The sequence below is a fragment of the Oncorhynchus gorbuscha genome, linkage group LG10 (genome assembly GCF_021184085.1).
Source record: "Oncorhynchus gorbuscha isolate QuinsamMale2020 ecotype Even-year linkage group LG10, OgorEven_v1.0, whole genome shotgun sequence".
Taxonomy (NCBI): Eukaryota; Metazoa; Chordata; class Actinopteri; order Salmoniformes; family Salmonidae; genus Oncorhynchus; species Oncorhynchus gorbuscha.
The window spans coordinates 37,607,894-37,752,072 of NC_060182.1; the positions used below are offsets into that span (position 1 = coordinate 37,607,894).

A 144,179-nucleotide genomic window follows, 5' to 3' on the forward strand; every position below is an offset into this window, starting at 1 on the left:
TAGGGCTTGTGGATATTGATACTCTTGTACCCGTTTCCTCCAGCATCTTCACAAGGTCCTTTGTTGTTGTTCTGGGATTGATTTTGCACTTTTTGCACCAAAGTACGTTCATCTCTAGGAGACAGAATACGTCTTCTTCCTGAGCGGTATGACGGCTGCGTGGTCCCATGGTGTTTATACTTGCATACTATTGTTTGTACAGATGAACGTGGTACCTTCAGGTGTTTGGAAATTCCTCCCAAGAATAAACCAGACTTGTGGAGTGGACTTTTTGGTCTTGGCTGATTTCTTTTGATTTCCCCATGACGTCAAGCAAAGAGGCACTGGCACTGAGTTTGAAGGTAGGTCTTGAAATACATCCACAGGTACACCTCCAATTGACTCAAATAATGTCAATTAGCCTATCAGACGTTTCTAAAGCCAAGACATAATTTTCTGGAATTTTCCAAGCTGTTTAAAGGCACAGTCAGCTAAGTGTATGTAAACTTCTGACCCACTGGAATTGTGATACAGTGAATTATAAGTGAAATAATCTGTCTGTAAACAATTGTAGGAAAAATTACTTGTGTCATGAACAAAGTAGATGTCCTAACCTACTTGCCAAAACTATAGTTTGTTAACAAGACATTTGTATAGTGGTTGAAAAACGAGTTTTAATGACTCCAACCTAAGTGTATGTAAACGTCCAACTTCAACTGTATATACAGTGCCTTGCGAAAGTATTCGGCCCCCTTGAACTTTGCGACCTTTTGCCACATTTCAGGCTTCAAACATAAAGATATAAAACTGTATTTTTTTGTGAAGAATCAACAACAAGTGGAACACAATCATGAAGTGGAACGACATTTATTGGATATTTCAAACTTTTTTAACAAATCAAAAACGGAAAAGTTGGGCGTTCAAAATTATACAGCCCCTTTAATTTTCAGTGCAGCAAACTCTCTCCAGAAGTTCAGTGAGGATCTCTGAATGATCCAATGTTGACCTAAATGACTAATGATGATAAATACAATCCACCTGTGTGTAATCAAGTCTCCGTATAAATGCACCTGCACTGTGATAGTCTCAGAGGTCCGTTAAAAGAGCAGAGAGCATCATGAAGAACAAGGAACACACCAGGCAGGTCCAAGATACTGTTGTGAAGACGTTTAAAGCCGGATTTGGATACAAAAAGATTTCCCAAGCTTTAAACATCCCAAGGAGCACTGTGCAAGCGATAATATTGAAATGGAAGGAGTATCAGACCACTGCAAATCTACCAAGACCTGGCCGTCCCTCTAAACTTTCAGCTCATACAAGGAGAAGACTGATCAGAGATGCAGCCAAGAGACCCATGATCACTCTGGATGAACTGCAGAGATCTACAGCTGAGGTGGGAGACTCTGTCCATAGGACAACAATCAGTCATATATTGCACAAATCTGGCCTTTATGGAAGAGTGGCAAGAAGAAAGCCATTTCTTAAAGATATCCATAAAAAGTGTTGTTTAAAGTTTGCCACACGCCACCTGGGAGACACACCAAACATGTGGAAGAAGGTGCTCTGGTCAGATGAAACCAAAATTGAACTTTTTGGCAACAATGCAAAACGTTATGTTTGGCGTAAAAGCAACACATCTCATCACTCTGAACACCCCATCCCCACTGTCAAACATGGTGGTGGCGGCATCATGGTTTGGGCCTGCTTTTCTTCAGCAGGGACAGGGAAGATGGTTAAAATTGATGGGAAGATGGATGGAGCTAAATACAGGACCTGACGGAGTCTGCAAAAGACCTGAGACTGGGACGGAGATTTGTCTTCCAACAAGACAATGATCCAAAACATAAAGCAAAATCTACAATGGAATGGTTCAAAAATAAACACATCCAGGTGTTAGAATGACCAAGTCAAAGTCCAGACCTGAATCCAATTGAGAATCTGTGGAAAGAACTGAAAACTGCTGTTCACAAATGCTCTCCATCCAACCTCACTGAGCTTGAGCTGTTTTGCAAGGAGGAATGGGAAAAAAAATTCAGTCTCTCGATGTGCAAAACTGATAGACATACCCCAAGCGACTTACAGCTGTAATCACAGCAAAAGGTGGTGCTACAAAGTAGTAACTTGAGGGGGCTAAATTATTTTGCACGCCCAATTTTTCAGTTTTGATTTGTTAAAAAAGTTTGAAATATCCAATAAATGTCGTTCCACTTCATGATTGTGTCCCACTTGTTGTTGATTCTTCACAAAAAATACAGTTTTATATCGTTATGTTTGAAGCCTGAAATGTGGCAAAAGGTCGCAAAGTTCAAGGGGGCCGAATACTTTCGCAAGGCACTGTATATATATATATATATATATATATATATTCCGAACTCTAACATTACTCATTCTGATATTTCTTAATTGTTTTGGGGGGGGATGTGTGTATTGTTTTGTATTGTTAGGTATGCTGCACTGCTGGAGCTAGAAACATAAGCATTTCGCTGCATCTGCGAGAGCATCTTCAAAATATGTGTAGGCTGTGCTACCAATACAATTTGATTTATCGAAGTTTAAATGTAGAGTCACGAGGATCTAGTGTGCTCCTCCCACTACGACTCCGGAAAGCATGCGGTTTATTAGGCTACAGATGAATTAAGTTATGATGAAATTCCCAGGGTGGTGAAAGTGCACGGTGATGAGATTGTTTCTTTCCAATAAATATCTAGTGTCTTATTCTGATGACATGATGATCGATGCTTGGCTGCCGTTTGACAAATACAAATAATCTCACTCTTTTGCCCATAATAATCTCATAATGTCGACCAGGTTTTCCCAGACTTGGTCCTGGCCAGGGTTACAACTAAATTTGAAACGTCTGGGGGTCCCCAAAGAGAGGTTTGAGAACCATTGGGCTAGATTGCAGGTGCCAAGACCAGAGTGGCACATTCACTATGTAACACTACATTTTTATTGACAAAACCATCAGTAGAGTTGAAAATGTATGGAATCTCATTCCTGCCACCAAAATACCATAACAATTTCAATACTATCTCAACATTTCTAGAAGTGTAATTCAAACTTTCAAGATACAGTACTGTCTACGATTTCAGGATATAATCTCAAAATGTTGAGATACTAAGTCAAAACGTTGAGATACTTCATATAGGATAGGTTTTCTTCATTTGTAGCATTATGTGGAATTTCCATCTATGCTCATTGCAGAGATCAGCACAGCAGGGCCGGCTGGCAAGCTGACATTTGCCCCAGCATTTTTTATTTGATTTAATAGAAAATATTAACACAACAGCGTTGAAAAGAGAAAAAAGTACTGTTGTTTAGACTGATTTGCCTCATAATTTCGTGTACAATTAATCTGTGCTTGAGTCTGATAAACTGTAGTCTACTGATAGCTGCAGGTTGCCTAGAGATGCCTATGCACTCTGATCTCCTCTGGCCAAGGGAAAAGAAGCAGTAAGGTAATTTATTTATTGCCTAAGCTATGTATGTATAGCCTAAAATAAAAAAGCATACATGATGCAACCCAAAACAGGAAAACGCTCATCTAGAGGCGGCCGGGGACTTTAATGCAGGGAAACTTAAATCAGTTTGACCTAATTTCCTTCAGCATATTAAATGTGCAACCAGAGGGAAGAAAACTCTAGACCATCTTTGCTCCATTTGGCGAATCTGACCATAATTCTATCCTCCTGATTCTTGCTTACAAGCAAAAATGAAATCAGGAAGCACCAGTAGTCAGGTGAAGCAGATGCTAAGCAACAGGACTATTTTGCTAGCACAGACTGGAATATGTTCTGGGATTCTTCCAATTGCTTTAAGGAGGACATCACATCAGTCACTGGCTTCATCAATAAGTGCATCAATGATGTTGTCCCCACAGTGACTGTTCGTACATACCCCAACCAGAAGCCATGGATTACAGACAACATTCGCACTGAGCTAAAGGGTATAGCGGCCGCTTTCAAGGAGAGGGACTCTTAACTCGGAAGCTTATAAGAAATCCCGCTATGCCCTCCGATGATCCATCAAACAGGCAAAGCATCAATATAGGACTAAGATTGCATCGTACTACACCTGTTCCGAGGCATGACGGATGTGCCAGGGCTTGCAAACTATTACAGACTACAAAGGTAAGCACAGCCGAGAGCTGCCCAGTGACACGAGCCTAACAGATGAGCTAAATAACTTATATGCTCGCTTCGAGGCAAATAGCACTGAAACATGCATGAGAGCATCAGCTGTTCCGGGCGACTGTGTGATCACGCTTTTCGCAGCCGATGTGAGTCAGACCTTTAAACCTTTAAATGTCAACATTCACAAGGCCGCAGGGCCAGACTAATTACCATGACGCGTACTCCGAGCATGCGCTGACCAACTGGCAAGTGTCTTCACTGACATTTTCAACCTCTCCCTGTCTTAGTCAGTAATACCAACATGTTTCAAGCAGACCACCATAGTCTCTGTGCCCAAGAACACTAAGGTAACCTGCCTAAATGACTACCAACCCGTAGCACTCACGTCTGTAGCCATGAAATGCTTTCAAAGGCTGGTTATGGCTCACATCAACACCATTATCCCAGAAACCCTAGACCGCCCTAACAGATCCACAGATGATGAAATATCTATTGCACTCCACACTGCCCTTTCCCACCTGGACAGAAGGAACACCTATATGAGAATGCTATTCATTGACTACAGCTCAGTGTTCAACACCATAGTGTCCTCAAAGCTCATCACTGAGCTAAGGACCCTGGGACTAAACACCTCCCTCTGCAACTGGATGCTGGACTTCGTGACGGGCTTCCCCCAGGTGGTAAGGGTAGGTAACAACACATCCGCCATGCTGATCCTCAACATGGGGGCCACTCAGGGGTGTGTGCTCAGTCCCCTCTTCTGCTCCCTGTTCACTGATGACTGCACGGCCAGGCACGACTCCAACACCATCATTAAGTTTCCCGATGCAAGGACAACAACCTCTCCCTCAATGTTATAAAGACAAAAATAGATGATTGTGGACTACAGGAAAAGGAGGACCGAAACACGCCCCATTCTCCTCGACGGGGCTGCAGTGGAGCAGATTGAGAAGTTCTGTTACTTGGCGTCCACATCACCAACAAACTAACATGGTCCAAGCACACCAAGACAGTCGTGAAGAGGGCACAACAAAACCTATTCCGCCTCAGGAGACTGAAAAGATTTAGCATGGGTCCTCAGATCCTCAAACGGTTTTACAGCTGCACCATCGAGAGCATTCTGACAGGTTGCATCATTGCCTGGTATGGCAACTGCTCAGCCTCCGACAGCAAGGCATTACAGAGGGTAGTGCATACAGCCCAGTACATCATCGGGGCCAAGCTTCCTACCATCCAGGACCTCTATACCAGGCGGTGTCAGAGGAAGGCCCTCCAAGCTGCTGCTACTCTCTGTTATTATCTGTGCATTGTCACTTTAATAACTCTACCTACATGTACATATTACCTCAATTACCTCGACACTGGTGCCCCCGCACTTTGACTCCGGAACCCCTTGTATATAGCCCCGCTATTGTTATTTACTGCTGCTCTTTAATTCATTATTTGCTATTCTTATTTCTGACTTTTTTTGTATTTTCTTAAAACTGCATTGTTGGTTGAGGGCTTGTAAGTAAGCATTTCACTGTAAGTTCTGCACCTGTTGTATTCGGCGCACGTGACAAATACAATTAGATTTCATTTAGTCGCCCCATTTGAAGGTGTCATAAGTATTTGGACAAATTCCCTGATAGTGTATTACATTTTGTCAAAAGTTTAGTATTTGATCCCATATTCCGATCTCACAATGACTACATCAAGCTTGTGACTCTACAAACTTTGATTTGATTCATTTTTTAAAATACATATGACCTCATTAGAACGAATCTGTTCCCATCATAGCCCATATACAACTGTTTTACAGCTGATTTATTTTATGTCATAGGTTGGTTATTCAATGTCACCAGATCATGAGAAACTCTGGGCACCAGGAAAACAACTCTCTCCCCAACTCTGGGACTTGTGGTGCCACCTCTGGAATCACAGCACAAAGTTACAAATGAAGAAACATTTCCTATAATTACGGTATACTATAAAAAAAATATATGTTTTGTTCGTTTCTGCTAATTTGGACTTACCCGTATCTAAAACATGTCGACTTAGTATCTCGACATTTTCACCTATGTATCTAAAAATCTCGATTTAGTACCTTTGCATTTTGAGACGGTATTATGGGCTTCCATACTATGGCGCCCCTAGCTGCAACATAATGCCAACTTGTAACTGGAAAGAAAAGAAGGTAGACTGAATGAATGGAAAAGGCTTTTAATGGTTGAAAAGTGGAGGGACAGACGACGATACTTGGCGGGGAATAATGTTTCCGACTTTAATGTGCTTTGCCGAAAGCAACGAAGAAGTCAGTGGCCAAAATTGCAACAGAGTAGCCCGCGTGCTTCACCCGTGCAATAACCGGCGATTAAAACAAAGTATACGGTGAGGGAGGGACTAACGCTACGGTGGTGATTGGGCAAATATGATATTTCGGACCTGGACGACGAAGATAATGCTTTTTGTAAAGCAACAGGTTACTGCTGCATAGCGGAGTAAACAAAAACAGAGGCGTCCTATTTGCCATATTGGAGAATTGACATTTTATTATGCGGTGTTTATTACCTTGAATGAGACATATTCTGCACCAGTCAGCCAATCGTGTGACAGGTTAGTTAGTCACGAAAGGTTGGATTATTATTTCAATGGATTGATTTTTAACAGGTTGTTTGCTCTCAAACTGATCTACAAATAACGTCGAGCACGGGGAGCGCTCCAATATAGAACAATATTATGCGGTTTACGGGAGCGATCATAAATATGATGCCACCTAGGCGAAACGGAGAGTGATAAAATGGCACATTCAAGTTAGATTCAAACTTCAAGACAGCACCATCGGAATCTACCACCATTCGTTGAGAATAGGCATGAATATGACCAACCATTGATATTGGGGGATTTTCAGCATAAGAACCAAGAATAGGACCTAAATGGTTCCAAGCAAGTGGACCATGAATTCAGTTCTACAGCACAAGTCACCTCAAAGGAGTTGGCTTGGTCTCCGACTACGACTCAGTAAGTAGATCCTATATTCAGTCACGTTTCTCTTCGCTCTTAAATAAGTCATTCATAATCACATGTATTATCCTTCGACGTTTCATGCATGTACTCATATGATTTGATGTTAAAGGATGGCCTTGCCTGGTATGCCCATTTGAGATGCACTTGGCTTTTTTTTCACAGTCGTCTAGGCTATTCCCTTGTGGAATTCTTTCCGTGCAGTGGTCAGGAGTCCTCCGTTAGCGTGTTTTATGTCAATTATAAGTGATGTAAGATATGTGCATTACAGATTATATCCCTAGTAAGTATGACTAGTGCTTACAGAGGATGGATGCTGTTTAGTTGGTCTGAGAATACATTAATTTGACCAGACTCTGATAGAGCTTTGGCCAAGAAAGTCGAAAGTAGGTTTAGCCTACGTGAACAAGAACACCTTGTGACTTTGAACCTAGGGCACCAAGTTGACACAGTTTAGTTTTGAGTTGACCAGCACCAGTTTACTGAGGCAAGAAGCCAACACCTCCCAAAGTTGATGGCTTTCCTTGGCAAATGACCAGAGGGGGGAATCATCACAGTTGGTGGCTGATGGCTGAAGTATTTTGGTCTCAGATTTGAGCTAAAGATGACTTGACATCACCCACGATTATAGTCTACTGGGAAACAATGCTGTTGAAAGAAGAGGAATTAGATTCACCTGTTTGTAGATATCCCTCTAATATTATTGATTGCATTTTCCAAAAATGTTTGTTTTGGCCTGCCAGCACACAATCTCCCAAGCACATGTCAGAGCGAGCAGGTTACGTTTGCATTGGAAAACGTTCATGACTTCAAAGTCTACTAGATATTCTTTCATTTATACAATTCTGCAAAAAGCTGATTCTTTACAATACTGCAATGCAAGTATTCTGCTTTTTCCTAATGCCCTCTTGTACACCTTTTGTCCTATATGATGTACAGTCAGTATATGATGGTGACTGTGGGTTTGAAGTTGAGTAGCCTAATCGGTTGTCTCAACCATCCGTGTTCCAGGCTCTTAAGCCTCTGCATTTAAACACACTGGTCTAATCTGGTACCAGATGTCTTGTCTGGTTGCTCTGTGGACAAGTGCAACAAGAAATATACATGGTTAAATATGGATAGAATGATGAATGTACACAGTCTAAACAATATTATGGACAAAGGGACATAATTATGATACCTGTGTGTGCGATTGAATGTAGTTTGCTTGACAAGTGAAGTCACCAACAGTGTGTGGTGATATAGAGCCTAGAGGGGACATTGGGATGTTCTGTCAGTGTTCCACGCACAGGAGGTTGGTGGCACCTTAATTGGGGAGGATGGGCCCAGGGGTAATGGCTGGAGTGAAATTGTTGGAAAGGTATCAAATACATTGTTTCCTTGTGTTTGATGCCATTCCATTGGCTCGGTTCTGGCCATTATTATGAGCCGTCCTCCCCTCAGCAGCCTCCACTGGTTACACGCCATGGGACTTAAAGTGATACATAGGGATTTTGGCATTGATTCCATTTATCTACTTCCCCAGAGTCCGATGAATTCATGGATACATTTAGTATGTCTCTGCATTAAGTATGAAGGGAGTTAGAGAGTTTTGCGAGCCAATGCTAACTAGCGTTATCTACTATTATGCTAGCAGCAATGCAACTGTTTATCTCAATTTTTATCTCAAATCATTTTTGGGTGTCAATTAAGTACCAAACCAAATAGAGCAAGTTTGGGATGAGATGGAATGGGCTGTTCGCGACATGAATGTACCATCTGCAGCAACTGTGTGATGCCATCGCGTCAGCATGGACTAATGTAACAGTATAATTTTAAACCGCCCCCTCGCCCATACCCGGGCGCGAACCAGGGACCTTCTGCACACATCAACAACAGTCACCCTCGAAGCATCGTTACCCATCGCTCCACAAAAGCCGCGGCCCTTGCAGAGCAAGGGGAACTACTACTTCAAGGTCTCAGAGCAAGTGACGTAACCGATTGAAACGCTATTTAGCGCACACCGCTAACTAAGCTAGCCGTTTCACATCCGTTACACTAACATCCCTGTAGAATGTTTCCGACACCTTGTAGAATCCATGCCTCAACGATTCAGGCTGTTCTGGAGGCAAAGGGTGGTCCTACCTGATCCTAGATGGGTGTACCTAATAAACTGTCCAGTGCGTGTAAATCAAACACAGGAAAATTATGTTTTGACTGCACTGGGCCTTTAAGCTTGTTTTTAACACACTGTCTGGTGTAATCTGGGAGCAGATGTCTGGTCTCCTTTGTCTGGTGTGTTTAGGGGTCACTGGCTCTTGGCTCGTTCTGGTTTCAACATCCTTCTTTGGATGTGTGTATGTCTATATTGTTCCACTTTTTCTCCAGTGATTTCCTTTTTATTCTCCTCCTTTTATATTCCTGACATTTCCTGCTGCTCTCTCTGGTCTTCAAATCAAATTTTATTTGTCCCATGCTCCGAATACAACAGGTGACCTTATAGTAAATGCTTACTTACAAGCCTTCAACCAACAATGCAGTTAAAAGAAATGGCAACAAAAATGTATAAGAATAAGAAATGAAAGTAACAAATAATTTAAAGAGCAGCGGTTAAATAACAATAGCGAGGCTACATACAAGGTGTACCTGTGCAGAGTCAATGTGCGGGGGCACCGGTTAGTCAAGGTAATATGTACATGTAGGTAGAGTTATTAAAGTGACTATGCGTAGATAATAACAAGGAGTAGCAGCAGCGTAAAGGGGGGAAGGTCAATGTAAATAGTCTGGGAAGCCATTTGGTTAGATGTTCAGGAGTCTTATGGCTTGGGGGTAGAAGCTGTTTAGAAGCCTCTTGGAACTAGATTTGCTCTCCGGTACCGCTTGCCATGTGGTAGCAAAGAGAACAGTCTATGACTAGGGTGGTTGGAGTCTTTGACAATTTTTAGGGCCGGCCTCAGACACCGCCTGGTATAGAAGAGGTCCTGGTTGGCAGGAAGTTTGGCCCCGGTGGCGTACTGGGCCGTATATGCACTACCCTCTGTAGTGCCTTGCGGTCGGTGGCTGAGCAGTTGCCATACCAGGCAATGATGCAACCCGTCATGGATGCTCTCGATGGTGCAGCTGTAAAACCTTTTGAGGATCTGAGGACCCATGCCAAATCCTTTCAATATCCTGAGGGGGAATAGGTTTTGTTGTGCCCTCTTCACGACTGTCTTGGTGTGCCTGGACCTTGTTAGTTTGTTGGTGATGTCGACACCAAGGAACTTGAAGCTCTCAACCTGCTCCATTGCTGCCCAGTCGATGAGAATGGGGGCGTGCTCAGTCCTCCTTTTCCTGTAGTCCACAGTCATCTCCTTTGTCTTGATCACGTTGAGGGAGAGGTTGTTGTCCTGGCACCACACGGCCAGGTCTCTGACCTCCTCCTTAGGTTGTCTCGTCGTTGTCTGTCATCAGGCTTACCACTGTTGTGTCATCTGCAAACTCAATGTTGGTGTTGGAGTCGTGCCTGGCCATGCAGTCATGAGTGAAAAGGGAGTTCAGAAGGGGGTTGAGCACTCACCCCTGAGGGGCCCCCGTGTTGAGGATCAGCGTGGCGGATGTTGTTACCTACCCTTACCACCTGGGGGTGGCCCGTCACGAAGTCCAGGATCCAGTTGCAGAGGGAGGTGTTTAGTCCCAGGGTCCTTAGCTTAGTGATGAGCTTTGAGGGCACTATGGTGTTGAAAGCTGAGCTGTAGTCAATGAATAGCATTCTTACATAGGTGTTTCTTTTGTCCAGGTGTGAAAAGGCAGTGTGGAGTGCAATAGAGATTGCATAATTTGTGGATATGTTGGGGCGGTATGTAAATTGGAGTGGGTCTTGTGTTTCTGGGATAATGGTGTTGCTGTGAGCCATGACCAGCCTTTCAAAGGTCCTCATGGCTTCAGACGTGAGTGCTTGGGTTGGGGTTGGTACTCATTTAGGCAGGTTACTTTAGTGTTCATGGGCACAGGGACTATGGTGGTCTGCTTGAAACATGTTGCTATTGCAGACTCCGACAGGGAGAGGTTGAAAATGTCACTGAAGACACTTGCTAGTTGGTCAGTGCATGCTTGGAGTACACATCATGGTAATCCGTCTGTTCCTGTGGCCTTGTGAATATTAACCTGTTTAAAGGTCTTACTCACGTGTGATCACGCTCTCCGCAGCCGACATCATCTGGAACAGCTGATGCTCTCATGCATGTTTCAGTGCTACTTGCCTGGGGAATTTTGCTTAAATTCATCAAAAAAGTTAGCTTATAACAGTGAACCTTTTTTTGTGGGATACATGACAATTCTTGGGCTTGCGGCATATTCTGGTTAAACTATCCCCAATTGAATGGATTTGTAACCCTCTGCATGTACAGGGTATTCTTCCATCACATATACAGGTGATTCTCAAGATCTTGCACACTAATGAGATGCTATTGAGCCCACACTACTATACTGTCTGAGCCAAGGACTACATGCTTTCTGGTAAATTCTGATTACAGTACTGGGTGGGATGAATATCTTTGATATTACCTGATTTTCTTTTTTGTTAACTAGTAAATAGTAGCCTACAGCAAAGTGTGTTTAAATCATTTCTAACTTGTTAACAATTTATGCTAGTTAGTCTTTGCTACCATGTGGGTTTTAGCTTGTTTGAGCCTGCTAACTGAGGAGTGTTAATTCACCTGTTTCCATACATGTTTTAAATAATTTAGATTAAACAACTCCTTTGTAAGATAACTGCTTAACTATTTATCTGTACATGGAATTGTATTTTTTTTACCATTTATTTTCTGATCGTTACAGGAAAATTCCATGGGCACTATCTGATGTGGGGAGACATTTCACTGCAGCTAATGTAGAAGGAAAAGCTGTGTACATTTGCAAATACTGTGCCAAATCATATGTGAAAAATGCAACAAAGATGCAGAATCATCTGGCCAAGTGCATAAAGTTCCCTCAGTGCTCACAACAAGCAACCTCTGACAAAATCCCTCTACTTCTATTCAAGGTAAAAAATTATGAATCAGACACCTTATCATAGCAACAGCTCATGGTTCTCCTGGAATCAGAAGTTGTTGTTTTTTACTCAATGGAGGAATGGAGTCAGAGAAATGCTGATGAATGTCTTGCTCGAGCTGTGTATGCAACTGGTTCACCTCTGATGCTCACTGGCAATGTGTATTGGAAGTCATTTCTGAATGTTCTTCACCTAGCGTACACCCCTACAACCAGACATGCTTTATCTACTCATTTGTTGGATGCAGAGTTCAACAGAGTTCAAGTGAAGATCAAGCAGACTGTATTGCAATAATCTCTGATGGGTGGTTGAATGTTCGTGGGCAAGGAATAATTAACTGCATCTCCACCCCTCAACCAGTATTCTACAAGAGCACAGACACAAGGGAGAACAGACACACAGGTCTCTACATTGCAGATGAGCTGAAGACAGTCATCAATGACCTTGGACTACAGAAGGTATTTGCACTGGTGACAGACAATACTGCGAACATGGAAGGTTGCTTGGTCTAAAGTGGAGTTCTACCCTCACGTCGCACCCATTGGCTGTGCTGCCCATGCATTGAATCTGTTCCTCAAGGACATCATGGCACTGAAAATAATGGATACACTACAAGAGAGTGAAGGAAATGGTTAGGTATGTGAAGAGTCATCAAGTTATAGCAGCAATCTACGTCACCAAGCAAAGTGAGAAGAATAAGCACATCACATTGAAGCTGCCCAGCAACACCCATGGGGGGTGGTGTTGTCATCATGGTTGACTGTCTTCTGGAGAAGGAGTCTCTTCATGAAATATCCTTATCACAGTCTGCTGATATGATATTTTGGGAGAGACTGGGAAGCAGCCTGAAACTCCTGAAACCTATAACAGTAGCCATTGCACGGATTGAGAGAGACAATGCCATCCTGTCTGATGTTCAGACTGCTTGCAATGTAAGAGAAGAAATCCATACTGCCCTGCCCACTTCACAGTTTCTCCAAGCAGAGGAAACTGCAGTTCTGAAATACATCAACAAGTGTGAAGACTTCTGTCTTAAGCCCATACACGCCGCAATGTACATGTTGGACCCCAGGTATGGCCGGAGCATCCTGTCTGGTGCAGAGATCAACAAGGCCTATGGTGTCATCATTACCATGTCTCGGCACCTTGGCCTGGATGAGGGCAAGGTTCTTGGTAGTCTGGCGAAGTACACTTCCAAGCAAGGGCTTTGGGATGGAGATGCAATATGGCAGTCGTGCCAACCTATCTCATCAGCCACCTGGTGGAAGGTACTTTGTGGATCTGAGGCTCTTTCCCCTGTTGGCTCATCATCCTCCAAATCCCACCAACATCAGCCGCCTCAGAGCCTAACTGGTCCTTGTTTGGGAACACACACACAAAAGCATGCAACAGGCTGACCAATACAAGGCTTGAAAAATTGGTGTCTATCCTAGCAAATTTGAGGCTTTTTGAGCCTGACAATGAGCCATCCTCAACAAGGTTGGAAAGTAAAGTGACAGTGAAGATGAGGCCTCAGAGTTTGATGTTCAAGAGGTGGACATTTAGGAGTTCCAGGGGGAAGACATGGAAGGTTGAGAGGAAGACAACCAAAGCTTTAGTTTCTAGACTATCATTTTACAGAAAATGTTTTTGGAAAATGCGATGGATCATTGGGGATCATTCAATATTCCCTTTTGTTGTTCAGTGAAATCATCCCATGTGAAGAGTCAACTCATTTCAATGAAGTTCAATTCGTAACTACATTTGTATTTATTTATTTATATTGGAATGACTTAATCATTTGCAATTATGTCTACTTATGATAAGGTAAAAGGTTTATGTTTCTGTCTCCATATGACATGCTAAATATATCCAATGCAAAAAACATCTACATTTAAATGGTAATAATATTAATTAGCATACATTTCCATTAATTCCCATATATTCCCACAGAAAGTTTCCACCTCTGAATATTCTCCAAAGTGTGCAACCCTAGTGGTGAGTAATCGCTGTTCTGATGTCCAGAAGTTATTTTTGGTCAAAAGAGACAGTTGCAGCAACATTATGTACAAAAATAAGTGAAAAGATAAGATACAAACAATATCAGCCATCCTCTCCGGCGCCATCTTTTTTTTTCTTCTTGTGGTGCTTTGTTCTGTTTTTTATTTTTGATCTATTTTCTTCCACTGCAGAAAAGGATTGACCATGGGTATGGGTATGTGACTGTGACTGTTTAAACCCATTGCTTTCTCTTTGCATGATACCCATCTCTTCCAGAGCCTCCAAAGTATGTGACGACCAGTGTGTCCATTTCCTACTCAACAGGTCTGTGTAGAGGAACCCTAGAGAATGTTTTGACAGTTGAAATTGATGCGTTCAGTTTAGATTGCCATCTAAGTGCATTGACAGTCACCCACTAATGTGATGAAAAATGACATATTAAGCAATTTATTAACAATTCAATGTTGATGAAATGACTGATGTAGCCTGCCTACCAAGTGTTGTGGCAAAGGTGGTATGGTTTTACACTGCAAACCAGCCCTTTACCTCGCTTCATCTGAACGTGTTATCATTCCCAGATGTGTCATGTCCACCAATGAAGTCATAGACATAAAGCTGCTCTCACAGCTGGAGGTCATTCCCCCCCTCCTCCTCCCTCAGCCCTCGCACATATTTTTTCCCCATCATCCCACTCTCTTTTACAAAGGGCTCTTTAAAACACATGGGAGGCCAGGGCAACCAAAAATGATTACATTGTTCTGTCATTGTTCTGTTGTCAGGTCTCACCCAGATTGTGGGGCTATTTAGTCGTTACGTTTGATTTCAATCACTTTTTAACCGGACCCCTTTTATTTGAACAAAACTTGCCATACATATTTGCCTGTGGTAGAAGTTGTCAGAAAGTTACTTTTTGGAACTGAATGCCAAACGTTTAGAAGATGGAGGTACTCAAAGTTGCCCCATTTTGCATACCACACTCTACCATGAGACATCCATGTAGAGGTCTTCACGGATCCACCGGTACCGGAACACCCGAGACTCGATCTGGTACCTGAGCGGATCCAGAATTCAAAATGATGTCACAGGTCTGGGTCAGATCTGATATGATTGTCTCGGGTATGTGTCATTTTAACTGACTTGTCCGGATGGGCCCGTACAGAACCAAATGCGACAGCTGCAGTTGAGAGAGACATTTTTATAATTTATGGTGCTGCTCTTGATTCTCACGAGAGTGGAGCGTGGCGCATGTGGCTTGTTGTTGTGGCCGTCAAAGTGGCAATAGGCTACAGTCAGAGAGCCTCTGTGTGTGTTAAAATGTAAGCAACTATCTAATCGATGGCAGATGGAATTAAAATGACTGAATTAAAAGTTAATTCAAATGTGAAGGAGAGACTACAACAATAGGCTGCTACTTAATATTCTGAATGGAGTTATTTGTAACTGCAGGATGAGAGCGCATGCACTGCAGCCTCAATTAGCCTAGCTAGCTAACATTAGCTAGTTTAACTAGCTTTTCCCAGGTTGACTCAGTCAAGACTATGAGATCCATATAATGCTAAATGTATTCACAAATGTAAATCACCGATCCACAACTGTAAATCACTTTCCCAAAAATGTAACTCGCCAATCCACAAATGTAAATTACCAATCCACAAATGTAAATCGCTATCCACAAATGCAATTCACTATCCACAAACAAACAGCTTTTTGATTTGTATTTGTAAATCGAGGGCCTTAAGTAAACTTACTGCCGTAAAGATTTGCACATAGGAGAGAGATGCGCATGACCCATATGCCAAGCCTGCAACTTCATATTTGGAAGTGCATAGGTCACCTGACTTTTGGCAGTAATTTGATGACAACAAAAAGTTTTCACACAGAAAATAAGTTATCACGGTGGAAAGCGATTTGTAGTCGTAGAATGAAAAAAGTTCTCACGCGTAGAAAGCGTTTTTTGTATTCATAGAAAAAAGGTTTGGACCCATAGAAAGCGATTTCTCTAAATTGCTGGCAGCCTCTCGTTCGGCCATGTTGATGCCTGCCTTTCAAGGCTGCAGATATCATAGTATGGTAAAGATATGTTAAAGATATGTTAAAGATATGTTAAAGATATGTTAAAGATATGTTAAAGATATGTTAAAGATATGTTAAAGATATGTTAAAGATATGTTAAAGATATGTTAAAGATATGTTAAAGATATGTTTAAAGATATGTTAAGATATGTTAAAGATATAAAGATATGTTAGATATGTTAACCATATGTCTAAGATTACTCTATATTTGCAACACTATTGCGGTGTACACCCGTTCATCACCCAAATAGTTGAATTAGCCGGCCAGTGTGATGGCACCACTAAATGTGAAGGATATGTCATACATTGTAAGTGATTATAATTCATCCGCTGTCTCATGTTGCACAGACGATGAGCATTAAGGAGGCATAAGTATTCCTGAGGCCTCTAACCGTTTCCCCAGGAGAGTCCTATAAAAGGTAAAGGGGAGGTGTAGGATATGGGATCAGTCTTTGTAACAGTATTGCTTCCGTCCCTCTCCTCGCTCCAACCTGGGCTTGAACGGGTTGGGGTTGGATGCGCGCTGTGTTAAGAAGCAGTGTGGCTTGGTTGGGTTGTGTATCGGAGCCCGTACGGGAGTTGTAGCGATGAGACAAGATAGTAGCTACTAAAAACAATTGGATACCACGAAATTGGGGAGCAAAAGGGGTAAATAAAAAATAAATAAACATTTGATAATAAGGATGTGTGTCATTCTGTTACCATTTGAATTGTCCATTCCCATTTTAGTACAGGACAGCTAGCCTGGACAGCTGGCCTGGACAGCTGGCCTGTATTCAAGAGCATCTGATAGTGGGCACGATACAAACACCTCAGATTATGTAAAATAGGGTCTAAACTACAATGTATTCAAAAATAAATAAATACATAATTTTATGTGCTTTTAGATAATTTATATTAAAGAAATGTATAATATACTTTGTCAACCCTGTTTTAAAGATTTTAAATGATATCAATCATTTATATTTTGCATGGATGTGTCATGGTGGGATATGCAAAACTTTGAGCATCTCCTATCTCCTAAAATGTTTTTGCATTCAGGTCCAAAAAATGTTACTTTCTGACCCCTTCGACCTTTGGCAAATATGTATAGAAAGAATAATGGAAATCAAAAGGGGTGCGATCAAAAAGTAATTGAAATCAAATGAAATGACCCTATTAGCCTCGTTTTAGCTGGGATGTTCTTCAGAGACCCAGACCTGTGACTGGGGGATCTCCGGTTGGAGTTACAGGGGACACAGTGTCACAGCCTTTTACCCTCAGGGAGGTAGAGACACTCAACCTCTTTCAGTCAGATGGGACATGCGTTTTTCGATAGCGGAGGCTATTGTGTGTTACGATGCAGTTTGTTATCAGATTCTCTCGTCGGAGTTGTGGTTTTGTGCCAGATCATCCTGGTTTTAAGTCAATTAATTCAGTAATGGAGCAATCCACATTTAATATGTGGATTTGAGTCCTATAGGTCCTGTTCTGTGCTCAATCTGTCCTCAATCTGTCTGAGCATTTCGTATTTTTTTGGTTCAGGCTCATTATGGATGCACATAAAAAGTTGTTTAATTACCACACTTTGGGTAATGCATTTCAAATGAGTCGATGGTCACTATTAATTCTAAACCGTCATTCTCTACGGCTCTTGGAGAGAACCACACCCTGTTAAATTGGACCTGTGGCTTCCCTGCTCTTCAGAAACGAGTGGATAATTACAAGGGGCTAGCCTAAGGCCATACACATGGTGCTTCATTAAGTTAGTAGATATTGGAGGTAATGTTTACCTCTGAGAGTGTCCCTCTATAAACAGACACACACACACACACACACGCCCAAATGACTGTTTATAAACATTAGAGCCCTCCTGACAATAACTGTATTTTCACTCTGAGAATGAGTGTTTTGATTTCTGCGAGGATTTCAGAGGGTAGACCCACTGCAATTTCAGCCATGCCGTTTCAATTAAAGGATTCTTCATATCAACAAGCTGAAGGAAGCAATACCAGTTGTTTGTCCCTCTTAACTGGTGGTTTCAAGATGGACTTTTTAAATTGCATGTCTGATAGCAATTTTCTCTGCAGGAATGAACACACAATCACACCCTTTTATTTTTGTGGCACATGAATAGAGGGGTAGCTGATGTACTGGTGTCTTTGATTGGGATGAATGTATTTTGAATATATTCACGTTTACAAATGAAGTCATTTTTGGCGCGTTTGCGTGTGTATGGGAGGGTTGCTCTCTATAGCGTATCCATTGGAAAGGGCTGCCTCGCTGTGCCAAAGCCCTGTTGCATTGTCTCTGAACGGCACAGCACATGCTCATTGATGTAGAAGCTCAACAAAGACCAGGATGCAAAGTTTTTATCTGCATCACTAGTTCTGCGTGTGGAGTCAGTGGATGCGCTGCTGCTCTTTATGAGCAGAGTCAATAGAAGGCAACGCAGGCCTGTCTCTGCACGCAGCAGTCTGAATGCTTTCTCCTGGACAGACAAGCTTCCTGTTTCTTAGTGTATCTGAGTTCAGCACACTTTTTTTGTTTGTTTGTTGTTGGTCCGAATGTTAATCTTAATACTAGACGTCAAAACACATTTCTGCCCCTGAAGGACGAAGCCATTGGATGTACTATTTACTGTTGTTTGTTCCGTGATGCTCGGATAGGATTAGGCCTCCCTCCGATTCCCTGGCGCTTGCTCTTTGCAGCTGGCCTGGGTGGTGAAGAGTTAACCAGTCCCTTTATGATGGGCCACCTTTCTAAATATAACCCCAAACCTCCTCAACATGGGCACGCACAAGTCCTTCGGCTCGACTGCACTCCCTCTGTCAACACTCTCACTCACACACTCCTCCTCCAGCACGCACACACACACACACACACACACACACACACACACACACACACACACACACACACACACACACACACACACACACACACACACACACACACACACACACACACACACAGTTTTTTACAGTTTTGTACCCTCACTCAATCAAACTCATTCCTCTTCAAACTCCCCATTTTTAATACTTCAAAGTTTACAGAGGAGATGATTCATATAGACTATATACCCGGTAGTTAGTATGAGTGATTTTTATTTTACTCCCCTGGACCAAGCTACTATTCAATAATGTGTGTTTCTCAACCACAAGACTGGATGGGCAATCTGATTGGATGTAATTTGCAGAGTAATGACATGTCCCCTTCAAAAGCCAGTTTTCTTTGTATAGGTTGTTTGGGAGATGATGAAAGGGATGGGAGACTACTTGTCTAAATGCCTCCTCTAGTAGTTCCGTTTGTTTCTGCAGGAGGCGGCTGAAAATAGGCCCTTATGCTGCAGCAGGCACTAGTTGTCATGCTGTAGCCCATGACTGGTCTCATCATTAAATAGCAAGCAGCAGTGCACTCAAAGCTGTTCCAGATGATTACCACATGTCTGCAAAGCCCCGAGCGGGCAGAGCAGATCGGCTCCCATCCTACCCTCTAATTTGTCATCCCAAAATTGGACATTTGGGTCTTTGTGTGACTTTGTCCCTCCCTTCCATGGCTAGCACAGTGCGCTCTCACGGTATTTCATTCCATTTTCCCATTACAGAGGTATAATAACAGCGAATCAACCTTTTTTGAGCGACGTTGAGAAAATGTTTTGTCAATGGATTTGATGACTTACGGGTGTGGTTTTAAACCATCCTCGATTTGCAGAGCGGAAATGTTCCATCTTCTGTCTGTATGTGGCCTTTTTGTTGTTGTTGCAAAAGGGCCTTGGTTTTTACTATGTCTGTCTCCTCTCTCTCTGAGAAACAGTTCCCCAATGTCTCTGTATTGTACTACTGTACCTCCGCAGAAATAGCTGAACATAGCCATCACAGACTTGTTGCATTCATGAAGAAAATAATCAATCTTTCCGGAGACAGACAGAACAAGGTTCTAGCCAGCCTAATTAATGCAGAAATATTTCAGGCTTTTACAGTTTGCCCAAAACATAAAGAAAGATCTGCTCTCTGTGTAGGAGTACATTTAAAAGAGATCTTTGTGTTGTCCAGTGAGAAAGCCATTGGCCCCAGACTGCCAATCCCAGCATGCATAGCAATGCACCTCTGTATGAATACATTGCTTGTCTGACGGGAGTGGAGTGGGTCGAATGCCCCCCCCCCCTCTCCCCTTATCATCCATACATCCTACACAGGCTATGACACTCAACAGCTTGTCGGCTTGTCGCACAGGAGAAGTTTAAGGTCGGGGAGAAAGGGAGGATGATGACAACATAATTATCACTAGGTTGCAGTAACAAAGCACTTTTACCTTGGGAAGATGGAACTGCGTGAGATTTTAGGAGAAGTGATTTGTTTTGACATCGACAGTAAAGTCAGGAGCTCAAGCGAATGGCTTTGAAGGGGATGACGAAAGGGGACTTCTCTTTGTTTGGAGGCTTATAGAACACCTTGACTTCAGGAGGGCTGAAGGAGCAACCGGAAGAGACAAGTTACCAAGACCAAAGAGAGAACATTTTAGTTGGTGTTTTTTGGGGGGATTATGAGGATACGTTAGGTTCTTCAAGGTGTTGAAACCAGAGCACAGTTGGAGTGGAGGGTTTAGACCTGTCTTCTTCTGCTGGATTGTATCTTACAATCCAGATCCTGGAGGGTGTTGATGAGTCAGGTGTCAGAGCTGTCTGTTTTAATGTTAGGGATCTGAAGAACAGACCGTTTCAAACCAAGACGGTGGTTTGGTTTCTTCAGAGAGCTAATGAAAAACCCAGTTAAAATGGAAATCTTGACTCATTTATGCCTAGTTGGACATGAAGCGAGGAGCTCTGGTGCATGGCTTGGAGAGAAGGTTCAAAGCAAGTGTTTAGTGGTTGAGCGGGATGAGGTAATATAGCCTAGTTTTGCAGGTGCAGTTTTTTTGAATGAAGTTGAATGAGCTTTTGGCAGATTTGAAGAGTTGGACTACATTGGAGAGTTGAAGATGGATTCAGAGATGAGTTTGATGTAGCAAGGAAGGGAAGGTGTAGGTAGTTGTGGGTAAAATAATGCATAATGTCGGTGTGGCATTAGTGTCAGTCGAGTACAGTGATCGGGGGACAGGATTTGTAGGTTGTTTAGGTAAGGTTGAAGAGTTAAGGTCCATAGTTCGGGTTGAGAGTGAGGGAGACTCTGGGGTTGGTTACCATGTTCCTGTATTGGAAGAAGAGGGGGGCGTATGAGCTGGAGACCCTCCCCTCCTACCTCACCGAGCAGGTGGCAGAGCACTACTCCTGGTCTTCCTCTCTGGACGTCATCCATGATCTGTGCGGTAAGCATTGGGATCGAGCGAACGGGATAAGTACACGCATCTGATTATATATTCAAGGGCTGGACCATTGACCTAGCTGATTGTGTGGTATGTGAGTAATAACATGTTCATTGCATGCTTACTTCCATTTAGACTGAATGGCACTGGCAGGGGGAATTTGATTCCATTGGAAGATGATCATGGTAACTGACTCCATGAAGCCTAGCATTTGACATTTACTATTAGGCCTATGATGTTGTATAATTGATCTGAATCAGCCACGTTGTCATATGACACTGACCAACTTGAAGAATGAAATGTAGCCGGTTGCTCTGCTAGCAGATGGCGATGCCATGTGGTTATACATCAGAGATCTGACCTCCAGAACTTCAGCACCATCATGGAAAGCTTTTTCTTTTCTTTCCATTGCTCTCTTCTTCCGTTCAGTCCGTGGAAAGCACTCGACACTCAGTGACCTGGCATAGAGAGCACCTCAAATGAGAGTAGCTGAGAAGCGAATGGGGATAGGAACAGCTGCTGCTGTGGAGATGAAATATTTACCACAGAAGAAGGAGTGAGTGAATACTGTCGGTCGACGTTCCAAATGACACCCTATTTTGTTATAAGGTGTACTACTTTTGACTAGGCTCTGGTCGAAAGTAGTGCACTATATAGGGAATAGGGTGCCTTTTGGGACTGACACTAGGACAGCTGAGTTGCATTACTGTCTTTCTCCACTCAGTGCTTCTGCTTTCCCCCATCCACTGCCCTCTATGCCATTAGTGAAAGGGAAAAGGGATGTAATAACTTTGGGCTAGAGCTGGCTACAGGAATGCTCTTATCCAATCCTCACAGACCCAGCCAGGCCAGCAGTTTCTTGGAGGTTTGCCTCTGCTCTGTCTGCTGACTCGCTGGGCAGCTTCAGGTGTCTGCAGAGTAGACCTTTGTGTTCTAGAAGAAGTGGAATGTCTGACTGCCACAGATAGAACTGAACGGCAGGTCTTTGATCCCTACCTGGTCCCACAGTCCTTGTAATTAAGCCTCAACTCTACTGCTACTGAAAACATTTCTCAACTAGGCTGGGGTAAGGGTTACCTAGGGGACTGCGCGCTCTTAAAAAATCTAATAAATATTTATTGCAAGAAAAAAAAGTCTCTACCTGGAACCAAAAAGGGTTCTACTACAGGGTCAGCTGAGGGACACTTAAAGAAGAGAATTTTAGGTAGCCATTTTGTTTTCTAAGACTGCGGGGTTGTGGCTTGGGCAGTCCTTTCCGTCTCCCCTTATCCCCTGAATGTAGTGCACACTACTGTAGCATTCTTTAACCTATAATCAGGACGCAGGCCCCAATAACGGAGGAACATACCTCTCCACCCTTTCGCTCTGTGCCATTTCATCCCATAGCACTTGCCCCGACACGGGATCAAATCACATTTAAATAATCAACTGAAATGACCTGGTGTTGTATGGTGCTGCTCAGTTAGACATTAAGGCATTCAAACATTCTGCTTATGTAATGAATGATCCCCACATGACACTCTTAAATATGGTTATAAGAGTATTATAAGCTGGTGCACTAATACTCTTTGGACAGAATTATGCTTTCAGTTTTGTGGTGTTTTTGGCACTTTTTAAATGTATTTGTTTATTTGTCAGTTATGTCTCTTTCAACATTCGATTGAACTAAAAATGTATTTCCCTTTTCAACTACGTTGTTGTATATACTGTTATCCAGGCACAGCCTGAAACTCAAACTAATCGGTGAAATACATTTTTTTCTTCCTGCATCCAAATAGTGATCCACTATCTGCCTCTCTTCTGTTCTAAATAGTTTCTCATTGTTGTGCTCTGCTGGGGACTTTGGTAGTGGAGGAAGCACTGTGGGGCTGTGTTTTTAGATGTGTGTGTGTGTGTGCCACTACAGGGGTAAAACAACATCAACAGGATGACTTTGTTCAGGCCCCACTGACTGCCACTGAATATGCTGCTCCATTAATAACAGCTGGTCCGTCGTTTGCTGTTCTGGAATAACAAGGCCCAGCCAGGCAGCCCCGGCTGCTCCGCTCAGGCCACCATTTCTGCCGAGTGTACAAGAGTACTTGCCAGATCTGTTTGTGCGGTTTTGCCAACTTCTATGAAATTGGCAAGACACCACAAACAAATCTGGACCAGGCTACAAGAGTGCCAGGGTTTCAATAATGGTGGCGGTCTAATTAATCAAATCTAATTTTATTTGTCACATGTGCCGAATACAACCGGTGTAGAAGGTGAAATGCTTACCTACGAACCCTTTCTCAACAATGCAGAATTCATATATTTTTTTAAATATTAAAAAATAAAATGGTAACACAATAAAATAACAATAACGAGACTATATACAAGGAGTACCAGTACCGAGCCATTGTGCAGGGGTAAGGGGTGCAGGGGTGAGATAATTGAGGGAATGTTTTATTACATTTTTATTTAACTAGACAAGTCAGTTAAGAACAAACTCTTATTTACAATGACAACCTACCCTGGCCAAACCCGGACGACGCTGGGGCCAATTGTGCCCCGCCCATGGGACTCCCAATCACGGCCGGTTGTGATACAGCCTGGAATCGAACCAGCGTCTGTATTGACGCCTCTAGCACTGAGGTGCAGTGCCTTAGATTGCTGTGCCACTCAGGAGCCCTGTACATGTGGGTAGGGGTAAAAGTGACTAGGCAATCAGGATATATAATAAACAGAGTAGTAGCAGCAGTGTGTGAAAGTGTGCTAATATGCGTGTGTGTGTGTGTGTGTTGGAGTGTCAGCGTAGTATGTGTGTGGGTAAAATCCAATGAGTGTGCAAGAGAGTCAATGCAAATAGAAAGGGTAGCCATTTTGTTAACTGTTCAGCAGTCTTATAGCTTGGGGGTAGAAGCTGTTCAGACTTGGTGCTCAGGTACCGCTTGCCGTGCGGTAGCAGAGAGAACAGTCCATGGCTTGAGTGGCTGGAGTCTTTAACAATTTTTAGGGCCTTCCTCTAACACTGCCTAGTAGAGAGGTCCTGGATGGCATGAAGCTTGGCCCCAGTGATGTACTGGGCCTTACGCACTCTTAGGGTCGGATGCCAAGCATTTGCCATACCAAGCGGTGATGCAGCCAGTCAAGATGCTCTCAATGGTGCAGCTGTAGAACTATTTCAGGATCTGAGGGCCCATGCCAAATCTTTTCAGCCCCTTGAGGGGGAAGAGTCATTGTCATGCCCTCTTCAGAACTGTGTTGGCGTGTTTGAATTATGATTGGTCCTTAGTGATGTGGATACTAAGGAACTCGAAGCTCTCAAACCGCTCCACTGCAGCCCCGTTGATGTGAATGGAGGCGTGCTCAGGCCTCCCTTTCCAGTTGGCTACAGTCAGGTCCTTTGTCTTGCTGATGTTGAGGGAGAGGTAGTTGTCCTGGCACCACACTGCCAGGTCTCTGACCCCCTCCCTAATAGGCTGTCTCATCATCGTCTGTGATCAGGCCTACCACAGTCATGTCGTCGGAGAACTTAATGATGGTGTTGGAGTCGTGCGTGGCCACACAGTCATGGGTGAACAGGGAGTACCGAAGGGGACTAAGCACGCACTCCTGAGGGGCCCACGTATTGAGGGTCAGCGTGGCAGATGTGTTGTTGCCTACCCTTACCACCTGGGGGCAGCCTGTAAGGAAGTCCCAAAATCACGTTTCCCATCCTCATCTTTGCCTCCCCAGTTACATCACACAATGGTAGCGCCGGGAAAAGGTGTTTGTGTTTTTATAGCAGATGCTCTTTAGTGTTAAGACATCTTAACAATTCATCTCTTTTGTAATGGGGCTTCTTGCTGGGACAATTTGGCGCAGATGCAGAGTTCCTTCCCAGTGCCTTCCAAGCCCGCCTCTGACACTGAAATAAGCTATGCTGACACATGCAGCGCAATAGAGTGCAACACATCTCTGCCAGCCCCAGGCCTAGGAAACACCTTGTTCCCTGGCAGGGCAGCAAGCTCTCCATCTGCCATCTGTCTTTTGTCTTCTAGGAGACGGTCGACGGCGGCCATTGCATAATAATCCTCTTCCTGGCCTGTGTGCAACCGGCTCAGACAATCGCCCTCCCTCAATCCCCTTTCAAATGAGAGAGGGGGGAATAAAACGGAACAAACAGAGAATAGCTCAGCCTCAGACGCCCGATGTGCCACGGCAAAGCTCAGCAAATTGAATGCAGGACTGAGGCATTCTTAACATTCCGTATAAAAGTGTGCTCAAGGCTTGGGCGAAACGTACCCTTGGCTCTGCCTCGCTCTGCCTAAACATGGAGCTGTGCTGGTGAGGCTGTGCGGGTCTGAGGGAGAATGAGGTGATGTAAGGTTTATGGGTGAACGAGGGAGTGAGGTAGAGTTAGTAGCCTGGTGGTCTACTCGAAGGGCTTTATCCAATTCCGTTTGACCATGATGTTGGCCTTTGACTTGACAATGATGGAAGAGTTGATTACAGCACACAGGATTGGACTGGGCTACGGGGGTCTTCAGCCAGTTGTGGCCATGGTACAAAATATCCCGTTTTCATTATCATGGCCTTACACATCCCTTTTCTATTTATTGCTGTATGAAAGTGACTTGCTTGCCACTCAATGCTGTGTCTTGTTTATTGACGTTATGCCTCCGACTTGAGGCACTGGGAAGCCGTAGAGAGGGCAAGGGAAAGGCTGTGCAGGCTGAACGCTCTGCTGTCTCTTTGGTGTGCATCAACTCATTGTCAGCTGTCTCTTTGGTGTGCATCAACTCATTGTCCGCTGTCTCTTTGGTGTGCATCAACTCATTGTCCGCTGTCTCTTTGGTGTGCATCAACTCATTGTCCGCTGTCTCTTTGGTGTGCATCAACTCATTGTCCGCTGTCTCTTTGGTGTGCATCAACTCATTGTCTGCTGTCTCTTTGGTGTGCATCAACTCATTGTCTGCTGTCTCTTTGGTGTGCATCAACTCATTGTCTGCTGTCTCTTTGGTGTGCATCAACTCATTGTCTGCTGTCTCTTTGGTGTGCATCAACTCATTGTCTGCTGTCACATGTGGCCTTGTGTTTGTTTGTTTCTGGCTTAATCAGCAGTGCTGAGTTCAGGAATTCCTGTTCATCAGAGAGAGAGACAGAGACACACACAGGCGGTGAGGGGCAAATAGGCAGAGAAAGGGAAAAGTGGAGTACGAGGGTACAAAGTGATCCAAAGCAGGAGAGACGGTGATGGGAGGCGAGTGAGCTGGAGAGACTAAAGGGGGAAAGAACGAGGGCGGGAGGAAGAGTCCCATAGTGAAGGTATGGTACACAGAGGTATAGGCAGCTAGCTATACGAGAGACAGAATAGCATGAACTTCACAGGTGAGAGAGTGTTGCTACAGGGTCAGGAGTCAGAGATCAAGAAGCAGACCCCTGGTTGGCCATTACCTGCAGCTTGGGTCACCTCTGTGGCTGGTTGCCTCTGCGGGCCTCATAGTGGAGCTTTTCCATTTCCTCTGCACTGGCTGAAAACAGTTCTGCAGTGCAAAATTGTTGCCTTTAGGACTAGACAAGTGTCATAAAGACCTGTAGTTTGAGGAAAAGTGCCTCTGAAGGAAGAAAATAATCTGAATAAAAATGTGTTTCTCCCTGCGCAGTGTGCTGCCTGTAAACCTAGAAGGAGTCATTAACAGAGGTGGTGTTGGCAGAGGCCCAGGATGAGTGAGAGCACGTCTCGGCCTGCTCCCAGGCAAGGCAGGAGGGACAGACTCTGGGAGGGATTGCCCCTGCCCTGCTGCTATCCCTGCCTTGTGCCATGCCTGTAGTGGAAGAGCAACAGGTGTGTTTTGGGGGATTTTAGTAAGTTGTATCGCAGCCCTTGATCCAGATCTGTTTCTTGGCGTGAGTGGGGTTTAAGACTTGTTTTGTCTCATTTAAGAAGGTTAATAGGTACTTTTGAGGTCCTCTCTCTGTAGCTCATGTACAAACAGAGTTAACTTTTGGGCTCAGAACTGGGTATGTTTTAGTTTCTGGTTGCTCCTGTGTTTTTGTGAAGGAATCCGTTTTGATATTGAGACTTCTGTAGTCTGCTTCTTATTCAAAACCACTTTTGGCTGGTACTAGCCACTCACCACTTTGTCTTTACATTGATTCTAGTTGGCTAGATAGGATGTTCGTCATTGATCCTGGAGCCTGTTGTTCAACATATTATATACTCACGATGGAGTATAAGAGAGTGGGAGAGACGCAGTCGTCACTGTGGACAGGTCTGCTATTCCAAGGTTCTTGGAAAGTTGTTGCAGTACAGCTCTGTCATGTCTGGACCCTTTTGGCAACAATGCCGTTTTCTCGGTCTTTCAGTTGAACTCTTACACCCTATATATAGAGCGTTCTCAGGACTGATGGGTTTACAGTATGTTTTCAAGTCAAATTTTATTGGTCACATGGTTAGCAGATGTTAATGTGAGTGTAGCGAAATGCTTGCGCTTCTAGTTCTGACAGTGCAGTAATGTCTAACAAGTAATCTAACAATTTCCCCAACAACTACCCAATACACAAACATCTAAAGGGGTGAATGAGAATATGTACATGTAAGTATATGGATGAGCGACAGCCGAGCGGCATAGGCAAGGTGCAGTAGATGGTATAAAATACAGTATATACATGTGAAATGAGTAATGTAAGATATGTAAACATTATTAAAGTGGCATTATTTAGAGTGCGTTGTGTAAAGTGACTAGTGATTGGGTCTCAATGTGGGCAGCAGCCTCTCTGAGTTTGTCATTTCTGTTTAACAGTCTGATGGCCTTGAGATAGAAGCTGTTTTTCAGTCTCTCGGTCCCAGCTTTGATGCACCTGTACTGACCTTGCCTTCTGGATGGTAGCGGTGTTAACCGGCAGTGACTCAGGTGGTTGTTGTCTTTGATTTATCTTTTTGGCCTTCCTGTGACATCGGGTGGTGACATCGGGTGATGATTTTGTCCCACTTGTTGTTGATTCTTCACAAAAAATACAGTTTTATATCTTTATGTTTGAAGCCTGAAATGTGGCAAAAGGTCGCAAAGTTCAAGGGGGCCGAATACTTTCGCAAGGCACTGTAGGTGTCCTGGAGTGCAGGTAGTTTGCCCCCGGTGATGCGTTGTGCAGACCGCACCACCCACTGGAGAGCCTTGCGGTTGAGGGTGGTGCAGTTGCCGTACCAGGCTATGATACAGCCTGACAGGATGCTCTCGATTGTGCATCTGTAAAAGTTAGTCTGGGTTTTGGTTGACAAGCCAAATGTTTTAGGCCTCCTGTGGTTGAAGAGGCACTGTTGCGCCTTGTTCACCACACTTTCTGCGTGAGTGGACCATTTCAGTTTGTCTGTGATATGCAGAGGAACTTAACTTTCCACCTTCTCCACTGCTGTCCCTTTGATGTGGATAGGGAGGTGCACCGTCTGCTGTTTCCTGAAGTCCACGATCATCTCCTTTGTTTTGTTGACGTTGAGTGAGAGGTTATTTTCCTGACACCACACTCCGAGTGCCCTCACCTCCTCCCTGCAGGTTTTCTCGTCATTGTTGGTAATCAAGCCCGCTACTGTTGTGTCGTCTGCAAACCTGTGGACCTATTGGGGCTGTATGTAAACTGAAGTGGATCTAGGGTGACCGGTAAGGTGGAGTTGATATGATCCTTGACTGAAGGACTCACGTCAGCCATGGAGAAGGAGAGGGGGTGGTGCTGTCCTTGATAGCAGGCCACGACAGTGGCAATGTATTGTCCTCGAAGCGGGCAAAGAAGGTGTTTAGTTTGTCTGGAAGCATGACGTCGGTGTCCGTGACGTGGCTGGATTCCTTTTAATAGTCACAGCGGGTACAACATCTCCAATGCACTTCTTTATAAATGCACTTACCGAGTCAGCGTTTAGGTCAATGTTTTTCTCTGAGGCTGACCGGAACATATTCCAATCCGCGTGATCAAAACATTCTTAGTGTGGCTTCCGATTGGTCGGACCAGCGTTTGATGGTTCTCGTCACTGGTACATCCTGTTTGAGTTTCTGCCTATAAGACGGAAGAAGCAAGATGGCATCATGGTCAGATTTGCCGAAGGGAGGGCGGGGGAGGACTTTGTATGCATCGCGGAAGTTAGAGTAGCAGTGGTCGAGGGTGACATATTTATTTTATTTGGTCTGTGTGTGTGATCTTCTACAGAGGTGTGTGTTTCTCATGGTCTTTCCTCTGCTGTGTGTTCCAGACGAGAAGCCTGTTCAGGAGGAGGACTGGGTGGTGTGCCAGCACCCTGAGTGCCCTGACCGTCGACAGGCCTCGAAGGTAAGACTCACATCCTGGGATGGGCCAGTCAGTTAGGGATTATCCCTTTGAGCCTGATTCATTGAGCCCAAATCATTATCAAATAAATCTACAGTGAGGAGAGATCAGTGTGTAACTTTATTTCATTTGGATTGTCCGTTTGGACAGAACTCGTATGCTACACGAGGTCCAGCTTGACCCCATAAGACCTTTACCCTCGTAAAGGTATCTAGAATATTGAAGCTCTATGGTGAGGTCCCGCTACATACAACCTGATTAGGGAGAGACTCCTTTTCTGTTAGGTGTTAAAAGGGTACGAGGCGTGAGGCAGTGTGTCTGGCCACTAGACTGTGAAAGGAATTATTCCTTTGAAGCGGCTGCTTTCTGAAAACAGGACCGTAGCCAGACGGCCAGATGAACCAAAGCAGTCTCTGTCTGGTCGCTCGGCTCTCCCCCAAACGGTCCACTTCACAGGAGCCCTTTCTCTCAATCTGGATAAGATGTGTTTCACCCTCAGTTTCTGTGACCGAGCAACCGGTCCCTTTCTTTAACAAAAAATGGAAATGATGGACTGGAGTGAAAGAGGGGAAAATAATAGAGAGAATTAATGGAAAAGAGCACAAAGCTAGGGAATAAAGACAACACAACACAGGGAAGGAGAGTTATCGACAACCAGGCTAGTTCTAGCAATTCTCTGTTGCAAAAACGTATAAGGAAGTTAAGGCACAAGGAGAGCTGGAGAGATGAACCTGAAGTAGCTTCAGTCTCTTAGCCTCTCTTCGGCTTCACACGTTATTGGGCAGATCCGTCCCTCCCCTCCTTTCCCTGGGTGATAGAAACACTACTACTGTACATCGCTTTTCTCCTGCCCTGCTCGTGTTATAACGGGCAACAAGGATCTTCTACAGGCCTTTTAGGATTTTGTTTGTAAAAGTTGAGCAAGAGCCAGTGAACGTACACAGTGGGTGAAGTGTCTACGTCGTGTGTCAAACTCAAGTCCTGCAGGCCCATTCAGGCTTGTAGCCAGTTGGTTTGAGTAAACTTTTTTTTTTTTGTATCATTTTTTTCTACCAGGGAAAAACAACCCTCTGTCTACATTGAAAAGACTAAAACCATATCAAAACTGTGTAGAAATGATAATGGACCTATATAATAATAATAATTTATACAGTGTCTTCACTTTTTCCACGTTACTAAGAATCACCGAAACCAAAGCTGGATAGTCATGGAGCATCGAAAATTCCAAAAGCGATGGATAGAGGACTATTGTTTATATATTTTTCTAATCAGTGTGTCCCTTCGGACCTTGGCGAAGACCGAATACGACCCACAGACAAAATTTGTTTGACATCCCTGGTCTACATCGTGTGTGTGTTGATCTGTGCACCGGTGGGAGGAGGGGAGTTCATTTGGGACTAAGCCTGTCCGACTGACGCAACCCGTCTCCTTGGCCGAGGTCACGGGCTGACGTTATGTAAGGAGATTAAGACGAGGCCTGTTAGTTATGGGGACTGGACTGGGATAGGAGCAGGGGAGGACTGAGAAGCTCGCTGGTGACTGGACTGGGATGGACGGGAGGGAGGGAAGCCTTGTTTTCAACTGCAAGCAACAGCCCTGTCCCAGCCTCAAATCTCTCCCCCACTCTTCTTCTTTGCTGCCTTTTTCTGTCTGATTTCCATTTAATCATCTACATCTCTCCAGTCGGTTGACAAACTCGTATATTTCAGAGGATGGCACAGCAAAGCCTTGTTCCCTCACTTGTGCTAATGTTGTTTTCAGTTGGCAGACAGAGCAGCAGGGAAATGTCCATGTCTCCTGTCTGTGACAGGTCTGGTCTTAGTCAGCAGGGGGCACTAATGAAGCAGGCCAGTTATGCAGCAGTCCCATCTCTTCTTATTACCTCTTGTTGCGTTTCACTCAGATTGCCTGCATTGCATAAACGTTTTAGACATGATTAGAGCTTTTTAAAAATACACTTTGTATAATATCCCATGTGGTTTTAAATGAACTCATCAAAGAAGCCATTTGACTCCGAACAGAAACATTCAACTTTTTACATTTCATTTTAAGAGTATTTTAAGGAGCTTGAACAAACCCTTTGAACTGAGCTGCTTTTGGCAACAGGGAGGGAGAGAAGGGGAGATAGAGAGTCAGTCAACTGGACTGCAGTCTCTTTCCTCACGTTATTTCTCCATTTTTATTTGAAAGTGCTTGGTCTTTATAGCTCTTCCTTTGGTCCTACTTCATAGTATTATAACCGTTCCATTCTGCGGTAACTCAGCGCCCCAGAGGCATTTGTGAGTCTGTTCCAGTCACCGCATGAGACACGCGCCCTGGCGTAGCATTAGTCAAGTTCACCTGTCCAATAATTCACTGAGTACATCCAGGTGTCCCATGAAAGTCTGGTACTGACACGACCTACTATAGCTGTCTACGAGTAGAGTCATCATCACATTACTTAACACTACCTGTACTGAGGTTAGGCTTGGATAACTATTTCATGTGTTTTCCAAAGGGTTTGTACCATAGTCGTATAATAAGCTCATTGAAACCTTTGTTGTAGGTCTGGGACTGTTCAGGCCGATAGCTAGGCCTTTAGTTCTGAGTTAATACTGGACTGCCTGACCATGCTGTGGCGGTTAGCAGCAGGGCCGTGCATGGACCTTTCAGGGGGCCGGTGCTCAAAATGAGTTCTGATTGACAGTTACAGATATGATTGGTAGTTTACATTTACATTTAAGTCATTTAGCAGACGCTCTTATCCAGAGCGACTTACAAATTGGTGCATTCACCTTATTTAGACATGATTGACATCAGGAAAAGAGGGTCAACTGTCAGCTGATCATTGATGTTGATGATGGCTGTAAATCTGTGATCTTGATTGTTTCTACTGATTGTGATACATCTTCAATGATTTTAAATAATAACTTAATAATATTGATCATCTTTTAATTCATGATGTGTGGCTTGTGTGGATATTTTTGTATATGGAGGTTAGCTAGAGTCTAGACTACCTATTCAGTGCTTAATTTGTCATTTGTGCCGTTATTGTGCCGAAAATCTCCCCCTGCAAGAATCCCCTCCCCCCTCCCTCGTGAACGCGCACACACTCAATTCTTCATTGCTGCGACTTGCTTGCTAGTTGCGATTTCACTAGTATTGTCTGCAGCTTTCGGTTTGGCTATTTGAAAAGTGTATTAGTCTATAAATAAACCAAAATTCTTTATCTCCCCCATGTCTTATTCGACTAGTAGTTGTTCTGAAATGTTTATTGCGGGGGGGGGGCGCATTTTATTGCCTGTCCAAAGCTCCCCCTTCCATCTTGGGACTGCAAGGCCTGGCACACTTCAGAATCATTTTGGTAGCTCATGTTGACTAGTAGTGTGTCACAGAAAGTATTTGACTCTGGCCACAAAATTTAAGGAAATTAGAAGGGGGGCCATTTTCTTGCCTGCCAAAATCCCCCCCCCCTTCTAAATTCCTTAATTTTGTCACTAGAGTCATAAACTTTCTGTGGCACACACGACTAGTCAACAGTGTGGAGACGAATGGATTCGGTTCAGTCAGTTGTCCTGATAGCTGGCTAGCTGGCAACAACAGCAGCATGGCGCTAGTTAAAACTTGTAAAAGAAAGTGATGTTTATTTTGATGGGCCAGGGAGAAATAACTTGTAGTATCGATCACCCTCTGGATGTCACCGTGACATGCCAATTAACTAACCTAGCGACAAACCTTTGCCAATGAATGTTGTATCAAGGTGCTTGCCAACGGGAGACGTGATTTTATTTTGAATAGGATAACAGCCTACACAAGAAATAACTTGTCAAATTGGTAGTAGGCATTATCCAAGATAGTCTACTGCTCAATGGGGAGAGTTTGCGCTGCAATCCGGCAACACTACAATATCGGGAACAGTGTCCTTCTCTCCCACTTGCGTGTAGCCAATAACAGCCCACAAGCTTAAACTAGCTAGCTGGGAAGGGCTCATCAGGATCACTGACTGAACCAAATCCGTTTATATGTCATCAATTTGGACATGTGGAGTGTCCGTATAGCCTCCCCCTTTCCGGTTTCACTGACTCACGCAATGATGCGCAGCTCACTCGCCAGCAATGGCCGACATGTTTGTGCCAAAAACACACTGTAGCGACCCACACAGACAGCTGTGCGTTATGTGTTATGCTGTTAGTTGTTTGTGTTGTACGTACCAGTACCCAGTGTTCGCGGGGTCCGCCATGCCAATCAACCTGCTCTCTGCCAATCACTGGAATGCCTGGAATGTTCTGATGTCGGGCATCCTGGCGGTTGGCGGAGTGGCGTGGAAGGGGGTTGGGCAGGGGGATGGAGCACTGGAAGTTAAGACCAGGTTTAGCCATTGTACTCTCTCTTACGTCTGGCCTTCACAAGAGAAGGTCACGGTTGTTTTTATAGGGTATCCTTCATTTATTTGGCGTGGGCTACGGCCAAACGGTAGCCTGTGTGAAGTTGGGTTAATAAACCGTCAATTCGTAAACTCAATTCTCTATCTGGACAGTTGTTCCTTTTGTGATCTAGTCAGGTCATTGCAATACCTTACTCTGTAAAACAATGTTCGCCCAATAGGCATATTTGGAAGTTGATCAAATATTTTGGTAGCTTACAGCAGATAGATTCCAACCTGTTTTCCTGCGATTGGATTTGAAATGAAAGGCCTCTCTTAGCTGCATGCTGTTAACCTTCAGATGTGCTGCTTGTTCCCGACTTCAGGCTTATGCCTTGTTATTGGGCTACACACAATCTGCAGCTATTGGTCTTTTGTGGCTAAATTATAGGCCTAGTTGTGGTGTAGAAGGCTATTCTGAATTATTTCATGTATTTCTAACCAGACAGCAGTAATTTATATTTATTTGGCAAATGTATTTACATTTGTCAGGGGTGCTGCAGCCCCTCCAGGACCCTTCCCGCGGCTATGGTTCTAAAAGGAACTGGTGATCAGCCAACCAGACTGAATGTTAACGATGATGCTAACCAAGTGTTACGCTTCTGTGGCAGCACTGTTGATATTTAAACTAGGTAGATGGCTACACACTCGACCGGTGAAGCCATGTATTTTTGAATCCCGGGCGGGTGTGCCAAACTCCATGCAGGACAGACTGGGAGAAAGGCACAAGCGTCGCACATGAGCTCCATATAGGGCAGATCAGGGGTCGGGGTGGGGGGTGTCGAACTTGACGAAGTCACGACGACTTGGGGGCAGTGGGCTCAGAACAACAACAACAAAAACTGTTTACAAAAAAAAAAGAACACACATTATACCACCCAAAAGGGAACTGGGTGGGATGGCAAAGGGGCAGGTGCTTGGGCACAAGAATACCCTGACTTGTGCACCTGACTGATTTAGTGGCAGCATTCTTGGCACAGGAAGGAGAAGAGGCCAGTCTGAGCTCGCTCTGTAACAGGTCTCCCACATATACAGTTAATTACACCCCCCCCCCCTGTCTCTACGGGAACGGGACAGGACCAGACAGGCCCCGAAAGGTGTGGGTTCTCACGGCAACGCGCCCCTCCTAGTACAAACAGCTGCAGGGAAGGTGACGGAATGGAAGGGTGGATGGATGGAAGGGGAGAAGTTTCAACCAGCTGACTGACTTCTATTTCTCTCTTTGGTTTCATTGGTTTCACTTGGATGGTTTTGACCTTTTTATTCCTGCCCCTTATATATTCATTTGATGACTAATATCTCTCTGTTGTTTTTTTGGAAGTAGTGACACTATTTGGAAGTAATATTATCCACCCTTTTAAAGCGAGTCACGAACGAAACAGTCCCTTGAACTTCCAGCGTGGTGAAATAATTGTCTGAACAAATGCAAAAACAACACACAACGTCACGCCGTCAGCTATTCAACAATCATCTATAGGGTGACTGAAACCCAGGTATTGAGGTACAGTGGTAAGCCTGAATTCCTTACCGAGTTACCTAATGATGCTTCCCTTCCCTGCTTGGCTCTCCTCCGGCATGAGTCTGGCTCTAGCTGCCTCTTGGCACGGACAGATCAGAGGACTATTTAAAGCAGCTGTGCACATCCTTTTAATTTTCATACGGCTCGTTCTCCCTTTCCTCCCCCCTCTTTTTTTGTCCTGGTCTAATGAGGAACAGTCTGTTTTGAAAAGGTCTTAGGCATGAGGGCGGCCAACACTGGAGCATGATTTATAGATATACTGTCAATAATTCGAGGTAAAATGATCTAGCTGTCTCTCTGTCTGTGTGCGCGCGCTCGTGGGAGAGAGAGCCTTTGTGTGTGTTTGTGTGTGTGTGTGTGTGTTTGTGTGCATGTGTGTTTGTGTGTGTGCGTGCGCGTGTGTGCGTGTGCACGTGTGCGTATATACCTTTGAATTTGCATTGAAAGTAGACCCATATTCTACGTGCTCAGAGCCCTGTGTCCTGGTTGTCTTTGGCTGTTGATTTGTGAAGACACATACTTCGACCATCCAGTAAGTGATTTAATATTGCTTGAAGCAGGAAAATATGTACATAACTCATGCTTGATTGTCATCCAAATATTCCTCACAACTTGTATTGCCTTTTATATAACAAGCGGCAAAATAAATATAGCTTAAGTAGACCCGTTATGAGTCGTAAGGAGAAATAAGCGAGCACAGAGTCTCCGATTGGGGTTTCTTAGCAGGAAAAGGAAGGAAGGATTACCTCATTTTTTGTGTAAGGAAAGTTTTCCCTGTATGAGAAGTCAAAGGCTTTTGTCACTAATGGCACCCTATTTCCTATGTAGTGCTACGTTTGACTAGGGCCCATAGGAGTCTGTTCCAAAGTGGCGCACTACACATAGGGAATAGGGTGCCATTTCAAATCAAATCCAATTTTATTTGGGACGGAGCCAGAACCACTCCGGCTGGCATGGGTGGGATTTCTGCTGTGGTGGTACTGTGATGTTAGACTACTAAGCAGGATTTGGGCATTGGGATTGCTCAGGGAAAAGTAGACTAATGGGTTTTCAATGTGAAGTACATAGTGGAAGTTAAGAGCAGTGTTTTTTGATATGCCTGTTAAAGACTGGAACTCCTTCTTCACACAGAAACCAATAATGCTTATGATAGTGTTTTATATTCATTTCAAGCATTTTATTTTTTTCTCTGGACATGATTTATGGAAACGTACCTTTTTATAGAACAGAATTGAAGTATTTCTACGGCATAGGCTACATCTCACTTCTGCGATCGCGTGGTTGAATTGGCCGAGGACATGAAAGCATTTGCGATCTGGAAAGTGATTTCACCCCATAAAGCACAGGCCTACTGTGTAATCTCAATGACACACAGAGCACATTTGAAATACGTTAACGATCAAATTTTCCACTCCAGTGGATGTTCTACTCCAGGTAGTATGTAATATTCCACTTCCGGTAATCGTACGTGACGTCTACACACACACACACACACACACACACACACACACACACACACACACACACACACACACACACACACACACACACACACACACACACACACACACACACACACACACACACACACACACAGAGGGTGATTGGGTAAAGACACAGTCTCTGCTGGTGGCTATAGCCAAGCAGGAAGCCGTGGGTGACGTACAGACCTATACCTAGAGTCACAGTTGGCCTCATGCAAGCTTCAACAAGCTTTTGACTCCACAGAACTCCCAACGCACCGCCATCATCGTCTATTAGCCAATCGACCTCTTTCTTCCCATACTGTATTTTTCTACCATTCCCTTGACGTTCAAACAAGGGGTTGTTTCCGAAGTTCTCACGTACGCAAATCGCTTAGGCGGTCTTCCGATGGTTAATCGTTCTGAATGACGGTGGCAGATTTGATCGCCGTTGTGTTTTTTTACTTGGGTTTCCTTGAAATGAGTTTAGTAGTGACCCCATCAGTCTTGGGTCATTCATTTTTCAATCGTGATTGGCGAGACAATGAATGATGCAAATGAAGGCAGTCATCAGATTAAATAGTGCTCTCCGTGGAGATACTTACCTTGCTGGGTAGTAGGCTTGCATCAAAAAAACACGACCAATTTCACAGCAAAACAATGTCACACATGTCATTGAAATGCGGAAAGGAAAGGGGATTACCCTGTATGTATGGAAATTAGACCTAAGGATTTGACACAAGTGTGTGTGTGTGTGTGTGTGTGTGTGTGTGTGTGTGAGAGACACGTGAGCCGATCTGTTGATTGTCTTATCAGGAAGGTATTCAGAGACAGGAGGTACCCATGAGATGGTGACGCCAACCCCAAGCCATGTGAACCTCTTTTAACTGGAAGCAGGCAGTGGAATAACAGGAAGAGGGCATCTGACTGGGCAACACCAACGACCAACCGACACTCCAATGGAAATGGCCTTGGGACGACAGGGAGTCGGGGACGACCAATGTAACTGGCTGGTTTTTCAAAGTCTTCTATAACGAGGCTCGCCGTGGCGTAGATGGTGGGTTGAAACGACATAACATTCAAATCCCTCCTCACACGTGAAGCTCTGCTCTTCTTCATGGCAAACCAAACTAAAGCCTTCATGTGTAATTACTGGTTAGGGCTAATTTCTGAGGGAGGGAGTCAGCAGGATGGTTGAAACTAATTAACGGTTTAAGAATGACGGTCTTGTCTGAGCCTTCAATTAGGAAAAAGGACCCGTGTTCTCGAGAAAATCTCCCCAAAATCCAAAACATGTTATTATCGCGGATACGCCGAGTAATAGTAGGCAACTTTTTTTTTGTAAATCAGTCAAATGAACTCCCAAACCAGACTCCAGCCCCTGGAATTTCCAACAGAATTTATGGTGAAATAATTAGGCTACATGTATCATTTTTTTTATTACCCTTCTCGCCCGCTCTTTACGCTCTACACACTTATCTTCCTCTCTGTTTTATCTCTTTGTCTCCTGAACACACCTTGTGAAAGAATATCTGGACTTATCGGTCCGGGGGGGGAGTAATGCCAAGGTCCGGCAGCAAGGGAGGGTCACCTCTTTACACAGAATACATTCCCCTTCTCCTCCCCAACAATGACACTGCCACCACAGACTAATCCTTCAGGGTAATTGCGTGGCTGCCGCCCCATCTTTTAAACACAGACTGCTGTAATTGAGGTTGGCAACGGCGGGTGGTGGGTTGGGCAGGGGGACCCGTATGTTGACTTGTTTTGAAGAGGAGAGATTAGTTTGGGCTTCCCATCCCGGACAGAACTGACCTCTCTCCTCCCCAGGCTGTGCCTCCAGGAAGTCTCTCCAGCCTCCCCTGCAGCCATGGGACCCCTGAATCTTTTTTTCAGAGTTGGCTAATTGTAGACTCCTCTAGGCTTAGGTTGAATGACAAAAGAACAGAGAGCAGTGTACTGGCCCATGTTTGTGGACAGGTTAGCACAGTAGACTGTGCGAAGACATGGGGTCATGAGAGAGACAGTCATTTTGATATTTCAGCCACCAGAAGTTTCAACAATATTGAGGTCAACTTCCGTGCCCATAGGATTAGAATATTCCAATATCATGTCATCAACATTGAAATCATATACGCAAGTGACTTATTTTAATCTGATATTGAAAGACGTAAGCAAGTGCTGTTCTCTAGCACTGCTTCTTACACTGTTCCCTCCCATTGACAACTTGTTTTACTATGTAGGAAAGAACCACTAAAACGCCGCCTCTTTTTCCTGTCAGCTCTTTTTAAAGCACAAATACACCGTCCTGCGTACTACTCTCTGACCTTGTGCCACTGAGGGGTCAGGGGTCAAACACAGGGACAAATGGGAGGGAGAGGTGAATACGGAGCAAGATGCCCATGATTAGGGAGAAGCATATAAATTGTGGGTAAATCCAGTTTTAGTCATTCAACTACTGTGAAGACGGAGGGGGGGGGGCGACACATGAGATGTTTAGAATAAGGACTGGTTTCGAAACAAGTCAGTGAGTCAGTCCAGGATGTGTGTATGCTGGTAGGTCTTTGAGTGGAGGGAGAGGTTGATGGTGTAGATGGGGGCGGGGTATCGCAAACACAGAGACAGCTCACATGTTCATGCTCAATCTAGTCTCGTCTGTCAGGTTGTCCTGTGGTGTTCTACTACCTTGGAGCTCTTCCTGCTCATAGAGCTCTAGGGACTTTAAAACACTTTCTCTCACGCTCCCTTACTGACGGATGAACAAGATTAGAGAGAAGCTTCCATCGAGGGTGGGATTTTAACTTCTGGTCTGCCTGCTACCGACAGTTGTGACCTTGGAAGTATTTTGTCACTTACCCATCGAAACTGAGAGATTATTTTCGGGGGAACCCTTTTTCCCAGCTGTTTTTTTCCCCCTTCAAACTGGAGGTGAGTGATCGAGAACATCCTTACCCCTCTCACAACCTCTCCCGCTGCGTGCATTAGTACGGAGGTTCGGTGAAAGGAACCCAGCATGTGTGTGTTATTGTCTGCCTAGGGTTGTGTGGGTTTAGGGTTGATCTTACATTTTGGTTCACAGCTGGGTGTAATCTATAGGGACAGGTGGGAGAATGGTCTGGCAAAGGGATATCATGCCTGAACTGAGTAGATGCACAGCCAGGGTGAAGCTGAGTGATATGTTGTTCCTCAGTGAGAATGCTAGTGCAATGCACCATTCTCTTTATGTCTTGACTTTTAAAACCCTTTTGTTCCTCGGGGAGCATAGGTCACCTACAAACTTCCTGGAGCCTTTTCAGTCAGCCCCCATGTTCTCCCATCTACACTGTTCCTGCCTGCTAGTGATGGTGGCGTACACACAGACATCAATTGCAACGTTTGGGGGCCTTTTTTTAAGTCTCTTTTTTTTTTGTTTTTTTGTCAGACGTCAGCATATTCTACATCTGCTTCTTATATCAACAACCCAAGATCCTCAACAGCACACGCCAGCCCAGCCAGTGCCCCCCCCTCCTCCATTTTCTTCATACCAAATTTAAAGTGGCTTACCAACTATTCATTTCCAAGTCGAAATTGGAACTGCCTGTGTCCAAATCAGCAATTTGTCTCTAGGAGTTTCCAGCAGTTCCCAAAATTATTTTCTATTTCACGCACTTCCTCTTTTTTTGGGGGGGGGTCGTGCACATCGCCTTCCTGCCTATCGGTCTCTTTTCCTTCCCTGAAGCTATGGATAGGAAGCCTGGTTGCATCACAGTCCAGCAGTTGCAGCCTGAGAAAACACTCGCTCCGTCTCAGTGCACTTGACTGCGTTAGAGCGGAGACAGACCAGCTGCCGGTGAGTGGGTCTTCAGTTTTCTCATGTGGCCACCCCAATAACTCTCGATGTTTGTGTGTAAGGAAAAAGTTGTCTCTCGTTTTGCCTTCGTTGACAGTTCAGTGTCTGAGGCCAACAGCAAATCTGCAGTTTTATGATTGGTTAAAACAATTTTTTTGAATGCCTCTGCGTATATATGGTATATCAAATGGGTATAGGACAAAAGGCTTGGCTTCACCGTTCAGGGTGGTCTGAGTCTCTTCCTAGGTGAAGTACGAGCCTATTTCTCAAGGTGTGGGTGTGAAATCATGCTACATGTTGAAACACACTTTTGGTGGAATGTTTCCTTTATAAAAAAGAGAGGCTATTTCCTGTAAAGTTCTGTGAGATGGATGTCCTTCAGTTTATCTCTGTCCTAGAACAGACAATTCCCAAACTCTACTGTACATCCACTGACCAAACACAGCTAATCAAATGGACCGTTGACTATTGACGACGAGCTGTTTCTTTTATTTTCTGTTTTTTTTTGCCACTGCGTAATCATGTGGTTTGTGTTGGAGACTGCTATATTCTGAACTGATGTCAGGTTCCCTCTCTAGTCCGGACCTGTTTCCCTAGCGTACTCTCTACGGTGTGTACATCTGGAAAAGTCAGTCCTCTCCTAAGACTTACAGTAGGAGATGTGTCATAGGTTTGTCATCATTACCACACTCCATGTGGTTCCCCCCCCCAGTCTGCCTGACAACTCCTTTTTAAAATACATTTCAACAGATGACAAGTTAGTTTGACTAATGACTTTCCCACGGATGGGATCAGATTTCAGGCCTGTTTGGTTGGGAGTGTTCAACCCAGCCTGGGAAAAATTACATTTACATTACATTTAAGTCATTTAGCAGACGCCCTTATCCAGAGCGACTTACAAATTGGTGCATTCACCTTATGACATCCAGTGGAACAGCCACTTTACAATAGTGCATCTAAATCTATTAAGGGGGGGTGAGAAGGATTACTTTATCCTATCCTAGGTATTCCTTAAAGAGGTGGGGTTTCAGGTGTCTCCGGAAGGTGGTGATTGACTCCGCTGTCCTGGCGTCGTGAGGGAGTTTGTTCCACCATTGGGGGGCCAGAGCAGCGAACAGTTTTGACTGGGCTGAGCGGGAGCTGTACTTCCTCAGTGGTAGGGAGGCGAGCAGGCCAGATGTGGATGAACGCAGTGCCCTTGTTTGGGTGTAGGGCCTGATCAGAGCCTGGAGGTACTGAGGTGCCGTTCCCCTCACAGCTCCGTAGGCAAGCACCATGGTCTTGTAGCGGATGCGAGCTTCAACTGGAAGCCAGTGGAGAGAGTGGAGGAGCGGGGTGACGTGAGAGTGCATCCGGTTGAACATCAACATTATTTGACTGAATTTAAACTGAAAAGCTGCAAGCATTTTAGTACAACACTAGAGAAATGACCTAATCTACTTCACTAATACCTGTGGCATTGGCCTGAATGACATCATATCCTTTATCATATATACTGTATATACATCAAGTACCACAAGCGAAGTAAAATCTGAAACATTTACAAATATTTTTTAAAAGATATAACACCTCACGGTACAACGGGGCCTGTGAAGAGACGTGCGCACACACACATTGTAATATTGTAGCTTTGTAGTGATGGAGAAGCGATGTAATGTTTTTGTTTATGATGTAGGCTGTGACGTTTTGTAGAGATGTGGTTGTTTTAATCCTGTTTGGACCCCAGGAACAGTAGCTGCTGCCTTGGCAATAAATACAAATACAAAAAACAATGTATCCTGTCAACCAGACACCAGTCACTCAGCCTCAGGTGTGGGCTTGGATGTTTCACTCTGCCAATCATCTCCTCATTACAGATCGAAAACAAGTCTCCTTACAGTACAAGCCTTTATACATGAATCATCCCATGCGTCCCAGAAACACATGCCCGCTCACTCTGCCCTAGCTTTGAACGCTCTGATACAACAAGTGCCTCTGTTTTGAAGAGTTCCATATGTGTTTTGAAGAAAAGCAAACCCTTCCACAGTAAGGGGGGGGGGGGGGGGGCGTTAATAGTAAGGAGACACGCCAGGCTAGCGTTGTGTAAGACCTCCTGCTTTAAAAGCTCCGGCCTGGTCCTGGCACTCTCTCAGAGCCCAGCTAGAGAACCGGACCGATGGCGGGAGAAGAAAGAGAGAGCGCGGCGGCACTGTTCTCCCCTGCCTCTTCTCACAGACTCACCCAAGTTTATTTATTGAAAAAGAAATGGTCAGATCTGGCCCAGTCCTGACCCGGGTCTCTGATCTATCCCTTTGATCTCATTTATCCCTCTACCCCCCCCCCCCCACCACCTCTCTGTTTCCACCCAGCCTACCAGTAGCAGCCAGAACTAAACGGGTACAGTCAGTGGTGTAGTGGTGCCTGGAGAAGTGGGGTTACTCTGATTTGGCCCCAAAATGTCCCGTTTTAATGACATGCACTCCGAATTATCTAAAATGCTTAAACCACATCAGGAGACTACTTTAAAAAAAAATGTATTTAAACAAATCTGACATTTTTTTATTTTTAAGTGTACTTACCCTTTAATTTAAGTGTCAGGCACCTGACATCATTCTGACAGGTAGGCATGGGCTACTTTGTAGCTAGTTAACATTTTGTTCAAGTATTTGGGAAAGCCTTTCCATCTACCCATCTAAATATATATAGTGATGCTAGTTATAGGCCTAACCGCCTGTTAGGCCTATAATTAGCATCACTATATATATTTTTCTGTTCCTTAACTGTTTGAAACCTAGACTTTTTACTTCATATATGAGGCGTGTCCTACCTTGCTTCAAAGTAGCCTATAGCCAAAGTCCCACCATAGAAACGTGGAGGCAATTATTTCACAAAGGACTTTCTTTCATTGTCTTCCAGCCAAAAGCGTGATCCTTGTCATATTATGATAGTTGTTTCATCCTTAGATCTCCCCTCTCTTAATTTCTCATTCTCACATATGCGTGGGATTTAGTGGGATTTTCCACAAATTGCATTTTGGAACATTTGCGCTGTTCTAGGCCTACTGCCGTGTGCACGTTGCTGCATTGAAAATGTGAAGAAAAAAATTGTCTATCGTAATTTTTTTAAGCTTAACATTCTGATCTGCCTTTATTAATTAATACGGTGTATACCTCCACTACACTATTTATTATGACACGTACCCTGGCGATTAAGAAGTGAGTATACGCAACACCCACTGAAAAATAGGTGTGTGTGTGCGGCGTATACCTGCGTTTATCCTCCGCTACATCACTGTGTACACTGAGGCTACAGCGTGTGATGTTTAGGACACCAACCTCTAGAGTGAACCGAGGGGGGGGCCCCCCAGTCGCGTGCTCAACTCCCAAGAGGGGCATGAAAATGTGTTCTCAGAAAATGGTAACTAAAAGTAATGATGGCCTAGATGGCAGGCCTAAGAAGAAGTGATTTAACTGTCTTTTTGATGTAACGCAGACTCCCTGGGTATTTTAGTGTTTAGCATTTGCGTACCAATCCATCATTCTGAATTAAAACCATGATTGATACAATGTCCCAGTAGTACAGCTGTAGCATTACGGTGAGTGCTGGCCACCCAGGCTGAAGCTGTATATTTTCTTTTAAGTGGTGTGGAGAGAGTCTCTCCCACGCAGCTCATTGATAAGTTGTAAGGCATGCCGACGGAGTCAAGAGTCTGAACACAGAGTCCCAGAACAGACCAGACCAGGATGGGAAGGGTTAGAGAGCGGAGAAGCTTTTCAGGTCTGGGACATCTGCTGTGGCTTTACCGAGTTAAAGTTCATAATAAGGAAATCAAATTGGGCTCCCGAGTGACGCAGCGGTCTAAGGCACTGCATCTCAGTGCAGGAGTGCAAGAGGTGTCACTGGCGTCACGAATCCAGGCTGCATCACATCCGGACGTGATTGGGAGTCCCATAGGGCGGCGCATAATTGGCCCAGATCGTCCAGGTTTGGCCGGGGTAGGCCGTCATTGTCAATAAGTTAAATGCAAAATTAAAATCAATTATAAACAATTCATTAGGCCCTAATCTATGGATTTCACAAAACAGGGTAGCACTGCAGCCATGGATGGGCCTTGGAGGGCATAGGTCCACCCAATGGGGAGCAGTTTATTGTCCCCAGCACAAGGTGCACCTGTGTAATGATCATGCTGTTTAATCAGCTTCTTGATATGCCACACCTGTCAGGTGGATGGAATATCCTGGCTAAGGAGAAATGCTCACTAACGGGGATGTAAACAAATTTGAGAGATTAGCTTTTTGTGCATATAGAACATTTCTAGGATTATTTAAATTTGTATTTCAGCTCATAAAACATGGGACCATCACTTTACATGTTGTGTTTATATTTTTGTTCAATGTATTTGATTAGTTAGACGGGAGTGAGTCTGACACCAGTGTATGAGGGAGTCTGAAGTCTCTACTGCCTGTCTCGTTTGAGGGTGTGTGAGTGCACACAGTCTTACTATTTGTACAAGACTGTACACGACTGAGTCAAACCAATCATTTGTGTGTCACTTTTGCGTGTGTTGTGATAACGTGTCATCCAAGGTCGGTAGACACCAGTCGAGCCTCATTTACGGTCAAAGCCCGGGGGATTGTGTGTGTGTGTGTGTGTGTGTGTGTGTGTGTGTGTGTGTGTGTGTGTGTGTGTGTGTGTGTGTGTGTGTGTGTGTGTGTGTGTGTGTGATTCAGTACGTCTTACGTATTTAAATGACTGATGATGAGAAGGTATATCAGCTTTAAGGTAACTAACGCTAAAGGGTGAACTCTGCTTTAAGTTGCCAAATCAAAGATGTCTAACACGTTAGTGCCTGGCCTTGAAGAGATGTTTTAGTGTGGGGGTGGAGTGATGTTATTGTGGAATAGTTCACTGAAACACTGCAGCACACTATCAACTGACTGCAGTGTTAACAAGGCACACAGTAAATTACTGAAAGGAAGGCTTTATTAGAGGGCTGTAGCCATATCCAAATGTCATCATGACTGTTTGGGCTGTGCTCGACCCAGCTAAACACAATCATCTGTCTTGACTGAACGTTCGTCATAGCTGTTCAGTGGTGTGTTGATTTAGGCTGTGTGTGTGTGTGTCTGTGTGTCTGTGTGATGGCTGCTGGAGACTGACTGTATATGGATGACCCAATGGAAGATGGGAAGGGAATTTAATTAGCTTTGGGTGTGGGCACCAACAACGTGTGTGTGTGTGTGTGTGTGTGTGTGTGTGTGTGTGTGTGTGTGTGTGTGTGTGTGTGTGTGTGTGTGTGTGTGTGTGTGGAGCAGTAAACTAAACACAATGGCCCTAATTTCTCTTTCACATTGTCTCTCAATAATCAGTCTCCTTCCACCAATATCCCATCCTGACAACTTTGCTCCAGTGAGTGCTATTCCACCTTTCACTTACACACTATGACATTGTACAGGCACTCGTTGCAACGTTCACTGGAACTATCAACCTTATTGCAGGAAATGTGTAAACGCACACACACACACATACATAGATGTTGGGATTAGGTGTGCTCTGGCAGGACAGGCTGTTCAGATTAAAGCCAGTCAGTCCGGGGGGGGGGCTGGGAGAGAGACTGTTGTGATTGATGCAGTGCTGTTGGCGGCCTTGCATTTTATCAGTATTTTCCTAATGACGAGGGGGATCAAACCTTATAACGCCGACCATTTTGTGTGTGTCGCTCGGGCCACAATCATTGTTCCTCCTTCAAACCCGCTGCTAATCCCGTTGACTTGATAACACGTGTCTGGACACACACACACACACACACACACACACACACACACACACACACACACACACACACACACACACACACACACACATGCTCCCGATCCCCAGCCAGCTGTCATTTGACCATCATCCTCCTTCAAAGTCACAGTGCACTCTGTAATTGGCCCATTAGTACCAGTCACCACCAAGTGTGCTGTGCTCTCATCTTCACCCTCAGGTGACCTATTGTTGGGAAATACTATCACAACCCAGTATCAATCGCTAAGATGAAATGGTAACTTGAATAATTCAACATTTCAGTGACAAAGCCTTTGAGTCTTGTCCTCTGAGTATGTTCAAATGTAGTCTGCCCCCCCCCCCCCTTCCCCCAATTCTTTATAACAAAACTCTGACAGGTTTTGGGACTGAATGTGTGGCTTTTTGTCCAGGAGAGAAGTCATAGGAGAGTTTTCCTCATCCGAGAGGTGACACGTTTATGTGTGTTGGGTCGCCCAGGCAGCAGATACGTTCAGCAGCTTCAGTCCCGACAGGAATGCAGCTGCCTGGACACCCGGCCCATGCGTGAGTTGTTGGTTACCTTGCTGAGCCCGCCGCTGTCTAAATATGGCATCTGATTTGCTCCTGTTTCACCCGTCTGAACACACACACACACACACGTCTGTCTCCACATTTCATTAACACCATGTCACGTCTGTTATGTGGTTGTTGAGGGAGAGCTGTTGGGATACAGGGGGCTGTGTGTGAAATGACTTCTGAGGGCAAAGGTTTATTGTTATTTCCAGGAAAACAAATTGAAAGCAGTACACTTGAGATTTCCTGACATGCTGATGTTGTTACATAGCACAATGTTTTGTATTTTATTTAACAGCGAGAGAGAACAGAACGAAACATTCCAACTATGGATTAATATAACTAGCAATATACCATCATACCAATGTTTTGGAATGAATGGAGAAAGGCCTTTTCTTTTAAGTTGCATTTGAATCTCCCATCCAACAACCAGAGACATGCTTCATCTAAAAACTTCAAAGCACACTAAACTTAATTGTGCTTTTGGAGGGGAGCGTTTCATGTGCCTATTACAGTAAACAAGGGTCTCTCTCTCTCTCGGTCTCTCTCGGTCTCTTTCTGTCTCTCACTGTCTCTCTCTCTGTCTCTCTCACACTCACATTCACTCGGTCTCTCTCGGTCTCTCCCTAGAGAGCAAGCTGTTAACCCTAGACATGTGTCTGCGTTAGGGTGTAGACTAGAGGTCCCGGGGAATAGAAAGGAGGAGCGTTAGAGGACCCTGCCTGGCTGTCTTGGAAATGAGGAAGGGGCCCCTGGTCTAATCTCAACCCTGCCTGCCTGTCGACGGAGCGTCAGATGGCTCTGCCAGAGCAAGACCAGCCCAGTCCACTGAGCCCAGATTAGGGGGCTTTGGACTTCTTAAATCTGCTTGCGTATTATTATTATTATTTTTCTCGTCCTTCTTCACGTTTATCTCTATACTAGGTGGGACTCGTTCCTTGGCTTGGCCAGTCTTAACCTCACAGCTACTCCTCCCCCCGGCCCCCAACCAGTTCCTCAAAATACTTACTGGTACTTAACCTGGCTAGACATTGAGAAGTATGGATTAATTAGGCAGCTTGTGGCTGTTTCCGGTGGGAGGGAAAGGAAAGGACTGTTAGTTAGCGTACTGGAGAGGTGGTGGATTTTGTAGCTGAATGCCTGGGTGCTTATTGGCCTGGAGATGGAGCCTGACTGTATGTCTGGCTGGGGGACAGTGCTGCTCTCATCCATTCAGCTGGAAGGTAGGTGGAGGGTGAGAGCACAACAGGGGCATATTCCTGTACGCCTCAATTCACTAAACCAAAGTGTTCTTGACTGTTTTCCAGGGATTTAAATTACAGCTTAATGGCCCTAGCACAACATATGGTATTATCAATGTTTGTGGATAGCTGGAGTTGACATGCCGCATCTTTGTGTTGACAGGTGCTTTATATCCATGCATGGAATACAAAGCCTACAGGTGTATTTATTGGCTTGTCAACGTAGTAAGAACATCCAACAGGGCTGTGTGATTCTTATTCGACCTGCGTGATTGGTAGCTTGTGGGAAAAAAAACTTGGTGTGTGTTTTTTTTACACGCATGCTGTGCGCTGTGTGATACTAACCTCCAGTCCTGAGCAGAGCACATCGAGACAATGACAGGAACTACATTACCAGGACCTAAATTGTCTCTCCCCAAACGTCCTCATTCCCTGTATAGTAGTCGGTCTGGGTTTTCGTGGTGCCTGGGGAGGTGAAGAGGCTGGAGAGGGGGAAACCCCTACCCATGTCCTCCACCCCCTGGGCCAGGGATGCCACCCCCTGGGGCTGCTGTCCTCTGGAGGGGCTGGTTGAGGGGGAGGTCTGTCTGGGTCTGGCCACAGGTGGAGAGGGCCTAATCCAGCTCCCTTCTGCTGTCTGTCTGCCTGACTGGATGGCTGACTGGCTAACTCTAGTCAGAAGACCTCCTGTGCGCTGTGTGATATCAAACTGTGTCTGCTGCTTCCGTGCCCCTGTGATGGTGTAAACAATGGCTTGTGTCCTGGAGCAGTAGTCTGTCTGTCCTGCTGATGTAAATGTGTCGTTATACTGTGATCTGTCTCTCTGTTAACCTACTTGACCTCCCCGGGGAAATTGCGAGCTCGGGGAGGAAGTGTCTGGCGCGCGAGGCTACTGGCCAAGTTGATTGGTACATCTGCTGTGCTGACCCTCACCCCTCTTTCTCCCTCTCTCCAGGTGTGCCACCACCCAGAGTGCCTGGACCTGAACAACAAGAGCCCTCTTCACCTTTGTGAGTCATGTGACTCCCGCTGCCACCCGGAAGACACAGAAAACATGCACTTTGACCGACACCCCCGCTTTGACCTGCAAACCCAAGGTACACAACACTACCCACCGCAACACGTACACACCCAGACTTCCTCTCCACGACATTTAGTGCCCGATCCTACACTCGGGTCAGGTCATATGCAGGGGTGGGAGTAGTGAATTAGGAATTGAACTACATTTTGTCGTAGCTTGGTGGTAGTTTAATACATTCAAATCTTTGTAGAGTTTTCAGTAGTTAGCTTCACCACTTACATGGCAGAAAAGTAACTTACTTCTTTTCTTTTCAAGTAGGCAGTCATTTCCTTAATTTTTCAGCATCAGACCTGCCTAATTCTCACTTGAAACAGTTTTTTGTGTTTGACAGACTAAATGGCACATTCTGTCAGCATCTGAATCCAGACTGTTCTGAATTCCATCTCTTCTTGCGATTTTGTAGTCTCTGACATTTCATAATTGGACATGATCATTTTTCACGATGTAGTCTCTTTTCGAAGTAACTATATTTTTCTTAAGAGTAGCTTAACTTCCTCCAGTGTGAAGTAATTGCTAGCTTGGTAAACTATTTTTTCAGAGTAGCTTCCCCAACACCGGTCGCATGATAGGTCAGGTCAAGGTCCCCAGAGCTGCACTTGTATCGAAACTGTTGACTCAAAGAAATGTATTTTGCATAAGAATACATTCTAGACCATCTTCCTGTTCAACCACTTGACTTCCTCCACCCGGGATTCCATTATTATTATTATTTTTCAACTGTGTTCATTGTAAGATATGAAGTTGAACTCATGTGTTAGTCGCGACTGCCTTCCACAGGATTGACAAACGCTTAGAATGCCCTTTTAATATTTAGTCAGGCTAGATTAAACTGGAAGTACCTGTGCTATTAAGACAAAGTGTTATTAAAAGATCTCTAACAGATATTCTGTGTAACCCCCCCCCCTGAAAGGTTCCATCCTGGCCCGGAACGTTTCGACGCGCTCCTGTCCCCCCCGCACCAGCCCCCCCTCTGACCTGGAGGAGGAGGACGAAGGGGCCAACGACCGAGGGTATGTCACTTCCGTTATGTCAACGATCCAGACATCATCAGTTTGTCTGTCTGTCTGTCAGCATGGCGCTCGTCGTTTCGGTTTGAAGGAGAAAATGTACGCTAGACGAGTGTCTAGGGGAGTCATCTTTGACGACACTGCTCTATTAATATACGATAGTTGTGCTTGTGTTTAGTGTTGACCTGTTATTCCATAGGTGTTTCATTACGGGAGTTAATATGAGAATGATTTGTTCAATATTTGTGTCAATTAATGTGCAAATGACTGTTGTGTCCCCCCCCCCCCCCAGGGAACGTAAAGCTGGGGGGTTGAAGTTGGTGAAGAAGAAACCACGGCGACGGCACACTGACGTGAGTATTGATGCAGGGGTGCAACGTAGAAATACACCCCTTAGGAAACCACATCTCTCTACCTCAGTTCCTAATAGTATTGGGTCAAGTCTGTTGGTCTGAACAGAGCTGTCTTGTTGTATGTGGTAGAAAGTTGTAGGTTGTATGATGATCACAGTGCCAACATGATTGCAGGCTTCATGCATCTCTGAGGTCGCGTTAGTTCTCTGTGGCAGCCAGGGAGTGATATATATCATGGTCTCCGACAGGCCGTTTCTGAGTAGTCTTAGCCAGCCTGCTTGCTAGTAAAGGGCCTCCCTGTGCATCTACTGAGAAAGAGATCACTACGGCCGTTCTGACTAAGCTCTTCAGTTCGACGGCCCGTTAACTTCCAATGTGTCTGTCGCCCCCTGCAGGATCCCAGCAAGGAGTGCTTCAGCCTCAAGTTTGATCTGAACGTGGACATTGACACAGAGATCGTCCCCGCCGTGAAAAAGAAGACCCTGAGGTGAGAAACAAGGCGGCCGGGGGAGTGGTGGGGTCGTTATGAATGGTTTGACTAGGTCTGTAGGGCAGGGATCGTCAACTAGATTCAGCCGCAGGCTTATTTATTTTCTTGAGTGGACGGTCAACATGGAACATAATTACAAATAATTTGTGGATTGCAAATTGACAGCAAGAAGCCCAAATGGATATAATAGTTGATTAAAACTTTGTTTGCTTTTGTATACTATCACATTTATCGAGCTATTATCCGTGGGAGTATTTTTGGAACAGGTTTCCAAAATAAAAATCACTTAGAACTGATTTTCTAGTGTTTTAACAGTAAAAAAAAAAAAGTCCAACAAACTTGGTGGGCCAAATACAGTCACGGGCGGGACGCCAGTTGGGTAACCCTGTTGGTCTGTTAACTCTGTACTCTCTGTGTTCCTCTATTCCAGGGAGGTGCTAGGTCCTGTGTTTGAGCGTAAAGGTATTGAGTTATCCCGGGTAGATCTGTTCCTGGACCAGTCCAACACTCCCCTGTCCCTGAACTTTGAGGCTTACCGCTTCGGTGGCCACTATCTCAAGGTTAAAGGTAACTGCATCAGAGGACCAGTCAACATCCATCAGAACACCACATCTTATTTTGCTTCCCTCAAGTTTCACAATTAATAAAATAGAATATATGAACTAAGCTCAGCAAAAAAAATAATGTTTTTCAGAAAACTTAATGTGTTAATATTTGTATGAACATACGATTCAACAACTGAGACATAAACTGAAGAAGTTCCATAGACATGTGACTAACAGAAACAAAGGGGGGGGGGTCAAAATCAAAAGTAACAGTCAGTATCTGGTGTGGCCACCAGCTGCATTAAGTACTCCAGTGCATCTCCTCCTCATGGACTGCACCAGATTTGCCAGTTCTTGCTGTGAGATGTTACCCCACTCTTCCACCAAGGCACCTGCAAGTTCCGGGACAGTTCTGGGGGGAATGGCCCTAGCCCTCAGCCTCCGATCCAACAGGTCCCAGGCATGCTCAATGGGATTGAGAACCGGGCACTTTGCTGGCCATGGCAGAACACTGACATTCCTGTCTTTTAGGATATCACACACAGAACGAGCAGTATGGCTGGTGGCGTTGTCATGCTGTAGGGTCATGTCAGGATGAGCCTGCAGGAAGGGTACCACATGAGGGAGGAGGATGTCTTTCCTGTAACGCACAGTGTTGAGATTGCCTGCAACGACAGCAAGTCCAGTTCGATTATGCTGTAACACAGCACCCCAGACCATGGTGGACCCTCCACCTCCAAATTGATCCCACTCCAGAGTACAGGCCTCGGTGTAATGCTCATTCCTTTGACGATAAAGGCGAATCCGACCATCACCCCTGGTGAGACAAAACCGCGACTCGTTGGTGAAGAGCACTTTTGCCAGTCCTGTCTGGTCCAGCGACGGTGGGTTTGTTCCCATGTTGTTGCCGGTGAGGACCCGTCTTACAACAGGCCTACAAGCCCTCGGTCCAGCCTCTCTCAGCCTATTGCAGACAGCCTGAGCACTGATGGAGGGATTGTGCGTTCCTGGTGTACCTCGGGCAGTTGTTGTTGCCATCCTGTACCTGTCCCACAGGTGTGATGTTTGCATGTACCGATCCTGTGCAGGATGATGATACAGGATGATGATACGAGGATGATCAGCTGTCAATCCTGTCTCCCTGTAGTGCTGTCTTAGGCGTAACACAAACATTGCAATTTATTTCCCTGGCCACATTTGCAGTCCTCATGTCTCCTTGCAGCATGCCTAAGGCACGTTCACACAGATGAGCAGGGACCCTGGGCATCTTTCTTTTGGTGTGTTTCAGAGTCCGTAGAAAGGCCTCTTCAGTGTCCTAAGTTTTCACAACTGTGACCTTAATTGTAAGCTGTTAGTGTCTTAGCGACCGTTCCACTGGTGCATGTTCATTAATTGTTGGGAAACTGTGTTTAATCCCTTTACAATGAAGAGCTGTGAAGTTATTTGGATGTTGACTAATTATCTTTGAAAGACAAGGTCCTGAAAAAGGGACGTTTCTGTTTTTTCTGAGTTTATATTTTTCCACGGAATCGACCTCCGTTTTGATTCTAAACCAACCAAGGTACAATGCATTTCAACTTTTGATTACTACCCTGCACTGACAACCAAATTTGTCGGGTTAACAAACCATGAAATCAACACTAATCTAATTGATCGTTCTATATTTGAGAATATTTGGCTTTTCTCTTTACCCGCAAGCTTTAAAAATGCCTGGGTGGGACAGATGGCAGGGCCTTAGTTTTCCTGTCTCTCCGTTCAGAGGAAACTGGACAGGGCGTCCCCCATCTTGGATCCCCGCACGAGACTATTATCTGTAGCAGCAAATCATCTAATCTGTTTTTTATTTTTTATTTGTCACATGCCCCGAATACAACCGGTGTAGACTTTAACGTTAAGTAAGCATTTTAAGAGGCCTTTCCCAAACAATACAGAGTTTAAAAAGTAAGAAAATTAACAAGTGAAAATAGTTACACGATAGATAACAATAATGAGGCCTTATACAAGAAGTACCGAGTCAGTGTGAAAGGGGTACGAGGTAGTTGAGGTAATATGTACATGTAGGTAGGGGTAAAAATGACTAGGCAATCTGGATAGATCAGTGGAGGCTGCTGATGGGGAGCACAGTTCTTAATAATGTCTGTAACAGAGCGAATGTAATGGCATCACATCATCTGCTTTGATGTATTTGTCTTTATTACAATCCAATATTTAAGAGGGATTTAAGGCTGCCCACAAGATTAGAGATCCTGTTTTGGAGCCCGCAGAGCGAGAACTTCAACAGGAAGCTAGAGCCAAAAAGAAAAGAATGTTGATACGTTTTTTTTGGGGCATGTACTTTTCTATTGCAAATATCGAGCTTCAATAAAGAGAATTTTAAAACCCAGGAAGCTAACCCTCCCGTTGTTGGTTCCTCCTCAGCGCGGCCAGGTGATGAGCTGAAGGTGGAGCAGGGGGTGAAAGACCTGCGGTCGCTCAGTCTGCCCAACATGAAACCCTCCTTGGGGGAGCAGAGTCCTTACATCCTTACCCTCTGTAGTGAGAGGGTGGAGCACGGATCGCTTGGACGCAAGGAGAGCAACGTCGATCTGCTGGTCAGTGCAGCCTCTACAGTATGTTCTCACTCGCACACTACACTAAATCTTCTTTCTTTTTTTCTCTCTCTCGCTCTCTCTCTCTCTCTCACACTAAACACAAACACATTCATGCCATCGCTAAATACATTCATACAGACACTTGTAAGCACAGTTAAACTATAAATCCTGTCTGACTTATACACAGCCATGGCCCACTCATCTCTAAAACCTCTTGAAACTTTTGTTGTGACTTCCTCCCACTTTCCATAATCTCACCCTTCATCCCGTGATGCCTTTTCTTCATGTAGTGGATCATTCTATGTAGTGATAATAAGCCAGTCAGTTACCATTACCTCATCCTCCATTACCTCATCCTCTATCTTTCCTCCCATCTGAACACTTAAACCCTGCTTATCGATTTCCTCATGACCTCTACTGTGCCAGCCTTCACTATGTTTCCGACTAGCCTGGGCTGTGCCAGCCTCTGAGCCTGCTGTGAGACTGGTGACCTCACGCAGGAAGAGGCACTGCCTCTGGCCGCTTCCCCCCTAACTGACAGGGAGGACCAAGAAGTGTTCCCTTTTGGCCTGGAGAAGAGGTGCTGAGAGAGAGTGGCTGGCTGCTCTGTTGGACAAGGGGTGAACTGGCACCCCGGTCCTCTGTGCTAAACACAGGCACGCTTTCCATAGCTGTGTGTCGCGTGAACCGGGCTGACTGATTTTGACACCGGACAAAGTGAGAGGATGCAACGTTCCCTCAATATAATGTCTGTGGTTGGTGCTATGCTCTTGCACATTGCTTTGAAGCTTGTGTGGACTAGCCCTCTGTGGTTACAGAGTGAAAAACAAGTCCATGGGTGTGAACAGTGACACGGTAGCGTTGCGTGCCACTGAAAACATGGACATGATGTCATTGCGGCCGTGCCCCCGGGCCAGGAAGCGGGTAGCGGGTGGGGATAAAGCTGAGGTTTCTGTAATGTGACAGGGCTTTAGTGTCCGTCTGTCTGTCTGTGGATGGGTAAGTCGTCAGCCTCGGACATTAGACATGGGCCTGTCTGATTTAGTCAGAAGCTTGGTCATACCGTTCCTCTCCTCTCCTGTCTTTGTTTAGTTAGAAGTGCCTCATTCAGTCAACATTTAATGCTTGACAAGTCCCCTTCAGTAAAATGTATTGGCTCTTCTTGGCAACTAGAAATCCATCCGCTAAGTAATGTTGCCTGGTGCAACCGTTTTCTGTACATGTCATGAATTGTTGCGTCATCATCTCAAACCGACAGCTCTTGATACGATAACGATGCAATTCTCTTGGTTGCAATTCTCTCCGTGTCCTCAAGAGGGAGATAAAGAGTTGAGAAAGGCTACACACTTTTCATCCTGTAGGATAGGAGCTCAACACTGGGCCATGCATTTGCTTAATATAGCATTCCAGCCGAGCCCAGGGTCTGGTAGAGACTGAGGAAAAATGGAACATGCCGAACCTTATGGGTGTTGACTTCAGCCCTTTTTAAAATTACACACGGACCATTCCAAGCCTGGCTGGCTGCTCGACCGTACAGAAGACTTTGCTCCAGGTAGTTTAAATATTTATCTAGCGACAGGATACAGCCTGGCATAACAACGAATTGAGCCAGGCAGGCTTCAAATAGACCAGGCAAATTCTGCTACTCTTAAAGGAGCGTCCGTTGTGCACGAAAAGGGATATTACAAGTTTGTAATATTATGTGTTTGCCACAGAGCTTGGAAAGTTAAGAGGTGCAGGGCAACCGAGGATTTGCCTGTCGATTCGAGCCGAATTCTTCCGCTGCTCTATCGTTCGCTACATACTTCAGTCTGAATCTGCCAGCGTTGAATTAGTTTGTGGTGACGATGGGCCTTTGTACAAAACAAAGTCATCAGCGTTTGAATAGTCTCTAACCAATCAGAGTATCAAAGCCCAAAACGTTGCTTTGCCCCCACGTGTGTTCTGGCTCTTGTCCAACCCATCGGTTTCTGTTTCCACATTGACCTTAATCACGAATACACATTATGCCCGTTCACCCATTTCCACCTCCCCAATTACTACCGTTGACGTCTCTCACCAGACCAGAGAAGGCAAAGGCCTGGGATGGGCAGGGCTGTGTAGGGCTCATTGTCGTGTGACGGCACGTAGATACTAGATACTCAACCTCCCACCAAATTCTGTGCAATGCTCACACAGTCCCAATGCAATCCCCATGCCCAGCCAGAGCTTAGCACTAACCCTCTGCCTACCTACCTAGCTAGCTCTGAGGTAGAGGATTCCTGGCTCCAGAGGTACTGAGCAAAGATTACTGGCACCTGGGAAAAAAACCATGGCACAAATGGTGGTAGACTGGCAGGACTGTGTCTGCTACCTGCCATGAGGTTAATGTATTAGGCACAGGCTAAAGTCCAAAATGCGTTTATAAACGTTTGACCAAAGGTGAAATTACTACTAGCATAATTGTGTCCCAAGAGTTGCGGTTTAATTTTGTACAATCTTTGGAAAATGCTAGTCGCTGTGTAAGCCTAATGTAACTTTCGAATAGTACCATTTATTGATAATCTAAGCTGTTGGTGACCCCAGTCACCTGGTTAACAATGAGTACTTCAAACAGAATGCGGTGGATGCTTGGTGTCTTGTTGATTTCCATTCCCTAGCTAGATCACATCTTATAGCAGTGATCTTTGGACTTTCTTTAAGGCCTTTATGTCATTTGCACCATTTGGTTGCCATAGATAATAATACAACATTGTCACGGCCGGTTAACAGAACAGAGAATACGATTCACCTGCTCATGAAACGGCGTTTGACAGATCTACAGACTCATTACAAAGCCTTGTCACTGTGAACTCATCTGACCTCGGGTACGAGAGACTAATATCCTTCAAAAAATATATTCTCTTCTACCAGGTGATTCTTTTCAGTATGTCATATCCCATAAAAGTATTGTATTGGATGAATGAAAATGTGAATGAAAACCCATCTACCAATGACTGTTGTGGAATGTAATGGTGCAGTCCAGTCCGGTACAATGGAACACAGATGGAAACACATACACATACAGCCCAGGTCAACCAGGGCTTGTGCTCCACCCAAGGTTTATAGTAGAAGGTGAAATGATGGTCCACCCTAGAGATGTCTGAAGGTGTCTGTGGAACTGGAGTGGCCAGAGGGAGATGTGTAATGGATAGGTAGTTAGACTGGGGGATCGGGATAAATATATGAACTGTTCTGCCTGCGGCTATGGAGCCCTGACCTATTCACCGGATGTGCTACCTTGTCCCAGACCTGCTGTTTTCAACTCTCTCTCTCTACCGCACCTGCTGTCTCTAACTCTGAATGGTCGGCTATGAAAAGCAAACTGACATTTACTCCTGAGGTGCTGACTTACCGCACACTCTACAACCACTGTGATTATTATTATTTGACCCTGCTGGTCATCTATGAATGTTTGAACATCTTGGCCATGTTCTGTTATAATCTCAACCAGGCACAGCCCGAAGAGGACTGGCCACCCCTCAGAGCCTTGTTCCTCTCTAGGTTTCTTCCTAGGTTCCTGCCTTTCTAGGGAGTTTTTCCTAGCCACCAAACGGCAAGCAATGCACATCTGCATTGTTTGCTGTTTGGGGTTTTCGTCTGGGTTTCTGTATAGCACTTTGACATCGGCTGATGTTAAAAAAAAGGGCTTTATAAATAAATCTGATTGATTGATATTACAGGAGTTGAATAGCTTGGAGGGTTCAGGGAACCATAACGCAGTCAGCCCTCATCTTTTAGAGGAAGTAACATAGATGTGACTAGCGAGCATTCCACTGCAACACCCTCATCAGAAACCCTAAACACACACACACACACACACACACACACACACACACACACACACACACACACACACACACACACACACACACACACACACACACACTTAATGATACTTGCACACGTAGACAATATTAAAGTTAATAATTATAATTCAGACATGCATGTTTGGTTATATTTGACAGTATTCATTTAAATGTAATCTCAACTGACTTTAAATACTGTAGGACTGCAGTGTCCTGTGTATTGATGAAAGTCCTTTGATGGTAGCAGGAAGACGGGTAAGGGGGAAAACAGTTGTCTTTATATGTTTCCCCTTGACCTCGGTGTCATTTTCCCCACTAAGCACAGTGCTCCCACGCATGTCTTTTCCCCCTAGACTACAGTAGTGATTGTTCTGCTCGGAATAGGCTAACAAAATGAACAGCTCACTCATTTCAGGCCGTCAAACCTGTGTGTGAAATACACAACGAGGACAATCCAGAAATTTTGCGCAAGAGTCGTTTGAAATAACAACGGGGAGGAGTCGCGTGCATTTGTGTGGGATCACGTTTGACGATCTCCGGGAGCACTTCCACACCTGTTCAGTGAAATTAATAACCATTCATTTAAATTCTTGCCATTTAGCAGACGCTTTTATCCGGAGCGACGTACAAGAGCAATAAGGGTGAAGCACCTTTCTCAAGGGCACATTGACAGATTCTTCACCTAGTCGACTCGGTGATTCGAACCAGCCACCGTTCGGTTACTGGTCCAACGCTCTCTACCGCCGGGCTACCGGCCACCCGATTCTCAGCTTAACTAAGAAGAAACAAATTGACATAAGAGTTAACTTTCATGTTTTTGTTCTTCTGCTTTAATAGACAACTCCGCTGTGAAAATGCTGGATTTTGTTTGATATTTCATTGCTCTTGGATATTAGATGCTGAAGTATACATGCTGTAGTGTAGATGTGGTCCATCTTGGTGGTTCAACCAAGTACTGTAAAGCTGTGTCATTAAATGGTGAAATGCTGAACCGTGTCTTCAATTGAAACCCAAGGTGTTTATCTAACTATCCCTACCTGACATGCATTTCTTTATAGAAGGTTTGTTTATCCAGCATGAATGGGGATATTTCTGTGTACTAAGTGTGGTGTTGTGTGTAAAGTGGGCCTACTGTGTTTGTTGAGTATGCTGAGCCAGGTGGGGACTGATGTCTGCTGTTTGCGGCCTATCAGGGCTGGGAGCTCCGTTTATGACTGGGAGGGGCTAGGAGCCAGTTCAACTGCTGCAGGAGCAGTAGCTGTGTGTTAATGAGTGAGATTTGGATAGTAGAGTGTGTTGAGGCTTCACGGGAGAAGGGAGAACACACAGCATTTTTTATGATCTCAGTGTGATTGTTGACCTGCCAGGAGACAGAGAGATTCCGGGAACTACTGCTCTGGTAACACAGGAAGTAGCTCTAATCCTCCTCCACCTCAGCACTTTGGACACCCTCTCCTCTGTGGATTTTGGTTGGATTCTTCCTCTTTTTTTCTGAGCTGTCATGTTTTTTGGATCTCGTAGAGACTTTGTTTTAAATTCCAGACCTTCCTAAATGAGTGGTGACATTTGGACTTTTAATATATGCCATTTAGCAGACGCTTTTATCCAAAGCGACTTACAGTCATGTGTGCATACATTCTACGTATGGGTGGTCCCGGGGATCGAACCCACTAACCTGACGTTACAAGCGCCATGCTCTACCAACTGAGCTACAGAAGGACTTTTGTTGGACTTGTTTTGCATCTACAATAAGTGAGGATTGAGAATGGTGCGTTTTAATCGCCTCTCGTCCTGGTATAGCTGGGACCTGCTGCATGTGGATGGTATTCCTGAGGGTCTGCCTGAATCAGCCCCTCTCCAGAGCCCAACGCCAACACAATGTCCGGTGAGGGAGAGAGAGACAGACAGACACACCCACCCACCGGGTCTCTGTACCTCTGCTTGTATTCGTTTAAGTTGATATTAGACAAGATGCCAGTGTAATGTATGCCAGCTTAAATATAATGCTTAGGCAATGATTGCTGTAGTTTTGATTTGACACAACTTTATAGCGTAACTGCATGAGCAGAATTCTCAATCTGTAACCTTAGTCAAGGGGGAGATTTGTATCTGATTCATTGATCTTTTGGCCATGAGCATGATGGGGAAAACCCTAGCAGGGTAGTGTGTGTGTGAGATGAACAGTGGCGACTCCAGTCATGCTGGTGGGCCTCTTGTAGGGACACATTTTGAATCACATTCTGATCATTGGCCTGTATTATAAGTGATATCTGGTTTACCAGGTGATGGATGATTTCATCTCTTCCCGTTTTTATGTCAGTAGTTCTTTGTATCCACCATGGCACTGGCTATGGTCATGTGTGTGCAAATGCATGTTTTGTGTGTGGGTTTGTGTCCATGTGGCCAGGAAAGTTAATGTCACACTGTTTTCCAATCGTTAATCAGCCTGCCTGATCCTAGGGGCCTCTTATCGCTGAATAACAACAAACCTGAAAGGCCAGTAGAGGAGGGGGGGGCTACTGCATGACTGTTTAGCTACTTTCAATACAATCCTCCACCCAAGTCCCCTCTGGGGTTTTGGCACCTGAAAGATTTTCCCCATCAAAACCAAGGTTAAGACCACAAACGGCAGAGATGCGATAAGGAGCCGACTCGACACGAGACTTGATATCATTAACCTGCTTGGAGCTGACCGTGACTGCAGACTGCCGAGGGCCACCAACCCCAGTTCCCAGACCTGTCAGTAGTGTTGTAGGTCAGGGTCCTCTCTGTTATTAATGGAGGGTGACCGAAAGGTCTACACAGAGGCCAGGTGAAACTCATGTCAACACCATCGTTTGGAGAGGGCTGGTTAGATAGACAGGGCCATACAGAGATGTTGGTAAAATAGTAAACAACATAGGTAAGATAGGGGGGGGGGCTGTTTAGTCAGGTGTAGACTGCTGCTCTTTTGAGTAGACGTGCTCTGTAATATCTGCTGTTTTTGTAAGGAGACTACCATTACAAATGGTTCATTTTAAGTAGCCTATGTTGAGAAACACAGGAGATAAATGCTAAAAGAAAGACAGCTACTCCAGTTGATTAGAGATTACCTGAATTTGATGACTTGTAGTTGATCTGCCATGTTATGCAAAAGTATTTTCTTAGTCCTATCTGTGTAGAATAAGTAGGCACACTTTATTTGTTGCAACAGGCACTACAAGGGATTTTCCCCTTCAGGTCATTACTGGGCATTTGTTTCCTTGTTACAGTCAACCAGGGAAGCATTGTGGAAAGTTGTGTCTAGACGTGCAAATCAAAACAGAGTTGATTGAGGAAAACATCAACCTATTGGGTTGGGAACTTTGATTCAAACTAGCGATGGGTCGTTCATGAACGAACAGCTCTATTTTCGGTGAATTTTGGGAATCGAATCCTATCTGTGAAAGAGACGATCTTTTGGATCCCTGATTTGAATACTGCTTTTTGAGCTCCAGACTAGGGCTGTGACGGTCATGGAATTTTGGACGACAGTCATTGGTCAGCCAAATGACTGCGGTTATCGTTATGACCGCGGTTATCGTTATAATGGTGCGAATAGCAAAAATAAAAAACATTCTGATTCACATGTTCTCCTTTCCTTTGCTTTTGACTGCTGCTGCAAGGATGTGGGCATTGCCTAGGCAACCGAAGACTCCTTTGCTACAACAACTTGCGTGTTTTAGCAGGGAGCAACAAAGTTTAATTACATTTACGTCATTTAGCAGACACTCTTATCCAGATTAATTTACAGTGTAAATTACGGTTAAGTGCCTTGCTCAAGGGCACATCGACAGATTTGTCACCTAGAGTCGGCTCGGGGATTTGAACAAGCGACTTTTCGGGTTACTACCGCTATGCTACCTGCTGCCCCTTCGTCACATTGTAGAGTCCGTGTTGCCGCCAACATTAGTAGTTGTAGAGTCCGTGTTAGAGCATACAAATGCCCGCATCCAGTCTTCAGTCAGCTGTTCGTTCCACACAAAAAAAAAACGTTTCATTTTTAACGACTATGACCAGGGCATAAAATTCACTTTTTGGTTCACCAGCCACTGTGGCAGGTAGATTTCAAAATATACCAGCAACTCAGATTTTTTTTTTACCAGGCCAAAGATATTTGGCTTTGCCTAATTTACACCAACAAAACAAAAACATGGATGAGCATGCTTTGTTTCTAAAACAATACATGTATTCCTAATAAGAAGTAATGTGGTATGTTTAATTTCGTTTGGCTTTTAACCAAAATATCAGATACAAAAATGTGTTCCTGCCCTTTAATGGCGGAAGGTTACCGTGGTAGCGCGATTTGAGTCATGTTTGTGCCTTTTGAGATTTGAGTCTGACTAGTAGCAGCTTGTCTTCTCTTCCTTAGCAGTTGAAACTCATGCATAGAAAAACAACCTAGCTTGTGAACAAAACAATGTAAATAGCCAAGAAACACAAGGACAAAGTCTCACTTCAGACTTTCATTTCAGGTATATCAGACCAAATTTTATGCCTGTGTGCAGAGCTTCTAAAACGGAATAGTTCACTCGGCTCTTCACGTGCGCACAATCTAGCGGTGTTGTAGACCGAAGTGGAATAGGCTATATAGGATTCATAGTTCTTTGACTTTGTGCGACGAATTTACCAGCTATGAAACAAAACGGCAGAAACACTTTGAAAACAGCTACTGCCGCGTTTATTTTACTATAAATGTGATCATACTTTTTTTTCTTCACAAATGTGAGTGGAATGCTCTCACTGTGGAGCTCTGACCACCTGCCAATGTGGCTGGTGAAATAGACATCTTTACCCGCCAATGCCAGAATCTACCTGCGTTTGGCAGGTGGAGGGTGTTAATTTTAGCCCTGGTTATGATGGTAAAAAATAATGACAGGCTTCATCCATAACTGTCGGTTACACGGTTATACGGTAATTATGCCAGCCCTACTCCAGACAACAATTATCTGTAGATGAGCTATTAAAAACATGATCTGAAGATGGTAATTCCTCACTGCAGGAATAACCGGTAGTGAGAAGAGAGCCTCATTCTTTGAACACACAGCGTGTTAGAAATCTAGTTCTTGAATTTGAACTCTAGTTTTCACGAGCCGACAAAATGGTAGTCAACCTTTTTAGGCTTTACATTAGAGATGTATGGTTTTTCGTACCTTTCTTTTAATCAAGCACCGCTGAATAAAGAGCTGTTGCTGAACGGAGCCAAAAGATACGTCTCAATTTAAAATTTGGAATGCTCATTCAAACCACAACAGAGCAAGACATTGTGGTCATTTCACTGTGGTAAAGGCCTAACTAGAGTTCTCACCAATTCAGTAATACATGTTTTTGTTAGCTCACTCAATGCCTCTGTTCTTTTTTTTCTCTCCTTACAACTGGAGACATTCCCAAATTAACTTGTATGTGACAATCTGCTTTGCTCCCAAAAGCAAAACTCTCCTTGTGAGTCTGTTTCTATATGCCTGGTACATGCATCATACCAGTGACCGCCTGAATACATTTCTGTAAAGCTGTACTGTAGACTAACACAGTTTTGTTTGCGATCAGGAAGCATGGCAGATTTTGAATGATAAAGCTGTCAGTCAGTTTGGAGGGAAGTGCAGTGGTTTAAAAGGAAAGGAAAGGCACGGGGTGGGGCTCTGTGGGGGATTCCGAACAGTCAGAACAAGGAAATTGGACATCAGTTGCGGCTCTAAACAAAGGGCCAAAGAGCCACTATGAACAGTTGGCAAGTCTTCTGCAGCACCAGGATGTCTGTTCTCTTCTACCCTGCAAGCTGTTGCTCTGTCCACGCCCCCTTTATGTAGATAAGTGACACACTCACTCTTTTCCAGTAGCCCTGCCTCCTCTTCCTTTCCTCCTCAACACAATGGGCCAGGCAGGATCCTCCCGGTTGCTATGACTCCAGGACAGTGGCTGTGTGAAATGCTAGGCAGGCAGCAGGCTCAGTCAGCACAGCAGGCGTCACCTCTCGGTGTTAGAACAGCGGTACTTGAAGGACTACCACAGAGACACACAGAGTTCAAAGATGAGTCCTGGGGTGGTGCTCATGGTGTATTCATGGAGATAGTGGCTCTTGTGTCCTTCCTATCAAACATCAAAACGTGGACTCTTTCAACTTGAGCAGGACATCTCAGCTCATAACTTGACTTCAAAAGCGCTTTTCTGATGGGGAACAACTTCTAGTTGTTGCAGCTGTCGCTCTCTGGGGCTTTCCCCTCTTAGTCTAAGGGCTCTGGCTCTGAAGTGTGTGTGTATCGTGCATGTATGCGGAGAAGGACGAAGAGAGGTTCAACTTGAGAGAACACTGCAGCTGCTTCCGATCCGGTATGGGCTGCAGTCAATGAGTCTCTAACCGAATTATGGTTTTTGTAATCTTTGACATGCCGCTGGTTTCAATGGTGAGTATTGTACTACTTACATTATGTGAAATGTCAGGGAGCCTTTCCCTTACTGTATCTCTGTTAGAATTAAAGACGTGGACATCTATTTGCCAGTTTAGACAGTAAGTCTTGTAGTCACACTAGGGTATCGCAGTTGTTGGTAGCAAAGACTAAGCCTACTTCTCTTTGGGTTGGTGGGCATAGTGCCGGGACTTTGTTTTGTACTGTAATGTATTGAAACTCGTCATTTCAGAAATGTCCTTCAAATGACTGATACTGTGTCATTTTTAGTTTTGGTCAAATGTTCCTTATCATGCACTAATCTAAAAAACCATGTTGCTAAAACTAGAATCACATTTTTCTCACCTACCGTGCTCTGTGTAGCTGTTGCCAGAGCATTACCACGCTAAGCTAATAGGAATTTAGCCTCTCTAGTCTAGCCCAATGAGATGCTGTCACTAGCACAGAGTCTCTCTCTCTCTCTCTCGCTCGGTCCACTTCCTGCACCTGTGTCCTTGGCCGAGATCCCCCAGAAACCCCCCCTGGTCAGAGCTGGATGAGAGACCACACTGTTTGCTCCACTGAAGCACTTAAATCTAAATATAGTGGATTGGGAAATGATGCTTCAGTCATTTTTTACTCTCCCTCTCGATCTTATCCCACTTTGATACTAAAACAGAGGAGGAAAACTTCCTCCGATATGAAGTAACCGTTTATATGGCTTTGGATAGGAGGAGAAGGTTGTACTGTACTACAAAGATTGGTCGAAACGGGGTTCTTGCGTGAAAGCCTTTCAAGAATCCCGATACATTTTGAGTAGTGTTGTTTATAGATGGGTAGTGTAGATGAGAGAGAGAGAGAGAGAGAGAGAGAGAGATGCTATTTCTTCTCTCCATCCGACAGTTTGTTTACCACACCACTGCTCAATGCCAACCAGCCTCTTTTGTGTGCATTCTCACTACGGATCGTGTACTGTCGGCGGAGACCTTATCCTCTGCCTATGATTTGTTAGCCACCCAGAATGACTTGACAGGGAAATAGTTGAGATTGTGAGCAGTGGATAAGAAAGCAGCAGTCAATCCCATGGAATTGATGTTCCTTTCTACTGTGACATGAACTGAACACGGGTCAATGGCCCAGCGACTCCCTAGTCCCCACTAGCAGATTACACTGCACTGACACACTGTCTCTCTCTGATGGCAAAAAAAAACCCAACTGTTTCCTCAGATACCGAGGCCTGAGGAGGCCCATGTTTGTTTTGGTTTCCCAGCCGGATGATGCTCGTGAATTGGATTGAGATTGTATGTTTGAGGCGCGCAGACCAGCGGGAGGGCTTGCTTGCTCACAGGGTAGCAATAGTGATGGAGCAATGCAGTGGATTGATTCCCGCCGTCCGCCGGTTCTTATGGAACAGCGTCGTCCCCCCCCCCCCCCCCCCCCCCGGCCTGCTCTCTTTCCTCTGAGGTAATTAGTGTTCCGTCTCAGGAAGTGGCATTCCTTCCCTGTGGTCCTGTTTGTGTCTGAACGACAGTTAGGATGTTAGGATTGCTTTAACAGCTCTCTTGCTGATGTCATCATCACTTTTTAAAAAATCCCTCTGTTTCCTGTTTATTCTCCTCGTGTATTTGACTTTTTTTTCCCCTCCCGTCTTTGCTCCTCTCCTTTCACATGAGTTGCTATTCTTCTTACCGTCTCTTGTTTCTCTTTCTGTTTCGCTTTCTCTCGCTCTTCATGGTGACTTCATGTAAACTCGCTCTTAACACTGGTCTCTCCCGGTTCTTGCAGGGTCAGGCACGTCGCAGGAAGAACATAACGGAGTTCCTCGGGGACGCCAGCATCCCGTCTCCGGACTCCCTGACCGCACTGAGCAGCTCTCTGTCCAGTGTGGGGGCTGGACCGGACAGTTGGAAGAACCGCGCCGCCAGCCGCTTCTCCGGCTTCTTTAGCTCCAACACTGGAGCAGGGGCTTTTGGCAAGGTGAGGGGTAAAGGCCTGGTCCGGGCCGTCAGAGGGGAAACCTTATCAGCTAGTAGAGTGAGGGAGGTGGTGTGTTTGTGCGCGCCAAGCGTGTGCGTAGTGCGGGGTTCAAAGGCCATATCCACTCAGCTCCCAGTGAGATCACATCCCTCCTCTCCAAAGCCTCTGAATAGGCTCACACAGCAACCTTCCACTCAACAAATACATTAAGTAGCTGTGGTGGAAGTGACTGGTAAGAACAAAGGATTAACATGTTTTGAGGAATGTCTATTCAAGACCCTACTACGATAATAACATTCCACACACAAGAATGGGGCAAAAATACGAAATGCCAATAATCCTTCACTTTTATCTCTTAAGGCTAACAAAGCACACACACACACACGCGTACATTGTCCACCCTCCCCTGAGGTCATATCCTGCACAGTAGCAGATGTCAGAGGGATACCGTGTCTGTCACTCACCTGTCAGCTCCCAGGTCATCTCTATTCACCGTGGCCAATGGCCATCATCTTTAACCCTGTCAGTGGCAGGGCTGGGTGGGGGACCGCGGAGACCTGCCCCCTCCACAAAGCAAGGGTGAACCAGGGTCAAACAACCAAATCCTGTATCCCCTTCAGGGGACAGGTCCCCAAAGCACAGTTAGCATCTCCCGCCCCCTTACCCAGCTCTTCTATTGTCCAAGTGATCTCAATGCACTAAGCTCATTTTCATACGTACACATAAGGCTGTCCTGGCAGGACAATAGTCTGGGTAGCTGTTAAGATTGAAGAATTCAGTGGACTCTGAGGGTTATGCTTATGCAGGAGGTCAATCTGTCTTACAGTTTTCTTTAAGACAATAATAACCTCTATCGTAATACAGTTAAAGACACTGTTCCTGCCTCTCCCCTTCCTAAAGTAATACTTGATTATTATTTTTTTAACCTTTTGATTTAATACTGACCTTGTGATTTCCTCTAAAGGTGCTGTGCATGTGAATTATGTTCAAATAAAGCAGGAATACTTCATTTGCCCAGGAGCTGTGGTTAATGACACGTATGGGTTTTCCCCATTCTATTAGGAGGTGGACCGCATGGAGCAGCTCCAGAATAAGCTGCAGTCGTACACTCTGTTTGGCCTTCCCAAGGTTCCTCCTCAGCTCTCCTTCCATCACGACTCCTGGGAGGAGGAGGAGGAGGAGACCAGCCTCACCCTGGAGGACAGCTGGACACAGCTACTCGACAACCATGAGGTACGGTAACATGAACACACACACACACACGAATACAAGCACGCACCAAAACAAACTCACCGAAACACACACTCATTCACTGACATACAAATACCTAATACCTATTTTTTTACTTAAAAATTGCACTGTTGGTTAGGGCCTGTAACTAAGCATTTCACTGAAAGGTCTACCTACACCTGTTGTATTCGGCGCACGTGACAAATCAACTTTGATATGATCGCATGCATGTAGCTACTCCCGTATTAAGTCATAAACTGTTCACAATCCGTTCCTGTTTTGGCCTGACAATCTCCCGCCCATCCAGTCTGGTGTTTCCCAGCAACAGGGCGGATAACGTTTACAGCCAGTGTTGTACAGCTGTTTATTAAGGTTAATGTGGAGTTGTGGAGTTGTATAAACGTTACCAGATCAATCGCGTCCGTCTCTCTTTCCTGGGCAGAACTCACATCCTTAGAGGATTGGCTCAGGCAAGATAGACCGATGTCTGTGTGTGATAAGATGCTGTGTGATTGGGGATCGGGATTTCAGATGCACTCCAACTCAATTGGGGGTGGTGGTGGTGGTGTGTGTGTATTGTGTTCTTATGTGTAACTCATGGATAAGGGAGTGTGTCGTCGTCTGTTCACATGGATGTGTATGAGGCCATTACCTCATGAGTGTGGTTTTGGTTCTGTGTGCTTCCAGACGTTGACCAGACGCCAGTTCCATCAGCAGGAGGCGATCTGGGAGCTCCTGCACACTGAGGCCACCTACATCAAGAAACTACGAGTCATCACTGACGTAAGTGGCCTTTTACAAAGTAATTGCTTCTCTCCCTTACACACGTGTACCTCCTAGATCATTTTTGGAAGAACAACATAACCCTCTATGTCAAGTCCAAAGGAACTACTTCAATGTATCCTGCTAAGAGTTTTAGTTTGGTTAGGTGTGCTCTCTGAGTGCTGTTAGTGACACGTATGCAGCGCGAGTGTACAAAACGTGCTCTTTCCGTGACCGACTGACCAGGGGAATCCAGGTGAAAGCGAGGATCTCATATTGATCTCACTTCAGCCAGTGTAGATGAAGGGGAGGAGACTGGGTTAAAGAATGATTTTTTTTAAAGCCCCGAGACATGAGTACAAATGGTGAATGGGCAAGACCAAAGAGTTTAAGTGCCTTTTGAACTGGGTATGGTAGTAGGTGCCAGGCGCACCGGTTTGAGTGTGTCGGGCTGCAACGCTGCTGTGTTTTCGGGCTCAACAGTTTCCCGTGTGTATCTAGAATGGTCCACCACCCAAAGGACATCCAGCCAACGTAACACAACTGCGGGAAGCATTGGAGTCAACATGGGCCAGCATCCCTGTGGAACGTTTTCGACACCTTGTTGTCCATGCCCCATGACAAATTGAGGCTGTTCTCAGGGCAAAATGGGTTGCAACTCAATATTAGGAAGGTGTTCCTAATGTATTGTACACTCAGAGTAGGTTGTCTATCTCTAGTGCAGTACTTTCCTATCAGATGTCCCATATTGCAACCTGTTCTCCCATGTCCTCTCTTCCTCCAGTTGTTCCTGTGTGGGCTGTTGAACCTGCAGGAGAGTGGTCTGCTGACGGAGGTGGAGCCTGCGCGACTCTTCAGTAACATCCAGGACATTGTACGTCTGCACACGGCCCTGTGGAACCAGGTGATGCTGCCTGCCCTGGAGATGGCCCGGCAGGCCAGAACCCTCCTCAACCCGACAGACCTCCACCATGGCTTCAGGACGATTGGCTCCAGGTTTAAGCCCTACATCCGCTACTGTATGGAGGAGGAGGCCAGTATGGAGTACATGAGGTCACTGCTCAGGGACAATGAGCTCTTCAGGATCTACGTCACGGTGAGTTGCAGTCTGCCTGTCCTCCCGATATCTCTCTCTCTCTCTGTTCACACTGATGGTGTCAAGTTAAACAACTGCCCACCAAATACCATTTACTCATCTCACAAATACAGCACAGTCAACCAATATCAGATACCACTATTACGTTCTACATAGCAATTTTCAGTGTTGTTCATTTAAGTTCCTAGCCACATTTTCTTTAACCTCTAACTCCTGGTCTCTCTCTCCCCTGCGCAGTGGGCTGAGACCCATAAGCAGTGTAACCGGCTGAAGCTGGCTGACATGCTGGCCAAGCCCCACCAGAGACTCACCAAGTATCCCCTACTGCTGAAGGCTGTTCTCAAGAAGACGGACGAGTCGTCGTCCCGCGACGCCGTCAGCGGCATGGTGGCGTGGGTGGAGGGCTTCATCAACAGCGTGGACTCTCAGATGCGCCAGCGGGAGGAGCAGCAGAAGCTAGCCGCCATCTCTGGGCGCATCGACTCCTACGAAGCAGTGGAGGGGAGCAGCGAGGAGTTGGAGAAGGTGGGCACTCACCACACTCAGGGCTGGCTTGCTGGGTATACCGGTGCAAGTCTACTGCTAGACGAGAATCTCTATTGAATTCGATTTTTAGTCCGGGTTGAAATTGTGTTTCTGCTTGGTGTGTAACTCCTTCTTTTTCTTGTCTCTCTCCTTAGATCCTGCGTGAGTTTAACCGCTTCGACCTGATGGCTCCAATGAGAGGCACATCACCAGAGGAGACCAGACAGCTCCATTTGGAGGCGGCACTGCGCATGAAGGAGGGCAAAGACAGCAGGGTAAGTGTCTGGCTGGGCTACTTTGTAACTGCTTTTACCTGATTATAACTGTCGCAGGCTGAGAACTACCCACGGTCATTGTGATAGAATATGTCAATGACCAGGGTGATTGGGGAGCAAATTGCTTTCATAATATTTACTTATTTGATTTAGCCTAGTTTATTGTACTAGAATCATGACAAGTGACCTAAAATTGACCTGGAAGCAATTCCCCATCCTTCCCACAGATGGAGGTGTACTGCTTCCTGTTCACAGACCTGCTGCTCATCACCAAACCAGTGAAGAGGTTAGAGAAGGTCAAGGTGATCAGACAGCCCCTCCTCATCCACAATGTTGTCTGCAAGGAACTGAAGGACCCTGGTGAGTACCAGCATGCAGCTACATTTAAACTGGGGTTCAAGGTATTTGTTTTCTTTCACATACTTCATCTGTGCTTAATTAAGCATGTCTGGCACAGTGGAACCACTAGAAAAGTCCTGAAAGAGATATTCCTTCCCACCTGCCACTGCAGACAGGCTCACGCAAATGCTTGAGAAATGTGTTTAGATTAGCTGTTCTTTCTTACTATAGGCTCCTTCATTCTCATCTACCTCAATGAGTTCAAGAGCGCGGTGGCGGCCTACACTTTCCAGGCCAACAGCGCCACCCAGGGGCGAAGCTGGGTTGACGCCATCTGCAACGTCCAGAACCAGCTCCAGAGAATGCGGACTGAGGAGGTTCTCAGGCAGCAGGTCACCCTACAGCGCCGTCTATGCGGAGAGGAAGAGGAGGAGGAAAACAAGAGCAGCAACTCCACTTCCAGCTCCCCCTGCATGAGGAACAAAGATCAGCAGGGACCAAGGTACAAACCCAAACAACGACTTAGACATCGTAGAGCTTCATTCTTCTATAAGGACACTGTAGATGTTGATCGGATCTGTGCAAATATTATTTCATGTAAACATTATCATTTATTGTTAGTGTTTTATATTACTAGAACCATTCTCATCAGTTTTGATCTCTTTCTCTTCCAGTCATTCGGATTGCTCCACAGAGACCCTGTCAGTCATGGACATAGGAGAGGATTCAGGGGAGCACCAAAACCCCTCAGCCACAAGCACAGACTCAGGAGGACCCTTAGAGAAGAGCCTAGACTCGGGCACAGTTACCCCACCTACTGGGCCTGAGCCCCTGCACTGCAACCCTGCCAGCCCCCAGGACAATCTCGCCGACCGGGACCCTGAGCCAGAGCAAGAGGGTGTTATGGAGGGAGGGGAGGTTGAGCTGGAGCCTCAGTGTCGCTCTCTGTCCATGGACAGTGCCTACGGTACCCTCTCCCCAGAGTCCCTACTGAGAGAGCTGGACCTGCAGACACGACCAGGCCAGAGCAAGGGAGAGGAGACTGAAGAGGAGGGAGGGATAGAGGGACAGGAGGTGGGGGTGGAGGTGGAAATGGAGAGCGAAAAGGTGGTAATGAAACTGATGGATGAGGAAGTGGAGAAGGAGGAGGATTCAACCTCTGTTGGTTCCCAGCTGTCAGTGGTTCAGTCTTTGAAGCCTCGGCGACGCCCCCCGGTTACTGCCCGCCTCCGCAGCCTCCAGAGCCTAAACATCAAGTCAATTTCAGAGGACAACCTTCTGCAGCGTTTCCGTGACAACACCCCTGTCTCCCGGATACAAACCCGCAGCCTTACAGCCCAGGACCAATCAGAACACAGGAGCGAGAGGGCGGAATGCCTGGTCCACAGTAAGAGCCTATCAGCCCAAGACCTTACTGGGCTGTTTAAGACTGACCAAGACTCAGAGCCTGAGTATGAGGACTTCCTGAGTATGAGCATGCCTTCTGGTAAGCTCTGTGACACCCTGAGGAAGGCGGAGGCCCGGCAGGTCCAGAGGGCTCTGGCTGCAGCTGAGGCCTGTGAAGGCAGCAATAGCCAGGCTGACGGCAGCAGCTCAGATGGGGAGACAGTGGGGGCGCCCTCTGGAGGACACGGGGGGAAGTGCAGTGAGTCGTTCACAGCCGGTTGCCCAGAGAAGCAGTCATCGCCCAAAAGAAGGAAGACCCATCAGCACAAGAAGCTGACCCTAGCCCAGCTCTATAGGATACGCACCACCCTAGTGCTCAACTCTACTCTCACTGCGTCGTAAGTCACAGCTCACTTTATACATGGGTATCATGTCTATACACCTGGATGTGCTCTTTGGGCTTCCATGTGTTCTACTAAATTCTGACACTATGCAAGCTATGGTTATTTACAATCACTACCAAAGTAGAAACCGTAGAGGAACTCTTTCAGCCAAAGTTCTAATAAAGAAATGATCTTCAGGATACTGCCTTTTACTCTATATAATATCAAAGGCCTTGTGGTAATCAATCTCTGTTGTGTGTTTTCTGTTTCTAGGGAGGTGTAACCAACCAACTAGTGGCAACCTGACCACAAAGAGGAACCACACTCTATGGAGTCTGCGTAGAGGGGACTGAATTCCTTGTGACACAAAAGCACTCTCTCAAGCTGCCTTCTCCCTTTCCATTGCCTGTTGGACAGTGTCTGCTGCACGGTTTTGCAATCGGACAATAAGAATATTCTTTGATGTTGCATTTGGTTTCAGTTTATTGTGTGGGATGGGAGGGAAAAGGCAAAGAGACATTTAACTGCTTGCACTTTGTAACGGACGGACAGAGCGTCGTGGGTAGCTGAGGCTGGGACCTTTGGGAGGACAGTGGACTGGACAGTTACTGGTGTAGGGTAACACCCTATCGGACTACCCTCTAAAAAGAGACTGAAAGAGGGGTCGTCCAGGCATAGATCTGCCTGCTTCTCTCTGCAATGGACCGGAGTGAATCAGAGAAGATCTAGGAAAGGCTTGGGTGGCCCAAACACTCTAACTCTTAAAGATGCACTCCGGGATCCAAATTCATAACGTATTGCACAAATTGGTTTCATGGCATATCACACGAATTGCAACATTCGAATGATATATAAATTGCAAAATGTGTAATAAATCACGAGATGGATGACACAGTAGACAATTGGATGACGTAGTACTCAAAAAATGTGGAGCGCTTTTGGCTCATGAGCACCACTTTCAAAACTACTGGCTGGAATTATGCAAAAGTTGGAGAAATGCACCTTTAAAGTAACTACAAGAAAAGAAAAGGGCACAATGTCTGAAAAAAATTGCTCTCTAAAATGTGTTTGGTGATTTGCAGCAACTAGGATGGCCTGGTATATGTTCTACTCCTGGTTTGCTTTGATGAAAACAATTAAATGTTGCACAATTGTATCTTTTGTTCAATAGACTAATCACTAAAGGGATGACTTTACATTCACAATGCACACTTAGAATGAGTTGTGCGCGTGAGTGTGTGTCTGTCTGCCTGGGTGTGTGTTGTGGGTGTGTCTGTATGTGAACGATACATTGTCCTAAACTCCTGATTGAATCAACATGATTTCTGTCGTGGTGTTCGTCCTCTTTGAGTGACATACCCAATGATGTTAAGACCTAAGTACCAAGTAGATGTCAAACTAAAAGTACACATAACAAAATACAGTGTTCCAGCAACAAGTAACAGCCACATATTGCGTCATCAACTACTGTGTATTTTCAAACGTACAGAGCCGACAATTTATTTTCAAAATTGCCGCATCTAAGCATTAGAATAGACCGAGTAAATTCTGGCCTTATTTTTTTTATTTAAAAAAAACAACATTTTCTACTATGCTGGTGCAATTTGTCAGTCAATAGTGGTGGTATGATTTAACTACAAAGACTAAGATACTGAAATGGCTTCCTGTTCTTCAGTGTTTAGGAGCAGAAAGATGAACCCTTGGTTATTAGGTGGAATGGAGTTGTTTTGGGAAATGTAACTACACTAAATGTAGAAAGATTTCAGCATGCACTTACAACCTGCAACCTACATGGAACAAATGCACGGTAGAATGTAGTGATATGTAAAAGAGCAGTCTGTACACACACAAAAAAATACTATTCCATGTAACAATGAGCTTGGAACACCTTTTGAGACGTTTCATATTTTGTGTTCATTTAATGTAACACATTAACGCAATACAGTGACTTAAAGAGACTGAACAACGGTTTTGGGGTTGCATATGATTTGTGAATCCATTTTCTTTGAATGTCTTTCTGTCCACACTAACGGGAACAGTGATTTGGCGGGAGCATTGACCACCATAGTACATTGACATGGTCAAACTGACGTTCAGCTTGTGTTTTATTGATTGATTTAATATGCGTTCTCTCAACCCCTCCTCCTTGTCAAATATTGCCCAAACCAAATAGTTTAACATTTGTTTACTTCACCAGTTTTTGTTTATTTGTAATATTTATTAAGCTTGCCATGTTTTATATATAAAATATTGTTTATATTGTTTGATTTCATGACTTGTATATTTTGTGTTGGTGTACACTTAATGTTTTTTTGTATCAGGCATGATGAATCTGCTATGAACCAAAACTATTTGATCTCCCTTTCAGGAATGTCTCTTAAGTGTCTTACCAAATAAAAAAAAAGCATCAAACATTTTTCTTTAGAGTACATTGTGTGTCGTGAAGTACACCATGGATATGACCTTTTTTCTACAGGGTGGTAAGTAGCTTAGCGGTTAGAGAGGTTGAGCAAGTAAGCAGAAGGTCAGTCGTTTGAATCCTGAGCTGACGAGGTGAAAAGTCTGTCTGTGCCTTTGAGCAAGGCACTTGACCCTAGTTGGTCCAGGGTCGCCGTTGATAATGGCAGACCCGGGCCGTGACCCGAATCTCTGAAGGTGTCTCAGGGAGAGTGGGATATGCAAAAGACACATTTCCAATTCACATGTGTATGTTAAAAAGGACAAATATAAGCACCCACAAAATTATTATTATATCACTTAATAAATGTGCATTTTTCACCATCAAATAAAAGTCTGACTTTTATGTTGTTATTGAACAGTAATGGGTGGGCTGTGTCTCAAATGTCTGAAATGGAGTCAAATCACAGCCTCGTGCACCTGGACTAGCAAGTAACTTCACGTGTATTTACTATAAACTGCCAGCAGAGGGCAGTAAGAATCTGTGTGGTGCTACGTTATGCAGTGCCTTCGGAAAGTATTCACACCCCTTCACTTTTTACAGCTGTTGTGCTACAGCCTGAATTAAAAAATTGAGGTTTTTGGTCACTGGCCTACACACAATACCACATAATGTCCAAGTGGAATTATCTTTTTAGAATTTTTTACTAATTAAATCTGATAAGTCTGGAATCAAGTACTCATACCCTTTATGTCAAGCCTAAATAAATTCAGGAGTAAGAATGCACTTAACAAGTCAAATAAGTTGCTTGGATATTTAACATGATTTTTGAATGACAACCTCAACTCTGTACCTCATACATACAATTATCTGTAAGGTCCCTGTTGAGCAGTGAATTTCAAACACAGATAGAACCACAAAGACCAAGGAGGTTTTCCAATAACTCGCAAAGAATGGCACCTATTGATAGATTTTTTGGGGGGTGGGGGGGGGGGCTGGGAGGGCCTAGGCCCACCCACTGGGGAGCAAGGCCCAGCAATCAGAATGAGGTTTTCCATGCAAAAGGGCTTTATTACAGACAGAAATACTCCTCAGTTTCATCAGTTGTCCGGGTGACTGGTCTAAGACGATCCTGCAGTTGAAGAAGCCGGATGTGGAGGTCCTGGGCTGGTGTGGTTACACCTGGTCTGCAGTTGTGAAGCCGGTTGAACATACTGCCAAATCCTCTTATGGTAGAGAAATAATCCTAAAATTCTCTGGCAACAGATCTGGTGGACATTCCTGCAGTCAGCATGCCAATTACAAGCTCCCTCAAAACTTGAGACATCTGTGGCATTGTCTTGTGTGACAAAACTGCACATTTTAGAGTGGCCTTTTATTGTCCCCGGCACAGGGTAATTTTATTTTTATTTTACCTTTATTTAACCAGGCAAGTCAGTTAAGAACACATTCTTATTTTCAATGACGGCCTGGGAACAGTGGGTTAACTGCCTGTTCAGGGGCAGAACGACAGATTTGTACCTTGTCAGCTCGGGGGTTTGAACTCACAACCTTCCGGTTACTAGTCCAACGCTCTAACCACTGGGCTACGCTGCCACCTCATGCTGTTTAATCAGCTTCTTGATATGCCACACCTATCAGATGGATGGATTACCTTGGCAAAGTAGAAATCCTCACTAGCAGGGATGTAAACAAATTTGTGCACAACATTTGAGAGAAATAAGCTTGTTGTGCTTATGGAAAATGTCTGGGGTCTTTTATTTCAGCTCATGAAACATGGGACCAACACTTTGTGTTGCGTTTATATCTTTGTTCAGTGTATTGTGTTTGCATCATTCACCCACACTTTGACCTCTCGATACAGATCCAGTTAAGCATATGGTACATAACACAATACAACTTCTATTGAAGTACCCCTATACTTTTTACGAGGTGTACATCCAGTATTTTATTGCTTGGATATGATATGCTATACCCTTTACTACAACCTCTTGGATCCTCGTATTACGCATAAGATCATCTCAAAGCCTCCGAATATGTTTTCAAAGTATAACTGATGTTGCCGTTTTCTACGGTTGGTGTGACAGGTTGAAGAAAGCGTTGGATCTGTGATGTTGCGTTAGCCTGGGTGCCAGTCTGTTTCTCTTGCCAACTCCTTAAGGAATGCTCGACAATAACAATGGAGTAGTGAAAAGCACTGATCTGGGACCAGGCCTAGATTCAATTCAATTAGATTAAATCTGCAGAGCGGAAAATACCTGCTATAGTGCAGTTGAAAATTAAAGTCCCTATGTTCCTGTATTTGCGGAGACTGCATTGTCAGCTCAATTGGAAATGACCTCAACAGTCAAATTGCGCTATAACACAGATCTTCCTCATTACGAACCAAGATGTTCTTCTTTTATACTGGCCAGTCTTTACAGAGGCAACTCCTGCTGAACACGACTGAACTCCTGATGAGGTAATGCTATATACGTCTGGTTGACTGGCCTCTCCTTTTCCTCAGAACTTCTCAGCTTTGAATAGTGGTTCACGGTCCATGCATGTGGCAGACCTTCCAGAGGTATGGCAGGAAATGTGGAAGCCCACACACACGCACACACACACACACACACACACACACACACACACACACACACACACACACACACACACACACACACACACACACACACACACACACACACACACACACACACACACACACACACACACACACACACACACTTACTTCCAGGAAAGGCTGGTCCTGTCCTGTCTGTAGTGTGCGCAGACCAAGGTGTATTTACAGGTGATTATCAGCTAATCGGTGGATTACAGCATGTTGATTCCACACATGCCCCTAATCCGCATTGGAAAAGGCACCGTGGCCCCTCTGGGATTGTCCCTAGTCTTAATCTGATCCAGAATCCGGTTTGTCAGTGGGCAGTGGCCCCTCCCGTGCTCACATCTGGCCCTGTGGGATTTAATGTTGTAATCCTTGATTTTATTTCCAACATTTTATGCTTTAGCGCTGATACACTGGACTTTAATTATTGAAATGCAGCTTTCATTTTGAACCACAAAGTAATTAAACAACCCCAGATAAATAAACCCATCTTCATATGTTGTCGTTGTGGTACACTGCTTGTAGTAGTCTATGGTGGCTTGGCTGCTCTCTGGATACAGTACTCTGGTGTGCTCGTCTTCACAATCACAAGTCTAAGGTGAAATACATTGCATAGAAAGTGTTTAATGTAACTGCACTTTAATCAGGTTGGATTCTTTGATACTGATGGTACAAAAGGAATTTGTCGAGAAATTACTTAAATATAGGACTAAATGTTTGAAAGAAGGCATTATTACGCTTTCCTAAATTTGATTAGTTTTTCTTCAATGTTGGAATAAGGATGAGATCCTTTTAAATGTACAGTATTACCATCCTGGTTGTTCTGTTTAGTTCCAAGCAGCTGGGGCATGTGAGCACTCCACCCTGTGACAGATGTCAAAAAGCATCCTGTAAAAAATGTCAGATTAACACAAAGGGGCACTTTGTGCAAATCCCGATTATGGAGAGCACTTTCATTTATTAAACTCTGCCAATCCCTATGCTCTTTTGGAGCCGGGATTAAAATCAGGTAGACACCATTGTCTGTCGAAACAATCCCCTTTCTAAGCTCTCTCTCCCTCCCTCTCTCAGCCAGTTTTCTCTGGATGGTGTAACCCAGACCCAGGGCTGGCCGGTTGGCTGGATGTAGAGGCAGCAGGGGCTTAAATTATGGGTCGTCCGCTTGATAATACCGCCACCATCGATTCCCATTAATCAACATCATCTCCTTCAGAAGAGCTAGGTGGAGGTGTGGAGGGGGAGATAAAGTGTTTACAAGGTCTGTGCTGTGAAAAGGCCCGCGGACAAGTGGCAGCCATATGGAGTGAATCACCATGCTAGTCATAGTGAACAGCTACCCTCTTTCAGAGTCAGCACAGCACCAATACACTGCCACTGCCACGCGTTGCCATTAGTTAGATAGAGACTGATTGACTTTCATGTTATTGGAGACTGGGAGGGCCACAGCTAGCTTAATATCTGCCCCCACGAGCCCCCCCAAGGCCCCGAAGTTTTAAACGACAGGTGATGGGTAACCCTCTGTGTATTTCCTGGTCTGGAATCTTTCTGGTCATACATCCCGGCCGGTAGCCTAGCGATTAAGATGCGCTGGTTTGAATCCCTGAGCCGACTAGGTTCAAAATCTACGTGCCTTCCTCTGCCTTGAGGAAGGCACGTAGCCCTAATTGGTCCTGTAAGTCGCTCTGGATAAGGGCGTCTGCTAAATGTCTCAAATGTAGATGTAAAATGGAATCCCCCAAGTTACAGTTTAGGAAGTTATGCTGAGAGCATATTGTTGAGAAAATGTTTTTTGGAGATAGAGCTGTTTACCGCAATGTAAGTCTTTTCTTTTACATTGTTTCCCCATGGGGAACGTCAACCTATTTCAACCTAACATCAACCTATTTCAACCTAACATCAACCTATTTCAACCTAACGTCAACCTATTTCAACCTAACGTCAACCTATTTCAACCTAACGTCAACCTATTTCAACCTATTTCAACCTAACGTCAACCTATTTCAACCTAACATCAACCTATTTCAACCTAACATCAACCTATTTCAACCTAACGTCAACCTATTTCCACCTAACATCAACCTATTTCAACCTAACGTCAACCTATTTCAACCTAACGTCAACCTATTTCAACCTAACATCAACCTATTTCAACCTAACGTCAACCTAACGTCAACCTATTTACGGATACAGTCTGTACAGACAAATTCTACCTGCTATATATTAGGACGTGTGTCCTCAATACTGTGATTACATGTACTTTAAAAGAACTTTCCAAAATTGCTCCATAGTGTGAGCAAAGTAATTACATGATTGCTACTCATGATTTACCTTCCACACAGTGTATTTCAGTAATGGCAAAGTGATTAAATATGTTCTCAGCTTCTGTGTTGGTACTTTACAACACAAAGACATGACATATGTCGGTGGATCATCATTCTTGACCCTCATAAAAAGGGTGTTTTTCTAAAATGGCAGAGCATAAGGTTCCTATTTTTTTTCAAGATTAATAGGGACTAGGGCCTACTGCCCTCTATAATTGTATCAGTTTATAAGGAGCTTATTGTCATCTCAATATTGTATTTTTTTGTATGGTAAAACATATGAAATTGAAATCACAAGCATATTTCTTAATGAAATAGAAATTAATTTAAAGAGTAGCTCGCTACAAGTGGAGAAAAAGGGAGAGTGAGATTACTGGGGTAAATCAAACACATTTAATATTCAGAATGCATTGACACAATTAATCTGACATTGTGTTAAAGGATAATACCTTAACTGACACTAGCCATCCACTACACTGGGGCTCTGACTAAGCAGGATGGGCCCTTTTGCTGTGGGGTATGGTTACACACCCAAGTAAACAACCTGGTCTCAAAGCATTTCGTATTATTCTGTACGTAAATCAAGACACTCCATTTAGTATGATATGATATGGTATGTAATAATTTGTGGATGCCCATCACCTATTTCGTGTGATATATCACAAATTTACATTAGTTTTATATCTTACGAATTTGCATAACTTGTTATAATTTGGTTAGGTGAAGGGTTAGCTAAAAATGGTTAGGGTTAGTGGAAGGGTTAACTAACATGGTAAATAGTTGTAAAGTAGCTAAAAAGTAGTAAGTAGTTCCTAATTAGCTAAAATTGTCCTTGATGAGATTTGAACCTGCGAAAGTTGCTAGACGTTTGCGTTAGACATCCACCCTGATCAAACACTGTTTTTGCGTTAAGTAACCACAATGGTGTAGTAAAAATACGTAAGTAGTACTACTTAAGTAGTTTTTTGGGGTATTTGTACTTTACTATTTCTATTTTTGACAACTTTTACTTCACCACATTCCTAAAAAAAAAAAACGTTTTACTCCATACATTTTCCCTGACACCCAAAAGTACTCGTAACATTTTGAATGCTTAGAAGGACAGGAAAATGGTCCAATTCAAACACTTATCAAGAGAACATCCCTGGCCATTCCTACTACCTCTGATCTGGCAAACTAACTAAACACAAATACTTAATTTGTAAATTAGGAGGAATAATAGTCTGGGCTGTTTTTATGGTTTGGGCTATGCCCCTTAGTTCCAGAGAAATATCAACGCTACAGACATTCTACATGATTCTGTGCTTCCAACTTTGTGGCAACAGTTTGGAAAAGGACCCTTCCTGTTTCAGCATGACAATACAGCTGTACACAGAGCGAGTTCCATACAGAAATGGTGTGTAAAGATCGGTGTGGAAGAACTTGACTGGCCTGCACAGAGCCCTGACATCAACCCCATCTAACACCTTTGGGATGAATTGGAATGCCGACTGCAAGCCAGGCATAATCGTGCAACATCAGTGCCCGACTTCACTAATGCTCTTGTGGCTGAAAGAAAGACAGTCCCTGCAGCAATATTCCAACATTTAATGGAAAGCCTTCCCAGGAGAGTGGAGGCTGTTATAGCAGCAAAGGGGGGACCAACTCCATATTAATGCCCATAATTTTGGAATGAGATGTTTGACTTTTGATCATGTAGTGTATATTTGAGCAATTAAATATAATTTTGACTCCAGAGTGGCACAGTGGTCTAAGGCACTGCATCACAGTGCTTGAGGTGTTACTACAGACCCAGGTTTGATCCCACGCTGTGTCAAGACCGGGAGTCCCATAGTGCGGCGCACAATTGGCCCAGCGTCATCCGGGTTAGGGGAGGGTTTGGCTGGGGGGGCTTTACTTGGCTCATCGTGCTCTAGTGACTCCTTGTGGCGGAGCACATGCCTGCAGGCTGACTTGGGTTGTCTGTTGGATGGTGTTTCCTCCGACACATTGGTGCGGCTGGCTTCCGGGTTAAGGGGACGGGTATTATAAAGCGTGGTTTGGTGGGTCATGTTTCGGAGGACGCATGACTTGACCTTCACTTCTGCTGAGGCCGTTGGGGAACGGCACCGATGAGGCAAGATCGCAATTGGATATCATGAAATTGGGGAGAAAAGTGGGAAAAATACAGAAAAATGTGGTACTTTTGATACTCATGTATATTCAGGGGCCGGTCCTGAAATTGGAGAATTTTGTGTTTTTCAAACACCAGAAACAGCTTTTTTTCTACAATCTAGAGTCATAACAATTATGCTTAATTCTATGTAAAAGAAAAAAAGAAAATAAGCATCCTTTTCTGCATATCTAAGCATACTTCCTGAGCTGTCTGTATGGTCCTGACTGAGTTTTTTTTTAAAGAAAATAAATATGCTTCTCCTTATCTCTGCTAAAATCATTCAAAGGAATGTGAGTCATATTTAGTACATTTATTCATTTATTTATTTTTTTAAATTGCTTTTCTAAAGTCTACCAATCTTGTCAGCAGGCATGCCAGTTTAGATAGTTTGACAAGCTAGCTACTCTAACTTGATCGATAGCCTGAAATCGCTTGGTAGCTAGTTATGAGGTTGGGAAATTGAGAACCTATCTGGGCTAGCTAAAGCCAATTTGATAAAATTGCTAGGTGGCTCGTAGTATTACAGAGAAACAACAGGACAAATCTGACAGAGCACCTGCCCCTGTGCCCCCTATGATCACATTTATCTCTCTAAAATAGATAGGAATACTATGGAACAGATTTCCAAAATGAATGCTGGTGTTTTTACAGTATTTTATGCCCCCCCTAAAAAAAAAAAATATATATATATATATATATATAAATAAATAACGAAATAGTTTATATATTTTTTCTGAAAACTTAATAGAATCACTTGCCGGACAAAATTGGCCTGCTGGGGAACCCTGTACTATGGAAATGACCTTTATAATAGCATTTTCAGGAGTTAAATGCAACAACAACAACAAAAATATATAAAAATATATCTATTAATATGGTTTTTCATCACTGTTATTTGTTTACAAGCATGATAGCTGTACTTTTAGTTCATGTTTTACTCAGCTTGTTGGCCATTAGTCTATCGAGTTCAAAGCATGTGTATGCATCAAACTGGTATTTACGACTTGATAACTTGTAAATTATCACCTCCCACTTGGTCACAAATAATAAACTTGCGGGAAAATGGAAAGATTTGTACACAAAGTAATCCACTGAGATGCATGGGTTAGGTTTCATGGGAATGTGTCCATCAGTGTTAAAGAGTTTGTAATTGTGCTTAAACACAATGGTTCAAGTTGGTCGGAAATATATTTTATACCGTAACATATGCTTTCAAAAGGCTTTTACCCCTCACAGTTTTCTTTCAGCACTGAAGTAGTTAAACGGAGGGGGCGCAGTGAGTGGGTTGGGTTTGGTTGGAATGAAGTTGGACATGTGCTACAAATGTTTGTTTTTTTCCTTCTCAAATTAGCCAGGGAGCGTACAATGTCATAGCAGCAAGACCGTACTAACTCTAAAAGAAACCTTTTTTAGTCATAGAAAACGAGCACACATAAAGCAAGAATGGGTGATGTCAGTGAGGAATCGTTGCTGGACTATTTCTACTCAGCCGGAGGGAAAGTAAAAAATGCTGATTTAATGAAAATATACAGGCCTTTCATTGGTCATAACGACATGCAGCTGCGTGGTAAGTAGCAGTACATTGTATCGGAAATGTGGAATTTCAAAAATGATTTCAACGAAACTGCAACAGTTGCTCTCATCAACTGCTTCGTGATGGATGACTTGACGCGATATCACCGTTTCTCGTCTCGTGCGACATCTGTCACGTATGTAGCTGTCACAATAACATAATCTGTGTGGTCCAGACACATCATATGATCATACATAATTTATTCCTTTATAACAATTCTATTTCATGAATAGTTTCCCCTCAAACCCATTTGTTTATCATTGTTCCCAATTCCCTGTCGGGTATCCGAACCTAAACATCTGCTTTACATTAAAGGGCCTTTAAACAGAACATTTACACCAGGAATTATGTCATTTCCTTTCCTGAGACCAGTTATAATTGCTTGAATTCTCTGGTGCCTGCTACCCAATTCTTGCCTGAGACCCAGACCACAACAACCAACCATTTTCACCATTTGGACTTTGGTGTTCTGTTGTGGTATGACACCAATGATTCACACTGATAAACAGTGTGATTATGGTGCTGCCTTTTAATTAATACCACTCAGCCCCTGAGTCATGAACACAACTCGGCATTATCCTGAAACCTGAGACCGTTATAGTTTTATTGACAGCTAATAATTTCTCCAATGTCCTCCCTCAATTTGAGACTGATACCTGAAATTACAATATTGTTACGTTTGACCAATCACTTGCAATGGAATCCACCAGGGCATTATCCCGGCTTGGTTCTGGATAAAATAACGAGGCCCTAACATGTTTTGACAGGCGCTAGATGAATGATTATCCAATGTGACCTTGTATTTACAGTTGTACTGTCCAGATGCTATCTCAGTGGTACAGTTGTTGACCGAGGTTTCCAAATAAAGCAGCTTTGATATTGTGCTATCTGACATGGCTGGAGTGTCCAATTAAGAAAATGATTTCCAACACATAGTTCCAGTACTTAGTCATTTATAACAACACGTGTGTCCCATTTTTTTAATGGGCACGATTGCACGATAATAGTGTTTTAATCATAATGCAATCATTTAGGCCACAGGCACCACCAGCGCAACTAGATCGCTAATGAGGTGCTCTTTTTATTACGATTGAATAAAGTGGGGATATAGTGGGGGACTTCCCCGTAATGTGGGGAAGTGATAGCTAACATTGCTGTGTCTGTCCAGTTGCTATGGCTATCTGTCTACCTTTTTAGCTAAAGAATTACTGAACATGTCACCAGGAATTATTTTGTTGATGAGATGTAAGTGGCCACTTCCTCTGGATTTCCTGTTTTTGTGGACGTGAAGTTGTGAGCTATGCAACTGTCTCATTCAAAATGTTCTTTCCACTCCCTGCTGCTGTCAGGATAAAGGAAAGAGCTCAATTGTTCGGGCCTATATTCTTACATACCTAAACATTCTTTCAAACACAGGGCTTCAGCCATTAGTATTGTCTTGTTGAACTAAGATGGCCTATGTTAAGTGGTCTGGCCGGCTGGGGTAATAGAAACATTCTCAGAAACAGCAGCCTATACAACCTGACGTCTGTCAGCATCAGGTCTGAATATCGTTTCACAAACCCAGTTGTATCTGTCGGAGAGGAAGTTAAAACCATAAACTATTATAATAGCCATCAATTTGCAGTTTGTTTGGGTTCCCATTGGAAAGCTTTAATACTGCAGAAATAGACAGATAGGTTGGGGGGGGGCTTTTTGGAGATGTGGGAGTAGAGTTGGTTGTATCTCTGCCTGCCTCATGTTGGCAGAGAGAGCCTTAGTTTCCTCTTCGTCCCTTTTACCAGTCAGTGACTTTTTTCTGAGATGATTGTTTTGCAACTCGAGCCGTGTTTGGCCTGCAGAGGAATGAAGAATAAAAGCCCCTCCCTCTTGGAGCCCCTGTCGTGCTCCACAAATTGCAACCTATTTCTTATAAAGTGCACTACTTTTGACCAGAGCCCTGGTCAAAAATGGTGCCCTAAAGGGGTGCCATTTGGGACACAAACCTGGCCTCTGCAAGAAGGGGAAAGATGATGAAGTAACAGGGAAGGCAGATCAGCCACAAGTCTGCACAGGCCACACAATAATCTCAAATAGCCATCATGCGTTCTTCAGACTCAATAGGTCTACATCTTGGAATGCCAGTGATTCAACAGCCTGATTTAGAGAGGCTTGTCAACTAGAAAGATCTAGGGTCTCCCAAATGGTGCAGCGGTCTAAAGGCACTGCATCGTAGCTCTAGAGTAATCACTACAGACCAGGGTTCGATACCAGGCTGTGTCGCAGCCGGCCGCGACCGAGAGACCCATGAGATGGTGCACGATTGGCCAAGCGGCGTTAGGGGAGGGTTTGGCCGGCCGGGAAGTCCTTGTCCCATCGCGCTCTAGCGACTCTTCGTGGCAGACCGGGCGCATGCACGCTGACTTCGGTCACCGGCTGTGCGGCTGGCTTCCGAGTTAAGCGAGCAGTGTGTCAGGAAGCAGTGCGGCCTGGCAGGGTTGCTCTCGACCTTCGCCTCTCCTGAGTCCGTACGGGAGAGTTGCAGCGATGGGACAAGACTGTAACTACCAATTGGATATCCTGAAATTGTGGAGAAAAGGGGGTAAAAAATAAATAAAATAAAATACAAATACATTTAAAAATGAAAAAAAATCATAAAAAATATAGATTTAATCAATTGTAAGACAACACTTAATCCCATTAGAGTTCATTCCATAAGAATGCTATTATTACATTATTACACTGTTTACACCAAATTATATTTATTATACTCATCATCCATTTTCTTTCTCTAACCCCCTCAGAGAATGAAAGTCTGGGGTTTTGGGAGAAAACAAAAAGTTATATCATGTTTTTGGAACTTGATATGCCAACTCTAGAGATCCTATTAGATTACTAGAGGGGATATGTTATATAAACCCCAAAGTTCCAGAATGGGGTGAAAATGGCAGCCATCTTGGCCAGGAAGAAATCCAAAACCAGTCTAATTGGAATTAATTGCAGTAGAGGCATAGGTGATGCATTTCCTTCTTTTACTTGTGCAAAAATAAAAGTAAGGCATGTGATGTATCAGAAATTGTGTTATTGAATTATGGTCAACCTAAAATCTTGTAATATAATAAAAATACAGTTTATACAGGTTTTATGCACATTTTATTTATAAATAGCCTCTAAAATATATGTAAATAAACAATATATGTCTCATATGATTTTTTTCTTGGAAAGCTGTGAGTGCTATTACATGATACAATATCAGTAGTTGTTGCATTTACAACTTGTCTAAATCCTATCATCAACTGATTTGAGCCAGTGTATATATGGCTGTGAATTGACGGGATTGTTTGAATGGAATGTTGGCATATTGGCAGTTAAATAGAAACATTTATGGAACCATTCCTCTAAAACTAGTAGGCTAGCTAACACATATACATTGCAGATACATTATTCACGTTGATTTTGACTAACTCCCTGACCAACATGGCTGACATTTGGACCCTCATAAGAAGGTTAATGCCCATTCTAGTATTCTAATTCCTAATTCTATGATGCCAAAATTGGTCATTTTCCCCAGACAAATACAGAGAGGAGTTCAAACGGATCATCGACATGATTGCTGTTGTGAAATCAGAGAATGTAAGTGAAGTAGGTGAACTTTCGACCATTTGTAGAAAGTGTGCTGTGATAAGTGTGCATAGTTCTTTCATGTTCCACACTCAAATTGAGTTGCCTTCCCACCATCAGTACTCAGCCATGGTAGTTAATTTGTTACTTTTCTGTGTCTGTTTACTATGTAGTTTGCTATTCAGCAATAGGATTAGGGCCCCCACCCTGTGTTATCGGTTGTAGGCCTACACAAGGTTATTACCATTCAGTTACATAATAATTAGAAAGGGCAACTTACAAATACATCTCAAACAGTTTAAATTATTTCCACAATAAAATATATCTTCGTTTTTAAGAAATTCCACTCTGCATAATGACTTTACGTTTAGATCAAAGTTAAACTCTCCTAAACAGTAGTCCTATACCCTCATCCTCATCACCTGCCTGCCGTCTGTCCCGATTAGAGTGAGAAGTACCTGATTCTGAAGAAGAGGTACAGGCAGCAGGAGCAGGGCAGTGAGACAGAGCCTGGGACAGACAGACAAGCCAGTCCTGCGGCCAGCACCTCCAGGCCCTCGGCATCAGTCCAGCGGGATGTGTCGGGGGTCTCGTCTCTCCACACCCAGGAGGAACCAGACCTCCAGCCTGACCCGGCCAAGAGGGCAGAGGCGAGGAAGCCTTCACAGGTGATGTGGTGTGGAGGAATCCCCAGAATTACCTTCAAAGAGGCACCCAAGCAGGAGCACACGCAGGAGGTGAGCTTCAACCATGATCAGTTTTGATGTTTTTTGTTTCCCACAAAAAAAAGAGGGATGAGATGCATTGATAGGTATGCTAGAAAGCTGAGAAGAACTCACACAAAGAGCATGGCATTAGAGCGGAAGAAGCATGGATTGAAAGCAAGACTTTGATACTATTATCCTTCTTACTAATTTCCAATCTGTCATTTTATAGACTTCTCAAAAAGGTAATTCTGTATTGTCTTTTTTAAATTATTTTTTTACAAATGGCTTGTGCCAGTTACCATATATTTTACTCAAAGGGTGCAGCTGTTAATTTAACAACCTCATTCTGGTTGTCTTTCCCATTTGGTTTGAGTTGTGGAATTCGTATTGCATTTCCTAAAGAAATGTTAGGGTTAATTGCACAATGATATTTTACCAAAGTAAAAATCCAGCTGTTCAGTTTACACAATCTAGCAGAAGGGATTTTACTTAGGCTGCGTTTAGACAGGCAGCCCAATTCTGTTATTGTTTTCACTAATTGGTATTTTGGCCGATAAGGTCAGTTCTGAAAAAGATCTCATGCGAAAAGATTTTATGTGATTAGTCAAAATACCAATTAGTGGAAACAATATCTCTACTCACACAGGAAAAGGGCAACAGCACGACAAGTGGTTTTGGCATGAAGTGGACATATAGTATACTACCTAGAACTTTGTCAGAATTACAGTAAGCAGGTGTAAAACAAGAAAGCTCTTATTAAATGTAGCATGGAGAGATGGCCTCTGTTGAATAGCAGATCCAAGGTAGGTGACAGGTGGGAATGAGGACCAATGGTTGTAGAAAAACAGTACTTGGATTTATTGCAGGACATTTGGCTCGTCTTGAAAACATTGTCATAGCAAAATTCAGGATACAAAAACTCACAAAATGACAGATGGCGAGTCTAAAGCTCAGCCCCCTCAGTACGGTTCCTACTGCAGTACGGTTCCTACTGCATTTTAAGACTAGGCTTAGATGTTATACAGCATAACCACGGATTACTATTTTTCTCGTGATAAACAGAGCCTAACTCTACCCCTTACAAGCATTTCGCTACACTCGCATTAACATCTGCTAACCATGTGTATGTGACAAATAAAATTTGATTTGATTTGACTAGGAGAATCAACTAGGACAGCTAACATCAACTGCCTATACACGTTGTAAAATGGTGTTCAAACCTGAGCTGAGAAAAAACGACAGCCTTTCTACCTTTGCTCCTAAACCCCACCCATAATGATTAACCAATGAGAATGTACATTTAATTAGTTGAACTTTACTTTAATTAGACCAGGCGATACTATGGAAAACATGAAGTTAATTGCATATTTAGTCAAGTTGACATTAGTTTAAAATACAGAGCTTGCATCAAATGGAACAGGATTAGAGCTTACTACTCAGAGAGACTGAAAGTATGGGTGAGTTGCACGCTAATTATCTTAAATTGCCATACCTGGTTTAAACCTGAGCAATCAACTCTGTAGCAAGCAATTAAAGTAAGGCACACCTATGCATGGCAATGGATTGGTGCTGTGAATCCCAAATCACCCCCTCGCCTCTACCAACTTGCTCTGTTGTCATGTGTTGTTGATGATGTCAACGCCGACGGTGACTTCCGTCGAGTGGCGACGGGATCAATAAACCCATTAACTTCAGGACACACTTGTGACTTTGAATGATGCAATTTATGTTCCACATTTTAATAATTAAATAAATTGAAATTAACAAAGATATAATCCTCTTAGACTTCAGTGTTGTGATGCAAAAATCCTAGCTAAATGCTTGGCGCATAGAATTTAAAAAGTATTATCAGATATTATTCATCCTAATCAGACAGTTTTTTTTACGTGGACGATACATTGGAGATGATGTAAAAACAAGTACGGGGAATACTATAAAACATCGGGGACACCAGGCCTGGTTTTCATAGCTGATTTTGAAAAAGCTTTTGATAAAGTACGACCTGGGTTTATATTTAAATGCCTAGAATATTTCAATGTTGGGGAATCTCTTGTAAAATTGAGGCAGGGTAGCCTAGTAGTTAGGGCGTTGGACTAGTAACCGAAAGGTTGCAAGTTCGAATCCCCGAACTGACAAGGTACAAATCTGTCGTTCTGAACAGGCAGTTAACCCACTGTTCCTAGGCCGCTATTGAAAATAAGAATTTGTTCTTAACTGACTTGCCTAGTAAAATAAAGGTAAATAAAAAATCAAAGTTATGTATAGTGACCCTAGGTGTAAAATAGTACATAATTGCTACATCTCAGAAAGTTTAAACTGTCTAGAGGAGTAAAACATGGTTGTCCATCGAAATGTTAACCGTTAAAATTGGATCCAACAATAATATTAAGGGATTAGAAATCCATTCCTTAAAAACAAAGGTCTCATTGTACGCTGATGATTCATGTTTTCTTTTAAAACCACAATTAGAGTCTCTCCACGGCCTCATAGAGGATCTAGATACTTTTGCTAACCTCTCTGGATTATAACCAAATTATGATAAATGTGCTATATTGGATCACTAAAAAATTCCAATTTTACATAGTTTTACATAGTCTGGCAAATTCTACATAGTCTGACAATAGTCTGACAGGTGGAGATGTGGACATACTCGGTATATAAATCCCAAAAGAAAGAAATTATCTCACTCAAAACATTTTTTATAGGAAGTTAGCAAAAATAGATAATATCTTGCTACCATGGAAAGGAAAATACCTGTCTATTTGTGAAAAAATCACCCTGATTTTGTCATATCACAGTTTACCTAGTTGCTTATGGTTTTGCCTACACCTAGTGACCTGCTTTCTAAATGATATGAACAAAAAATATTACATTTTATTTGGAATGGCAAGCAAGACAAAATTTAAAGGGCCTATTTATTTAATATATAAATTCGGGGGGCAGAAATTATTACATATTAAAGCATTAGACCTTTCACTAAAGGCATCAGTCATACAAAAGTTATACTTAAATCCAAACTGGTTCTCTAGTAAATTGGCAGGAATGTCTCATCCTATATTCAAGAATGGCCTTTTTCCCTTTATTCAGATTACAACTGCTCACTTTCGGTTGTTTGAAAAGGAAATAATCTCCAAAATATCATTATTTTTTAAACAAGCCTTACAAAGTTGGTTGCCATTTCAGTTTAATCCACCTGAAAAGACAGAACAAATAATATAACAAGTCTTGTGGTTAAACTCAAATATACTAATTGATTTAAAAAAAACGTATTTTTCGATGAAATGTTTAAAAAAGGTATAATTTTAGTGAATAATATCATAAATAGGACTGGTGGAGTTATGTCACACATGCAACTAACACAGACATATGGAAATGTCTGCTCAACCCAAAATTACGACTAACTAATTGCAGCATTACCACAAAAATGGAAGAGGCAAGTGGAAGGGGAAAAAAGTAAGGAACTTGTCTGTCGGCCCTGCATTAAAGAACATAAATGGTGTGATAGATTATAAAAACGTATACCAATTTCATTTAAGGACCAAATTGACAGCTGTGCCATATACATTGCAAATTAGTTGGGAAGAGATTTCCGATGTTCCCATTCCATGGCACATGGTTTATGAATTGAAATGTAAAACAACGCCGGATTCAAAGCTTCACATTTTTCAATTTAAATTACTATACACATTTATTGCAACCAATAGAATGTAGCCCCCATATTTATAACAATCTTCCCAGCTCTGCAGTCATTAGGTCATTTATTTTGGTATTGTCCATATGTAGCTCATTTTTGGTCACAGGCCCAGGAATGGCTGAAGAATTGCAACATTTGCCTAGAACTAACACTGTAGATAACAATACTGGGTGGTTTGAAAAGCCATAGTCAAGCAATCAATAATATAATAATTATTTTAGATAAAATGTTTCTTTAATTTATAATCTGTAGAAGCTATGAGAATGGAAAGGTTCAGTACTTTTGTGAAACATCAAAGCACAGTTGAAAAATAATGGCAAATAGAAATCCAAAATGGATGGTGTTAAGAGATAGATGGGAGGGGTTGAATGGAGCTGAAGGATGGGACTAATAACAAGAAATCCAATGTAAAACATAACATTTGTCAAATGTATATAGGCTCAGAAATGTTGTGAAATAGCACAGTTACAAATAGAAATCAAACTGGATGGACATCAGGAATAGAGGAAGGACTAAAAACAAACAAAATATAACTATTGTAAAATAGACTGTGTCTGTAAAATGCAACCACACTGCACACTACCCTAACCCATCTGGACAAGAGGAAGACCTAAGTGAGAATGTTGTTCATCGACTACAGCACAGCATTTAACAACATAGTACCCTCCAGACCCTGGGTCTTGACCCCGCCCTGTGCAACTGGGTACTGGACTTCCTGACTGGCCGCCCCCAGGTGGTGAGGGTAGGTAACAACATCTCCACCCCGCTGATCCTCAACACTGGGGCCCCACAAGGGTGCGTTCTGAGCCCTATCCTGTATTCCCTGTTCACCCACGACTGCGTGGCCATGCACGCCTCCAACTCAATCATCAAGTTTGCGGACGACACCACAGTGGTAGGCTTGGTTACCAACAACGACGAGACAGCCTACAGGGAGGAGGTGAGGGCCCTCGGAATGTGGTGTCAGGAAAATAACCTCACACTCAATGTCAACAAAACAAAGGCGATGATCGTGGACTTCAGGAAACAGCAGAGGGGGCACCCCCCTATCCACATCGACGGGACGGTAGTGGAGAGGGTAGAAAGTTTTAAGTTCCTCGGCGTACACATCACGGACAAACTGAAATGGTCCACCCACACAGACAACGTGGTGAAGAAGGCGCAGCAGCGCCTCTTCAACCTCAGGAGGCTGAAGAAATTTTTCTTTTCACCAAAAACACTCACAAACTTTTACAGATGCACAATCGAGAGCATCCTGACCGGCGGTATCACCGCCTGGTACGGCAACTGCTCCGCCCACAACCATAAGGCTCTCCAGAGGGTAGTGAGGTCTGCCCAACACATCACCGGGGGTAAACTACCTGCCCTCCAGGACACCTACACCACCCGATGTCACAGGAAGGCCATAAAGATCATCAAGGACAACAACCACCCGAGCCACTGCCTGTTCACCCCGCTATCATCCAGAAGGCGAGGTCAGTACAGGTGCATCAAAGCAGGGACCGAGAGACTGGAAAAACAGCTTCTATCTCAAGGCCATCAGACTGTTAAACAGCCACCACTAACATTGAGTGGCTGGTGCCAACATACTGACTCAAATCCAGCAACTTTAATACTGGGAAATTGATGTACAAAATGTATCACTAGCCACTTTAAACAATGCCACTTAATATAATGTTTACATACCCTACATTACTCATCTCATATGTATATACTGTACTCGATAGCATCTACTGCATCTTGCCTATGCCATTCTGTACCATCACTCATTCATCTATCTTTATGTACATATAGTTAATTCCTTTACATTCCTTTATAAGGTAGTTGTTGTGGAGTTTTTAGGTTAGATTACTCAATGGTTATTACTGCATTGTCGGAACTAGAAGCTCAAGCATTTCGCTACACTCACATTAACATCTGCTAACCATGTGTATGTGACAAATAAAATTTGATTTGATGATTTAACATGTGTATAATACATTTAAACTGAAGGTAGAAGCCTAAGTGTTATTATTTATTAGTTATTATTTATTAGTTTATTAGTTTACTGAGGGAAGGGTGGTAAGGTTTGCAGTGAATAATAAAGGTATATTCTTAAAATATGTATGTATGTGTGTATGTATATGCATATATATATATATATATTTACCAAAAAAAGATATGGGGGATTGGAAATGATGCAGACAATTACATTGATGGAAGCAACAATCTTTCCGCAATATTAAGCTGATCCACCCGAAAAAAAAGATGTAATCCTCCTTAACAGTTAAACATTTAATTTGGAAGGTATTTCATTTGTTAAATGTGTCAAGCCTTGTAATCAGAGGAACATATGCACTGGCATATAATTAGGCACGCCTCGCCATTATTTTGTATTCAATTGCGCGAACTCCAAACATATTGCGTTTTGTGGTGCGATAGCACTTGGCTGTGGAGCCTTCAACCTTGCCGACTTGGAGGGTCTAATTAGCTCCTACACATTCAATCATTTTCACTCCCTCATCTTTGGGACACTTGTGCATATGGCAGTGCGTGTGAAGGTGCAAATGGAGGGGGAAGGGGGTGATTTGGGATTTAGCCGTGCACTTTATCTTAACCACACGTATATACTTTTACACTTTTAAAATTACATTAAGACCTTTTTTTAAATGGTGTTGAGGCCAGACTAAGGCTGCCTCATCATAGCTTAATTCTGTATGTTGTCTCTGTGCCTCCAGGACCAGCACACCGAGAGGACCCCCTCACCGTCCATTTCAGAGAAAACGCTAGCGCACAGTAACGGAGAGGATGAGCTAGACAGGGACTCCGGGTCAAAGGTGAGAGGCTAGTGACAGCAGGAGAAAATCTCAAAAGTATTTTCCTTAATTCCTTGTGTCCTCTCTCCTCGCCTTATCTTCTGAACAAATCGGAGGTTCTAAGTTCTAAGGAGAAGATGTCATCCAATGCTCTTCTCACTTCCCTCTCAAAATGCCAAAACGGAGGCGAGGAGAGCAGGTCCTGGAGCCAGAGTACACAAGGAACAAGAAATACTTTTGAGATGAAACTTTCCTCTAATGTTTCTTCGTCACATTTCACTGTGTTGGACATTTACAGGCCTTTGGCTCTGCCTCCCTAGTAATACTTATTATTTACTTTCTCTCTCTAAACAAAATAGTGAGTCATAGCAGGAACTGTTGCTGCAAAATTCCACCAGATGGCAGTAGCTAAATTATCTGGATTTAAAACAAACCACGGATGTTTGAGAGTGGGAAACAATATGAAGGGGGCGAGCATTAGCATTTGAATGCTGCCCTTTGTTCTGTCATTATGTAAAGCAAGTTGCAACAATATGTTTGAACTCATTAGAAAAATAATTAAGATTTTTGCCCATTAAACAGATTAAGATGAATCTAGAAATATATAGGTTTCCTTGATGGCCCTAAACCTACAAGAAGGAGGTGAGAGGGCCCTGGCAAAGGGGTGCCAGGTTAATAACCTCTCCCTCAACGTCAACAAAACGAAGGAGCTGATCGTGGAGTTCAGGAGACAGCAGAGCGAGCACGCCCCTATCCACATCGACATGGAGAAGGTGAAAAGCTTCAAGTTCCTCGGCGTACATATCACTGACAATCTGAAATGGTCCACCCACACATGCAGTGTTGTGAAAAAGGCGCAACAACGCCCTTATACCACCCACCACTGCGACCTGTATGTACTAGTCGGCTGGCCCTCACTACATATTCAACGCCAGACCCACTGGTTCCAGGTCATCTATAAGTCCATGCTAGGTAAAGCTCCGCCTTATCTCAGTTCACTGGTCACGATGGCAACACCCACCCGTGGCACACGTTCCAGCAGGTGTATCTCACTGATCATCCCTAAAGCCAACACCTCATTTGGCCGCATTTCCTTCCAGTTCTCTGCTGCCTGTGACTGGAACAAATTGCAAAAATCGTTGAAGTTGGAGACTTTTATCTCCCTCACCGACTTTAAACATCTGTTATCTCAGCAGCTAACCGATCGCTGCAGCTGTACATATTACATCGGAAAATATCCCACCCAATTTACCTACCTCATCCCCATACTGTTTTTATTGAATTACCTTTTCTGCTCTTTTGCACACCAGTATCTCTACCTGCACATGACCATCTGATCATTTATCACTCCAGTGTTAATCTGCTAAATTGTAATTATTCGCCTACCCCCTCATGCCTTTTGCACACAATGTATATAGACTCTTTTCTTTTCTTCTGTGCTATTGACTTGTTTATTGTTTACTCCTTGTGTAACTTTGTGTTGTTGTCTGTTCACACTGCTACGCTTTACCTTGGCCAGGTCGCAGTTGTAAATGAGAACTTGTTCTCAACTAGCCTACCTGGTTAAATAAAGGTGAAATAAAAATAAAAAACCTCTTGGAAAAGCATGAAAAGTTTATCGTGTGGTTAAATTATCAGTGATCATGCAAATGTCCAATATAGGCTAAATGTCGAGGTTAGGCTATTATTTTATTGCTGGTGGCATGATGATTAGTGTTTGGCTGCCAATTATCAAATACAATGATTTTGCTCTTCTCCATATCTCATCATATAACCTGTTCGCCTTATCAGCAAACTCTTGTCTAAAGAGCATGGGCCAATGCCAGATTGGGCAAGATTGGTTATTTATCGCAACTTTTTTGGTGAAAAAACCATCAGGAGAGTTGAAAATGCGATTGGAAACTCTACTTTTATTTGGTACATGGGAACTTTAACCGCAAAAGTCATTTTAATGTGCACAATGTTATCACACACAGCCTTTTATCAGCAACAGGTCAGTTTGATGGAAACACCTGCTGTGACAAAAAGTTTTTTTCTTTTGCGTTTTTATGCATTTTTGACAATGTTCACATTCAAATCTGTCGCCAATTGGATAGAAACTTAGGTTGTGTTCCTATCTTGTTGAATTGGATGTAACTAGATCTCTACAAATACATAGATCACAATAACGTAAAAGGGCCTCCTGAATCTCACCACCTCTCTTATGTGACAACATTAGAATGTGGGAGTTGTATCAAAAAATTATTGATGCTGTGGAAAGAACCTGTTGTCAGCAAATATTCCCTTGTCTAAAAAAAGCTGTTTCACTGTGGCTGGTTGAACTTCCTCTTTGCGCAACCCCCCCCCAGTTGTATCTCTGCCTGTGCTACTCTCATTTGCTCTTAAAGCGCTTGGGAAGCTGAAGTATCACTCTGTTCTAAACTGTGTTCTAAACCCTGGTTCTAAACCTCAAGACAAAGAGAATGGAATTACATGACAGAGAGGAGGAAAGTGCTGAGAGATTCACTTGACAAAATGAAACTCAACTATAGAAAACAATTCTGCCCAACAATATTTTTCTTACCCTGTCTTTTTTATTTCCAGCAGAAAAAGTGGACATGTGCCAGTGGATAAATAGGCCTCCACTTTTCGTGTTATACAAGGCATGTATGACAGCGACATGAAAGACTTTGGTGTTTTTACATCATGTCCCTGTATGATCTCAGAACAATTAGCAATCAAGTGGTTGACAAAACAAAACATATAGAAAACGGCCATTTTCTCCCCACATTAATCAGCCAGAATGACACTTTTGTGCAATTCAGAGAAATGTGTTCTTTAATTTCGGGGCATTTCTGACCACGTTTAAAACAAAGGGGAACACAGATGGTGGGATGGTCTCTGACCAATGTATTTTTTAATTTAACCTTTTATTTAACTAGGAAAGTCGGTTAAGGACAAGTTCTTATTTACATTGACAGCCTACCCTGGCTGACTCTGGGCCAATTGTGCAACGCCCTATGGGACTCCCAATCACGGCCGGATGTGATAAAGCCTGGATTCGAATCAGGGACTGGAGTGACACCTCTTGCGCTGAGCTGCAGTGCCTTAGACACGCTGCACCACTCAGGAGCCCTAAGGTCCACAGACAGACTTGTCTATTGGTTAACAGTGGAGTTCACAGTTATTATTACATTGACCCCTTGGTGTGAAAAGCTCACTTTGCCTCCATCCTACCTATCTGTCTAACACTTGTTGGATCACTTCGTCCCTTTTGATGTCTGAGGTGATAAACATACAAACATTGTGATTGATTTGTGTGTGTGTGTGTGTGTGTGTGTGTGTGTGTGTGTGTGTGTGTGTGTGTGTGTGTGTGTGTGTGTGTGTGTGTGTGTGTGTGTGTGTGTGTGTGTGTGTGTGTGTGTGTGTGTGTGTGTGTGTGTGTGTGTGTGTCTATTAGGGCTTTAGGACATTCATTCATTCCTATGTGGAACAACATAAGGCCTTGGTTGGGAGAGATGTCCCTACTGCTTCAGCATGATGGATTAATCATACTCATATCATTTGTCTTATCGTCTGTCTCTTTCAGTCTGAGTCGGAAGAGGAGAGTATGGGCAGAATGCGCTCCACCCCAGTGGCTGTGAGTTTCCACATTTATATATACAGTAACAGTCAAATGTTTGGACACACCTACTCATTCAAGGGTTTTTCTATATTTGTACTATTTTCTGCATAGTAGAATAATAGTGAAGACATCACAACTATGAAATAACACATATGGAATCATGTAGTAACCAAAAAAGTGTTAAACAAATAAAAATATATTTGCGATTCTTCAAAGTAGCCTCCCTTTGCCTTGATGACAGCATTGCACACCCTTGGCATTCTCTCAACCAGCTTCATGAGGTAGTCACCTGGAATGCATTTCAATTAACAGGTGTGCCTTGTTAATTTGTGGAATTTCTTTCCTTCTTAATGTGTTTGAGTAAAGCAGTTGTGTTGTAACACTGTAGGGTGGGTATACAGAAGATAGCCCTATTTGATAAAAGACCAAGTCCATATTATGGCAAGAACTCCTCAAATAGGCAAAGTGAAATGACAGTCCATCATTACTTTAAAACTTGAAGGTCAGTCAATCCGGAAAATTTCAAGAATGTTTCTTCAAGTGCAGTCAAAAAAACCACCAAGCACTATGATGAAACTGGCTCTCATGAGGACCGCCTTAGGAAAGGAAGACCCAGAGTTACCAGCAGAGGTCAAAGTTAATTAGAATAACTGCACCTCAGAAATGTCTTCCCAAATAAATGCTTCACAAAGTTCAAGTAACAGACACCTCAACATCAACTGTGTGAATCAGGCCTTCATGGTCGAATTTCAATAAGAAGAACAGACTTTGTGAACAGATCACCTCTGCATGTGTTGTTCCCACTGTGAAGCATGGAGGAGGAGGTGTGATGGATTTTGGGGTGCTTTGCTGGTGACACTGTCTGTGATTTATTTAGAATTCAAGACACACTTAACCAGCATGGCTACCACAGCGATACGCCATCCCATCTGGTTTGCGCTTAGTGGGACTATCATTTGTTTTAAATGGGACAATGACCCAACACACACCCAGGCTGTGTAAGGGCTATTTGACCAAGAAGGATAGTGATGGAGTGCTGCATCAGATAACCTGGCTTCCACAATCACCCGACTTCAACCCAATTGAGATGGTTTGATTTGTTTAACACTTTTGTTTGGTTACTACATTTATTTTATTTTTTACCTTTATTTAACTAGGCAAGTCAGTTAAGAACAAATTCTTATTTTCAATGACGGCCTAGGAACAGTGGGTTAACTGCCTGTTCAGGGGCAGAACGACAGATTTGTACCTTGTCAGCTCGGGGGTTTGAACTTACAACCTTCCGGTTACTAGTCCAATGCTCTAACCACTAGGCTACCCTGCCGCCCCAATGATTCCATATGTGTTATTTCATAGTTTTGATGTCTTCATTATTATTTACAATGTAGAAAATAGTCAAAATAAAGAAAAAACCCTTGAATGAGTAGGTGTGTTCAAACCTTTGATTTGGTACTGTACATATTAGACATGAATATTCATAATACTGTACATACTAGACGTCTGCTTCCATGGACACTATCCATTTGCTTAGCTCATCCAATCCCTACAGCTGGACCCCATGGAGAAGGAATGGATCTACTCTGCTACTTGTGGCAGTCTCTCTGACCTCTCCCAGCTGCTAAAACAGGAGCCCTCCTTGGCCAACAAGAAGGTAACCTCTACCCATCCACCTCTGCCCTTCACAAAGGCCAAGGTTTCCCAAACTACCTTGATGTGTCTGCATAACATTGCAGTATACTTGTTGATAAATGGATAGCTTTGTTTTATTGGATGCAAACACTAAATGTAGTTTCCCTCCTTCCCTTTCCTTCATTTGACTAAACCAGGACTTTGTTTCAGTGAGTATACTTTCTCCACAACTTTAATTAGGAATATTTGTATTACATTTCTATTATAATTGACTGATTTTGTGTTCTTTATTTTCTTTTTGGAATCTGCTATGACTGTCAGGGGGTAAGTGAATTAAATATTGATATGCCCTACTTTATATCTTGTTAATCTCAATTCTTGACAATCATTTTCTAGATTTCTAGAAAGTTGATCATATTCTGAAATGATACCTATTGTTTTATGAAACCTATAAAAATGCACTTCAAATAGTCGACATTCCATTGTTATTTTTCCGTTAGTTGTATTCTAAAAACCCTGTGATGTACACACATCAAGATCATGCATTTCAAAGGTGCCGCTTTCAAAAGGATTATGGGAGATAGCTTTTTAGCTCCTGGAACCCCCCCCCCCCTGACAACCCAAATCCCTTTATTGGTCTCCCTGTGCGCTCAAGAGATTTGGGTTCATGTTTGTTGTCCCTCCCCTGTGTTGGGGTTCTCACACTGTCCTGTGTCAGACCACCTTCTAAGACCTATCCCTAAGCCCCTGCCATCAGCATCCCCACCCAGACAAGATACCAGGGTCGCCATTGAAGTGCAGGGAGATGGGAGCGGGGATTAGAGAGAGACTCTTAATGCACCACAAAGACTTCAACCACTTAAAGATAATCTGAAAGTTATAGAGCAGGCTGGGATTAATTGAAGAACAGTGTTGGCCATGTCCCCGGGAAGGAGCTAAATCTCCCTCGGGCGGCTTTGATGCCCCCACCGTCACCGTTCGGCGGTGAAGTCACTCTTACCTAGGGCCTGAAGTTGAGGTCTGGGTGCCGTTTGTGGACTAGTTCTGTCTCCATCAGACAAAGTTTAGACCACTCATAAACTTTGACCTTCCCAATAGCAGATAGATTGTGTAGCTACACTCTCCTCCTCAACTGTCATTGACAGGGAATGGCTAATTCAAAGACCCACATATGTTAACCCCATCTAACATAGCCTATGCCTTCCTGATCTCTGTCCTTTTCATCCTCTACACATGACATGTGCTCCCCTCTTCTGCCGTGCTGGACTGTGACGTACTTCCTCTGACCCTGCAGTTTGTAAGTAAATCATTCTCCCATCACTCCTCAGTGGTCTTACTATGAACAGGAAAGTGTCACAGGCCATAGGTCATTTTGTCCAATGTTTCCTCTTGATCAACCCTTGTCCCTTTGGACACTACTAACTCCCATGTTGGGTGCATGACACCCACCCACCCACCCACCCACACACACACACACTGAGTGTGTCATCAGTCAGGCAGGAACGCGGGAGGTGGCCCCAGCGGGCTGGGACAGGAACGAGAGGCACGAGGAGGGGATAACGCCACATCCTGTCCCATCTCGTCCATCACTCCCGCTCACTAGGAGACCCGCCAAGCTGCCACTCAAACGGCCCAGCCGACCAATCCGTCTTCGGCGTGTGACAGGGCGGGCAACAGAGATGGAGATACTCAGAGCCAGACTTCATCTATCACAATCTGTGTCCCAGACTGGTTTTGGATATCTAGAGGTGCACCCCCCCCCCAACTGCTCTGAGTCCTAATATCGAGGTTGTGATATAGTTCACCAAGTTCCTGATGTAGTAGCGTGTAATTCAGGAGATGAAGAAATGCCATTTAAGGCAAGGATGTTCATAGTTGGTGAGCTCCAGCTGCCTAACCAACTCTAGTAAAGGAATACCTTTACTAGTCTTGATTGACATAGGTAACCTATGTTCTGCTCTCCCTGTTCCATGTCTGGAGTCAGACTGAGAAACATAGACATTGTGGTTCAGAGGCTGACATTTGCAGCCAAGCTCTGCACACTCAAGAATAAGTCCCACGCAAACCACATACAACTTTCTGACATAGTGCCGCTGCTGTGATCAACTGTGTTACTCTTGTCAATGGGTCTCTGAGCACTTCAGGCTGTGTAATTACGGGCGATTCAGCAGGTGAAATTGTGGGCAATTGTCTGCATGTTGTCTCTGAGCGCGTGTGTGTGTGTGTGTGTGTGTGTGTGTGTGTGTGTGTGTGTGTGTGTGTGTGTGTGTGTGTGTGTGTGTGTGTGTGTGTGTGTGTGTGTGTGTGTGTGTGTGTGTGTGTGTGTGTGTGTGTGTGTGCGCGCGGGGGACACACAGCGTGGTGGGGCCCTAGCCTTGTCTTTCTGATGGCTGAGTGCTGACAGTGGGGCAATTCCTGGGTGGGTCTCCCTCGCTCCCCTCTGAGGGTCACACCAACATCATCAATCTTCCTCCCTGTGACAGGCGGCTGCCCCCCCCCCCCTGGTGTGGGCACAGTGCAGTGTTGTTTTGTAATTAGGCTCTGTTAGATGGCAGGAAACCATCCCTTCGTCCCTCCCTCTACCTCTCCCTCCATCTCTCCACTACTCCTGTGCACAGCTGGCCCACCGCTTCAGCCAGCCTATCAGAACTCTCATCTGATCCACACTGTTGAAACCACTTGGTAGAGGAGTAATGATGGTATGCCAATTACTATCTACTGACTAACCACTACTGGGAATGTATCTACAAGTATCTGTGTATATGTCAATACAATACAAGCGCTTCGCTACACCCGCAATAACATCTGCTAAACATGTGTATGCAACCAATACAATTTGATTTGTGTGTACATCAATACAATGATCTGTGTGCATGTCAATTCAATACAAGTCTCTGTGTATATGTCAATACAAGTATCTTTGTATACATAAATAGGGCAACTCCTGTGTCGGTGTTGCAGTAAAGTGCTTTTGTTCTGTATAGGGAAATAGTTTGGTTCAAACGGCTGTATTTTGTGAATGGCTCACATTTCCCTCTCCTTGTTCTGGACACAGACAGCTCTTCACTGGGCAGCCAAACACGGCAAGGAGGACATGGCTACCATGATGGTTAACGCAGGAGCTGATGTGAACACTAAATCTGTGAGTTTGCTCTTGTTTTTGTGTGAATATGGGCTGTATTGTGTTCTGCAATGTAATTTCTTATGCTATTGGAATGGAATGCTATAAAATATTGTCGAACCGTAGTAATAACATTACTACTGTTTTTTTTTTTAAATTTTCTTTCAGCATGTGAGTACCTCCTCTTTCAGTACAGTATATCATACGCAGGAAGTGATCAGTGTTTGTATATTTGGAGACCGGCCAGGCAGATTTGTTACCAAGGTAATGAGCCTATGGGTTGCGGCCAGGTTATCTTGTTTTCTGTTTTCTGTGGTGTTGGTGATATAATGTTGCATCTTAATGGTTCCTGTGAAGATCCAGCTGTGCAAATTCAATACAGCAGTCAAAAAACACACACACACACACACACACACACACACATTCCTGTAGAACTAACCTTGTGGGGATACATAATTCAAAATCCTATTTTCCCTACACTCTAACCCTTACCCTAACCTTAACCCTAAACCTAACCATAGCTCCTAACCCTAAACCTAATTCTAACCTTAACTCCCTACAAATAGCATTTTACCTTGTGGGGACTAACAGAATGTCCCTAGTCAGTCAAATATTTGTTAGTTTACTATTCTTAAAACACGCCCACAGAGTGTCTACTAATAAATCATGTCAATTGTGTAAATGTATTACCGTGCCAAACTCACAACTATGGCAATTTTCTGAGAATAACTAGCCAATTATGTATGTGGTCATTATGTTGTGTTGCCATAACCTCTGGTAATTTGTATATTCTCTCCTTTCATGTTTTCATTGGCTGTGTTGGGGCCATGGGAAACTCTAGGGGGTAGGTCTTAAAACGCCTTGTACATTTGTCCAGGGTTAAACCTTGAACTCTGCACACAGTGGATGTCAGAGGTTATGTTCAAATAGTTGTATTGGACAGCCTGTTTTGTTCTTGAAAAAAATGGTTATACAATTAGCATTATACCCCTATGTCTTTGGTGGGGAATACATTTGCATAATTTTCCACTTTTTGTTTTGCAGGGCTATACACCCCTGCATATTGCGGCATTGCATGGCCATCGACACATTTTGGAGCTGCTCATTGGAAAATACGGTAAATACAGGGAAAGTTAACCCACGTGCTTTTTTACATTTTGGGGTGTGGAATCAGTGCAACAGGTAATCTATTCTCTTTCTGCCATTGATTGCCTTTTTCCAGCTACATGTTTTCTTATAGTCATTGTTTGACATGTTCTTCCTTTCCTCTCAGGTGCGAAGAAGAATCTGCGGGACTACAGCGGCCATCTTGCCTGCCAGTACCTGAACATCACGGAGCCTACAGAGGACGACCGAGCAGCTCCAGAGGAGACACGTGAGTGTCTCTTACTATTTTGTTTTTGACTCTCTGACGTCTCTGAAATGTTGTCTAAACGCAAGAAATGATAAAAGACCACAATATTTCCCTCCCCGGTCTGATGCAGAATAACATTGTCATTGTTACTAAGATCAAAACAGAGCCCAAAAAAGGTCATCATTACCGTTAGGTTTCAGCCTTGCATAGAATGTATTACCGTTTCAGCCTTGCATAGAATGTATTACCGTTTCAGCCTTGCATAGAATGTATTACCGTTTCAGCCTTGCATAGAATGTATTACCGTTTCAGCCTTACATAGAATGTATTACCGTTTCAGCCTTACATAGAATGTATTACCCTTTCAGCCTTACATAGAATGTATTACCCTTTCAGCCTTACATAGAATGTATTGCCGTTTCAGCCTTACATAGAATGTATTACCGTTTCAGCCTTACATAGAATGTATTATATGGTGGTCTGTATTTTGTTCAGAATTCCCTGAGTTCCAGGCCAGAGACCACAGTAGGAACAGGAAGTTGGTCTCGTTGTTCCAGTCCAAGAAGAAGTGGGGCTCAGCGGAGGAGCTAGCCCCTGTAAATGAGAGGGTGGCACTAGCACCCCATCAACTCATGGTCCCCGCATTCAGACCCAGGAAATTCTCACGCTAAGGAAGAAGCTAAGCCAAATGTCCCGCATTCAATGGCATCACAGAAATTACATCACAAAACATGTTCAGTCACTGTGTGTTTATTTGAATTGTAATGTATGCTTTTATAGTATTTATTCTGTATGCGTTTATGTTGTAGGGAGCTGTAACTATTGAGTTGTTTAGTTTGTTGTTTACTACCTTGATTGTATTGTAGCAATCTCCCAAAATTATTTGATTATAATTTAATTCCATTTTAAAAGTAGAATTTGATTCTAGTGAGACAAAATGTGACATTACATACGGAGCTATTTTGCATGCTGCATTTGTTTTCTTGCTCTTTCAATTTAGTGTGTATTTTGAATTTCACTTGCCTTTTTCCCCACACCATGTTTAGTGAAGACCGTGCCCAAATGTGTAGTTTCCAAGCCGATCTGACGTTCCAGATTTGAAGTGCCACGTTTACATGTTGATGATCGCACTATTACATTGTCAGTTGGTTGATTTGTCATAAGGGACACTATTTTCTATTGGTTCACCCTCTGTATTTCTCATTGTATTTCTATTGAAGGACAAAACGAGGGACACTATTTTCTATTGGTTCACCCTCTGTATTTCACGTTGTATTCTATTTGTATTTCACGTTGTATTCTATTTGTATTTCACGTTGTATTCTAATTGTATTTCACGTTGTATTCTATTTGTATTTCACGTTGTATTCTAATTGTATTTCACGTTGTATTCTATTTGTATTTTACGTTGTATTCTATTTGTATTTCACGTTGTATTCTATTTGTATTTCACGTTGTATTCTATTTGTATTTCACGTTGTATTCTATTTGTATTTCACGTTGTATTCTATTTGTATTTTACGTTGTATTCTATTTGTATTTCACCTTGTATTCTATTTGTATTTTACGTTGTATTCTATTTGTATTTCACCTTGTATTCTATTTGTATTTCACCTTGTATTCTATTTGTATTTTACGTTGTATTCTATTTGTATTTCACCTTGTATTCTATTTGTATTTCACCTTGTATTCTATTTGTATTTCACCTTGTATTCTATTTGTATTTCACCTTGTATTCTATTTGTATTTCACCTTGTATTCTATTTGTATTTCACCTTGTATTCTATTTGTATTTCACCTTGTATTCTATTTGTATTTCACCTTGTAATCTATTTGTATTTCACCTTGTATTCTATTTGTATTTCACCTTGTATTCTATTTGTATTTCACCTTGTAATCTATTTGTATTTCACCTTGTAATCTATTTGTATTTCACCTTGTATTCTATTTGTATTTCACGTTGTATTCTATTTGTATTTTACGTTGTATTCTATTTGTATTTCACCTTGTATTCTATTTGTATTTCACCTTGTATTCTATTTGTATTTCACCTTGTATTCTATTTGTATTTCACCTTGTATTCTATTTGTATTTCACCTTGTATTCTATTTGTATTTCACCTTGTATTCTATTTGTATTTCACCTTGTATTCTATTTGTATTTCACCTTGTATTCTATTTTGTATTTCACCTTGTATTCTATTTGTATTTCACCTTGTATTCTATTTGTATTTCACCTTGTAATCTATTTGTATTTCACCTTGTATTCTATTTGTATTTCACCTTGTATTCTATTTGTATTTCACCTTGTAATCTATTTGTATTTCACCTTGTAATCTATTTGTATTTCACCTTGTATTCTATTTGTATTTCACGTTGTATTCTATTTGTATTTTACGTTGTATTCTATTTGTATTTCACCTTGTATTCTATTTGTATTTCACCTTGTATTCTATTTGTATTTCACGTTGTATTCTATTTGTATTTTACGTTGTATTCTATTTGTATTTCACCTTGTATTCTATTTGTATTTCACGTTGTATTCTATTTGTATTTCACGTTGTATTCTATTTGTATTTCACGTTGTATTCTATTTGTATTTCACGTTGTATTCTATTTGTATTTCACGTTGTATTCTATTTGTATTTCACGTTGTATTCTATTTGTATTTCACGTTGTATTCTATTTGTATTTCACCTTGTAATCTATTTGTATTTCACCTTGTATTCTATTGAAAGACAAAACAATACCAGAGTACTGGCATAGAATAGTCAGTTCATAATTAAGTGTCTTATTCAATTGGGAAACAAGTTAGTTGATGTGCCATGGCTTTGCATCATGTTTTTCCTCAAGTTGTTTGTATTGCCTCAATTTGAACCTGCCTCTTCAAGCTTGTTTTGTTTTGCACATTATTTATATCTGAGATATTTTGATATTAAAGTGCTATGCTGTGCTTCTAATTTTGTGTTCACTTTTTAATCTTTATGAGAGTCACAGTAGGTGGAGTTCTACCAAGTTAAACTTGGTTAAATGGGCACTTCATATCAGCTGTTGGATCACAGGAGGTTGGTGGTGCCTTAATTGGGGAGGACGGGCTCGTGGTAATGGCTGAAGCGGAATCAGTGCAATGGTATCAAACACATGGTTTCCATGTGTGCTTTGATGCCATTCCATTGGCTCTGTCAAGGCCATGAATATGAGCTGTCCTCCCTCTCAGCAGCCTCCTGTGGTTGGGATGGTCTTAAGATTTAGTCGATGGATAATAATATCAAGATTTTTCTTTATACACTGGTATACTAACAAGATTACATTTCATTAAATCCTCAGCTTTGGACCCCGTAGTTCAGCTCTCACATTATGACTCCCCAACAACAAGAAATGAAACTTGTGAGAACGCTATTTTTTTTCTTCTTCTTTTCATGGTGATATCCTCACTTCTTTTCTAAGCCTCCTTTGATCTACATCAACCTCCTCACTTTGCAGGCTACAGATGGAGTAAATATGTGTCGCGGTTACTCTCCATACGGCTTTAGCCCTTAACTCCAGATTAGCTGAAAAGGGCAGCAGCACTTGCTTTTGGATATCAGAAGACATGGGGGAACAGAGGCAAGTGTTTTTGTGCTTCATTTTTTGAAGAGGGGGAGGCTGTTGGAGTGTGGGATAGGAGGGGGGTTTCTGTAATAGATACTTATTTTACTGCCCTCAAGCCCTCAAACAAAGTCCCTCTCTGAAGAGATTATAACCCAGGGAGGGCACATTAACTCTAATCCCATGCTTTGAGGCCTAGCTCCCCAATACTAACCCCCTGTCCCACTGTCTAGATCCCCCCCCCCCCCCCCCCCCCCCCCCCACTGCTGGAGGGGCTACCTTGTATCTGGCCCATGTGTGAGGAGAGCCCGTGGCTACACATTAAGGGGGTTGGGATGGGGGGGGGTAGTGTTTCAATAGCACGCTGGTTCTAATGAAAAGCATTGAGGGGTGCAGACTGCTGTGTAACTGATTCCTCTCTCTGAGGAGATTAGGAGACACATTGTTGGTTTGGTTGCTCATTTCCATGAGGGCACTGCCTCCCACCAGCGCCTGCTTTTCATTGTTATAAGGGTTGAAACACAGAGAACCAGTGCCCCCGGCTTCCTTGTAGCCTTTGTTTTACAAATGGGCAGAAATGTAGATGTCACGTCACAGATGCCCCACAAGCTCATTAGATGCTGGCTGTGAACTTAAGTTTGTTACATTTTAGGAGTTGCTTTCTTCCCCTACCTCCATAACTCTTTAACAAAACAAGCATACATACATGGCACCACGAGTAGCAGTGGAATTATTTGCTACAGTGTGCATTAGCATTACGTTTAATCCCTCTCTTATTGTGGATGGTTATTTTCCAGTAATAATAATTGGAAACATTGCAGCATGTAGAAAAAAGTACTCCCATGTCACATGTTCCGCTGTAGCTACTGTAATATAGTAGTAGATACTATATGTCTGTCTGTGGGAGTTCACTATAACCAATTTGTCTATAATATGTTATTCAGTGTCTACAGTGCTATTTCTGACTTCAATGAATGAATTATGTACTCTCCTGGGCAGCAGGGCATGTTGACTTGCCGATGTGTGTTGGGGGCCACCTGGACCAACATACCATGCTGAGTCCCCCTGTCACTGGGGAGGAGAGGCAGGGCGTTGCCAGTTAACAGCTAACGAGCTGCTCTGGCACAGCAAGCCTGCCGGGGAACTACACTTGCTGGGCAGGCTGGGGGTCCTAGGGGCCCAGTGAGGCCCCACAGGGGTGGTGGTGGTGGAGCGGGCCAGTGTCCTCCAACGTCCAACGCAGCAGTCACCAGCTCCACCAGCAGTCATTCAGTTCCCCAGCTGTTGGCCTGTCCGTCACAGCCTAACGAACACGGCCTGTCCCTCACCCAGCAGAGGGCCGTCAATCAGAGCACACCCAGGAGGGAGCAGAGGGGCGGGACACCAGCCTACCGCTGAGACACTAACAAAGACATACTTACATTTGCAAGCGGTTTTAGCGCCACTTCTCTATAAAAAGAATGATAGAGTGTAGCTGATAAGAGTAATGACAAAGGACAAAGAGGTAGGAGGGATGAGGGTCTGAAGGGAGGGGAGGGGTTGATAGCTGAGGAGTGGGTGGGAGAGCTTGATAAAATGTACACTTTTCTTACATTTCTCCATTTGGGGTTGTGTCCCTCTAAATCACATGACCTGGGAAGAATGGGATTTGTTATATGAGGATTTTTCCATGTCATGAGTTGACATTCACTTAATTTCCTGGAAATGGAATGGAATGTTAAGGGAATGAGCAGGTTGATACATTGACTTGTTTCACTGAGTCAGATTTAAAGAGGTAGTGTATCTTGCCTCCTATGTTTATGTTACATTGGTAGTGATTAGTTCTGTATTTGGGTAAATTATATTCAAATAAGCATTTTAGAAATGCGTTCCATTCCCTCTTTATGCCAAATATCCAGATGTACTCTCTGCTTACCACTTTCCCTGTTAGGAAAAGTACAGGTATCTGGTTGTGTTTTTTTTTTAACGAACAAGGACTAGGTGTTGAATACTCTGTAGATTCCCTTTAAGCTTTTGTTGTGTTGTTCGCACCTTCTCGTGAGCTATTCTATTGACATGCCTTACTTAGGCCTTTTGTTGTGTCAGCTCAGCGGCAGGTGATGACCAGTAATTGAAGTCACAACTAAGCCCATTGTTGTTAGTAGCTCATTAAGGACTCACGCTGTTGTCATGATCCTGGATCTTCTCATCAATCAGAGGCCCACTGTTAGACTATAGGGGGGGGGGGGGCACAGATATAGAGTACAGTATGAGAATGGGAAATTAAAAGCATAATTGAGAGTTCCACTAGAGAAAGGGGCTTGAAATGTTGTCCTGCATGGCTCTTCTCCTGGACTTAATCAGAGGCCCACGGTTAATTGGCACAGTTATATAGGATACTGTATGTACGAGAGTGGGAAATGAAAGGCATCATTGAGGCTTCCAGTCGATTCCATCTATGATGGACTAAAGCGGGCCTGCTTGTCTTGTCTAAAAGGGAGTTTTCCCGGAGGAAACTTTTCCATTCACCTTAAGACCAGCCAAGTCGTGCATGTGCTGGCCATATAACACTCACAAGACACTATCATTAATTTTATCTTGTATACTGAATCTCACAGGGAACTGAGGACAGTCCTCCTCCATTTGGCCACTCTGGGCAAACGAGGGACATCCTGAGAGCAAACAGTACATATGCAACCTGTCAGAACAAGACCAACACCTGCATTGTCGCCGACATGCGAAAGAGGAAAAGAATTGAAAGGACAGTCTACAAGTCAGACAAAAGCAATTGCCCTGAGCTGTTTGTGTTTTAAGACATACTGATGGCATTGTTTAAGCCTTTGACTCATTGCTCTCCAGTCAACTCATTGTACCAGTTGAACAAATTTGCTCTAGGCCTGAGGGACCTCGCCCAAATACCCCCTCTCCCCTGTATTTCTTCCAATTGTTTATCCCTTTCCATCTACCTAATGCCACACACACACACACACACACACACACACACACACACACACACACACACACACACACACACACACACACACACACACACACACACACACGCACACACACAGACAGAAACAAACCATCTGTGGAAATAGTCTTTTGAATAACCTCAATGTTCAGCATAATATGAACATTTAAATCAAGATGATTTACTTCATGAATTCTGCTAATAACAGATGAATAGCAGATGCTAGTCTTCTGTTATAAATGTATCATACTTCAATAACATAATTTTTTAAAACAAATAAATAGAAGCTATGCGTTGTTATATATATATATATATTTATAACTTCTTTTTTTTTTACACCTTTATGCAAACATGGCTAAAAGTTATTCTCTGACATGTTGATACTTATATTTAACAATTCACCCTTTTAGAAATGAACCAGAAATACCTATAGTGCGCACAAATTCTGTAAAAACGTATCCTTTAACTGATGTCCTTTTGGAGAACATGAAAGGGCAGAGTGGAATAAGAACCCTTCTTCTTCTCGTATCTTCTCGTATCTTTAACAACCATTCGACCTTCCCACATCACCATTTGTTATCTCATAATTATCATATACATTAGTCAACACCTGTTTCACTTAACCACTTTTAATTAGCCCCGTTGAAACGACATGCTGAAGCCACAACAAAACTCTCCGACATGCAAAGGGAGGTCTGTTATGGTTCAATCAGAATAAATTAACAAAAAAACTTCTGAGGCAGGTAAACCCATTGACCAATTGGCACCCAAAGATTAAGCCTACATTTGTTAATTAGGAATAGTAAATCAAGTAAATTGGTATCTAACTAAATATGTGAGATGTTTCCCGATTTGATATTAATTTACTAGTTTAAGATATACTTGTGGAATATCTGCATAAAGCCTACATTTTTCCGTTTCAGATGTTGAGGGACATTTAGTATAGGCTACACAAATCCATAGCTTAATTCAAGTTACAAATATTAGATGAAACCTCAGACAAATCCAAATAACAATATATTAAAGGCATTAGAGTTTCAGTCAATGGTCATGGAAAGAAACCTGAAAATCTGTTAACATCATTAGACTAATTAAGTTGGCTGGGCAACTAATTAAATTCACAGCTATATGTTCATAAGTCAATTTCCAACAGAGGTCTGATCGTCAGACAAGATAGGCTACAGGTCTGCCAAGATAGGTCTGCCTGGTGTTAATCTTATTCAAGTAATTGTATTTATTTATTTTATTATCAAATTTGATGGGAAACTTGAGTTTGAGTTTAAAAGAGTTTCATTCTTTTTTGGAAAAATGTGTTTATTCTTTTCCTGTAAAACACTTAATTTTGTTGGATTTTTTAAATGTTGGGGTAAGTAAAGGTGAAATGATTACGATTTGTTGAGCGTTAAATAAAAGGTGGAATTTTGGCTAATTTCAGGTGACCCATAAATTAATAGTTTGGAATTGTTCCATTATTAAGGTTCCCGATCATGTTGTGACAAAAAAATAGTAAGTCAATTATTAGAAATAGTTAGCTAGATCTCTATATCCTACGCATCAGAATAAAATTGTGAATTTCAAATTAGGTTTAATTATTCGTCTCTCACCATAGAAATGCTTGGTTCGAGATAAGTATCACGTAGGCTATTTAGCGCCTTTAAGAAACTGTTAAAAGGAACAGCGGAGTTCTCCTTTGATGGGATTTGGTCCGAGTGAAAGCGAGTCTTTTCAACCCGTCAGTCGCCGCGGCTAAGGAACGCCCATGACTGCACAGGGGTATATTAAAAGTTCGCGAGGGTGCACATACTGTCATTCAAAATCTGATAGTCAGGACGTAAGGATGCCTGCGTCACAAATTGGATTTGGCAACTTCTTCTTTGAAAGAAACATCAACATGCTCCCTGGATATCAGATACCGGGTTTGGGATGTCAACCCAGGGTACGACAGCAACAAGCCCCTCATCTTGCTGCGACGACTGGGGTACCTTTGACATGTTCAGGACTACAGGGATACAACTTCATCCCCTATCCACACTACGGACACATTGCGCACATGGTAAGTTACTTGAGAATAGCCTATGCTTCTAATGGGTAATTCATTACATTTTGTAATCTGAATACAAAAGATACAACGTATAACTGTGCTTGATGCTTGCCTTTCTCGCCAATAAAATGAAATGCGTAATTACGCACTTGACAAATCAGTGTGGTCGGTTATGCAGACGTTTAAACGTTGCAACTCTCCCCTGTGTTTTCAGAACAACTCATTCGACCTGAAGACTGTCTCTCCGTATTATGAAGCGCTTCTCGGCCGAGGAGGGCCGTTCTACCCGCAATATCGACCAGGCGCATCTGATGACCCAAGCAGAGTCGCCAAGGTGGCTAGCCGGGAAAGCACCAGCGCGCTCAAGGCCTGGTTGAACGAGCATCTCAAGAACCCATATCCTACAAAGGGCGAGAAGATCATGCTTGCCATCGTAACCAAAATGAGCCTCACGCAGGTGTCAACTTGGTTTGCCAACGCCAGGCGACGGCTGAAGAAGGAGAATAGGGTGAGCTGGGCGTTCAAGGGGAAATCTGACGAGGATGAGGGCGAAAGCGACGAGGAGAAGAGTGATGTCACTCTGCAGAAAAGCGCATTGGTCGATGAAGACGAAATAGATCTTCAAACCGTCGATGAGAAGGTGGTGGAGGATATTGGACATAGAGTGGACAACTCAACGCCAGAGTTGGTGGATGCACGCCTGGAGAAACAATCAAGCGATGACCATAGAGACAGCACGCGTGCTCACGGGGAAAATTATGTCGAAAAGAGTTACACCAAACGCACATCATCCCCATCTCGTCTAGGATGTAAGGACAACGCTGAGTGTCAAAAGCCCAAAATATGGTCTTTGGCAGAAACCGCTACCTCGGAAACGGTGAAAAAGCCCCACCAGGACAATGCGTGTCATCCCAGGAGCACTGAAATGGGCAAATTCTGGTCAGAATGGGCATCAAGGAATGGACTGTATATTCCCAGATATACTGCTCACGATATTCTTTAACGAAGCATTTACAGTTTTAAATTACCAAAAAACACATGTTTACATCTTTTGCACTTTAAAATGCCAAACTCCAGAGATTGGAACAGGCTTATTTTTTTATTTTTATGTGGGAGCCTACACGCATACTATGGAAAATGCTGGGCAGGCCTATATGCTGTTTGGCTTCTTGTAAGACCGAAGACTCTTACAGAGTTATGTTTTGTGTACATACGTGTAGATGTATTTGCATGAATCATCTGTACATTCTAATTTCATTTGTCTTATCATTAACATTTATTTTGGTAAAATAAAATCCCTCAAAATATGAAATGGAATTGTCATGTGTTGATCATTCACCAGTTCTAACTGTTTTTTGGGGCAAGGTCTGGCAAGGCCACAATCAGATTTGTCATGTTTTATATTTAACTTTCCAAACTTATTCTAGTAGTTTATTACGATTTTTATCCCAAAATATAGCTTAATACCTGACTGTAAAGATTTAACAGATCTGATTGATATGCAAATGAAATATTTGTTATCTAAACCTCAATCAATGCAGGATAAATATTGTTGAATAACAACAAGGATGAAAATTAATCATGGCCCATGGTGACATGTTCACTGACTGAAATCATTCTTTAATCAGTTAAAATTATTTCAATTCATTAATAAAGTAATTGGTTATCTCATTGTTGGGCCATGCAGGGTGATAGTCACACTAACAATTTGATGGAACATAGCCCAAACAAGGAAACGGCATGGGTGTCGTTATCCAAATTCAGACAAGAGTTGAATAATACCGTTTCAAACCGGAACACAGTAGAACTGCAGATGAGCAGAAACAGATTGATCCTACAATGCAACTTGAAGAGTCCAAAAGGGGGATCAGGCCTCCCCTGCTAACCAAAACCAGTTCAGTTTTCTGCATCTCCAAACCTCCACATGGAGAGAGACATTGTGTGTGTGTTTGTGTGTGTGTGTGTGTGTGTGTGTGTTTGTGTGTGTGTGTGTGTGTGTGTGTGTGTGTGTGTGTGTGTGTGTGTGTGTGTGTGTGTGTGTGTGTGTGTGTGTGTGTGTGTGTGTGTGTGTGGGAGAGAAATGGACATAATCAGACAACAGGAGATCATACCTACAGGATCTGATGGGTGAGAGCCAGTTAAGAGGGAGATGAGTGGGGGGTGAAAGACTAGAAAAACTTCCTTGCCAATCACCCAGGTTTCCATGCATGTAAACTGCACTTATCCGGGGATAATGAGAAAACACCTAAGAGGAAAGAAGCCTGAAATGCTCCCTGATACCCAGATTTCACACACTTAGCAGGACAGGAAAATGGTCCAATTCACGCACTTAACAAGAGAACATTCCTGGTCATCCCTACTGCCTCTGACTCACTAAACACAAACGCTTTGTTTGAAAATGATGTGAGCCCCTGGCTATCCATAAAATGTAAAAAAAAAACAAGAAAATGGTGCCTTCTGGTTTGCTTAATATAAGGAATTTGGAATGATCTATATTTTTACTTATCTTTGTACTTTTTACCCCTTTTCGTGATATCCAATTGGTAGTTACAGTCTTGTCCCATCGCTGCAACTTCTGTACAGACTCGGGAGAAGCGAAGGTTGAGAGCCATGCGTCCTCCGAAACACGACCCTGCCAAGCTGCACTGAGCGCAACGGGCCAATTGTGTGCTGCCTCATGGGTCACTCGGTCGCGGCCGGCTGTGACACAGCCCGTCTTAGACTGCTGCACGACTTGGGAGGCTCTATATTTTTGCAATTACATTTACTTTTGTTATTTAAGTATATTTAAAACCCAAACACTTTTAGACTTTTAACTCAAGTAGTATTTTAATTGGTAACCCTCATTTTTTCTTGAGTCATATTCTATTACGGTATCTTTACTTTTATTCAAGTATGACAATTGGGTATTTTTTCCACCACTGAGAGCCACCAGAGGGTGAAGTCCACCCCCTGATGCTCTAATCTCACGGTTCTAGTGAAGCACTACCCCCCCCTTGTGGAAAACCTGAGTACCTGCTACTGACCCACAAATGTAAAAGTACTGTAAAAGAAAAGGCCAGGTACTGTGTGCTCCAACAATATTATAATCTATACTTTATAAATGTAACTAAAATTGAGACACACAAAAAAATAGTCTCTTGATTTTTAATAAAAAAACAAAACAGACATTTCAAATTTGAATGGGCATTGTACTTATGAACAACTCAGTAGCATTTATTTTTGATAGTTTAATGCAAAGGAGAGTAATTAAAACAGAACGACATAATAAAAAAGCCATTCTCTAGTGTGCTTATGAACATCTTCTATAACAGAATACAGCAACCAATACTTTTTACAACAATTTACAATATACAGAACATTCAACCATATCAATCATTGTTGCCCATGTGAGGAAGTTAGGATAGCAAGCTTTTTATCTAGGTAGCCTATGAAAATAAAAACTAAAAGCATACTATATGACAAAGCCATAGAACGTTTTGCCAACATAAAAGAGAGGAGGATGGCATTGGCGTTCAACTAATCTACAATTAGGGTGAGTGAACTTTCTTTTTTTCCCACTTGCGCACACACACACGCACACAGCCAGAATTATATTTAGCAACATTGATTGGACTAAAATGTTTATGGTATTTTTAAGTTTGTTTTCAGTGTATTAAACTAAGCATATATAGCCTTGATTGATGATGTTTAAATGTTTTAAGTTGAAATGGTGCTGGAATAGCGGGGACAGTGTTCATGTTGTCTTTGTAGTGACTTGAGGTAATTCTGTGGTTCTAATTCAGTAGCTCTTTAGTAACTGTCAGATACATAAAACTTTATTGACCATGCTGTAGGTAACACAACTGTTTGTTACATGCAATATGCTTTGTGGACTTCAACGGGTCAGATGTAGCTCTTCGGTCTTGTGATGAAACGAAAACGTATGTGTCGCGGAATTTATTCCACCACTGTGTGACTGTTGTCTTCTTGTTGTCACCGTCTTATTGTATATCACGGTGGTGTATGAACTAATGGGTATAGAGCAAACAACGCAATTATCACAACATAGGTTGTAGTATGACCTTTTTTCCTGGCTTGGCTTCCCCAGTGATTTTACCCACACACCGCTACTGTATTAATTAATGCACAACCTGGTTGTTGTTTGTCATGTTAAGCAATAGGTGAAGCCAGGTGGTCATATGATCTATAGCTATTCATAAAATACACTTTGCGTATCAGAAACAGAAACATGGTGAGATTTACCCTCCTCCTGCACCACCAATTGTCCATTTTCAGACATGTCTTTAGCTTCAACCTCCTCTGGTATTTGAGGACCTGGCAATGATGGGTATGGTGTTGATGGTGGCTCTTCAATTTGGATTATAGGTTGAAGTTGTTCCCTCCCCTCTTCAGGTCCTGCGTTTCCCTCTTCTGCTTTTCCATCTGCTGTAGCCCTCTTAGTTCCCCTCTTAAGATTAAAGTCCATACAGGATTCCTACGGTGAGTGACACAATGCATCTGTGAGTTAGCATCTAAATATAACAGAATAGCAGCATTACTGTCACGGCTGGTACTAAAGGTATATAGAGAACGTACATTTGCTTTCTTGCAGGCCTCTCCGAGTTGACCTAGAACAAAATAAAAATATGATTACTCAAAGATTCCAACGTAAAGATATCACTCAAATAACATAATACAATTAGTGTTAAATACCTCTGAATTTGCACAGGACAACACCCAAAACCACTGCAGCTAGAAAGGCCATTACAATTGTGATTATTGTTTCATAGGAATTGGGTACTGGCACTGTAAAGTAAATCAAAACAATATTACAAACAATTCAACCAACTATTGTTAACCAACCAACCATAGCCTACAGCCTATGTGTCCCTTAGACTAGTGTCGACAGAGGTACTACACAGGCTACTGTTAGCGTCCCTACTGCAGGCTATAGGCTACTGTTGGCCACCCTACTGCAGGCTATAGGCTACTGTTGGCCACCCTACTGCAGGCTATAGGCTACTGTTACTTGCCCTACTACAGGCTACTGTTACTTGCCCTACTACAGGCTACTGTTACTTGCCCTACTACAGGCTACTGTTACTTGCCCTACTACAGGCTACTGTTGGCCGCCCTACTACAGGCTACTGTTACTTGCCCTACTACAGGCTACTGTTACTTGCCCTACTACAGGCTACTGTTACTTGCCCTACTACAGGCTACTGTTACTTGCCCTACTACAGGCTACTGTTACTTGCCCTATTACAGGCTACTGTTACTTGCCCTACTACAGGCTACTGTTACTTGCCCTACTACAGGCTACTGTTACTTGCCCTACTATAGGCTACTGTTACTTGCCCTACTACAGGCTACTGTTGGCCGCCCTACTACAGGCTACTGTTGGCCGCCCTACTACAGGCTAGTATTAGACTCCCTACTACAGGCTATTGTTGGCCGCCCTACTACAGGCTACTGTAATACTGAGAAAACACTCCCGCACAGCCCCACCACAACTTTCGGCTTAAGCTGTCTGATTTTGAAACCAGGATAAACAGGCCACTCCTACTATGTAGCCCAATTCAAGTGAACGAGTTACTGTGAGAAAGTGATGGTCAACTGACAATAAAGGAATATATTTTATAGTTCCCCAATTCAGTATGGTAGAATGGAAACGTTGTGATATGTGTAAATGTGTGTTGCATTCAATAGACCCTGTATAGTACTTACCACAGACCGTGTCTGAGGTGGCTGTCCCTTCGGCTTCAGTTTTGAATTCAGACGTACATCTGAAAACATCATTTGGGATCAAACAAACCAACATTATTATGTGTATGATGGCTGCGGTTTCATCTACAGTTCGATAACATACACATCACATTTGTTTTAATGGTACAAGGATCGAACTACTCACACTGTCCACAGCTTGCACTTGCTCTCGGCAGAGCTGTCACTGGAGAACATGTTTAAAGGACAGGCCTTACACACCGTGTCATGTATGGGGTTACCTGAGAAAATATACAGTATACGGTTCGAGTGACCACATTCTCAAAAAGAACACAGTTTAGCCTAACTCTTGCAGTTTAATAGAATATAACAGAATAGAAACAGAAACTTAAAAGCCATGTTTGAACACGTAGTAGGGCACACTAGCGTAGAACTCAATCGTTGCTGATAGCACGAGGAAAGTGAGTCTTTTCTACCTTTGGATTTGACCTCTTCTCCAGGTCTGCATTTAGTATGTGGAACACATGTCAGGCACTCTTCACTGGAACAGTGGTATCCAGGCTTACATTTGCATAGACTGAGGCTTGTCGTGTTCCTATTAGTACTGTGCTCAAAGTTTTTATCTGTGGCAGGAAGGAGATACAAGTGTTGCGTTATTACAAACAGATAAGCCAGATAAACAGTAGGCCCTACGTGAATCTGAAATGGCATGCTATTCCTTAGTGCACTATTTTGACCAGGGCCTGCAGTAATGCAATAATAGGGAAAAGGGTGTCATTTCGGACAGGGGTGTCATGCACCCCAATAATCTGATGGGGCAGAAAGTATGCGAGGATGGCAGGGGGGGTGGTCCGGAGGGGGGGGGGGGGGGGCATTTTTCAAACACCTGAAACAGCTTTTTTCCCTGCAATCTAGAACCATAATCATTAATTCTATGAAATAAATAGGTCTCTTTTTCTGCATATCTAAGCATACCTCTTCAGCTGTCTGTATCTTCCTGACTGGAGGTTCTTTTTCAAATACATTAAATATGCTTCTTTGCAGCTCTGGGTAAAAATATTTAAAGGTCTGAGTCTTATTCAGTACATGATTGCTTTTCTAAAGTCTACCAACCTTGCCAGCAGGCATGCCAGCTGATAAGCTATTGTAACTTGAATGATAGCCTGAAATGTCTTCTTGGTAGCTAGTTATGAGTTTGCGGGATTGAGAACCTATCTGGGCTAGCTAATGGCAACTTCATCAAATTGCTAAGTGGATAATAGCATTACAGAGAAACAATGTTTTTTTTTTTTACAGTACAAATCTTGCCCCTGTGCCCCCTATGGGCATGACACATCTGATTTTGGACACATACTTTGTCTTCAAACACATAAAGAGCATCAAAAGTCTTACTTGGGTCGCAGTATGGTTGCAGTTTACAGAGGTTCTTGTCTGTGAATGCATGCTGGTATTCACCCTCTTGGCATGGCATACAATGTGGATCTAAACAACCGCTATGGCTGGATAACATCTTGGTGCCTGTTAAGATAATATAGTTTTGCGGATTATGAATATTGAGTGTAGATCCTAACAAGGGTTTATTGACTCAGTTTCACTCAAAAGGCTGATAAGAGTACAGATATGTCAAATAATTAATGTTTTCTTCCTTACCTGGCCCACACATACTGCAACACACCCCGTTCTTTATGTACTGTGTTTCTGGATCACATGAGTAAACCACGGTCAAAACCTGTCAACAAAAAGGTAGAAAAAAAATTGTCCCTACAATGATCTATTCTCTCACCTCAACCGTCACAAGATCAACCACTACAACAGGGGCGGAAAGTACCTAAATTCACGCTCTAGTCTAATAGGCTTGTGGCAAGCCAGACACATTTCTGAGATACTCCTACCAGGGGTAGAACAAAACACAATCATATTTTTCATATCTCTAAATGTCTCCCATTTATGAAATGGACTGGTTGTGATTTTTTCTTTTACTGCAAAAGAGTTTAAATTGATAGATATTGTGACACACCCTAAAGTCAAAATGTGCAGAATAATGCCTGGTTGGAGGGGGGTGGGGAAGGGGTTACATGTAACCCAATATTGTAAGCTCTGAAATTGCTCAAATGTGGACACACACACACACACACACACCAGGATCTCTTAATGCATCTTGGAAATATAGACCTGAAAACACAGAGATACAATAGGTGGAAATATCAACTAAAAAGCAGCATTCCACAAGAGAGGATGGCTTTCACTTCAGCAGTGATAAATTCATTAACTTCTTTGTGGAAAACCTCACAAAAGCAAATGACGTATTCCTCCAAAGCAAAGTTGTTCTGAGGATCAAGGGAGACTCTCAAATTGTTTACTAGATCTCTTGACACATTGATGAAAATAATCATGGCCTCAACCTTCAAGCTGCATACGGGACCCTATTCCAACTAAACTACTGAAAGAGCTGCTTCCTGTGCTTGGCCCTCCAATGTTTAACATAATAAACGTCTCGCTATCCACCGGATGTGTACCAAACTCACAAAAAAATGGCAGTAATAAAGCCTCTCTTGAAAAAGCCAAACCTTGACCCAGAAAATATCTATTTTTAAACTGTCAGCCTATATCAAATCTCCCATTCCTTTCAAACTTTTTTGAAAAAGCTGTTGGGCAGCAACTCACTGCCTTCCTGAAGACAAACAATGTATATGAAATGCTTCAGTCTGGTTTTAGATCCCATCATAGCACTGAGACTGCACTTGTGAAGGTGGTAAATTACATTTTAATGGAGTCAGACCGAGGCTCTGCATCTGTCCTCGTACTCCTAGACCTTAGTGCTGCTTTTAATACCACCGATCACCACATTCTTTTGGAGAGATTGGAAACCCAAATCTGTCTACACACAGACAAGTTCTGGCCTGGTTTAGATCTTATCTGTCAGAAAGATATCAGTTTGTCTCTGTGGATGGTTTGTCCTCTGACAAATCAACTGTAAATTTCGGTGTTCCTCAAGGCTCCGTTTTAGGACGACTATTGTTTTCACTGTATATTTTACCTCCTGGTGATGTCATTTGGAAACATAATGTTAACTTTCACTGCTATGCAGATGACACACAGCTGTACATTTTGATGAAACATGGTGAAGCCCAAAAACTGCCCTCCCTGGAAGCCTGTTTCAGACATAAGGAAGTGGATGGCGGCAAATGTTGTACTTTTAAACTCAGACAAAACAAAGATGCTTGTTCTAGGTCTCAAGAAACAAAATGATCTTCTGTTGAATCTGAGAATTAATCTTGATGGTTGTACAGTCATCTCAAATAAAACTGTGACGGTCCTCTGCGTAACTCTGGACCCTGATCGCTCTTTTGACGAAAATATCAAGACTGTTTCAAGGACAGCTTTTTTCCATCTTCGTAACATTGCAAAAATCCGAAACTTTGCCCAAAAAATGATGCAAAGAAATTCATCCATGCTTTTTTCCGGCTACCCGGATAAAGCAGTAAATAAACTTCTGTTAGTGCTAAACACGGCTGCTAGAATCTTGACTATCATACTATTCCAGTGCTAGCCTCTCTACACTGGCTTCCTGTTAAGGCAAGGGCTGATTTCAAGGTTTTACTGCTAACCTTCAAAGCATTACATGGGCTTGCTCCTCCCGATTCTTCCCGATTTGGTCCTGCCATACATACCTACACGTAAGCTACGGTCACAAGACGCAGGCCTCCTTACTGTCCCTAGAATTTTTAAGCAAACAGCCGGAGGCAGGGCTTTCTCCTATAGAGCTCCATTTTTATGGAATGTCTGCCTATCCATGTGAGAGACGCAGACTCGGTCTCAACCTTTAAGTCTTTATTGAAGACTCATCTCTTCAGTAGGTCCTATGATTGAGTGTAGACTGGCCCAGAAGTGTGAAGATGAACGGAAAGGCACTGGAGCAACGAACCACTCTTGCTGTCTCTGCCTGGCCGGTTCCCCTCTCGCCACTGGGATTCTCTGCCTCTAACACTATTACAGGAGCTGAGTCAATGGCTTACTGGTGCTCTTCCATGCCGTCCCTTGTAGGCGTGCGTCACTTGAGTAGGTTGAGTCACTGTCGTGATCCTCCTGTCGGGGTTGGCGCCCCAACTTGGGTTATGCAGTGGGGGAGATCTTTGTGGGCTATACTTGTCTCAGGATGGTAAGTTGGTGGTTGAAGATATCCCTCTAGTGGTGTGGGGGCTGTGCTTTGGCAAAGTGTGTGGGGTTATATCCTGCCTGTTTGGCCCTGTCCAGGGGTATCGTCAGACGGGGCCACAGTGTCTCCCGACCCTTCTGGTCTCAGCCTCCAGTATTTAAGCTGCAGTAGTTTATGTGTCAGGGGGTTAGGGTCAGTCTGTTACATCTGGAGCATTTCTCCTGTCATATCCGGTGTCCTGTGTGAATTTAAGTACGCTCTCTCTAATTCTCTCTCTCTCTCTCTGAGGACCTGAGCCCTTGGACCATGCCTCAGGACTACCTGGCCAGATGACTCCTTGCTGTCCCCAGTCCACCTGGTCATGCTGCTGCTCCAGTTTCAACTGTTCTGCCTACGGCTATGGAACCCTGACCTGTTCACGGACGTGCTACCTGTCCCAGACCTGCTGTTTTCAACTCTCTATAGTCAGCAGGTGTGGTAGAGATACTCTGAATGATTGGCTATGACAAGCCAAATGACATTTACTCCTGAGGTGCTGACCTGTTGCACCCTCTACAACCACTGTGATTATTATTATTATATGACCCTGCTGGTCATCTATGAACATTTGAACATGGCCACGTTCTGTTGGCCATGTTCTGTTATATTCTCCACCTGGCACAGCCAGAAAAAGACTGGCCACCCCTCATAGCCTGGTTCCTCTCTAGGTTTCTACCTAAGTTATGGCCTTTCTAGGGAGTTTTTCCTAGTCACTGTGCTCCTACACCTGCATTGCTTGCTGTTTGGGGTTTTAGGCTGGGTTTCTGTACAGCAATTTGTGACATCAGCTGATGTAAGAAGGGCTTTATAAATATATTTGATTGATTGATTGACCTATGAATATAATATAAATATTATGATGAATGTCATTTTTGGGAACTGATTAATAGACAACTTTCCGAGTAAAATTAGCTCTCATTCAGTGCTGTATGGTTCTGCCTGACAAAAACACATATAGTTACTCTTGCAATAGTCAGGGGGCCACCACAGATTATCTTTGGGGCCTTCCTGGATTTTGCCGCAAATCCAATATGGCGTCCAAAATCAAATATGACTGCCATTAGATGGAGCTCAAATACCCTGTAAATTGGAGAATGACCAAACAGGATTTTTTAGGGAGGCCAATGAACAATATTTTAGGCGGATGTTCAATATCATTAAATCCTTTTTATGAAAAAATATCCCAGGAACAGCCGGGTATGCATTAATGCATACTTTTGTTTAAATCAAACAATACATTTGGCTTTGTTTTTAACCAATCTCACTCATAACAACATCATAATGGTAATACATTTATTTGGATGGTAAATCTTTTTTTTAAACTGGGTAGATTAAGGTGGCATAGGCCTGCTCACAATACACGTTCATGCATATTCAATAGGAGTGTGTGTGCATGCATTCAGTTATTGAGCTTGTTTTGGCTAATCAGTGAGTCTGTGGTGCTAGACTTCAGACAGATGTCGCTCTCCGGTTTTGTGATGAAACAAAGGTATGGTTAAATTTATTCTGCCACTGTGTATTCTTTGTCTCGTCCGTAGGCCTATACAGTGCATTCGGAAAGTATTCAGACCCCTTGACTTTTTCCACATTTTGTTACATTACAGTCTTATTCTAAAATTGATTAAATAAATAAAACTCCTCAATCTACACACAAATACCCCATAATGACAAAGCAAAAACAGGTTTTTAGATGTTTTTGCAAATGTATAAAAAACTAAAATACCTTATTAACATAAGATTCAGACCCTTTGCTATGAGCCTCGAAATTGAGCTAAAGTGGATCCTGTTTCCATTGAACATCCTTGACATGTTTCTACAACTTGATTGTAGTCCACCTGTGGTAAATTCAATTGATTTGACATGTTTTGGAAAGGCACACACCTGTCTATATATGCATGTTAGTGGAAAAAACCAAGGTCAAATAATTGTCCGTAGAGCTCCGCGACAGGATTGAGGCGAGGCACAGATCTGGGGAAGGCTACCAAAAAATGTCTGCAGCATTGAAGGTCCCCAAGAACACAGTGGCCTCCATCATTCTTAAATGGAATAAGTTTGAAACCAACTCTTCCTAGAGCTGGCCGCCCTGCCAAACTGAGCATTAGGGGTGATGGGCCTTGGTCAGGGAGGTGACCAAGAACCTGATGGTCACTCAGACAGAGCTCCGGAGTTCTTTTGTGGAGATGGGAGAACCTTCCAGAAGGACTCCACCAATCAGGCCTTTATGTTAGTGGCCAGACGGAAGCCACTCCTCAGTAAAAAGGTACACGACAGCCCGCTTGGAGTTTGTCAAAAGGCATCTAAAGGACCCATGAGAAACAAGATTCTCTGCTCTGATGAAACCAAGATTGAATTTAGCCTGAATGCCAAGCGTCAAATCTGGCATCATCCCTACAGTGAAGCATGGTGGTGGCAACAACATGCTGTGGGGATGTTTTTCAGTGGTAGAGACTGGGAAACTAGTCAGGATCGAGGGAAAGATGAACGGAGCGAAGTACAGAGAGATCCTTGATGAAAACCTGCTCCAGAGTGCTAAGGACCTCAGACTGGGGCAAAGATTCACCTTCCAACAGGACATTGACCCTAAGAACACAGCCAAGACAATGCAGGAGTGGGTTCAGGACAAGTCTCTGAATGTCCTGGAGTGGCCCAAAGCAGCGATGCTTCCCATCCAACCGGACAGAATCTGCAGAGAGGAATAAGAGAAACTCCCCAAATACTGGTGTGCCAAGCTTGTAGCGTCATACCAAAGAAGACTTGAGGCTGTAATCGTGCCAAAGGTGCTTCAACAAAGTACTGAGTAAAGGGTCTGAATATTATGACCATGTATTATTTCAGTTTAATTGAAAAAAAATAGATTTACAAAAATGTCTCATCCAATTTAAAATAAGGCTGTAATGTAGCAAAATGTGGAAAAAGTCAAGGGGTCTGAATACTTTCCGAAAGCACTGTCTATCACATTGTGAAGTCATATGAACTAACAGGTTATAGAGCAAACAATGCAATTATCACAACACATAGGTTGTAATAAATTGCATTTTTTCCCCCTGACTTGGCTTCCCCTGTGATTTTACCCACCCACCGCTACTGCTTTTGATATAACTCAAAACTATGAGTGGCACTGCCCCGCCTCTGTTGTGTTTGAATAGCTGAATACAACTAGTTCTTCAATCTGTGTTCATGTTTTTCACAACACAAGCACATCGTAGCATAACCAAGTTACAGGAAAGCAACCTGTAGTACAGCAGTTTCCATTTCTACGACAGTTGGGTGCAGGCACTCAGCAGATGCAGCTTGCATGCCAACGAGACCCATTGACTATAGTTATCTCAGTCTGATTGATGCTGAGGATACTGCTGTAGTGTAATGGTTGGTTGTCTGGTTGTGAAGGAGAGTCTGTGAAAGGGCTGTGTCTGTTTATTATTTATTTAACCGCTCTCTTGAGGTCATTCCACAGCATCTCAATCGGTTGAGGAAGTCCTGACCTCAACCCGATTGAGATGCTGTGGCATGACCTCAAGAGAGAGTTCACACCAGACACCCCAAAATATTGCTGAACCGAAACAGTTTCAGAAAGAGGAATAGGCCACTCCAGAAGGTGTTTTTTCTTATTTTGAAGCCATTCTGTTGTTGATTTAATTATGTGTTTTGGGACGTTGTCCTGTTGCATCAAACTTATGTTGAGCTTCATTGGCAGACATATAGCCTTATATTTTCCTGCAGAATGTCTTTATAAACTTGGGGATTCCTTTTTCCGTTGATGATAGCAAGCTGTCCAGGACCTGAGGCAGCAAAGAAGCCACAAACCATGATGCTCCCTTCACCATACTTTACAGTTGGGATGAGGTTATGTTGGTGTGCTGTGCCTTTTTTTCTCCACACATAGTGTTGTGTTCTTTCCAAACAACTCAACTTTAGTTTAATCTGCCCACAGAATATTTTGCCAGTAGCGCTGTGGAACATCCAGGTGCTCTTTTGCGAACTTCAGACGTGCAACAATGTTTTATTTGGACAGTAGTGGCTTCTTCCGTGGTGTCCTCCCATGAACACAATTCTTGTTTAGTGTTTTGCGTATCGTAGACTCGTCAACAGAAATGTTAGCATGTTCCAGAAATTTCTGTAAGTCTTTAGCTGACATTGTAGGATTCTTCATTACCTCATTGAGCATTCTGTGCTGTGCTCTTGCAGTCATCTTTGCAAGACGACCACTCCTAGGGAGAGTAGCAACAGTGCTGAACTTTCTCCATTTATAGAAAATGTGTTTTACCGGTATCTGGTAAACGTCATGTCTTTCAGAGATACTTTTGTAACCCTTTCCAGCTTCTTGCATGTCAACAATTTGTAATCTTAGGTCTTCTGAGATCGCTTTTTCGAGGTATGTTTCACATCAGGCAATGCTTCTTGAGAAAAGCAAACACAAATTTTGTGAGTGTTTTTTATAGGGCAGTGCAGCTCTAACCAACTCCAATCTAATTGAGGTTAGCTGACTCCTGTCTCCAATTAGCTTTTGGAGAAGTCATGGGTTCACATACTTTTTCCAACCAACACTGTGAATGTTTAAATTATGTATTAAACATATACAAGAAAAATACAATGATTTGTGTGTAATTAGTTTAAGCACACTGTGTTTGTCTATTGTTGTGACTTAGATGAAGATCAGATCAAATGTTATGACCAATGTATGCAGAAATCCAGGTAATTCCAAAGGGTTCAGATTTTTCTTGCCGCTGTATAAGGCAACTCCAGGGCAGACAGCCAGGATGGTGGACATGATTTTTTGTTTTAGATAAATGTGCCAGCTCAACCCAAATATCATAAGAGTGCACTGGAACATCCCAATGGGCATCACAAATGCAGTGAGCCAGCGGAAGGTCATGTTGGATTCAGGCAACAGTATTGGACTAGCAATTATTCAAGCTTACTTCCAAATAATAAGGAGGTGACTTAAGAGCCCAATCCTGGAGCCACAAGTTATACCACAGTTGGTATACCGCAAGAGGTAGAGCTATGGAGAAGATGTCCAGGGTTCTCTTTCCTTTCGTTGGAGCCTCTGAGTTGCCTCATTGATCCTCAGAGGTGTTTGTGACTTGGAATGCTTGGTGTTGTCATGTCAAGCCGTCTGCTGCCTTCTCTATATTCAATTGACATTAGACCGGTGGAAATCTGTTTTGGCCTTATGAGTCCAAATGTGACATTTTTGGTTCCAACCGCCGTGTCTTTGTGAGACACAAAGCAGGTGAACGGATAATCTCTGCATGTGTAGTTCCCACCGTGAAGCATGGATGAGGAGGTGTGATGGTGGTTTGCTGGTGACACTCTGATTTATGTAGAATTCAAGACACACTTAACCAGCATGGCTACCACAGCATTCTGCAGCAATATGCAATCCCATCTGGTTTGCGCTTAGTGGGACTATCATTTGGACCTCTACAAATCAGCCGGGCTAGACAATCTGGACCCTCTCTTTCTAAAATGATCTGCCGATATTGTTGCAACCCCTATTACTAGCCTGTTCAACCTCTCTTTCGTATCATCTGATATCCCCAAAGTTTGGAAAGCTGCCGCGGTCATCCCGCTCTTCAAAGGGGGAGACACTCTAGACGCAGACTGCTACAGACCTATATCTATCCTACCTGGCCTTTCTAAGGACTTCAAAAGCCAATTAACAAATAGATCACCGACCATTTCGAATCCTACCGTACCTTCTCCGCTATGCAATCTGGTTTCCGAGCTGGTCATGGGTGCACCTCAGCCATGCTCAAGGTCCTAAACGATATAATAACCGCCATCGATAAGAGACAATACTGTGCAGCTGTATTCATCGACCTGGCCAAGGCTTTTGACTGTGTCAATCACCACAAGTCGCTTTGGATAAAAGCGTCTGCTAAATGGCATATATTATTATTTATTATTATTATCAGCAGACTCAATAGCCTTTGTTTCTCAAATGACTGCCTCGCCTGGTTCACCAACTACTTCTCAGACAGAGTTCAGTGTGTCAAATCGGAGGACCCGTTATCCGGAACTCTGGCAGTCTATGGGGGTGCCACAGGGTTCCATTCTCGGGCCGACTCTCTTCTCTGTATACATCAATGATGTCGCTCTTGCTGCAGGTGATTCTCTGATACACCTCTACGCAGACGACACCATTATGTATACATCTGGTCCTTCTTTGGACATGGTGTTAACTTCTTGGATATAGGGGGTGCTATTTTAATTTTTGGACGAAAAACGTTCCCGTTTTAAACAAGATATTTTGCCACGAACAGATGCTCGACTATGCATATAATTGACAGCTTTGGAAAGAAAACACTCTGATGTTTCCAAAACTGCAAAGATATTGTCTGTGAGTGCCACAGAACTGACATTACAGAAAAAACCCAGGTAAAAATCCAATCATGAAGTGCCGCATTTTTAAAAACCGCCTCATGCCAATGACTCCTTATATGGCTGTGAAGGAGCTAGGAGTCAGCTTACGTTTTCCACGTTTTCCCCAAGGTGTCTGCAGCATTGTGACGTATTTGTAGGCATATCATTGGAAGATTGACCATAAGAGACTACATCTACCAGGTGGTCACTTGGTGTCCTTCGTCGCAATTATTGCGTAATCTCCAGCTGCAGTATTTTTCTGTTTGCTTCTGATGAGAAGCCAACTGCTACCACTGATAGATTATCGAATAGATATGTGAAAAACACCTTGAGGATTGATTCTAAACAACGTTTGCCATGTTTCTGTCGATATTATGGAGCTAATTTGGAAAAAAAGTTTGGCGTTGTAAGTGACTGCATTTTCCGGTCTTTTTCTTAGCCAAACGTGATGAACAAAACGGAGCTATTTCGTCTACACAAATAATATTTTTGGAAAAAATGAACATTTGCTATCTAACTAAGAGTCTCGTCATTGAAAACATCCGAAGTTCTTCAAAGGTGAATGCTTTTCTTGTTTTTGTGAAAATGTTGCCTGCTGAATGCTAGGCTTAATGCTATGCTAGGCTATCAATACTCTTACACAAATGCTTGTGTAGCTTTGGTTGAAAAGCATATTTTGAAAATCTGAGATGACGGTGTTGTTAACAAAAGGCTAAGCTTGTGTTTGAATATATTTATTTCATTTCATTTGCGATTTTCATGAATAGGAAACGTTGCGTTATGGTAATGAGCTTGAGGCTATGATTACGCTCCCGGATACGGGTTTGCTCGATGCTAGAGGTTAACTAACCTCCAGACGAGCTTACATTAACATTTACATTTAAGTCATTGAGCTTCAATGCCAATGTAAATGCAAGTAAAAGTAAATGAATGCTCTTCAACCAATCGCTGCCCACACCTTCCCGCCCATCCAGCATCACTACTCTGGACGGTTCTGACTTAGAATATGTGGACAACTACCCAGGTGTCTGGTTAGACAGTAAACTCTCCTTCCAGACTCATAGTAAGCATCTCCAATCCAAAATTAAATCTAGAATCGGCTTCCTATTTCGCAACAAAGCAGCCTTCACTCATGCTGCCAAACAAACCCTCGTAAAACTGACTATCCTACAGGTCCTTGACTTGGGCGATGTAATTTACAAAATAGCCTCCAACACTCTACTCAGCAAATTGGATGCAGTCTATCACAGTGCCATTCATTTTGTCACCAAAGCCCCATATACTACCCATCACTGTGACCTGTATGATCTCGTTGGCTGGCCCTCACTTCATATTCGTCGCCAAACCCACTGGCTCCAGGTCATCTATAAGTCTTTGCTTGGTAAAGCCCCGCTTTATCTCAACTCACTAGTCACTATAGCAGCACCTACCCGTAGCACCCATTTGTATTTATTGCCTTACCTCTGCCTTACCTCCCTTATTCTACCTCATTTGCACACACTGTATATAGACTTTTCTATTCTATTATTGACTGTTTGTTTATTCCATGTGTAACTCTGTGTTGTTGTTGTTTGTGTCGCACTGCTTTGCTTTATCTTGACCAGGTCGCAGTTGTAAATGAGAACTTTTTCTCAACTAGCCTACCTGGTTAAATAAAGGTGAAATAAAAAATAAAAAAGTGTTTTTCAACAGGACAATGATCCAACACACCTGCAGGCTGTGTAAGGGCTATTTGACCAAGAAGGAGAGTGATGGAGTGCTGCATCAGATGACCTGGCCTCCACAATCACCCGACCTCAACCAAATTGAGATGGTTTGGGATGAGTTGGACCGCAGAGTGAAGGAAAAGCAGCCAACAAGTGATCAGCATATGTGGGAACTCCTTCAAGACTGTTGGAAAAGCATTCCAGGTGAAGCTGGTTGAGAGAATTCCAAGAGTGTGCAAAGCTGTCAAGGCAGAGGGTGACTACTTTGAAGAATCTAAAAAATAAAAAAATCTATTTGGATTTGTTTAACACTTTTTTGGTTACTACATGTTTCCATATGTGTTATTTCATAGTTTTGATGTCTTCACGGTTATTCTACAATGTAGAAAATAGGAAACAAAATAAAACCGTAGGTCCAAACTTTTGACAGGTACTGTATATACAGATGATTAAACCACCAGTTAATGATATTGTGGCAGCCATATTGAATTTTGGACACCATCATTGATTTGGAGCAGAGGAGGCTGGTGGAAGGAGCTATAGGAGGATTGAAATGTCTAGAATGGAATAAATGGAATAGTTTCTACATGTTTGATACCGTTCCATTTATTCCATTCAAGCCATCACAATGAGCCCGTCCCCCTATAGCTTGTCCCACCAGCCACCTCTGATTTGGGGTAAAATCTAACGTAATTGCAAGAGGCTGAACATATAAAATCTACATAGGAACTTTTTACTGAAAAGAAAAAACATTTTTCACTGTCTCAGTCCATATTTTTTCCTTAGAGCACTACTAAAAAGTAAAGCTTACATTCATCATACATATTCATAGTTGCTGCAGCACACTTGACACTTAACCCAAACCGGCTGCGCGAGTGCGCCATCATACATACATTTATTTTGCCCCCCTACACCAAACGCGATCACGGCATGCAGGTTAAAATATCCAAACAAACTCTGAACCAATTACATTAATTTGGGGACAGGTTGAAAAGCATTAAACATGTATGGCAATTTAGCTAGTTAGCTTGCACTTGCTAGCTATCGTTACTTTGTCCTATTTAGTTAGCTTGCTGTTGCTAGCTAATTTGTCCTGGGATATAAACATTGAGTTGTTATTTTACCTGCAATGCACAAGGACCTCTACTCCGGCAATTAATCCACACATAAAACAGCCAACCAGAATAATTTCTAGTCATCTCTCCTCCTTCCAGGCTTTTTCATCTTTGAATTTATATGGTGATCGCATCTAAACATTCATTGTATTACCACGACAACCGGCAACAAAGTTTTTCAATCACCCACGTGGGTATAACCAATGAGGTTGGTACCTGCTTCTATAAACCAATGAAGAGATGGGAGAGGCAGGACTTTCAGCTCGATCTGCGTCAGAAATAGGAATGACTTCTATTTTGGCCCTTGGCGTCACCCGCAAGCAGTGTGGGAGCAATAGTTGAATAGCATGGCTTTCTAAATGTATTTTGCGACGCTCGTGCAAGCGACTTGTCCGGGTTACATTAACCTATGTGGCCAAAACCCCTTCAGCCAGGCATTATTCTGCACGTTTTGAGTTTAGGGGTTTGTCATAATATCTATCAATTTAAGCACTTTTGCTGTCAAATCCATTTCACAAATGGGAGGCATTAGAGACGAGACGTGAAAACCTCAGGTTGTGGTATCTCAAAAAAGCCCTTTTGAGGATTGGCCACTATTGCCTATAAAACCACATCACCACACATTAACGCACGTCAGTTGTGTTAATGCTTCACATTAGAGATAGTAAAATAACAAAATATTGCAACATTGTAGCTTTAACTGACATTTTTTTTGTAGAGGCAGTTGCTTCAAAACGAAATCGAATGTGAAAGTGTTGAATGAGCTTTGACGCATTTGGCAAACTTGTTTAAAATTGCTTCAATTGTAAAATTAATTCAAAAGAAACCCAACATCAAAATAGGCTATTTGTAGCATATTATGTATTGTATATGGTTCCCTGAATGCAAAAGACGTATGCCAATGTAGCACACAATAATAAAAAGTAACCTAAGCTACTCACCGACAGAATACATAAAAGCAGAACGATCATTTCGATCCTTGTCGTAATAAAACAACCAATTATTTTTGGAACTCCTCTCATCCGCTTCTATGCAATTCCACTCCGCAAATAGGCTACTGTACAAGCCTTCACGCTACATAAACGTGGGTAAGGCGTAGCGTTTGTCCAGAGCAACGAGTCTGGGTAGTCAAGCAACGGTACTGTAGACCTACGGGCAGTCTCTTGACAACGAGCTGAGCGGTGGGCTGGACTCGGAGAATATATAAGTGACTTGAAACATGGGGGATTCCTTAAAAGACAAACACACGTGACCGTTTCCTGTAAAATGCCCGAGGTTTAACGTACTCAAGATGTGGAATGCACGAACGAACATTCATGAGTCATGTAAACGTTAGGCCTACCAATATTTTTGTGAAAAATGTGATCATTGATTAGGCTATTTATCATAGCTGTACATCAAGTTTAGGTTGAAGAGGTCAGGCTCGATGGAAATAACGTAAGCCTATTTGGGAGTGTGGTTTGTGCTTGCCATGAGACCAATAGTTTGGGAGTGTCATTTCCCACTTTATTTGCTTCCCACATTTTCTACACTGGTGTCAGCAGCGGGGATGCGGGCACCCGTGAGCCCCGCCAGCTAGCTATTTTAAGATGAAAGCACTGACTGTAAGTAGCTCTAAATAAGAACTCAAATATAATTGTAAATCTTGGTACATTCTGATATACACTTTTTAAATATACACTTTCTATAATACCCACTGGAGACAAACTGGTTGAATAAACATAATGTGCCAGGTATTGTGATGTGGAATCTACAGTATGTGGAAAAAACATGGGATCTTATTCAAAAAGTAAGCAACTGTTGTTTTGAGGGTGACATTTCAACCACAGGATTATGCCATCATGGTAATCAATTTTCAACATAATCAAACCTTGTATAAAATATGTTGAATTTGTACCTTTGAAACAACTTCACATCTTCAATGTTTTATCCACAATCAGGAAAAAAAAAACAATAGGCTGGGCAGCACCTCCTACTGGAGAGTTGATTTATCTATAGGCATGCATTTGGTCTCCCATCCCAAAATGTTATCATGCCCAGCCCTAATTAGCTTAGATATTTGTCAGTGACTGCTACCAATGTGCTATCCTGAGAAAGATTATTGAGAGATCTCTTAATAACTAGATAGATTCATTGATGTTCGCAAAGTCTGTCAAAAGGGCAGCTATCAAAGAGCTAATTAAATGTAACCAAGTCATATATCATCTATGATACTGTTTAGGCCTATATAGTATTTGCAAAGTCATCAACAGCTGCTGGGTTTCAATTCAACCCACAGTTCAACTAAAAACAGACAATACATAGAGGCCTAGGGTTTCAAGCCTTGGTTGATTTCAAAATGTAATCGTCAAGTTATTAATTAATATGTTTGATTCACGTCTCCATCTCAACCAAAAATAGCTCAAGAATAGGACTAAATCAAATCAAACTTTATTGAAAGTACATTTAAAGTTTGATTAGATTAGATGTAGTCCTATTCTTCAACTTTGCTTTTTGGTTATGATGGGGACATAAATCCAACATATCAATTATTCATTTATGCTAAATGGAGACAAACGGAGACAAACGGGAATTAAAGCCAGAAGTTAGTAGCACAAAATATACATCTCCTTCAAATATTTGTTAACGTTGACAACCAAACACAATTCAAAATCACTTTTGTAATACAGTAAATAGCCTATTAAAATGTGTTATTTTATTGACAAGTTATGTTGAATTCAGTCTCCAACTAAACCAAACTTAAAGAATAGGATTAAGCCAGCGGCTCAGATGAAATTATCCAAGCATTAGACATCCTTTAAATGTTGATATTTGGTTATGTTGTCGACCAAACACAATATTACTTTTGTAATACAGTAAATAGCCTTAGCCTAAAGTTATCTTACAAACTAACATAATAGTATTTATTCAACCTTTTGAGTAAAATATCCAATGTCACATTTTGAGGTTACGTATCTATAAATGTCTACTTATGCAACCATAGAAAGTGTGCATGTTCAAGTTGGCATGCAAAGTTTGCAGGTCTGCGGTTATGGAAACTCATATCACAATTCCTATGATCTGCATAGAATCTCGAACATAATTGTTCACTTGCACTATATGCATTTAATGTAATCTCGAATGCAATCCACTTAATTTTGTTACGCTAGATAAAGTACATTCAATTGTTGTATAAATACAGAATATCTGACATTGTATTCACATTTGAACTTTGTTTTGCTTTTAAGTGGTTGAAAGCGCAGTGATAACATATTTAAATGACAACTAAACCAAACTTCTGACATATTTCCATTGATATTTGGTTGTGCTAGATGGTTGAAAGCATAGTGAAAACACATTGGGAATTCAACAAACTTTTGGCTGTCTTGTTGAGTGGGTGAATAAAGGTTGAAATCTCATTGATCAACGTCAACCAAATAATACATAAATGTCCACGTTGAAATGTCGTGGAGTTTTTTGTTGTCGTGAAATGTTGTGGAGTTTTTTGTTGTCGTGAAATGTCGTGGAGTTTTTTGTTGTCGTTGTTTACATTTCAGTCTGATATGAGTTTCCATAACCACACATCACTTGCGCTATACATTATTTATATTCATATTCAATCAATCCCTATCCCAGTCTGTTGTTCCCACATGCTTCAAGAGGGCCACCATTGTTCCTGTTCCCAAGAAAGCTAAGGTAACTGAGCTAAACAACTACCGCCCCGTAGCACTCACTTCCGTCATCATGAAGTGCTTTGAGAGACTAGTCAAGGACCAGATCACCTCCACCCTACCTGACCCACTCCAATTTGCTTACCGCCCAAATAGGTCCACAGACGATGCAATCTCAACCACACTGCACACTGCCCTAACCCATCTGGACAAGAGGAATACCTATGTGAGAATGCTGTTCATCGACTACAGCTCGGCATTTAACACCATAGTGCCCTTCAATCTTGAGACCCTGGGTCTTGACCCCGCCCTGTGCAACTGGGTACTGGACTTCCTGACGGGCCGCTCCCAGGTGGTGAGGGTAGGCAACAACATTTCCACCCCGCTGATCCTCAACACTGGGGCCCCACAAGGGTGCGTTCTGAGCCCTCTCCTGTACTCCCTATTCACCCACGACTGCGTGGCCACGCACGCCTCCAACTCAATCATTAAGTTTGTGGACGACACAACAGTGGTAGGCTTGATTACCAACAACGACGAGACAGCCTACAGGGAGGAAGTGAGGGCCCTCGGAGTGTGGTGTCAGGAAAATAACCTCACACTCAACATCAATAAAACTAAGGAGATGATTGTGGACTTCAGGAAACAGCAGAGGGAACACCCCCCTATCCACATCGATGGAAGAGTTTGGGAGAGGGTAGTAAGTTTTAAGTTCCTCGGCGTACACATCACAGACAAACTGAATTGGTCCACCCACACAGACAGCATCGTGAAGAAGGCGCAGCAGCGCCTCTTCAACCTCAGGAGGCTGAAGAAATTTGGCTTGTCACCTATAGCACTCACAAATTTCTACAGATGCACAATCGAGAGCATCCTGGCGGGCTGTATCACCGCCTGGTACGGCAACTGCTCCGCCCACAACCGTAAGGCTCTCCAGAGGGTAGTGAGGTCTGCACAACGCATCACCGGGGGCAAACTACCTGCCCTCCAGGACACCTACACCACCCGATGTCACAGGAAGGCCATAAAGATCATCAAGGACAACAACCACCCGAGCCACTGCCTGTTCACCCCGCTATCATCCAGAAGGTGAGGTCAGTACAGGTGCATCAAAGCTGGGACCGAGAGACTGAAAAACAGCTTCTATCTCAAGGCCATCATACTGTTAAACAGCCACCACTAACATTGAGTGGCTGCTGCCAACACACTGACTCAACTCCAGCCACTTTAATAATGGGAATTGATGGGAAATGATGTAAAATATATCACTAGCCACTTTAAACAATGCTACCTAATATAATGTTACATACACTACATTATTCATCTCATATGTATATGTATATACTGTACTCTATATCATCTACTGCATCTTTATGTAATACATGTATCACTATCCACTTTAACTATGCCACTTTGTTTACATACTCATCTCATATGTATATACTGCACTCAACACCATCTACTGTATCTTGCCTATGCCGCTCTGTACCATCACTCACTCATATATCTTTATGTACATATTCTTTATCCCCTTACACTTGTGTCTATAAGGTAGTAGTTTTGGAATTGTTAGCTAGATTACTTGTTGGTTATTACTGCATTGTCGGAACTAGAAGCACAAGCATTTCGCTACACTCGCATTAACATCTGCTAACCATGTGTATGTGACCCAACATTTTTACGAAAAAAAAATCAATACAATATACTGCGCTAGGCAGTAGCAGGCACTGCGAGATGCCTCTGGCTGCGCATCAAACCTATATTTTAAAAAAGACACACCCGCCACTTACTTTCGCCTTAAATACCTTTGGGGGAATCCCCGCGGCCATCTTTGTCATCGGTCCAAATGATTAGCCAATCAAGGGGAGTAGGCAACGTAAGCCCCTCAGCCCTCGTTTTTGATCAGTTTGTGAGTGTATAATTATGTTCTCTCCGGGCTGAAACGCCCCTTAATTTAATTCGCGATGATTGTACATCCGCTAAAAAAAGTCATCCAAAACCTAAAAGCAACATTAATATGGAGAAGTCAACACACAAGTGTAAGTAAAAACAAATGTAAATAAGTTGGAAATTAAAACCAACATGATGGCTCAAATCAAATCAAATATTATTGGTCATACACAAACTCAGCAAAAAAAGAAATGTCCCCTTTTCAGGACCCTGTCTTTCAAAGATAATTTGTAAAAATCAAAATAACTTCATAGATCTTCATTGTAAAGGGTTTAAACACTGTTTCCCATGCTTGTTCAATGAACCATAAACAATTAATGAACATGCACCTGTGGAACGGTCGTTAAGACACTAACAGCTTACAGACGGTAGGCAATTAAGGTCACAGTTATGAAAACGTAGGACACTAAAGAGGCCTTTCTACAGACTCTGAAAAACACAAAAAAGAAAGATGCCCAGGGTCCCTGCTCATCTACATGAACGTGTCTTAGGCATGCTGCGAGGAGGCATGAGGACTGCTGCGAGGAGGCATGAGGACTGCAGATGTGGCCAGCACAATACATTGTAATGTCCGTACTGTGCGACGCCTAAGACAGTGCTACAGGGAGACAGGAAGGACAAGTGATCATCCTCGCAGTGGCAGACCACGTGTAAGAACACCTGCACAGGATCGGTACAGATAAACATCACACTTGCGAGAGAGGTACAGGATGGCAACAACAACTGCCCGAGTTACACCAGGAACGCACAATCCATCCATCAGTGCTCTGACTGTCTGCAATAGGTTGAGAGAGGCTGGACTGAGGGCTTGTAGGCCTGTTGTAAATAGGTCCTCACCAGACTTCACCGGAAACAATGTTGCCTATGGACACAAACCCACCGTCGCTGGACCAGACAGGACTAGCAAAATGATGAGTCACGTTTTTGTCTCACCGGGGGTGATGGTCGGATTCGCGTTTATGGTCGAAGGAATGAGCGTTACACCGAGTCCTGTACTCTGGAGTGGTAACGATTTGGAGGTGGTTCCATCATGGTCTGGGGAGGTGTGTCACAGCATCATCGGACTTGTGCGTTACAGGGAAGACAAATCAAATCAAATAACATTTTATTGGTCACATACACATGGTTAGCAGGTGTTAATGCGAGTGTAGCGAAATGCTTGTGCTTTTAGTTCTGACCGAGCAGTAATATCTAACAAGCAATCTAACAATTTCACAACAACTACCTTATACACACAGATGTAAAGGAATGAATAAGAATATGTACATATAAATATATGGATGAGCGATGGCCGAATGGCATAGGCAAGATGCAGTAGATGGTATAGAGTACAGTATATACAGTGTCTTGCGAAAGTATTCGGCCCCCTTGAACTTTGCGACCTTTTGCCACATTTCAGGCTTCAAACATAAAGATATAAAACTGTATTTTTTGTGAAGAATCAACAACAAGTGGGACACAATCATGAAGTGGAACGACATTTATTGGATATTTCAAACTTTTTTAACAAATCAAAAACTGAAAAATTGGGCGAGCAAAATTATTCAGCCCCTTTACTTTCAGTGCAGCAAACTCTCTCCAGAAGTTCAGTGAGGATCTCTGAATGATCCAATGTTGACCTAAATGACTAATGATGATAAATACAATCCACCTGTGTGTAATCAAGTCTCCGTATAAATGCACCTGCACTGTGATAGTCTCAGAGGTCCGTTAAAAGCGCAGAGAGCATCATGAAGAACAAGGAACACACCAGGCAGGTCCGAGATACTGTTGTGAAGAAGTTTAAAGCCGGATTTGGATACAAAAAAGATTTCCCAAGCTTTAAACATCCCAAGGAGCACTGTGCAAGCGATAATATTGAAATGTAAGGAGTATCAGACCACTGCAAATCTACCAAGACCTGGCCGTCCCTATAAACTTTCAGCTCATACAAGGAGAAGACTGATCAGAGATGCAGCCAAGAGGCCCATGATCACTCTGGATGAACTGCAGAGATCTACAGCTGAGGTGGGAGACTCTGTTCATAGGACAACAATCAGTCTTATATTGCACAAATCTGGCCTTTATGGAAGAGTGGCAAGAATAAAGCCATTTCTTAAAGATATCCATAAAAAGTGTCATTTAAAGTTTGCCACACGCCACCTGGGAGACACACCAAACATGTGGAAGAAGGTGCTATGTTCAGATGAAACCAAAATTGAACTTTTTGGCAACAATGCAAAACGTTATGTTTGGCGTAAAAGCAACACAGCTCATCACCCTGAACACACCATCCCCACTGTCAAACATGGTGGTGGCAACATCATGGTTTGGGCCTGCTTTTCTTCAGCAGGGACAGGGAAGATGGTTAAAATTGATGGGAAGATGGATGGAGCCAAATACACGACCATTCTGGAAGAAAACCTGATGGAGTCTGCAAAAGACCTGAGACTGGGACGGAGATTTGTCTTCCAACAAGACAATGATCCAAAACATAAAGCAAAATCTACAATGGAATGGTTAAAAAATAAACATATCCAGGTGTTAGAATGGCCAAGTCAAAGTCCAGACCTGAATCCAATCGAGAATCTGTGGAAAGAACTGAAAACTGCTGTTCACAAATGCTCTCCAACCTCACTGAGCTCGAGCTGTTTTGCAAGGAGGAATGGGAAAAAATTTCAGTCTCTCGATGTGCAAAACTGATAGAGACATACCCAAGCGACTTACAGCTGTAATCGCAGCAAATGGTGGCGCTACAAAGTATTAACTTAATTTTGCACGCCCAATTTTTCAGTTTTTGATTTGTTTAAAAAGTTTGAAATATCCAATAAATGTCGTTCCACTTCATGATTGTGTCCCACTTGTTGTTGATTCTTCACAAAAAAATACAGTTTTATATCTTTATGTTTGAAGCCTGAAATGTGGCAAAAGGTCGCAAAGTTCAAGGGGGCCGAATACTTTCGCAAGGCACTGTACATATGAGATGAGTAATGTAGGGTATGTAAATATTATATAAAGTGGAATTGTTTAAAGTGACTAGTGATCCATTTATTACTTCCAATTTTTCATTATTAAAGTGGCTGGAGATTTGAGTCAGTATGTTGGCAGCAGCCACTCAATGTTAGCTATGGCTGTTTAACAAGTGAACAGGCAGTGGCTCGGGTGGTTCTTGTCCTTGATGATCTTTTTGGCCTTTCTGTGACATCGGATGGTGTAGGTGTCCTGGAGGGCAGGTAGTTTGCCCCCGGTGATGCGTTGTGCAGACCTCACTACCCTCTGAAGAGCTTTATGGATGTGGGCGGAGCAGTTGCCGTACCAGGCAGGGATACAGCTTGACAGGATGCTCTCGATTGTGCATGTGTAAAAGTGGTGAGTGTTTTTGGTGACAAGGCAAATTTTTTCAGCCTTTTGAGGTTGAAGAGGCGCTGTTACGCCTTCTTCACCACGCTGTCTGTGTGGGTGGACCAATTCAGTTTGTTCATGATGTCTACACCGAGGAACTTAAAACTTTCCACCTTCTCCACTACTGTCACATCCAATGTGGATAGGGGGGTGCTCCCTCTGCTGTTTCCTGAAGTCCACGATCATCTCCTTTGTTTTGTTGACGTTGAGTGTGAGGTTATTTTCCTGACACCACACTCCGAGGGCCCTCACTTCCTCCCTGTAGGCCATCTTGTCGTTGTTGGTAATCAAGCCTATCACTGTAGTGTCTTGCAAACTTGATGATTGAGTTGGAGGAGTGCATGGCCACGCAGTCATGGGTGAACAGGAAGTGGAGGAGAGGGCTCAGAATGCACGCTTGTGGCGCCCCAGTGTTGAAAATCAGCGGGGTGGAGTTGTTTCCTACCCTCACCACCCGGGGGTGGCCCGTCAGAAAGTCCAGGACCCAGTTGCACAGGGCGGGTGTTGATCCAGGGTCTCAAACTTAATGACAAGTTTGGAGGGTACTATGGTGTTAAATGCTGAGTTGGAATCGATGAACAGTATTCTTACATAGGTATTCCTCTTGTCCAGATGGGTTTAACGCAGTGTGCAGTGTGATTGTGATTGCGTCGTCTGTGGACCTGTTGGGGCAGTAAGCAAGTTGGAGTGGGTTTAGGGTGTCAGGTAGGGTGGAGGTGATATGATCCTTGACTAGTCTCTCAAAGCACTACATGATGACGGAAGTGAGTGCTACGGGGCGATAGTCGTTTAGCTCAGTTACCTTAGCTTTCTTGGGAACAGGAGCAATGGTGGCCCTCTTGAAGCATGTGGGAACAGCAGACTGGGATAGGGATTGGCTGGTCTGAGCATGCTCTGAGGACGGGGCTAGGGATGCCGTCTGGGCTGGCAGCCTTGTGAGGGTTAACACGTTTAAATGTCTTACTCACATTGGCTGCGGTGAAGGAGTGCCCGCAGGTTTTGGTAGCGGGCCCTGTCAGGGGCATTGTATTGTCCTCAAAGCGAGCAAAGAAGTTTTTTAGTTTGTCTGGGAGCAAGACATTGGTGTCCGCGACTGGGCTGGTATTCTTTTTGTAATCCGTGATTGACTGTAGACCCTGCCACATACGCCTCGTGTCTGAGCCGTTGAATGGCAACTCTACTTTGTCTCTATACTGACTCTATGCTGTCTGACTATGTGTGTTCTTTGCTATTAAAGGATCTGAGTTGCATTGTAAGGGGGCTCTCAGAAAATTCATTGCGAGACACTGAATTTATCTGAGAGTCACAGGATTGTGATAGAGCTGATATAATTAAAGATGGACCTTGATAACTAACTCTGACTTGTGTGTGTGGTTTGCTCCCATGATTTGGTAAATAGAGGAAATTTCCACGACAGGTGCTAGCTCAAAAACACAACATTAGCACGAATTTCGTCAACAAGGAGTACAACATTACAAATATTTTCCGAGATGTGAGATAATTAACTTGCTATCTGCAGTATCGTATAGCTTTGGAATCGTGTCATTGCGTACTTTTGTGGAAAATAGTCACATTCCTCAACATGTACACTGACTTTGAAAAGGGATTGCGTGACGATTTGCTTAGGAACCAAGTGACGTAGCATGCCAACTTGAGCGTGATTGGTCGACGGCCTGCTGGGTGGGGCGTTATACATTCCTTCTTTCATAGCTATCTCCATTCTATAATATCTCTGGCAACTGCACCATGCAATGCACCCTGGATAAGTTGTGGACCAAACTATCTGCCTAGAGAGTTTTCATCTGTATTTTTCATAGCTGTCTACATACAACCACAGACCAATGCTGGCACTAAGACCGCACTCAATGAGCTGTATTCCGCCATACGCAAACAGGAAAACACTCATCCAGAGGCAGCCTCCTAGTGGTCAAGGAACTTTAATGCAGGGAAACTTAAATCCGTTTTACCAAATTTCTACCAGCATGTTAAATGTACAACCAGAGGGAAACAAATTCTAGACCACCTTTACTCCACACACAGAGACGTGTACAAAGCTCTCCCTCGCCCTCCATTTGGCAAATATGACCATAATTCTATCCTCCTGGTTCCTGCTTACAGGCAAAAATTAAAGCAGGAAGCACCAGTGACTCGGTCTATAAAAACGTGGTCAGATGAAGCAGATGCTAAGCTACAGGACTGTTTTTATAGCACAGACTGGAATATGTTCCGGGATTCTTCCAATGGCATTGAGTAGACCACATCAATCATTGGCTTCATCAATAAGTGCATCGAGGACGTCGTCTCCACAGTGACCGTACGTACATACCCCAACCAGAAGCCATGGATTACTAGTAACATCCTCACTGAGCTAAAGGCTAGAGCTGCCACTTTCAAGGAGCGAGAGTCTAACCCGGAAGCTTATAATAAATCCCGCTATGCCCTCCGATGAACCATCAAGCAGGCAAAGCGTCAATACAGAACTAACATTGAATCGAACTACACCGGCTCCAATGCTCGTCGGATGTGGCAGGGCTTGCAAACCATTACAGACTACAAAGGGAAGCACAGCCAAGAGCTGCCCAGTGACACGATCCTACCAGACGAGCTAAACTACTGTTATGCTTGCTTGGCAAGTAACACTGAAACATGCATTAGAGCACCAGCTGTTCCGGATGACTGTGTGATCACGCTCTCAGCAGCCGATGTGAGTAAGACCTTTAAACAGGTCAACATTCACAAGGCCGTAAGGTTAGATGGATTACCAAGATGTGTACTGCGAGCATGCGCTGACCAACTGGCAAGTGTCTTCACTGACATTTTCAAACTCTCCATGTCTGAGTCAGTAATACCAACATGTTTCAAGCAGACCACTATAGTTCCTGTGCCCACAAACACTAAGGTAACCTGCCTAAATTATTCCCAACATCTGTAGCCATGAAGTGATTTTAAAGGCTGGTCATGGCTCACGTCAAAGCCATTATCCCAGAAACCCTAGACCCAGTCCAATTTACATACCGACATAACAGATCCACAGATGATGCAATCTCTATTGCACTCTACACTTCCCTTTCCCACCTGGACAAAAGGAACACCTACACTTGAAGTCGGAAGTTTACATACACCTTAGCAGAATACCTTTATACTCCGTTTTTCACAATTCCTGACATTTAATCCTAGTAAAAATTCCCTGTCTTTGGTCAGTT

At 43.2% G+C, this 144,179-nt stretch overlaps 4 protein-coding genes across 14 annotated transcripts; 3 read left to right on the forward strand and 1 right to left on the reverse strand.

Annotated features, from left to right (window-relative positions):
- Nucleotides 1-6,320: 6,320 nt before the first annotated feature.
- On the forward strand, nt 6,321-75,179 carry LOC124046014 (pleckstrin homology domain-containing family G member 5-like). Of its 8 annotated transcripts, none has more exons than XM_046365923.1 (18): nt 6,321-7,112; nt 29,651-29,727; nt 49,455-49,596; nt 50,491-50,590; nt 50,880-50,940; nt 51,336-51,427; nt 51,861-51,997; nt 54,394-54,584; nt 66,580-66,771; nt 67,834-68,004; nt 68,689-68,784; nt 69,548-69,859; nt 70,097-70,384; nt 70,540-70,659; nt 70,887-71,019; nt 71,230-71,500; nt 71,673-72,782; nt 73,041-75,179. In XM_046365923.1, the coding sequence occupies exons 1-18, from the start codon at nt 7,028-7,030 to the stop codon at nt 73,048-73,050; spliced, it is 3,588 nt and encodes a 1,195-aa protein (XP_046221879.1). In that variant the 5' UTR covers nt 6,321-7,027; the 3' UTR covers nt 73,051-75,179. The 8 variants fall into 8 exon arrangements, with proteins under 8 accessions (XP_046221879.1, XP_046221882.1, XP_046221877.1 ...); XM_046365919.1 differs by lacking the exon at nt 6,321-7,112 and adding an exon at nt 20,410-21,465; XM_046365922.1 differs by lacking the exon at nt 6,321-7,112 and adding an exon at nt 20,410-21,465 and having other exon boundaries at nt 54,394-54,566.
- An 8,371-nt stretch (nt 75,180-83,550) lies between these two features.
- LOC124046887 (ankyrin repeat domain-containing protein SOWAHB-like) lies at nt 83,551-105,724 on the forward strand. The gene is made up of 13 exons (XM_046367665.1): nt 83,551-83,816; nt 87,373-87,434; nt 87,869-88,159; nt 94,541-94,639; nt 98,187-98,237; nt 99,772-99,873; nt 100,049-100,060; nt 101,146-101,148; nt 102,907-102,993; nt 103,141-103,293; nt 104,017-104,089; nt 104,246-104,347; nt 104,822-105,724. Exons 1-13 carry the CDS (start codon nt 83,693-83,695, stop codon nt 104,995-104,997), a joined length of 1,335 nt encoding a protein of 444 aa, XP_046223621.1. The 5' UTR covers nt 83,551-83,692; the 3' UTR covers nt 104,998-105,724.
- A 6,886-nt stretch (nt 105,725-112,610) lies between these two features.
- On the forward strand, nt 112,611-114,200 carry LOC124045141 (iroquois-class homeodomain protein irx-1-B-like). Its single transcript, XM_046364383.1, has 2 exons — nt 112,611-112,919; nt 113,122-114,200. Exons 1-2 carry the CDS (start codon nt 112,626-112,628, stop codon nt 113,908-113,910), a joined length of 1,083 nt encoding a protein of 360 aa, XP_046220339.1. The 5' UTR covers nt 112,611-112,625; the 3' UTR covers nt 113,911-114,200.
- Nucleotides 114,201-116,040: 1,840 nt separating this feature from the next.
- Nucleotides 116,041-133,194, reverse strand: cd40 (CD40 molecule, TNF receptor superfamily member 5). 4 transcript variants are annotated; one of them, XM_046365929.1, is made up of 10 exons: nt 132,937-133,194; nt 120,264-120,342; nt 120,006-120,131; nt 119,090-119,236; nt 118,801-118,894; nt 118,617-118,675; nt 117,603-117,695; nt 117,486-117,517; nt 117,153-117,384; nt 116,041-116,917 (listed from the first exon to the last, which is right to left on the reverse strand). In XM_046365929.1, the coding sequence occupies exons 1-10, from the start codon at nt 133,015-133,017 to the stop codon at nt 116,901-116,903; spliced, it is 960 nt and encodes a 319-aa protein (XP_046221885.1). In that variant the 5' UTR covers nt 133,018-133,194; the 3' UTR covers nt 116,041-116,900. The 4 variants fall into 4 exon arrangements, with proteins under 4 accessions (XP_046221885.1, XP_046221884.1, XP_046221886.1 ...); XM_046365928.1 differs by having other exon boundaries at nt 116,041-117,384; nt 132,937-133,193; XM_046365930.1 differs by having other exon boundaries at nt 116,041-117,384; nt 117,603-117,641; nt 132,937-133,192.
- Between the last annotated feature and the right edge of the window lie 10,985 nt (nt 133,195-144,179).

What these genes read in the sequence shown, in the direction of transcription:
- LOC124046887 (XM_046367665.1), top strand. Translation starts at nt 83,693, where the DNA reads ATGGGTGATGTCAGTGAGGAATCGTTGCTGGACTATTTCTACTCAGCC. An exon ending in CTGATGTGAACACTAAATCT is followed by an intron (nt 102,994 to 103,140) that starts GTGAGTTTGCTC and finishes ATTTTCTTTCAG; the next exon opens with CATGTGAGTACCTCCTCTTT. An exon ending in AGCAGCTCCAGAGGAGACAC is followed by an intron (nt 104,348 to 104,821) that starts GTGAGTGTCTCT and finishes TATTTTGTTCAG; the next exon opens with AATTCCCTGAGTTCCAGGCC.
- cd40 (XM_046365928.1), bottom strand. Translation starts at nt 133,017, where the DNA reads ATGAGAGGAGTTCCAAAAATAATTGGTTGTTTTATTACGACAAGGATC. An exon ending in AGAAGAGGTCAAATCCAAAG is followed by an intron (nt 118,895 to 119,089) that starts GTAGAAAAGACT and finishes ATATTTTCTCAG; the next exon opens with GTAACCCCATACATGACACG. An exon ending in CACCTCAGACACGGTCTGTG is followed by an intron (nt 117,696 to 118,616) that starts GTAAGTACTATA and finishes TTTACTTTACAG; the next exon opens with TGCCAGTACCCAATTCCTAT.
- LOC124046014 (XM_046365919.1), top strand. Translation starts at nt 21,342, where the DNA reads ATGTTCCTGTATTGGAAGAAGAGGGGGGCGTATGAGCTGGAGACCCTC. An exon ending in CGTCATCCATGATCTGTGCG is followed by an intron (nt 21,466 to 29,650) that starts GTAAGCATTGGG and finishes TGTGTGTTCCAG; the next exon opens with ACGAGAAGCCTGTTCAGGAG. An exon ending in CCACTATCTCAAGGTTAAAG is followed by an intron (nt 51,998 to 54,393) that starts GTAACTGCATCA and finishes GTTCCTCCTCAG; the next exon opens with CGCGGCCAGGTGATGAGCTG.
- LOC124045141 (XM_046364383.1), top strand. Translation starts at nt 112,626, where the DNA reads ATGACTGCACAGGGGTATATTAAAAGTTCGCGAGGGTGCACATACTGT. An exon ending in ACGGACACATTGCGCACATG is followed by an intron (nt 112,920 to 113,121) that starts GTAAGTTACTTG and finishes CTGTGTTTTCAG; the next exon opens with AACAACTCATTCGACCTGAA.